At 49.1% G+C, this 139,763-nt stretch overlaps 4 protein-coding genes and 1 long non-coding RNA gene across 25 annotated transcripts in view; 3 read left to right on the forward strand and 2 right to left on the reverse strand.

Annotated features, from left to right (window-relative positions):
* The window catches only part of LMAN2L (lectin, mannose binding 2 like), a 24,323-nt gene extending 20,761 nt beyond the window's left edge, over nucleotides 1-3,562 (forward strand). For all 7 annotated transcript variants that reach the window (XM_067704261.1, XM_067704262.1, XM_067704264.1 and 4 more), the window contains 2 exons: nucleotides 1,637-1,756; nucleotides 2,086-3,562. In XM_067704261.1, the coding sequence (XP_067560362.1) occupies nucleotides 1,637-1,756; nucleotides 2,086-2,228 (263 nt within the window). In that variant the 3' untranslated portion in view covers nucleotides 2,229-3,562. The remainder of the gene's footprint in view (nucleotides 1-1,636; nucleotides 1,757-2,085) is intronic.
* A 1,023-nt stretch (nucleotides 3,563-4,585) lies between these two features.
* FER1L5 (fer-1 like family member 5) lies at nucleotides 4,586-53,009 on the reverse strand. Its single transcript, XM_067704260.1, has 53 exons — nucleotides 52,925-53,009; nucleotides 50,673-50,725; nucleotides 49,993-50,084; nucleotides 49,193-49,301; nucleotides 48,108-48,162; nucleotides 47,539-47,648; nucleotides 45,461-45,589; nucleotides 44,225-44,287; nucleotides 43,431-43,481; nucleotides 38,515-38,545; nucleotides 37,722-37,837; nucleotides 37,368-37,491; nucleotides 36,890-36,942; nucleotides 35,610-35,678; nucleotides 31,782-31,825; nucleotides 31,606-31,688; nucleotides 31,432-31,526; nucleotides 30,326-30,454; nucleotides 28,461-28,638; nucleotides 22,902-23,026; nucleotides 21,976-22,076; nucleotides 21,077-21,254; nucleotides 20,846-21,001; nucleotides 19,762-19,893; nucleotides 18,436-18,599; nucleotides 17,996-18,110; nucleotides 17,368-17,470; nucleotides 16,646-16,824; nucleotides 16,398-16,550; nucleotides 16,010-16,154; nucleotides 15,806-15,883; nucleotides 14,737-14,918; nucleotides 14,018-14,194; nucleotides 13,606-13,695; nucleotides 12,421-12,567; nucleotides 12,178-12,340; nucleotides 11,996-12,021; nucleotides 11,168-11,218; nucleotides 10,927-11,031; nucleotides 10,492-10,611; nucleotides 9,856-10,017; nucleotides 9,554-9,645; nucleotides 8,979-9,149; nucleotides 8,620-8,768; nucleotides 8,271-8,410; nucleotides 7,018-7,106; nucleotides 6,661-6,756; nucleotides 6,353-6,494; nucleotides 6,028-6,127; nucleotides 5,759-5,952; nucleotides 5,462-5,571; nucleotides 5,025-5,172; nucleotides 4,586-4,915 (listed from the first exon to the last, which is right to left on the reverse strand). The coding sequence occupies exons 1-53, from the start codon at nucleotides 53,007-53,009 to the stop codon at nucleotides 4,781-4,783; spliced, it is 6,087 nt and encodes a 2,028-aa protein (XP_067560361.1). The 3' UTR covers nucleotides 4,586-4,780.
* Nucleotides 53,010-59,047: 6,038 nt separating this feature from the next.
* KANSL3 (KAT8 regulatory NSL complex subunit 3) lies at nucleotides 59,048-100,844 on the forward strand. 10 transcript variants are annotated; one of them, XM_067704268.1, is made up of 22 exons: nucleotides 59,048-59,139; nucleotides 60,135-60,399; nucleotides 63,384-63,554; nucleotides 73,646-73,736; nucleotides 73,882-74,067; nucleotides 80,590-80,721; nucleotides 80,950-81,066; nucleotides 81,292-81,393; nucleotides 81,487-81,558; nucleotides 82,744-82,818; nucleotides 82,997-83,154; nucleotides 85,907-85,970; nucleotides 86,417-86,617; nucleotides 86,825-86,981; nucleotides 88,431-88,508; nucleotides 89,913-90,104; nucleotides 90,568-90,652; nucleotides 90,947-91,077; nucleotides 91,947-92,056; nucleotides 92,456-92,678; nucleotides 93,025-93,158; nucleotides 98,315-100,844. In XM_067704268.1, exons 2-22 carry the CDS (start codon nucleotides 60,185-60,187, stop codon nucleotides 98,333-98,335), a joined length of 2,715 nt encoding a protein of 904 aa, XP_067560369.1. In that variant the 5' UTR covers nucleotides 59,048-59,139; nucleotides 60,135-60,184; the 3' UTR covers nucleotides 98,336-100,844. The 10 variants fall into 10 exon arrangements, with proteins under 10 accessions (XP_067560369.1, XP_067560372.1, XP_067560373.1 ...); XM_067704271.1 differs by having other exon boundaries at nucleotides 89,928-90,104; XM_067704269.1 differs by lacking the exon at nucleotides 59,048-59,139 and adding an exon at nucleotides 59,356-59,537.
* A 26,773-nt stretch (nucleotides 100,845-127,617) lies between these two features.
* ARID5A (AT-rich interaction domain 5A) overlaps nucleotides 127,618-139,763 on the reverse strand; it is a 12,506-nt gene continuing 360 nt past the window's right edge. The window contains exons 2-7 of one of the 2 annotated variants that reach the window (XM_067704278.1): nucleotides 132,508-132,623; nucleotides 130,950-131,070; nucleotides 130,539-130,591; nucleotides 129,998-130,095; nucleotides 129,576-129,735; nucleotides 127,618-129,222 (exon numbers count right to left, since the gene is read on the reverse strand). In XM_067704278.1, the coding sequence (XP_067560379.1) occupies nucleotides 127,996-129,222; nucleotides 129,576-129,735; nucleotides 129,998-130,095; nucleotides 130,539-130,591; nucleotides 130,950-131,070; nucleotides 132,508-132,623 (1,775 nt within the window). In that variant the 3' untranslated portion in view covers nucleotides 127,618-127,995. The remainder of the gene's footprint in view (nucleotides 129,223-129,575; nucleotides 129,736-129,997; nucleotides 130,096-130,538; nucleotides 130,592-130,949; nucleotides 131,071-132,507; nucleotides 132,624-139,763) is intronic. The other variant, XM_067704279.1, reaches the window with a different exon arrangement.
* On the forward strand, nucleotides 132,496-135,819 carry LOC137205907 (uncharacterized). 5 transcript variants are annotated; one of them, XR_010934350.1, is made up of 4 exons: nucleotides 132,496-133,108; nucleotides 133,296-133,414; nucleotides 133,650-133,775; nucleotides 135,213-135,819. It is a non-coding gene; the product is annotated as an uncharacterized lncRNA (long non-coding RNA). The 5 variants fall into 5 exon arrangements; XR_010934352.1 differs by having other exon boundaries at nucleotides 135,556-135,819; XR_010934348.1 differs by having other exon boundaries at nucleotides 132,496-132,709; nucleotides 132,885-133,108; nucleotides 133,650-135,819.

Consider the following 139,763-nt stretch of genomic DNA (forward strand, 5'->3'; position numbering starts at 1 on the left):
TAAGGAGTCCTTTGTTCTAAGTTCTTGGCAATAATGCCTAGGTTAGTACATCCATGTTCTCCACCTGTAGGATACCCCTAAATACAAATTGCGTCTTTCTATTAAGGTCTTTCTTGTTAACATCTTAACTTGTTTTGCTGTGGATTATTGGAAACTGCTGAGAAAGGACACATCACAGCTGTCCCAGCCTTTGATGCCCCTACATTGTGAGGAGCATCACTGTGGTTCTTTATCCTGTCCCATGGTTTAATCTCAGTCCTGGCAGAGAAAACATTTTTTCTAATTGAAGGTAAATCCAGTTTTTTTACCTGGGGGTCTGCTAAAGATTCTGAGAGTCCAAGCAGCTATAAATGCCATCCTAATAATAGAGATGGCAAGAAATCCGGTCTGCAAAAACCAACCTAGTAGCAGTGAGCACCCCTAGCACCCATATTTGTGGTCTCTTAGTACAAATACCAATACTAACGGGAACAGGAGCTTCTTGGGGAAATGGCTAATGCCGGGTCTAAGGTAGGAAATACAGGCTGAAAACTTCCTAGAAAAGCAAGGAAGATACCAAAAACTTCTGGGTTCGTGTAAAAGGACTTGGAGCCAACTTCAGTAGGCTCCCACTGGATAAACTTGGGTTGGGTTGAGCTTCAGTAAGAGATACAACTTCAGTGTATTGAGACGCGTCAAGTATGTTTGACTGTCTGAATTTATAATGTTACTTTAAAAAAGGAGAGAAAAAATTGAGTCCCTAACTTCTTCATCCTTCTCTGGTAATTAATAGTGAGATTCAGGGTCACAGTTACTGCAAAGAATTAGGCACAGTCTAGAAGGGAAGTGTGTTCCAGGCCAATAGCTGTGCCCTGCTCATGGCCCGTTAAACAGCTGCTGTGAGGCCCTCTCCTGTCTTACTTGTGTGTGTTGTCCACGTTAAAGGGAAGCTGTGGGGCTACTGTGTCTCCTTTCACTAGAAGGTTTTACGTGTGATTGGGGGTTCTTGTATCGTCTCTAAATTTTATTTTATTTTTATTTATTTATTTTTATAACATTGACTTTCCTTTTTTTATATATTTTATTTATTTATTTATTTATGGCTGCGTCGGGTCTTAGTTGTGGCTCGCGGGATCTTCATTGCAGCATGCAGGATCTTTCGTTGTGGCACGCGGGCTTCTCTCTCTCTAGTTGTGGCGTGCAGGTTTTCTCTCTAGTTGTGCGCGGGCTCCAGGGCATGTGAGCTCTGCAGTTGTGGCACCGCAGCTCCAGAGCACGTGGGCTCTGTAGTTTGCAGCACGCCGGCTCTCTACTTGAGGTGCCGTGGGCTTAGTTGCCCCGAGGCATGCGGGATTGTAGTTCCCCGACCAGGGATCGAACTCGCGTCCCCTGCATTGGAAGGCGGATTCTTTACCACTGGACCACCAGGGAAGTCCCTCTCTAAATTTTAAAATTATATAGGTAATGCATGCTTGTTGATAAAAACTATAAATGCAGGATAATGTAGAATATTCCCTGTTCTTTGTCCTTATTTTTAGATGAGAAACAAGTTTCAGTTATTTTTTTTCAGGTCACTTTGTTAGCTGTGGATTAGAAGCTTGAACCAAGACATTCTGTTCAGGGTGGCTTGAGTAATCCTTGTTCTCTTTTTCTTTAGACAACCATGATGTCATTTCCCTGAAGTTGTTTGAGCTGACGGTGGAGAGAACCCCAGAAGAGGAGAAGCTGCATCGAGATGTGTTCCTGCCCTCAGTGGACAACATGAAACTGCCCGAGAGTGAGCACGGGGGATCCTCGGGAAAGGCCCCATGGCCAGTGAGGAGGCTGAGGGCTGTGGGGGTCTGGGGTGACATGCAATACAGCTGGGCGGGGCTGCCTGTTTTCGGGGTTCTTCTCCGAAGCACTTGGAGCACTTGCCCCTGCTTTCTCGCTTGTCTCTGTGTTACAGATGAGCAGACTGTGGGCTGTTAGGTTTTAAATTGCGACATCCGGAAAGGGAGAGTCTGAGCTCTAGCTCCCAGAAATGGGGACTCGATAGCTTGTTGGTTGGCCCTTCCCACCGGGCGGGCTCCCTCATTCTGACTTGCTTCTCTCTTGCTTTCTTAGTGACAGCCCCGCTGCCGCCCCTGAGTGGCCTGGCCCTCTTTCTCATCGTCTTTTTCTCTTTGGTGTTTTCCGTATTTGCCATTGTCATTGGGCTCATACTCTACAACAAATGGCAGGACCAGAGCCGAAAGCGCTTCTACTGAGCCCTCCTGCGATCACGACCTCTGTGACTGTCACCCAGGAGTATGGGAGGAGCAGGCACTGGCCTGAGCACATAGCCAGGCGGGTCTTCTCTCGTCTCCAGCAGCTGGCCAAGGACTCGGTTCTGTCACTGGAGCTTTGAGTGCAGGGACGCTGCGTTCCCATGGTCACCCATGAGGACGTCTAACTCTGGATCAGGAAGCCCACCCCCCTGGGCAATGCTGCTGTGATGTGCCTTTCCCCGCAGTCCTGCCACTTGGGAGCGAAGAGGGATAGAGAGAACATAGGCTGTCATGATGCCAAAACCACCGGAAAGAGTGTCATAGCCCAGGCTGCCTTGTTGTTGGGCTCAGAGGACCCTCGTACTTCATTCTTAAATCTGCAAAGACTAGAAAACTGATAACTCCTCATACCTTCCAGCCATCTGTCCACTGGTTTTTGCTTTTTGTCTAAGCCTCTCTCCACCTGAGGAGCTTTCCTTGGAAATCTGGATGGAAACTTCTTCCCTGCCTTGCCTTCCTCCCCTCCATTCATTGTCCTCTGCAGATGCAACCTGAGCTGGAAAAGACATCTGGCTGCCTCTCTCTTGGGGCCTGGGGCTACACAACAAACTTGAGTTTCACTGACCCTCATTAGGTGGCCGTAGGGAGGGGGCATTCTCCTGGGGCTCACGGCTCTAGCCTTTGTTCTTGCGGGTGATCTTGGTTCTGTTGGTGTGGTCATGACCCTCCCAATTAGGTCCCTTTAGGCCCTCAGCCAGGTTTGGCTGAAAGCTGGTGTGCAGGTCAAGAGAAGCTTGGGAGACGTCACGGATGCAGTGGGACTAACTGTGAAACTGACTGCTCCACTTTTTGACACCGAAAGCAACACCTGTCACGTGATCTGACCACGTGGAGATGTTTCTGGACTCTCTGGAGCCTGCTTAGCTGCATGTCTTGTGTTCATCATAATTTTTGGAAGCCTACTTAGAGTGTTCAAAATGTAAGGAAACTTTGTTCTTATAGCCTGAGCTTGGATACTCCCCAAAGAGGAAACCTGGCTTCTCTTTCTTAATGGATAAGGAATGGTTGTTGTAAATCTGGAAGCAGTAGACCCCCGGCATCTGTGCCTGGAAGAGTTCATTGTCATTTGAGCAGCCGAGCCTGAGTGTCCTCTGTGGGTCAGCCCTGATTCCACTGCCTTACCTGATGAGGGGTCACGTGCTGCTCACCTGTCTGCCCTGTGATTCCATTGCTAACAGGCCGGAGGCTCCCTGGAGGGCTTGGACTCTGAGCTCTCCTAGCTCTGTGCTTCTGTAGCCTGAGGGAAAGTCTTAACATGGCTGATGGAAACCAAACGTGAACTTCTGAGTGGCCTTCCTTTTACGGGTGGGTTTGGCTGAGCTGTAAGCCATCCACGCTTGCCCTGCCTTATGGGTTGGGAAAGCCCTCTGCTCAGCCCTGAAGGAAAGGAGGGTTACCTTGCCTGGCTGTGGGTTTCTGTTGTCCTCAGCTTTCTTGTATCCTTCCCATAGGCGGTAGTGCTCTCGTGCAGGTGGGATGACAGTGGGACCCTCCTGACCTCCCCCCATGGCAGAGCGGCTCCAGAGTGACAGAGGGTCAGCTGGGGCCCCGGGCTTGGCTTTCGGACCAGGTGGAACTGAGAAAGCAAATGGCTGTTCTGTGTTTTTGAGTTCCGGGGGAGATTGGCTAGACCCCTGTAGTGGGAGGACACCGGTGGGCTCGTGAGCTGGCCCGGGCAGGGGTGCAGGAGGGGCAGCTCAGCGTGGAGACCGTCACACTTGTGGCTTTTGTGTGATTCTAGCTTATGAGGTCCTTGAGGCTCTGTGAAGAGGGCGGGGAAGACGTGAAATGCAGTCCCCCCACCCGGGCCAGCCTCAGAGCAGTGTGTGGTGCAAGGAAACAATCTGACTAGCGTGGTAGGTTCTGCTCTGGCTCTCCCCTTTTTTTCTAGAAACATGCTTCCCGTCATGAGTGGGGCCGAAGGTCGTTCTGGGCGCTGGAGTCCCAGCTGTGTCCCAGAGGAGGGGGCCACCTGGTCACGTGAGGGGTGAGAGCGGTGGCCTCGGCCGGCTGCTTACCCCGCGTGAGCCACCTTTCCTCACAGGTGCCCTTCCTTGCCTTCTGTTTTCCTGTGACGTCAGGGCCTCTTAGAGTGGAAGAGTCCCTGGAGACTCGAGGAGGTGCGTAAGGGTGACATCATCCCCATCCTTGTGAGTCTTGTCTGAGAGCCTGGCGTTTTCAGCCTTTCATGGTGTTGTGAACCCCCCCCCCAAAATTACAGGCTGGCTCCATTACAAAAGTTGTTTATTTCAGTGGAAAATTACAACTCTGCCCTTCTTGTTGGAAGTGGTCTGAGCAGAATGGTCAGAATATCCCTAGACCCCGGAAACAAGGAACTGGTAGGAAGCCCAAGGGTAGTGCTGTGGATGGGCAGGAGAAAAGCCTGGCAGACGGGGGGAATTAGTCTGGTGGGGCTGGAAGTTCTGGGAAAATAGCTCACAGGTGATTTATGTGTCCCTGGAGGAGTTTCAGCTTATGGCCTGTTGTAGATTTCAGGTTCTGATGGGAGTGGTGAGGTTGGAAGAGTTGGCGTTGCTGGTGTTTAGTGAATTGATGATATTGGCGTATATTTGAATGGGAGCGCTCAGCCGAAGTTCAGGCTTGACCCAGCTCATGGCCAAATAGTTCTAGAGAGAATAGATAAGAGTTCGCCTGAAGTAGCAACCTGAGGGCTCTCTCTTGGGTCATCCCGAGAGCAGCTATGCCTTTTCCCCTGTCTCCAAGGTTGTCACTCACCGGAGCTGAATAGATAAAGTTGAACAGCAGAAGCCCTATAAGCAGGATGATTGAGATGGCTATGATTTTGAAGCGGTAGCGTTTCCAGAAAACATGGATGAACCTTGTAACGGGTGACCGAAACCACATGAGCAAGGTATGGGTGCGTCTGTCCAGGAGCAGAGATGGCAGAGAATGGAGGGCAGAGGGAAACTTCAGGTCAAGCAATCCAGAGCAAAGGTCTTTCATTTTAAAAAAGCAACTTCTGCTTCTGCCCTCCCCCGTCCCCAGCTGTTCTCCCCGATTGAGCCGGAGTGGGGAGGTGGGGGGCGGTAATTATCCCTCTTTACTTGTCAGCCTCCTTCCCTGGTCACCACCCCATACAGACTGCTAGGCCCCGCAGCTCAGCTTTGTGAACGAGGAAGAGGCTTGGTGCCTTTGCCCTGCAGGACCCTTACAGGGGAGGATGGAGTGTAGGGTATTGGTTGGGTTCCGACTGGCCTCTTCCTGCTGCCTTGATTAAGGCTTCCTTCTCTGTCAAAATCTCCAGGGTCATCTTCACTTTACCCTAGAAACACCATGGGTGGTGGGAGCTGAGCTCAGACGGCAGGAGCAAGGATAGTTTTAAAAGCCTCTTCCCAGGGTCCAGAAAGGGAAAGGGATTTAGCTCAGGCCCCCAGGGTCTGTCAGAGCCAAGTTACGCGGCACAGTAGTCAGCCCTGTCCTAGGCAATAGGCACCTTCCCCAGCGCCTACCGACAAGCGCCATTTGCCGCCGTCGAGGACCTGGCAAGGCCACCAGCCGCTTACAGTCTTCATCTTAAAGAGGGAGCAGTGCTTGTACTGGAGGAAGTGAGGCCGCTTGGGGTCAGCATCCATCATCCTGATGGAGCATAGCTTGGCATGCCGGGCCGGGAGGGGCATGTCAGACAAATCCAGCTCCAGGACCCCTGAGCCCAGAGAAATGCTGTCAGCAAAAAGGAGCTCCCTGTCCTGTGGTCACGGGCCCTGTGCCAGGATCTCACCCAGGAAGTCATCCGCGGAGATGATGTTATTGTCCCAGATCTGGATGATGAGCCGGGCTGGGAACTTCATCACCATGGGGTCCAGGCTCCATATGTAGTCCTGGAGGATGGCAGGAGAGCGTATTTCCGGCCTGTCTCCTCTGAGAGTTCCTTTGGCCACTTAGCAGCCCATCACCCAGCAGTGATGGACCATTGAGGAGGAGGAGAAAGTGGGGGAGGGGGAGCGGGGAGTGGTTCCACCCAAGGCCACATTCCAAGTGTCTTGGTGCAGCTCGCAGGCTCTGAGGGGAGAGGTAGGAGTGCATCCCGCTCCTGGGCCTGTTACCTTCTGACTCAAGACGCACGCTTGCTCTGCTGCCAGGTAGTCCAAGGTGAAGATGAACCGCCAATTGAAGATGCCCTCCCCCGTCAGGGAGTGGTAGTGGACATCTGTCTTCTGCATGTCCTTCTCCAGCCCGAATAACCACCTGGGGCCAAAGTCCACTCACCTGGGGTTCACTCGGATTGTCCCCACCCCTAGCTGGAGCCCTGGGAGGAGGGCTGCCCAGTAGACGCCAGGCACGGGTGGAAATGGAGAGACAGAACTGGGCAAGTCTGAGGGCACTCTGACGGAGCCCCGCTCCTCTCCCTCACCCTTTGACATAGATGTCGCTCATCCTCTCGGTACTTAAACTGTTTTCCTTCAGGTCCATGTGGGCAGTTTTCCAGATAATGCAGCGCAGCTCATACCTGTAGCCACTGTTCTCTGAGGCTTTGCTGAGGAATAGCTCCCCAGCTGCAACCTCGGTGAGGGAAGAGAGGCCTGGGAGGCTGCCCTCCGTGCCCACCCAAGTCGTGCTGCGTTTGGGGGACCACAGGGAAAGGAGGCTCCCCAGTTTCCCAACAGAGGAAAAGAATCACCGTGACTCAGTGTTGGAGCCCACTGGTGCTCCGCACGCTGGGAAGGCCACACCGAGTGGTGCAGTTGCTCGGGAGATGGGTGTCACTCACCTCCTAGGCTTTCTGGGCCCAATGTTGAATGGGGGGCCAGGGGGACCAAGCTTCTTGGGGAAGATGTCCACCCACATTTGCACCTTTCCCTAGAGTGGAGATGGATTCGCTGGCTGGGGTTGGCCAGCCCCCGTTCTCCGCATCCTGGTCTGGGGGGGGCCCTGTCTCAGCTTCTAGGTCTGCTGAGGCTGTGTTTCCAACACCGAGTGGTGGGGTATCGAGGCATCTGGGAGGTGGGATGGACTTCAGACCGGAAGTCAGCACACCACCCCTCAGCTTCCACTTGTTTCTTTTTTTGGCTGGGAGAATAGTGCAGTAAGGCTGGGAGCATAGGATGGCTACGAGGCTGATGGCTGTGGCGCACGGATGTCAAGTGTAACCGGGGTCTGGAGGGTTGATGCCATTTAACAGGTCCTGCTGGACAGCCTCTCTGGATGGCGCTCCAGAATGGGATTGGGGCTGCAATTATTAGCCACCTTAGTGGCCCTGAGTAAGAGTAAACTAGGTGATCTCCAGGTCATTTTATGTTGTGGAACCACATCCTAAGGATGTCAAGCTATCCACAAAGCACAGGGGTCTAGGAAAGAAGGGTTGAAGCTGGTGAGAAAAGGAGAGACAAAAGAGTTAAGAGGGTAGGACTACCAACAGTGGAAGACAGATTCCTTTAAACCATGTGACCTAGGTTTATTCTTTTGAAATTGGCCCCATTTAATGAGAAAACAGGTTTAATGAGGATGGTTTTAAAAAGTGCTCAGTAGAGAACTTTGTATCTAGAATGTGCTATCAGCTTGAGAGATTTGGAGAATGAGGTGAGCCATTCTGGTGGCTGGAGGGTAGGGGATAATTAGGGTGCCTGTGGGGATTTTTATTCCTCCTGTTAGGGGTTCCTTGCCGTGGAGAAAACACAGCCTGCACTTAACAGCCAAGCCGGGGCTGTGATGCCTGCACTCTGACCCCAGGTGCTGCCTCCTTAACCCTCCCTCAGGAGAGACTAAGGCAGTGCTGGCACCGGCGGGGAAGGCCCCGAAACACTTCCACAGCTGACACGGGGCCTCGGTTTCTTGTTGGTGACTTTTCCAGCTCTGAACTTCTCCATTCTAAGAGACACCACTGCGACTTCTTGCTTATTAACATGCACAGAACGTGCTTGTCTTCTTTTCACGTACATCTGTGGGTGCCCGGCCTCTCCTTCCACTCTTGTCCTGGATGGGTGGGCTTCCCCACCTCCTGATCCAGCCCCTCCAGTCTCATACCTGGTCGAAGCCCGGCTGGCTGTCGCTGTACAGCGTGCGGGTCTCCACGTGCTCAGGTACCAGTCCCTGGGTGTGCAGGAGGTACAGCGCAAGGCGTTCTTTCTTAGATCCCAGAAAGCGAGCAGTAGGGGGCTTCAGCTCTAGATTGGAGGGGGATGGAAGGAGGGGATCACGAGGTCATTAGCCTTCCCGTCTCCCACGTAGGCCCCTTCTCCACCCTCAGCCTGGGCAGTGGACTTGGTTATCCGTTACAGGCGAGAAGGGGAGGCGGGCAGCTCCTCCATCCTGTAGCCCCACTTGTCGCAGAGGCCCAGCTCTGTGCTTTCTGGCAGTGTGCTGTGCTTCTCACCAAAGCTTTGCAGTCTGAATTTTTTCCCATTGTAAAACACAGAGTCATCCTCAGGGCTGAACAGAGGCGGAGGCAGTCCTTTCTGCCTGGCATGGTGTTCCAAGAGCAGGCTTGGGGGCATCTGATCCCGCCACCTAAAGGGCCCTGACCTGTGGGGAAAAGGTGGGGAGATCTGAGTCCTGGAGAAGCCTCTGCTTCGAGCTGCAGGCTGACCAGTGCTGGGAGCAGGGGTGCAGACAGGTGCGGGCCCTGGTTGCCCAGCCTGGGATGCGGGCGTCTTCGAGGGGAGCCGTGGGCTTACTCTTCCACCACCCCCCCCCACCCCGTGCTCCCTTGCCCTGGTTCAGGTCCACGCTTACTGGCAGTAGGATTTGGAGAGCCCACAACGAGCTCCAAAGCCAGACAGGAGTCGGTTTTCAAGGTCAATGACTGTGGTTCCAATCTTATCATCGGGTGAAAATAGGTCAAAGTCATACAGCTGGATCTCTAGGTCCTTCTCCAGGGGGATGGTGCAGCTCATTTCAAACATCCTTGGGTGAGGGTGTTGGAGACACAGAGACCGAGGACCATGTTATCTACACAGCTCCCTCTCCAGCATCCCAACCACACGTGCCCGTGCTCTACCCCCTGTTTGGCCCTGGTGAATTTGGAGAGCAGAGCCTGGGATGGCTCTTGTCCGCCAATAGCCGTCCCTCAGTCGTGGCTGGGAGTAACTTTGGACAGGCCTGGGGTGTGGGACTCTGAGCTCCCTTCCCAGGCAAAGTGGTTGAGGGGGGAGGGGAGAGCTGGGCTGCCCATCAATGCATCTTCTGTCTGTTGGACACTGTGCTAGGAACGTGGAGGCTAGAAAGGAACGTGAGAGTTCTCTGCCTTCTAGAACTGCTCCCGGCACAGGGAGCGGGGACGTGGGGTCGGGTGCGTTGGGGCATCTCACACGCCAAAGATGGGGTCCAGAGTGTTGGGCTGGTACTTGTCCCGGTTGCCAAGCTTTGTCTTTCCCAGTTTCAGGATCACATAAGGGTCACACTGGGGTTCAGATAGACGTGAGAGAAGGACGGGAAATGCAGAGTCAGCCCAGGTTGGTCAGGGAGGGCGGGAGTGGGGCAGAAAGGAGCCCCTTGTACCAGATGGGGCCTGTGGGAAGTTGGCAGTCTGGGTGTCAGCCTGAGGGAGCTCCGGGATGCTGGGGTGTAGGGTGAGGTGAGGGGGGTGCCCGGGCTGGGGGCTGCTCGTTACCAGGCCGTTGGTGTCTTGGGGCTGCAGGTTGGCTGCTCGCACCACGTACACCCGCACCAAGCACTGCTGAGGGAAGTCCTCTTTCTTAGGCCAAGGCAGGAACTGGCGAGGGGGCTTGGGGGTGTCTGGATTCTCAGGAAAGGGGTAGACACGGAATTGGCCCTGTGTGTGTGTTGGGGAGGGAAGGTATTGGCCTCTGGCCTGGCTCTGTAGAGCCCTCCAGGAGGTACCCCTGGTCTGTGTTGAGGGTGGCAGGGATGAAACCCGTGAGGACGGGTAGGGGCATGTGCCGCAGAGATGCTCTACGGGGACCACGGTGGTGTTTTCCGCTGAAGGGAGGTCTCGTTCCACCCCCACCCATCCCTTGGGGTCCGCACTTGTTTTCGAAGGCTCTAGGGCCTCCGAGAGCAGCACAGGCCCGAGCTGGGACTGAGAAGCCCTCGCCCTTCCTGAGTTGGGGGAGGCCACCCTGAGTCCCTGCAGAGGTCAGTCTCTGCCCCCCACTCCCAAGACTGTCAAGCCCTCCGTGCCCCATCCTCATGCCGAGCGTATAGAACCAGCGCTCCTGTCAGAGTCTTCCCTGGACAGAAGGGGCACGAGGTGACAGGTGCAGCTAGGCAGGGCTGGGACACGCACCTTGAACTCCCCTACCACAGGGCTGTCCAGCTTGGGCCTTTCTTGGTAGAGTCTGAAGGTCTGGCAGAAGTCCTGCAGGCCCTGGAAGGCTGGCACGGCCTCCAGCTCGCAGTCGTATACCTGTGGGAGGGCGTGTGGGACCCGGCTGGCGGGGGGAGCTGGCCAGGGCTTGAGGGGACCATTCCTAGGATCGGGGTTGAGGGGCCACCCAGGTCTCGCCCCAGAGCATCTGCCCCGGGGTCAGCAGAGCTGCTGCTGGTGGGCAGCCCTGGTTCCTGAAAGGGTGTGGCCTGTGGCGGCGCGGCCAGGAGTCTCGTGAAAGGAAGCCACCCCCCGACTTGGTGGTTCCCCAAGGACTCGGGGCTGGGTTTGTTGGCCTCTCCCCGCAGATTTTCTCCATCCTTCATCAGTCTCCCGTCGTAGGGGCCTGCAAACCTTCAGGGTGTGATACTCTTTGTACTTGTACTTTAGGGACAGGGGAGCATCTCCTGTGGCCCAGAACAGCTTGCTCCACCAGTCCACTTCCTGGTCATGTTCATCCTGGCAGTGAGGAGGAGGGGCATTTTGGCCCTCGGGGAGAAGGCACCGTGGCCTTCCTCTGCCCGGAGTCATGCTGCCCCACCTCCCTGAGCTGCCTGGACTTGTTCCTTATTCCCCGGGGCTGAGCCTACGTCACCTCAGCGTTGCTGGACTTGAACCAGAACTTTTCATAAAGGTAACCTAGGAGCTGAAAAATGATGGCGGTGAGCTAGGCAAGGCCTGGCCGCCCGGTCCGCCCACCGCCTCTGACTTCCGAGCTCAGAAGGGGTTCGAGGCCACGGCTTCCTGCCCTGGCTCCCTTGCCCTTCACAGAGGCTTTTTAATTCAGGGATCCTCAGACATAGGACTGGGGCTGAGAAGGAGGGTCAGGTTAGTTCTCGGTTCTCATTGCCCACAGCTCCACACTTAACTCTGGAAAGGCTCAGACGTTCAGAGCCTCAGGCCCCACCCCAGGCCTCCTGAAGCTGAGTCTGCTTTTGCTCCAGATGCCAAAGGATTCCTGTGCTTTCGAGGTTGATAGGTGCTGCTCTAGAGCAGCAGTTCTGAACTTTGGAAACACTGGAATCACCTGGGGCGGGGGTGGGGCGTAGGTGGTTTGGGCTTGAATAAAATAATTGCTGCTTCTGGTTCCTACCCCCAGCAACTGGTCAGAAACCATTTTGGGGGGGGCGGGCTGTGCAGCACGTGGGGTCTTAGCTCCTCGGCCAGGGATCGAACCCATCCCCCCTGCAGTGGAAGCGCGGAGTCCTAACTACTGGACCGCCAGGGAAGTCCCTCAGGATTTTTAAAACTCTCGGGCATTTCTAATGTGCAGTCCAGGTTGAGATCACTGCTTTCGAGTTCCCGTGAACAAGTAGGCCTCACGCTGGGGGCGCGGATATCGGAACTCTGTTTAATCTGTACCCTCCTCAGACACAAGGGCTGTTTCCTCTAAATGGCATGGGGCCTCCAGCCCTTTACTCACCTCCTGGTACTTCTTCACAGACAGCACTGCGTGGAGAAAGCGCAGTCATGAGTCTCAGGAGAAGGGAGAAGTGGGGGGGGGAGGGGAGGGCCACCAACCCAGCAGGACAGCCAGGGCCTTGGCCACTCCCAGTGCCAGCGTGTTGGTGAGGTCTGGGGAGGGGCAAGGAGAAAGGGCCGTACTTGGAGGCCGTGGGGGCATGTAGTCCTGAGCCCACGGGTCACAGAAGTAGGGCTGTAGGGAGTCAACGTTGGCCTGACCCACCACGGTCTCCTGGCCGAAGTCCTGGTTGTCCACCACCTTCAGCACCAGGGGCAGCGCGAAGGCCTCATCCGTAGGCATGTACTGCAGCCCCAGGGAGAGGCCAGGGCGTGAGGCTTCCCACAAGCCGGGGCTGCCCCAGCCCTGGCCCAAGGCCTTCTCACCAGTGTGAGGAAGAGGGTTGACTGGGTGAAGTTGGGATTGGTCTGGAAGTCCCTGATGGGCTCTGTCTGCACGGACTCTTCCCAGCATTCCACCAGGAGCCGGGGCGAACGCACCTGCTTCATGTTCCGAAGGCCCCAGACCAGCATCTGCCGGAACAGAGAGGGAGGGTGGGGGGAGGGGCAGGCGGCCCCTCTGATGGGGTCCTGGCCTGGGAGCAGTGGGGCCCCAGGGGGCCTGCAGGGCCAGGGCACGAGGCTGGGTGAAGGCAGAGTCCGAAGGCCCACCCAGTCCTCCTGTCCTGTGAGGGGTGAGTCCTCCAGGCCTGGGCGCTGTCGTCGCTCCTCCACGAGGGAGGTGCCCATTAGGTATTGCCCTTCCTCCCCCGCTGCCTATCTGGCCTCTAATCATCTCTCTCAGGGGTTACCTCCCGCTGCCGGCTGCCCCCCAGGCCCGCAGCAGCTGGAGTGCCCCGGGGTTCTTGGGCACCTCGGTGCCGTCCAGCTCGTGGCTGACCTGGATCCCACAGAACTCCATGGCCAGTCAGCGAGCCAGCACCCTGGGGTCTCACTCTCAACGGACAAACACTGGGTACCCCAGGAGCTGTCCACACCCTACTCATTGGGCCGCCTCAGGGCCAGAGTGGAAACCAGCCAGGTGGTCTGATCTTGGCTCCAGTGAGGGGAGGACCTGACCATCTTCCGCTCTTTGCCGCAGGGCGCGTAGGTTCTGACCTGGGCGCCTCCATGCTACTTTCAGAAGACGTGAGAAACATCCTGGCATTTGGAGTCAGGCAGGGCCGGGCCTAAACCCTGGCGCTGCCACTGAGCCCCTGTGTCACTGTGCGTGGATGTGTTGTCTCTCAGCCTGAATTTCCGTCTCTGGAAGGCCGTCCCTACTTTTTGCACAGGGGCCTCATGAGGCTTACATCTGTAGGCAATGGTTGCTAAAGCCCTTTGTCTACGACCCACTGCAGAGGTTTGCATGAAAATACTTTTAAATGTTCTATCAGAACTTCATTTCTCTCCTGTCTCCCTCCATCTCTCACATGGTATCTTCTCGGGGTCCAAGCTTTGGAGCAGGTAGGCAGGAGGCCCAAGGGGGTCAGCAGAGAGCGCACCGTGGTGCTCGGCTGCTCTGGGGGTGGCTTGCGCCCTGCCCACCCGCCCTGCTCCACGTGTCGTCACCTCAATAGCCATTTTCCTTAGCGTGGGCTGGATGCTCTTGGGGAGGATGTAGATCCCACTCTTCCAGGGAACACTTAAGAGTGGCAGCTGCTGTCTGAGACTCTGAAGGGATGAGGTTGGAGAGCAGGGAGCCTGAGGCCCTGTTGGGCTGGTCCTACTGTCCCCCGCCCCGCCACACACGCAAGCAGGACCCTAAGAGGCTCAACTGCGGCGGCCCCGGAGCCCTATGGGCAGAAGCTGGCAGGGGAGTTAGGGAGAGATTGGGCAGGCCGGCACCTCCCAGCCCAGTGTTCTGGTTCCCGGGCCCCAGGACTTTGCTGAGGGGCTGCGGTTGGGGGCCGCTGGCTGTGGGGACGTGTGGCAGGGGAGTGGGGCAGGGTGAGGGCGCTGGGCACCACACTCCCAGCCGGGCCCTCTCTCCCAGCACCTCAGTCTCGAGGATCAGCTCACAGGACGCCAAGATCTCGCCCTCTTCCTCCTCCAACCCTTTTACAAGGGGGTGCCACCTCATGGGGGGCAGGATCCGTTTTTGGACATCCAGCCAGACCACCGGTGACCACATGCTCCGTCCCCACAAGCTCTCATTGCCCTGGAGGGAAGGGGAAGTTCACAAAACATGGAGGCCAGGCTGGCAGGGGTCTGGCTCCTCCTGGGATTCTGACAACTCTAGGATCAATGCGATGTGCTCTGCGAATCAGGTCCCGCTGGAGCACTTTCCGAATATTCTCCTCTAAAATAAAAGCTCCTGGGCTTCCCTGCTGGAGCAGTGGTTGAGAGTCCGCCTGCCGATGCAGGGGACACGGGTTCGTGCCCTGGTCCGGGAGGATCCCACGTGCCGCGGAGGGGCTGGGCCCGTGAGCCATGACCGCTGAGCCTGCACGTCCGGAGCCTGTGCTCCGCAATGGGAGAGGCCACAACAGTGAGAGGCCCATGTACCGCAAAAAAATCAAATAAAATAAAAGCTCCTCACGGAATTCCCTGGCGGTTCAGTGGTTAGGACTCCGCGCTTCCACTGCAGTGGGCACAGGTTCAATCCCTGGTCTGGGAACTAAGATCCAGCATGCCGCATGGCACGGCCAAAAAAATACATTAAAAACTTCTCAGAGCTCTGCCCAGCCCAGCCCACCTTACCTGGGGGTCCCGCTGCCACAGTTCCAACACCACGAATGGCGGGCTCTCTTTGGTGTCCTGGGGGTTCTCGTACAGGAGGAGGTGCTGGAAGATGAGCGTCTGGGCCCACGTAGGGGCTGCAGAGCTCTTCAGGGTTTGGGTACACTGGCTGTGGTTCAAGAAGACCAACCGAATGAAGGGCGCTGTGGGTGGAAGGAGAGCCGTGCCTTTGAGCTGCCGAGTGAGGCTCTCCCCTCTTCTGGCTGCTGCCGCCACCGGACTGGGTACCCGGGGAGGCTCAGGCCAGACAGCCACAGCCACTCCAGCTCCCCAGAAGGCCACCTCAGAGTAAGCCACAGAGCACATGGGCTTATAGCTAGAGGCCCCTTATACCATCATGGTTGGGGCCTAGCCGTCACAGATGCGGAGGGCCCGGCGGCTCCTCTGGAGGGGTTCTGGGGGCCAGGCTACATGTGGCTGCCCTCACACAGCCTCAGCAAGTGGCCTTGGCATCAAGGAACATCACACGACCCTCTCGACGAGGGTGCTGATGCCCAGTGGACACAGCTCCCAGCAGACATCCACTGCCCCGGCTCAGACCCTTGTCCAACAGTCTGGCTCCCAACAAACAGGGCCACTGCCAGCCCAAGGCAGGAGCACATGACTCACCTGAAATCTCCCATGGGGCCTCCACACAGGGCTAGAAATTGCCACCCCTCCTCCCCACCCCTCATCTTCTGTCCAGCACAAGGAACAAGTGGTTCCCAAGCATGTCATCCTCTCTCTCGCCTTTGTGTCTCATCCTCCCTCTTCCTTGTCAAGGCCCAGCAAACTCCTCCTTCCTCTTCAAGGCTCAGCTAAGTGGCCTCCAGTGGGATGAAGCCTCCCTGTCTTGATTCCACAGTGTTGGGGACACACCACAAGAGCGGTCCCACCTTGTATTCCTTGTTCTTGTGTCTCTTCCCCAAACCAGGGCCATGAGCTGCTGGGGGCAGGGGTCTGCATGTGTGTCACCCCCTCCTCGCCACATCCTTTATACTGCTGGGTGGCCACATGGAGGGGCTGGGGGAGAAGAGGTGCCCACGCCTACCCTGGAATGTCTGGATGTGGTTAGACATCAGGTTCCGGGCCTGGTAGATGTAGCAGAAGAGCTGGTAGTAGTGGGGCTCTGGGTAAGAGAGGAGCTGTGTCCGCCACTCGTCCCCAGGATCCCCACCCCATGCCCCCTGCTCCCTGCCCTCAGGTGCTGGGTGTCTCCGGGGCCACCCAAGCCGACTCTCAATTGAATGCTCACTGTTGAAGATGCAGTAGATGAAGGGCAGGTTGGGTGGCTGGGTGATCTCTGGGGGAGCCCTCCAGGAGCTCCTGATTCTGTCCAGTCTCCGTGTCGACGACACCACGTCCGCTTCCCTCTTAGCTTGCTGTTTCATATCTAGACTCTGTACCCAGGACAGACTCCCTGAGGCTCATAGGTGCCTTTCCTGCCTCCCCCAGCCCAGGCCCAGGTCACCCTTCTCCCCATCCAAAGCCTGAGGATGTGGTTCCGGGGCCCAGGTCCCCCCACCTGCAGTGGTCAGTGCATCTGGCCACACGGGGTGTCTCCGTCTGCCTGGCGCACCAGGGGGCCCTGGCTCCGGAGGTGGGGTTGCAGGGAAGAGACACCTAGCCCACTGGGGCTTTACCAAGGATCCCTCCAGGAGGAATATGGATGCAATGCCCTTGACCTTGTTGGGGGCCAGCCTGCGGTGCCAGCGGCGGCGACGGAACTGGCTCTGGGGCTGAGGGTTCAGGTGGAACTTGGAACCGAAGACGCCGTACTCCCAGCCTTCCTCGTCCTCAGCCAGGCTGGGGTGGTGCTGCGGGGGGAGCAGAGTCACCCTCTTACCTGGCCAAGGGTGGGTCCCATCCATGGTCCCACCAGGTCCCTGACCAGGCGGCCCCTCACCAGCTGCAGGAAGGACAGGGTCTCCTGCTCGTGGCTCAGCCTCCCGTGGTCCCGGTAGCGCACGCGCGCCCAGCGCCGGCGGCGGCAGGAGTAGTAGGTCTTCTCCACCGAGTTCCAGACCTGGGGCAGCCCCGAGGGCGGGATGCCCACTCCGTACTCCCAGCCTGAGGGACCAGGATACAGCCCGTGGGTGCCCAGGGGCCCACAGGCTCGGGGGCTCGGACAGGCCTGAGAGATAAGCCCTGGAAGGGCAGGCCGAGGGGGCAGTGCTGTCCCTCACGTCCGGGTCTCTCCGGCCACAAAGGAAGGTGTGGTCACACTGCGTCACCGGTGGCCTGGGCTCAACTGCCCATCTTACAGACAAGGAAGGTGAGGCTCACAGGCGTCCTGGGACCCGCACAAGGTCACACAGCCCGTAAGTAGCAGAGGCTGCATCTTGAGCCCAGGTCTTCCGACTCCCAGCCCACCGCCCCTTCCCTGGAGCCACCTGGGGTGAACCAGGCTCTGGACGCGACCCCAGTTCACATGCTCGGGAGGCGCTTAGCACCTGCCCTGTCTCAAAGCTGGGGCCCACGTCTGTGGCAAGGGTGGAGGCCCTGCTCTCCGGAGACTGAGGCCCCCCAGGAACGCAGGCCTACCCCACCCGACAGCCTGGCTACTTTCAGTTCCAGGCCCTGCTGCCCTTAGCCGCTGCCCAGAGGACTGACCTTCACTGTCCACCGCGTGGTTCAGCTCCACAGCCCAGTTCTTCTTCACGTGCCAGCCTTGGGGACACTTCACATTCTCCCGGGCCTCCACGGGTTCTCCGTTCTGTGGGTGCACAGAGAGGGTGGGCCAAGGGCCGTGTTGCTCGCCTACTGCAGCCATCGTGGCCTCCAGCCTCCTGGGGCTCCTTAAATTTAAGTTCGTGAAAAATGAAACAAAATTCGGGAATTCCCCTGTGGTCTAGTGGTTAGGGCTCCACGCTTCCACGGCTGGAGGCCCAGGTTCGATCCCTGGTTGGGGAACTAAGATCCCACGTGCCGCGCGGTGCAGCCAGAAAAAAAGAAACAAAATTCAAAGTTCAGTTCCTTACTGAACTTTGAATTCTGGGTAAAAGCGCCACCTTCGAAAGGGGGAAGGAAAGGTGCCCACTCTGTCGTCCTTCCAGTCCCATTTAGGGCACCTCTCCCCACCACCTTGGGATACAAACCCCATCAGCGCTCACCCAAGGTCACACCAGGGAGCAGGGCTCAGTTGGTAACGCCTGATCCAGTGCTCTTTCCACTCAGACACCCCAGCTTCCAAGGTGCCCCCCTGGTTGAATCGCTGGCCCCCCCCGCGCCCCCTGCTCACCACGTCTGTGTTGGGGATGGCGGCAGGCCCCCAGGCCCCCGTGGCGTCTCGGCACTGGTTCTCGTACACCTCCTCCAGCACCTGGCTCTTGTTGATGTCTGTGTCCAGGAGGAGCCTGGGGGCAGTGAGACCCCAAGTTCCCAGCATATCTCCCTGAGCTTACAGGCCCCTGGGGTCCTCCTCTGTTGGCTGAGCACTGCCATACCTGGCAGCCCCACCTGCTCTGGGCAAGGCTGGGCAGCGGGGCCTGGCATGCAAGGTAGGGTGGCGGGCAAGTCCCCCTGTCCTATGCACCCCAGCCCCCGGAACCAGGCTGCAGTGGCTGTGTGCCCGCCTCTCTGGGCTGCTGCCTACTGGCCCTCCTGGGTAAGAAGCGGCGTCAGCTCCACTGCTGCCTGTCCAGGGGCTCACAGGCTCCGGGTCCCACATCCCAGCCTTACCTCCGCTGAGGTTCCACTGTCCATGGCCCCTGCCAGTGCCATCCATGGGGCTCCTTGAAATCTTCCTTGGGGAGGGCCTTGTGCCCCATGACGTCCGAGAAGCTGGGGCAGTGCTGCAGCCACTGCTGTCCCCACTGGTCCTTATACTTGGCCTCGTTCTCGTACTGGGGGAGGGGAGTCCATCAGTGCCTGCTGCCACCCCCAGCATACCCAGCACTGGCCCTAGGTCCCCCACTCTGGGCTGTAAGCACCTCCCAGAAATGTGGTAGTCAGGCAGAGGGCCATGTGGCACCTGCCCGGGGGCAGGAGCTGCGTTGTCGCTTGTAATGGGACGGCATCGCCCCCGCTGTCAATCAGCACAGGCAGCTGCCACTCGTCAAGTGCTCACTGTGGCTGGGCCCATGCCAAGGGCATTACATGAACTAACCCCTTTCAGCCGCACACTCCCATTTCACAGTTGAGGAGACTGAGGCTCAAAGGTCACCTCTACCCCAGGCGGCTCAGCTCTCGAGGAGTGGAGTGGGGTGGTTGCCTGTGTTAGAGCCTGGTGGTGCCTGGGATGTGACCTGTCCACCCCGTGTCACTGCTGACCCTGGGGAACCTGGTCCTGCTCCACCACTGCCCTGTCTTTGCTGCCTCTGGACCTTTCTTCCACATTCCCCTTCTGGGCACGCACTCATCCTAAATCCCTCTCTGTCTCAGCACCTCAAGTTCTACAATCTATCCACAACATGCAACTTAGGAACCATGAAAATGTTTTGACAAAGTAAGTTAAAAAGCCCGAAACTCAAAACTTATTTCTCTTCTGTTCTCAGGACCTTCTCCTGAGCCATGTCCTCCCCTCCTCTGATTACAGAGCGGCCTCTGGCCGGCTGCTCACACACCTCCTGGGTTTACGGTTCTAAGGGAACATGCCTCATTTCCGGCCCCTCTGACTGTCCCAGGCCTCCCCCTCCCCGGCACCACCAGGCTGGCCTGCAGGACCCAGCTGGGGTCGGCAGGGGTCCCGGGCTGTCACGCTGATGATGGACGAGACCCCCTGCAAGCAGTCGGAGCCTGGCTCACCTCACACACCCTGAACGAATTGGGAGAAACTCCCCATAAACCTCCGTCTGGGTGAGAGTGACCAGCCCCAGGGGACCATTCAGCTGCGCTCCTGTCACCGCAGCCTACGGCTTGTCAACAGGGGACCTCTTTAGTTTCTGCCACCTCTCTCGAGCCCCTTTCACGGTTCTCGGATTCTGCCAGTGATGTTCATCTCCACCTTCGGAGCTGGGCTGTTGCCGGGTCACCCTCCTGCCGGGCCCCACCCGGGGCCCCGCTCACCGTCTCCGCGGACACGACCACTTCGCCCTGGCGGAGCAGCTGCAGGTCCTTGCTGTCGGTCACGTTGCCGAGCCACATGCAGACCCGGAGCTGGGCCGGAAGCGTGTCCTTCTTTCCTTCACCCTCTGGGTACTGAGCCGGAGGTAGGTCAGCAACCACGGGGGTGCAGGCCCCCAGGGGCAGGGGTGCGGGTGAGGGAGGGGCACACACACCTGCCCCTTCACCCTGAGCCCTGGGAGCAGGGGCCTCACACTGAGTTGGGTGCTGGCCATAACAGAGGCCGGTACGGGTGCCGCTGGGGAACCTGGGAATGCTCCAGGGAGGACTCGTGCTGATGGGGCCATTGACAACGATGCTTGCTATGTGCCAGGCAACGTGCTAAGTGCTCTGATCCTCACACACCACCACAAGGCGGGCATCGTTATCGCCAGGCCCATTTCACAGAGGAGCAGGCTGAGGCCAGACACGCTCAGGAGTTGGCTCCGGCTCACACAAGCCAGTGAGTGGTAGAGCCAGGATTCAAGTCTCAGTGATTCTTCCAGGATGAGAAGGACTCAGGTGGGCCCTTCCACCATGGCGGAAAGGGCAGCGGGGAGCCAGGGACGTCTCCGAGACGGAGGCAGTGTCCCCCACCTTCCTCCCAGGGGGTGGGCTGGAAGCACAGGGCTGTCTTCAGGGCAGGGGACTTGTGGTCAGTCAGCCTTATTTATGGATTGTGTCTGATATGAGGGGCTGGCACCCAAACCTTATAGGTATTAAATATGTAGCTAGCAGCCAGTCGTGGTCCAGGGGAGACAGGACAGGGACAGGACCAAGTGAAGCATCGGATGATGGAGGGGACACATTTGAGGAATAGTTATGGTGGCGTGGACTTGGTGTCGGCCACATGCTGATGGTCCCAGGCCCCCGCCTTCCTCTGGAGAACTGTTTAAACCCCATTTCACCTGGTAAAGGGCCTGACAGAGAGGAAGTGGGCATGCCCTTGGGAGGCTCATGGGGGCTGCCCGGGGTGGGGGGGGTTCAGGGCTTCTCCCTTGGGACGTCCTAGGCCCTCTCCTCCCCTGAGGACCCCTGGCCTCCCCACCTGCAGGAAGAGGGTCTGTGTCTTCCCACAGAACCTGCCGGAGTGCCGGGCCCCGGTCGGGGAGAACAGGATGGTGTGGGCGGGCACCTGTGCATAGGCCACTCGCTGCTCCCGGGACATCAGCCAGATCATCACGTCCGGGAGGTTTGTCTGGGGCTGCCGGGTGGGACAGCGTCAGGCCCACGTGGCCAGCTCCACGGCCCGCTCCCGGCCGGAGTGTCCAGCACCCACCTCGGGGAGCACGGCGTTGAGGTGGTACAGCCAGCCCTCCACGGTGGCCACCATGTCCCTGGGCTGGGCTTCCTTGGCCTTCCGGGCCAGCTCCTGCAGAAGGAGGCTGCGGAGCTGCCACCTCTTCTTGTCCAGGTCGGTTGCTTTGGGCTGATCAGTCATGCAGGGCAGTGGGCGCCTGTGGCCAGGACCGGGAGGGTGGGGGCTGAGTCTCTCTCCATGTCCCTTGCTCACCATCCCGCCCGGCCTCAGTGCCCTTCCTAGACCCAAGATCCTGCCCCGCGCCTGCTGGCCTGACCCGGGGAGCCCTGCCCACCCTCCTTAGGAAGCCCACTCACTGCGGTCCTGGCCCCTGGGTCCTCATCCTTCCCCTTCCCATCCTCCCAGCCCCTGCAGTGTGCCAGGCTCGTGCTCAGGACCTCCTCATGGACAGAGGTGTGAGCTGTGAGACAGGGGCCAACCAAACCCGGGCGGGAGTGGGGAGGATCCATGTGGGCTGCCGGGCCAGGAGGAGCCTTACAATGGCTCTTCCAGAACAGGCAGGACCCCAAAGAGGGCCTTGTGGATAGAAGGAGCGGCAGGGGAAAAGGTACGGGCCGGGACTGTGCAGGGCTTGTCTGGACAACGGGGAGGCTGGTTTGGGAGGAGCCCCAGGCATGGGTGTGGGGGGAACAGTGATGGGTGGGGAGGTCAGGACCATTTTGGGGGTCCCTGAATGGGAGAGAGGCAGCTCTGTGGTTTGGGGAGAGATCTGTGCAGATCTCATATTTCCTGTGGAGGCAGGGGTGCGGAAGGGTGGCGGTGAGGGCTGTTCTGTAGGGTCCTGTCTGCCCCCCAGACCCTGTGTGAGCCTGGTCTGGCTCAGCCCCTGCCCCGGGTGAGGTGCCCACCGCCCCTACTTGCAGTCCTCCATCAGCTCCCTCAGCAGTTTCTCCCACTGGAGGAGTAGAGCCGAGTCCCTTGGATTCCTCATGGATTTCAGGGTGTCCAGATTGGCTTTCTGCCCAGCAGGAGAGAAGTGGCAAGTGAGCATGGGGCTCCCTCAGGACAGGCTGCAGGGCTGATTGGCCCAAGATGGTTTCAGCCAGGACTTGGGGATATTTGAGGGGTAACCTGGGGATGTCAGTCCGAAGCTGTCACACGCCCTTGCAAGGCTAAGATTCCCACCCACCCTCCCAATGGGTGGCGGGAAGGAGCCAGGACAGGGTGGGACGGTGAAGAGGTTACAGGGCCCTGACACTGGGCTCCCCTTCTATCGGTGCGAGAAAGTCATATCTGAGGCGGGGGCACCAGGTGGCTCTCCTGCCTAAAACTGCTCTGCGGCTTCCTTCCTTAACAGTCATGAAGACCTTTTGTGATCGGACCCTTCCCAGCTTCCCTGGCCTTATTTCCACCTCACCTCCAGGCCCCCACCACCCCCGAACTTCCTATCACCATGGCTCTGCCTGTCGTTCCCTTCTCTACCCCCAGCAAGACTCTGCTCCAATGTCATCTCCTTTTTGAACACCTCCTCTGACTCTCCTCTCTTCATCTCCCCCACCCCAATCTCTCTGCCCCCATGGTTCTCCTGCATCTCCACCGCAGCCCTACTGCACTGCGTACCGCCTATTTGCATATCCGACTTCCCTGCTGGCGAAGACTGTGTCTACCCATCGTTCTGTCTTCAGTGCCTGTGTCTGGCACGTCTGTCTCAATTGGTGTGGAGTGCATGAGAGAGCTGAGTGACCGGGTTCCTAAGACTGCGATTCATTTTCCCAAGTCTCCCATCAATGACCCGGGTCCTTCCCTGTACCGCCACCCCATCTCCCATCCCCACACCACTCACCAGGCGGTCCCGAGTGAACTGGAGGAGGTTGAGGCAGTTCATGCGGAAGCTGACGTCCTCCCAGTAGGAGGTCACGGCCACGACGGGCTTGGTGTTGTACCAGGGCACATAATGGTAGATGTTCCCTGAGACACAGAGACACGAGCAGGGGGTGGGGGCTGGAGGTCTGAGGGACAGTGTTCCCTCACTGTGTCCCCTCAGAGGACCTTTCTTGGGCTACTTCATTCCTCTAGGATCTGCTAAGCATCCTTACTAGACTCCTCCTACTGGAAGGTGGGCTGCAGGCCAGTCCAGGATGGACGCGCTTTGATGAGCACAGCCGGCTGGCCGGAGCATTCACTGTGCTCAGTGTCACACAGCCTTACGAGTCCCCAGTTTATAGGTGGGAAAACCCAGGCTAGTGATGGGAAGCAGTTTCCCTGTGGTGGCACAACCAGGTGGTATAAAGCAGGCATTCAGTTCCAGAGCCCGTGCCCCTAACTCAGGCAAGATGCCAAGGCCAGGGGCCTGCCCTGAGGTAGGGTCTTCCTTCTGGGTGGCGGGTAGGCACATGAGGAGTGGGTCCTGTGTTCGGGAGCCCCAGGGTTTGGTTGGCGTGGGCAGACATCTGACATGAAGGGCCTGCCGTGCAGAGGAGGGGGGTAGAGGAGTAAGCATGGACACAGCCAGTGATGGGCTTGGCAGGCTGGGTCTCCTGGCCATGATCCTTATTGAAAAGAGCGGGGGACTTCCCTGGTGGTGCAGTGGTTAAGAATCCGCTTGCCAATGCAGGGGACATGGGTTCGAGCCCTGGCCCGGGAAGATCCCACATGCCGCGGAGAAGCTAAGCCCGTGCACCACAACTACTGAGCCTGTGCTCTAGAGCCCGTGCTCCGAAACAAGAGAAGCCACTGCAATGAGAAGCCCGCGCACCTCAACGAAGACCCATCGCAGCCAAAAAATAAAATAATAAATAAATTTATTTAAAAAAAGAAAAGGGGGGGAAAAGCTAGGTGAAGCATAAAGGAATCTTTTTTTTTTTTTTGTCCGCACTGTGTGGCTTGCGGGATTTTAATTCCCCGACCAGGGATCGAACCTGGTCCCATGAGAGTGAAAGCGTGGAGTCCTAACCACTGGACCACCAGGGAATTCCCAAGGGATTCTTTTTATGAGATGTATTGCTGGGTTGACACAAAAGCAAGAAATCCACAGAAAACAAAAATAAAGTAAAAGCAGAAAGTCTGTGAGGCAAGCGGAAGCAAAGCGGACTTTTGTCCTCTGAGTTTCTGGCAAATCTTGGAGAACCGGTTCTTTTTGACAACTGCCAGGGCCCAGGAGAGAGAGCCGAACACTGCCCGGGGTGGGCAATCTAACAGGACACCCCATGTGACATGGGTGGAATTGCATCCCCTGTAAAACTATGTTGAAGTCCCAATCCCTGCTACCTTTGCATGTGACCTTATTTGGAAATAGGGTCATTGCAGCTGTAATTAGGTAAAAACGAGATCGTACTGGAGTAGGTTGGACCCTTAACCCATAAGGACTGGTGTCCTTATAAGCAGAGGAGAGGGACAGAGAGATGACAGGCCTGTAGAGACAAGAGACAGAGGCAGAACACCGTGTGGAGATGGAGGCAGAGATGCAGTGATATATCTACAAGCCAAGGAGCACCGAAGATGGCAGGCAACACGTAGGAGCTGGGAGAGAGGCGTGGAAGAGATTCTTCCCCGGATCCATCAGAAGGAATCAACCCACCAACACCTTGATTTCAGACTTCTAGCCTCCAGAACTGTGAGAGAACTCATTCGTGTTATAAGCCGCCCAATTTGCAGTACATTCTGATGGCAGGCCGAGCAAACTAGTCTGCTATGCAGAGCTGGCACTGCAAACCCTAAACCCTCATTCAGTGAGAAAGAATCCACCACACGGAAGAAGACAGTAAGGAAACTCGCCCATCTCCAGCGTGGCTCCGGGTAGAGGGGCAGGAATTTTCCTGAAAATTTGTAACCACAAGTGGGGCCTCATGCAGGTTGCATTCTTCACTCATGCCACCTGCACGGTCCAGAGAAAACTTGACGCAGTCTCTGGTTGGCAGTGCCCCAGGTAACTAGAGGAGGCAAAGACAAATCCTCACTGGAGCATGAAATTTGGGTCAAGTCCCAAAGGATTCCCACAGATAAAGTTCCAAGAAAACGAGCAGCTAAGAAGCAATATACATACCCTCTACCCCAGCAATTCTGCTCCTACGTATACAACCAACAGAAAGGCATAGAACAGCATTATCCAGAGAAAAATGTTCACAGTAGCACTACTGATAACGGTCTAAAATCTCCTTCAGCAGTAGAAGGCATAAATAAATTACGGTATTTGCACAATGGAATACTATACAGCCATGAGAATAAACGAGCCACAACTACACCCAACAGCATCTAGGTTTGTGAACGCATTTCACAAATAAAATGATGAGCAAAAGAAGCCAGGCACAAAACAATACATACTATATGATTTCTTTTATATAAAGTTAAAAACCAGACAAAACCAACTGGCAGTTAGGAGAGGGATAGCAGCCCTTGGCAGAGGGGGGCTGAGGGCTCAAGGGGCCTCTGGGATGTCGGGACTTGGTTTCGTGGTCTGAATGTTATGTGGGTATGTTTGCCTTGCGGTAATTCATTGAGCTGGACGCTTTGGTTTGTGTACTCCTCCATAGATGTGTTATACTTGAATCGAAAGTTTACTCAAGGGCTTCCCTGGTGGCGCAATGGTTGGGAGTCCGCCTGCCGATGCAGGGGACACGGGTTCGTGCCCCGGTCCGGGAAGATCCCACGTGCCGCGGAGCGGCTGGGCCCGTGAGCCATGGCCGCTGAGCCTGCGCATCTGGAGCCTGTGCTCCGCAACGGGAGAGGCCACAGCAGTGAGAGGGCCACGTACCGCAAAAAAAAAAAAAAAAAAAAAAAAAAAAGTTTACTCAAGAATTTAAGGAAATAGTGGGAGCAAAAAAGGCAACATACATAAAATACAGTGTGTCAAATGGTGGAAAATGCTGTGGAGAAGGATGAAGTGAGGGAGAGGGAGAGGGATCTGCCAGAAGGTTTTAATAGAATGGTTGATTACCTAAGACCTCTCGTGAAAAATCTAGAAGAAATTATGCAGAATGCAGTCCAGAGAGATGAAAAACGTGGAAGAAAGATTTTTTTTAATGGTCCATATTAAATGGGCCAGATTTAATAGCTTTCTTTCTTTCTTTCTTTCCTGCGTTGTGTCTTCGTTGCTGCACACAGGCTTTCTCTAGCTGCGGTGAGCAGGGGCTACTCTTCGTTGTGGTGCGTGGGCTTCTCAGTGTGGTGGCTTCTCTTATTGTGGAGCATGGGCTCTAGGTGCATGGGCTTCAGCAGTTGTGGCACTAGGGCTCAGTAGTTGTGGTGCACGGGCTAAGTTGCTCCGTGGCATGATGGGATCTTCCTGGACCAGGGCTCGAACCTGTGTCTCCTGAGTTAGCAGGCGGATTCTTAACCACTGCGCCACCAGAGAAGTCCCAAAAGATCTTAAAATGTGCAGAACAGAATGAGAAGTTCCACGGAGGATAGAGTGAATTCGAGACAGAGCTAGGAAAGAAAAGGGGAAGAGGTAATCTTCAAAGAGAAAGTATTTTATAATTATCCAGAATCGTTGAAAAGACGCCAGTTTCAGACCCTGGCACTGAGTGAATCCCTGGAATGATAAATAAGCAGGGATCCATGACTGGGGCTCTCAGATATGAGCGTGCCGATACGAGACAGCAATTTTCTTCTTCTACTCTTGGAGAGCATACAAAAGCAACAAGGAGAAGGAAAATAACTCCATTTTCAGCAAAACAAGGAGACAGATATAATCTGCAGGCTCAAAATACACATAAAGGCTGCCAAAAGCAACTGTGAGTGCCCTAGGAGCTGCAAGTATTGAAGGGTGGCAGAAGTCACCTGCGGGGAAGGAACAGCAAGACAGGCAGCGAGAGTCACGGCTTGATGGGAGCCGAGTGCAGAAAGTGCCGGCAAAAATCCACCCCCAGAACGAACCCAGGACTCGGACAAGGACATGTGAGCCAGCAAAACTCAGAAAACGAATAGAAAACAACCAAAAACATCACAGGAAGGAAAACCACATGAAAGGAAGCCCAAGGGACATTAGACTCTGCAGACAATCCAGTGAGAGGCACAGAAATAAGAAAAGCGACCAAAATAAGATGGAAATAAAGATCCAAAAAGGATCAGGGAGAAAATGACAGATATAGAAGAAAACCAAGGAGAATTATTAAGGTCATAAATGGAGACCCCAAAGTAGAAAACCTGAACAATGGAACAGAATATTTAAAAATATAATTTAAAAAAACTCACATGGGAAAAGGATAGTCCTTTTTACAAATGGTGCTTGAAAAATTGGATACCCATATGACAATTAATTCAAAATGAATCATAGAGCTAAATGTAAGAATTAAAACTAAAACATTTTAGAAGAAAGAATTGGAGAAAATCTTCATGATCCTGCGTTGGGCAAAGAGTTCTTAGGTATGACACGATAAAAGAAAAAAAAAATTGAACTTCAGCCAGTTGAAAATGTTTGCACTTCAAAAGACACCACTAAGGGCTTCCCTGGTGGCGCAGTGGTTGAGAGTCCGCCTGCCGATGCAGGGGACACGGGTTCGTGCCCCGGCCTGGGAAGATCCCACATGCCGCGGAGCGGCTGGGCCCGTGAGCCATGGCCGCTGAGCCTGCGCATCTGGAGCCTGTGCTCCGCCAACGGGAGAGGCCACAACAGTGAGAGGCCCGCATACAGCAAGAAAAAAAAAAAAACAGGCAGACAAGGGGGATGCATGGAAAGCCCTCCATGGGTGATGAGAGGGTGAAGCTGACAAAGATGAAAGTGAGATAGTGTTCCTCTAGAGCAGTGGTTCTCAAACTTTAGCACGCATGCCAGTCACCTGGAGGGCTTGTTGAAACGCAGATTGCTGTTCTGTTTTCTGCTTCTGTAGGTGTGGGGTGAAGCCAAGAATATGCATTTCTATCAGTTGCCAGGTGACGTTGATGGGGCTGGCCTAGGGACTGCACTTCGAGAAACTTATAGTGCCCCATAGAAGTGTCCAATGAGTATACATTGGATGAAAGGATGGATGGGTGGATGGGTGGTTGGTTGCATGATTGGGTTAGTGGATGGGTGGTAGTTGAATGGATGAATGTGTGGATAAGTGGATTCAAGGATGGATGGAAGGTGGGCAGGTGAGTAGTGGATGGTAGCCACATGGCTGGATGGGGGTGGTTCAGAGTAGCAGGAAAGAAGATGAGGTTGGGAAGCTGTGGTGTGGAATGTAGTGTAGAGAAGGACTTGAAGTCAAAACCTAGTTTCAGTTCTTGTCGTGGGTTCACCACCTACTAGCTAGCTGTGCAATGTTTGGCAGGTAACTTCACCTCCCTGAAGCTCACTTTCCTCACGTCTAAATGTGGGTTAACAATGACTATGAATGTACCGTGAGCTAATACCATTAAAAGGGCCAACACAGAGCCCGGCATGCACTGGCTGCTCTCTTCTTTTGTTGGATCTGACTCTTACCATCATATATCACTTGGCTGTACTGTGTGGTGGAGACGAGAGGCTTGTAACTCAGGTCCGTCTTGTTTCCATAGTGACCAATGCTGACCTCGAATTGTATCGGGTCCTTAAAGTTGGGCATCATGGTACAGGAAAGGAAGATGACACACAGTCCATACTTCTGGCGGTTCTGGTGCTTCTAAAACAATAACCCACCACATCCCCAGTGCGTAAGCCAAGGGATGAACAAGGCTATAGAGACAGGCAGGGAGGCAAGCATGAGGTGCCCAGTTTCTTTCAAAAGCTACCTTTGCTTCTATTCAGGGTGACCTAGACCATCACTGAATGCCTGCCCCCTCTCAAAATCCTGCCTTGACTCCCACTCACCTGGCTGATCAAGGGAAGTTCCTCCCAGGACTTCCGTCACCTGGCCCCCTCCACCCAGCCGGCCCTGGTTCCTCCTCTTCCTGAAATCAGGCAGGAGGGTCTGCTCCCTGGTCAGGCTAGACTCTGAGTTGGGCCACCCCCACCCCTCTCCATTTTGCCTAAATGCCCCCCATCGGATGAGACCGAGTGTGGGCAGGGGTGCGTGGTGGAGGATGCATACACACACACATCTGCTCTTGGCTTTTGTCAAACCCCGTCCTCCCACCGCGAGTCCGTCTGCTCAGGTCCTCTATCCATCATGTGAGCCCCTCTCTCATTTCCACTGTCTACCTCTGCCCTACTTATGCATTCTCCCAGTCTGCTCACTAGCTCAAGTCTCCCCCTCTTAAAAAATAACCCTCCTTCTCCCGTCTGAGCCACTATCTAGCTGTAACCTGATCTTATCTCCTTCAACTTTGCAGCCAAGTTTCTATGCACTTGCCTCTATGCACCATCTGTAACTTCTCCCTCCCGCCCACGGCAGCCTGGCTTCTCTCCTGACCCAAGGCTACTGGTGTCTTCCTAATAACCAGTGCACGCTTTTGGGTCCTCAACCCTTTTCTCCTCCACATTCAGATCGCTGCTCGCTCCTTTCTGCACCTCTCCCCTCCGGAGGCTGCCTCAGTTCTCCGCTTTGCAGACTCCCCCTCCGTCTCTCTGCAGAGTCACCCTCCTCCTCCTCCAGTCTCATAGGCTGTGCTTCCTGATGGGCTCCAGCCTCAGCTCCCTTCTCCTTTCACTCCACCTACTCCCCAGGGCAATTCCTCCAGAACCTTGGATAGATCCTTGGATGTGTGTTGATGACACATCTGGCTGTCTAGCAGCCTTGGGGACTGGTCTTCGTGGGTGTCTCACAAGCACACGTCAAAGGTGGGACTCATCATCTCCCCCAGACCTGTTCCTCCTTTGGGGAGCCCATGTTGATATACGCCCCCCACCTTCCCACCTCGCCACCTGAGGCAGAAAATGGGAGTCAGCCTCACTTCTTAGTGTCCTGTCGGTCAGTGGCTCTGATCGTTGTTTCCAGAGGGTCTCTGGCACCTGCTCCCTCCTCTCCAGTTCTCCTCCCCTGTAACTGTGTCCCCATTCCTCCTAAGTGGGTGGCCCAATTTACTCCCTTCCAGTCTATTCCTGACTCTGTTCCTCCTGCCCCTTCCTGCCTCAGTGACCCTCCTTAGCCTTCAGGAAGAAATCCAGGCTCCTTAGAACATCATTTCTCCTTAAATGGGTTACACATCTCTTAAACTGAAGCCTTGTCTTTACTGGGTCCCCTAACCTCCTGGGATTGGCACGGCAGGAAGCCCCCGTAGGGGCTTAGCAAAGACTCAGGTGGATCGACCAAACATCCTCACACATCCAAAAAGCTCATTCTACTGCTGGCCAGGGCCTCTTGCAATGTCAGAAACGGGACCCACAGCAGACCAGGGGCAGGCAGAGGAGCTCCTTCTTCCTGTGGTTACCTCTACGCTGATCACATCTTGGGAGAGATCCTTCATCGTAGCATCTTGATGGGACTTGACGTGGGTGATTAACTCCAGGAAGACTCGACCTCGATAAGCTAAACCATCCTTAACAATGTTGGGAATAGTCTAGTGTGACAGGAAGGAAAACGGCGAGAAAAGGGATGAGAGAAAAAAAAAACAACAACCACGAAAGTCTCCCCTGAAACCTCTGAAGGAAGGACAGAGTTGTCCTGTAACTTCCTACCTAGGGCTGACCACAGTCCCAGGGAGGAATTCTAGAAACTCCAGTCACGGCCATGCCTGGAAACCTCTGGGCTCTGAGCCATCTTCTACACCCTTAGGTCCACTCTTCCCCTTCATGCAGTTCTACCTGCTGGCCCACCTGAAGGGCCCTGTTCCTGGTAAACCCTTCATGCTTGGAGGGGACAGTGGTACCTATTGAATTATCCCAGCCTGGCCAATCAGGACAGGCCCTGCCTCCTCAGCAACAGTGATTGGTCAAAGGGGAGCACACATGACCTAGGAAGGCCAATTAGAATGCTTCCCTGGCCTTCCCTAGTAGAGGCTTCTATGGTCCCCTTCCCAGCAGGGAGGCAAGGCTGCAGTAGGAATGAATGAGGCCCAGGAAAGAGCAGGAGAGATGAGAGATGAAGTGAGCATGGGAGAGTCTCCTAACGGCATTGAGGTCCTGGTTTCTGCAGCCCTTCCTCACTCAGATTCCTTCCCAGCCCCATTCCCTTCTTTTGCCAATTAGCTTTCTGGCATTTACCACCAGTCTTGAATAACCCAGTGCTTTTCCACATTTACCTGTGCTGTTTCTTTTGTTGCCTATGACGTTCCACCTGCCGAAACTCTTACCTGAGGTCTCATCTCAACGTCCCTTCCTCAGTGACTGCCCAGAGCACTCCATCTGTTCCTTTCTTGGGCCACAGCACATGCCCCGTATTTATATGGCCATTTACGTACAGCCTTCAAGTCCTCTACTGGAGTGTGGTGGACAGAAACCAGGGCCTGGCCCTCCCCAGGCAGTCCCCAGGCCCCGGTGCCTTACACATGGTTGGTTTTACCTCCTCTGTTCCCTAGAGCTGACATGAGAAGCTTACAGCGTCTTCCTCCTTGATCCTGAAAGGGGCCTTTTTACCCCCACGAAGAGTCAGGAAGCTGGGCCCAAAGCAGGGGAGGAAGCCAGAGTACATGCCTGCAAGGGGAGAGGGTGAGAAGGTTCCCCAGGCCCGGGAGGGGAGAGGTGCAGGAGGCGGGGCCGGGGGCTTGCTTGCCTTCTATTTCTGCTCCAGTGGACGAGATCTGGTTGAGGAACAGGCTGACCGTCCCGATCTCATCATGGCACTTGTTCCCGGGGCTGGAGAGAAACACACCCTGCAGGCTGAGCCCCTGGCCCAGCTCTGATTTCTTCCTCCCTGGCGTGTTTTCCAGTCTCCACCCAGTTGCTCACCAGTCCAAGACTCTGAACTTGATGTAGCTGGAGAGGCAGGGCAGCTGCAAGGGGCAAGCGAGAGGGGCAGTGGGTGCCTGCTCGGATGGCCTGGGCCTTGCTGAAACTGGGAGCAGATGGAAAGTCCTGAGTCTGGGTCAAGGCCTGGCTCGGTTACCAGTGAGCCCAGTGGGACTGACCATGGGAGCTTATGGACCTTTGGCTGTGGGCCCCCCACTGCATCGGCCCTTTGCAAGGGCCTGGGAAAGGCCTTGCACTGTGTCCTATGATCATTTTGTATTCTTATTCTTAAAATGGCCCCTCATTATATAAGTTCCCTAGTGGACCTGGCTTCCCTGGTGGCACAGTGGTTAAGAATCCGCCTGCCAATGCAGGGGACATGGGTTCGAGCCCTGGTCTGGGAAGATCCCATATGCCGCAGAGCAACTAAGCCCGCAAGCCACAACTACTGAGCCCACGTGCCACAACTACTGAAGCCTGTGTGCCTACAGACGGTGCTCTGCAACAAGGGAAGCCATGAAAATGAGAAGTCCACGCACCTCAACAAAGACCCAACACAGTCAAAAATAAAAACAAATAAATAAATAAATGTATAAAATTTATTTTATAAATTTTATAAAATAAATCGGGTCCTAGTGGACCAGAGTCCACCCTACTTTGGGCTGCATGATTGCGGTCCTCACACGGCCCTTCAGTCTGGAGGCGTGTTTACCAAGCCTCATGGGGAGGCTGTAGGCCTCGAATGTCTTCCTCACATTTAACAGTTAACCTTTATTTATTTATTTTATTTTAATTTAATTTAATTTTTTTTTGGCCATGCCCTGCAGCTTGTGGGATCTTAGTTCCCCGACCAGGGATTGAACCTGGGCCCTCAGCACTGAGAGGACAGAGTCCTAACCACTGGACCGCCAAGGAATTCCCTAGCACCTAACCTTTAAACAGCGGGACATCTATCTCCTCAAAGAGTAAATCATAATAGCTGCCACTCTGGGGAGGCTTCTGTCGTCCCCAGCATGTCCTGAATGGTCTACGTGGATCACCTGAGAGACCCACCCCGCCCACAACCCCAGAAGCCAGGAGCTATGATCATTCCTATTTTCAGACAGGAACACTGTGGCACAGAGAGGCTGAGTTCCTGAAGTTCTCATGTAACATGCAGAGCCCCTACCCACTCTGGCAAGGCCTGACTGTCCCTATTTACCGAGCAGGACTGAGGCCCAGAGAGGGACTTGCTTGAGATCGCACGGTAAGGGGTAGAATCAGGATTGGAACCCAAGCTTCTGAGTCTTACCTCTGCTCTGCCCTCAGTTATAAAAACAAAAAATCCACGTATAAAACAGAGCTGTTGGGGCTGAGGCCTGAGTGGGCCCCAAATCCTCTCAGCTGGAGCCTCTCCTCTGCTCACAGCAGTTCCTGGGGTGTGGCCTGGGGTCCTCAGTTCTCCACTCCCCTCTCCTTTTCCCCTTGCCATGGAAGACGAGGGTCAGGGGGAGCGGGGAAAGAAAGGGCTTTCCAGCTGAGCATCTGGTTAGTAAGCTACGAGGAGATCACCCAGGTTAAGGAAGAACACTGAAGTGGAGAGATGGGAGTCGTTGGGCATCCAGGTCTTCCAAAGTACCAAACCCTCCATATTTGAATTTATGGTGGAACCATCTGTTCACCCATCCTTGGGAAGTCTCCTCCCCTTTCCCAGTTCCTTGTCTTGATTCCCCTCCTGTCCGGGAGCCCTTGAACTGCTAACTGGCACAGACCATTTTCAGCAGCGCGCCCCCTGCAGCCTGCCTTGCTGGGGCCCTGACCAGCTGTTCTCAGATGCCACTGGCTGTGCAGTCATCCTGCCACTTCCGAGTGAGTTCACATCTGCCTGCTGCACTTCCAGAGGGCTAGTGACAATGAGGCCTGCACCCAGATCGCCCCAGCGCCGGAGACTGTGTCTTCAGGAAATGGGTGACGGTCCAGAGTGTGTTTGGACATCTTCAGACATTGGAAGCTCTCTTTCAAGGATGAAGGGGCGCCTGGCCCCCCTGACTGCACCTCCCCACTGTCTTCTGAGCCTGAAGGAAGCTGAACGTGAGCGAGGACATCCAAGGCCCTGAGCATCCACAGAGCAACTAAGGATTCCAGCCATGAGCTTCATCACAGCTAGAAAAGGTGGGAGGGAGCAAGGGTGGGGGGTGGACTGGGCCCCCTCTAAAATCTCTCCCTACTTTAAGAATCTATAAAGTCACCCAAGAAGGTGGGGATTATGAGGAATGGTTAAAAATGATGACTCATAGGGACTTCCCTCGTGGCGCAGTGGGTCAGAATCCGCCTGCCAATGCAGGGGACGTGTGTTTGATCCCTGGTCCGGGAAGATCCCACATGCCACGGAGCAGCTAAGCCTGTGCGCCACAACTACTGAGCCTGCGCTCTAGAGCCCGTGTGCCACAACCACTGAGCCCACGTGCCACAACTACTGAAGCCCGCGTGCCTAGAGCCCGTGCTCCACAACAAGAGAAGCCACCACAATAAGAAGCCCACGCACCACAACAAAGAGTAGCCTCTGCTCGCCGCAACTAGAGAAAGCCCGTGCGCAGCAACGAAGACCCAACGCAGCCAAAAGTAAATTTAAAAAAAAAAAAAAAAAAGATGACTCACGAGGAGGCAGAAGATTCTACGAGAAGCAGGGAGGAGGGTCCACAGAAGGGTAGCTAATTTCACGTCACACAAATGTAAAGTAGGTATAAGGAAAGCAAAACACTCCCTGGGTAGCCAGACAGATGCCACACAAAGTTCTGTACACTCTCACTTATGGGAGTGCCCAAGTTCTCTCTCACACTGCATACCCTTATTTTACACACAGCTCTTAGAAGCCTGGCGTGGAGTCAAAAGGCAATCAAGGCTCTCCCAGGGCTTGGAGAAAACTGACATCCACACCGCTGATAGGTGACTGAGAAGGACTGAAAGGCTTTAGAAATCAGACTACAGAACCCCACAGAGAAGAGCATGTTGGGGCCATTTAATGTGGGAACAAACAGCCCCACACTACATGTAGCCAGCATGCAGCTGTGTTCCTGTAGTGCCTCTAAGCCGTCAACAAAGAGCTATAATTATATTCAGGGCGCATTGCCTAGGAGATAAGAAAATGCATAATACAATTTAGAATGAGTCTTGAAAGTGATTGCTTTTTTTTTTTTATGTAGGTGAGAGGGCACGTTTAAGTTCTCTGGAAAGTTCAGTTGTGGGGTCCATTCTTTTTTTTTTTGGCGGTACGCGGGCCTCTCACTGTTGTGGCCTCTCCCGTTGTGGAGTACAGGCTCCGGACGCACAGGCTCAGTGGCCATGGCTCACGGGCCCAGCCGCTCCGCGGCACGTAGCATCTTCTCGGACCGGGGCACGAACCCGCGTCCCCTGCATCGGCAGGCGGACTCTCAACCACTGCGCCACCAGGGAAGCCGCATTTCTTTTTTTTTTTTTAACCTAGCCTCCTTGATCATTAGCTGAAATCATCTGGGTCATTTATTGGTTTCCCTTTTTTTTTTTTTTTGGCCTCACAGCACTTGGTTGTGAGATCTTAGTTCCCCGACCAGGGATCGAATCCAGGCCCTCAGCAGTGGGAGCGTAGAGTCCTAACCACCGGACTGCCAGGAAATTCCCCCCATTCATTTCAAGTAAGGTTCTCTGTAATATGTCTTGGGCTTCCTCATGCCCCCTATCAGGCAGAGTCCCCGCCCCCTCCCGCCGTGCTTCGTGGCCCCTACCTTCCATCCACACCCCCCCACAAACACCCAAACCCCCTTCTGTTTGTGGTGCAGGAGGAAGAGGGCAGGTGTGATGGCACAGCAATACCTGAATCTGGAAGGTCAGGATCTGGTTCCATATCGGGCTCTCGGTTTGCATCCGCACGTGTGTCTTGAGCTGGGAACATCCCAAAGCAGTGTCAGTGCCAGCCTGTCCCCTCCTCCCTCCACTGGCCTCACCTCCCAGCCCTTCCGGTCCAGCCCACAGGTGAACCTGTCTGCAGCACAGGGCTGGTCATGGGAATCCCTGGTCCAAAGACACTTTGACAACTTCTCATCCGCTACAACTCTGGTCCTTTGAGTAGCTACCTAGATCCAGACTCCTTCATATTTTCCCTTAAATCAGCTTTCAATTAACTTTTAAATAGATACAGGGTTACTAACTTTATTATATCAGTGCAAACACATAGATTTTGTTAGATAAACTCTAAGATCCCAATAAAAAGTCAGCAATAACAATGCTGATGGTATCCCCCTTTCTAAAACATCACTTGACTTCATTTTTAAACCTAGCCTTACTCTAAGCAACCGTGTCAGTGAAACCAAGGGTTAGTTGAACTGCTTAAACTTTTTCATACACTCTAAGAAAAACACAGAAATACTAAAATTTTTGAAAAAATGTATGCCTCTACCACCCAACAGTATCTCACCTACTTCCAGGGTTCCTAAACCACTCATTGGGAAATAAATACTCAGTGTAGTGGCTTCAAACTATGTCCACACCTCCCTTTGATACTCTCCCCTTCAAAAGGCGGACACTAACCTCCCTCCCCTCACGTATGGACTGGATTTAATGACTTCTTCTAATAGGTAGAATATGGTGGAAATGATGGTTGATGAATTCTGAAACATATCTAACCCAGCATTCCCCAGATTTGAACATGCGATCTTTTTTTTGCACATAACATCCATCAACACCCTTTGGAAAATGCTACCATATGTTCATAGAGGTTCATGGAATGTCAGCAAATCTCTTGCCCAGAACCTTCAACTTCTAGATGAAGAAACTGAGGTCCAAAGCGGACAGTGACAGTTTCAATGTTGTGCATTTGCGGGCATGTTGTTTCATCCACTTGTCCACTCATCCGTGCATTTGGATGTTTGGTTTTCGGTGGGCATCTTCTCTATGCAGGGCACTGGGCACAGCTCTGGGATACAGGCTGACTAAGCCATGGCCTCCACCTTCACAGAGGCCTGGGTCCAGTGGGATCATATCACCCATAAATGGAAGAACTGGGATACAACACCTGGGGTCCTGGCCACTTTTCCTCCACACCATTTTTTTTTAGGTGCCAATTTCTCTAAGTCTCAGACCATTTTTACACTTACCTTTTCCCCAATTAGTTCCACCTCCAACATAGGACTCACTGAGTGGTGTTTCTCTAAGAGCAAAGAAGTTAAAAGATTTCTGAGATAGCAGCATTTTTTTTTTTTCAGGAGAAGGAAATGGAGAAGTGACAGAACAACTTAAAACCCTCCCCCATGATTTGGTTTGGTGCCGCCTGGGCAGACACCTCCCATTTCCACCCTGTCTCCATGTGCTGTTGTGTGTCCTGGCACACAACAGCAGCGGGGGTGGGGCCTGGCATAGGGAACCTTGAGTCTGCATCTGGGCATCAAAGACAGGGCAGGGGCACATGGCCCATTTTAAAGGGACCTTCATAAAACCATTCTTGGCAGATTTCAGTCTCCCTCTCTCCCCCACCCCAAATCGTGGTGTCAAGACGGAACTGGGGAGCCCCAGGAGAAACCAGAGTGCCACCGGCTAGGGAACCTCAGGGTCAGCCCCCCCCCCGCCCTGACTGACTGAGGTGGAGATCCTCGGCGCAGTAGATGAAGAACTGTAAGTAGGCCACATTGATGGGCACCACCGATGACTTGAAGATCTGACTGTCAGTGTCATCAGCCCTGTAGGGCAGCTTTTGATCTACCTGGAGAGACCAGAGAGCTAATAGGGTCAGAGTCTTAGGGAGGTCACGGCCAGCAGACTTGGCTTCCCCAACCTTCCGCTTGGTTGGGGTGGGGATGGACAACGCTGAAGGGACACAGTGGACAAACGAAAGCATGTGAAGAGCAGTGGCCTCTTGGGGGGCCCACGGGGGACCCCACGGAAGCAGCCAGGGTAGGAAATGTTCCTGGGGTGTTGGGGGGACAGCCTCACCGGTGCCTGGTCTCCCACACCGAGGGCAGAGATGGTGACTTTCAGGTAGCCCCTCACACCACTGCTGGGTTCATTTGGCTGGCAGAGGCCAAGCCATTTCCTCAGGAGTGTGTGACCTGGAGAGGCAGAGGGCCCATGGGAGACCAGCCTCCAGTCTCTATTCTTCTTCCCTGAAACCAGCCTTTGCTTCTGTAGGAGACGGGTGTGGAAACGTGTCTCATATATTCTGGTTCCCAGCCAGGGGCAGGGGGAAATGGGAGTCACTCCTACCTTTAAGCAAGAGCTGCCCGCTATTGCCTTTAGGAAGTAGGGACCCTCCTTTCCCATCCAGGGAACTTATAGTTGTTACTGTCCTGGTCTGAGAGAGGCAAATATTTTCCCCAACCCTAAGTCCCAACCTCAACCTGGTATGTATGTTATGGTCAGGTCTACTCAAAACTCAAACACTGGCCACACATTGTAAATCAGTCATACTTCAATTAAAAGAAATAAAATAAACAACAACAGCAACAAAATTCAAACACTGGCATAGAAAAATAGAAATTCAACCCAAGGCTGCAATAAAAAATTAGCATTTGACCCAAAGAGATGCTTTGATTTTTGTAGAGAAAGACGCTATTATAAAACAAGATAAAATACCATGAAGTACAGTAAAATGTTAAGTACAGAAAATAATTCACACCTTCTAATACTCTCCCCCCATGTGTTGAACATACAGGGATTTTGAGATGATTTCAACACCTGACCTGGTTTTTCTCAGAAGACACACATATTTCCAACAACTGCTACCTACCTGGAGAGTTGTAGATGAACCCAATATCTGTCTGAAAAGACAAGAATAGAGTAAGGATTAGTTAGGGCCTCCAGCCAACCAACTTGATGACAATACGAGTACTTGTTCCACCCTAATTCCTTTAATCTTTACAATGACCTGGAAGTTGGGCCACTATCATAGTGGAGGCCATTATCACCTCCACTCTACAGAGGAGGATACTGAGTTTGAGCCCGAAGTTTTACAACTAGTAAGTGAGGTGACCTGGATTGAAAGGATTCTTGACCACCACCAGCACTGCTGGCCAACACAGCGTTATTCTTCCCTACCCCTGGGGGTTGGGGAAAGGTGTCTCCTGTCCTGGGGAAGAGGATGGTCAAGGGAAGACTTGGTAAAGAGACTATGGGTTTTTCCTTTCCCCTGGGAGACAGTTTTTGACTCCCTGAGGCCTGAGGGATGCAGTACAGGATTGAAGGTGGTGTGGGGCAAGGTAGCGCAGAACATTCAGGCCACCCTTGGAAGGGTCCATAGAGCAAGCCCCAAGTTTTGTATGTAGGCCTGCTTTAAAGCTCAGTCAGCCCCTTGGGTTAGGTAGGCAAAGATTTCTTAGATCCAACAACAAAAACACAACCCATAAACGAAATTTTTTTTTTTCATAAACGAAATTTTTGATAAATTGGACTTCATCGAAATGTAAAACTTCTGCTCTTTGAAAGACACTGTTAAGAAAATGGAAAGAAGGCTTCCCTGGTGGCACAGTGGTTAAGAATCCTCCTGCCAATGCAGGGGACACGGGTTCGAGCCCTGGTCTGGGAAGATCCCACATGCCGTGGAGCAACTAAGCCTGTGCACCACAACTACTGAGCCTGCGCTCTAGAGCCCGTGTGCCACAACTACTAAGTCTACGTGCCACAACTACTGAAACCTGTGTGCCTAGAGCCCGTGCTCTGCAACAAGAGAAGCCACCACAATGAGAAGCCCGCACACCACAAAGAAAAGTAGCCCCTGCTCGCCACAAAGCCCACGTGCAGCAACAAAGACCCAACACAGCCAAAAATAAATAAATAAACTTATTTTTTTTTTAAAAAAAAAGAACCCTTAAGAAAGAAAAGAACATGAAAGGAGACGTGATATACTGGGAGAACATTTTTCCAAATCATTTATCTGATAAAGGACTTGTATCCAGAATATATAAGAAAATCTCAAAACTCCATAGTAAGAAAACAAACAACCCAATGAAAACAAGCAAAAGATTTGAACAGACACTTCATCAAAGAAGTTAGATAGCAAATACTTGAAAAGATGCTCAACATCATCAGGGAAGTGTAAATTATAATCACGACAAGATACCACCACACGTACTTAGAAGAGCCAAAATTTAAAAGATGGACAGTATCAAGTTTGCATAAGAATGTGGAGCAACTGGAACTCTAATATGTACTGCTGGTGGGAATATAAAATGGTAGAACCTATCTGGAATTTTTGGGAAAAAACTGCTAGGAATTTTCTTTAAAAGTTAAACACACACCTACCATATGAGGTAGTCATTTCACTTCTAACATATTTAGTCAAGAGACATCAGAGCATAGGTCCATGCTAAGACTTATACATCAGTGTTACAGCAGCTTTGTTTTAATAGCGCCAAGCTGGAAACAATCTAAACGTCCATCAGCAGATGAATGGATCAACAACCTGTGGTATGTCCATAAATGGAATACTATTCAGCAATAAGAAGGAATGAACGATCGATCCATGCAACAACATGGATGAATATCAAAAGAATTACGCTGATTGAAAGAAGCCAAACAACAATAAAGTACATGCTGTATGATTCCATTTGGGTACAATTCTAGAAAATGCAAAGCAGTGTGTAGTTACAGAAAGCAGACCAGTGGTTGTCTGGGGGTGGGAGCAGGAAGGATTGGGGGAAGAGGGAAGAATTACAAAGAGGCACAAGGAAACTTTGGAGGGTGATAGATACGATCGATATGTTCATTACCTTGATTGTGATCATGGTTTCATGGTTGTATACATATTTTAAAACATGAAATTATACATTTAAAATATGTATAGGGAATTCCCGGGCAGTCCAGTGGTTAGGACTCAGCATTTTCACTGCCTTGGCCCGGGTTCAATCCCTGGTCGGGGGACTAAGATCCTGATAAAATAAAATAGTATAATTCATTGTATGTCAATTGTACCTCAATAAAGCTAGAAGAAAACAAACCAAAATGAAACTCAGTCACCTCTAACGAAGCCATAGATCTAGGCAGTGATCATCAATAGCTCTTAACAACATAAAAAGAGACCAACAGTCGTTCTGTGTCTCCTGGTGACATCATCTTGCCAAATAATTGACCCAAGTCTGATCTAGCCTATAGATAGGAAATACCTGGGCAGAGAGATGTGAGAACTGATCCCCTGGAGGTACAACCAGCAAAATCCAGACTGAGGGAAAACTGCAGGACAAACTATCCAGTTGCTTCAACAAATAAATGGCAAGGTAAACTAGGGGGCAGGACCGACTGAATGAAATACACCTAAACGTAACATTTTAACCAACTGCAGTGTGTGCACCTGGTTTGGATCCTGATTTGAACAAACTGTAAATGGAATTCACAAGACAATTAGGGAAATGTGAGCACTGACTAGATATTAGTGCTCTCCAGGAATTATAAAAAGGTGTTTAGATGTAGTCATTGTCTTTGGTTATGCTTAATAAAATCTGTATGTTTTAGAAATAGGTAATGAAATATTTAAAAATAAAATGATGTCTGAGATTTGATTCAAAATCTGTAGGGGGATAAAAAAAGAAAAAAAGATCTGTAGGGGAGAGGGAGGGGGCAGGTGTAGATAAAACATGATGACATGATTGACAACGAATTGGTGAAGGTGAGTGATGGGGATGGGGGAATTCATGATACCATTCTCTCTACTTTTGTGTATGTTTGAAAATTTCCAAAAAAGGAAAATATATATTTTTAAAAGCTCAGGTTTTTCCCTGACCTCTAAAACGTATTCAACAGTCGGTCATCGTCTGGAAGTCGCACAGTGGCCTTTGTCAAAATGAATGGATAAAGAAGATGTGGAACATATATACAATGGAATATTACTCAGCCATAAAAAGAAACGAAATTGAGTTATTTGTAGTGAGGTGGATGGACCTAGAGTCTGTCATACAGAGTGAAGTAAGTCAGAAAGAGAAAGACAAATACCGTATGCTAACACATATATATGGAATATAAGAAAAAAAAAAGTCATGAAGAACCTAGGGGTAAGATGGGAATAAAGACACAGACCTACTAGAGAATGGACTTGAGGATATGGGGAGGGGGAAGGGTAAGCTGTGACAAAGTGAGAGAGTGGCGTGGACATATATACACTACCAAATGTAAAATAGCTAGCTAGTGGGAAGCAGCCGCATAGCACAGGGAGATCAGCTCAGTGCTTTGTGACCACCTGGAGGGGTGGGATAGGGAGGGTGGGAGGGAGACGCAAGAGGGAGGGGATATGGGGATATATGTATATGTATAGCTGATTCACTTTGTTATACAGCAGAAACTAACACACCACTGTAAAGCAATTATACTCCAATAAAGATGTTAAAAAAAAAAAAAGCACATTTTGACCTCCTGCTACCTAGCCTCTCTAGAATCTCTTAATTTCTAAACCTGTGCTGCTTCCTTGAGGGTTAGGTGGGGGAGGGGCAGGTCATGACCCTTCTTGTGCTTATTACAAGTACTGTAGTGAGAAAGAAACCTTACTTTGATTTGCCCTAAATTTGCCTTTCCCAAGGGCTGGGCCCTTTTCCATGAGTTGCCAGATTTAGCAAATGAAAATACAGATGGCAGCTTAAATTAGAGTTACAGATAAACAATGTGGTGGTCCAAGGACAATGGTGCTTCAAGGACAAAGGACGACCCTGCCTGAAAAAGTTTCAGCGGTACACCCCCCTACCAGACTCTTAATCACCTTCCCTACCATGTTACGATGGTTACGAAATTCCTGAGCCCACCTGGGCGACGCCCGCCTGGGCGATGGGACCTGTCCCAAATAAGGAAAGGCATCTGCCCTGTCCCACTCCCATCCTATAGAAGGAAGGTGTATGTGCCGTGACCAATTGGTAAAGGAAAATTTCACCTCGGACCATTCCTTTGTTTTCTGGCTATAAAAACTGATCAATAGCACACGTTTGGGCTCGACTCTCCCAGACTACTAGGAAGTTGGCCCTCTGTTCTAGCAGCGACCCTTGCTTCTAATAAATTCTATCTTCTTTACATTCTGCCTTACGTCTGGAAATTCTTTTCCAACCCGCATTCGGACAACGCCAACTTTTTTAGTATACGTAGGTCCCAAGCAATATTTCATGAGGAGCCATGAAATACTGGGGATATACTTATATTTAAAAGTACCTGTTGTTTAAGATTCAAAATTTCCGGGGCATCCTGTATTTAATCTGGCAACCCTCACTTTTCCTGATCTTCCTGGATTTGGAGAATCTTAGTTTAGCCCTTCATGACCGTGTGAACTTTCCTCACTTCTCAACCTGGGTCTTTCCCAAAGCAAATCTTTTTACTCTTGCCTTCATAGGCAGCAATCTTTCTCTAGGTTTCTCCAGCAATTTGGTTGACCTTTTGAGTCCTCTGCTTCCACAGTGTCATAAGTATGGGGGGATTCAACGTGGCACCCAGCGCTTTCATAAATGTTACATACTTTAACCCTTACAACGACCCTGTGGGTTGAGTATATTATTATCCCCATTCTACAGATGAGGAAGTAGAGGCTCCGAATAACTTGTCTAAATCACCCAGTTGGTAGGTGGATCCAAATCTGGATCTTGTAGCGTCAAAATCCTTTCCCCTAGACTTAGACATAGAGCCCAGGGTGGGTCACTGTAACTGTCCCACCAAACCGCGCCTCCTCCGTCCAGTGCTCACTTGGAATCTCCCGATCTCTGCATTGAATCTCATCACTGAGGAATTCATCACCTGCAGGGGAGTTTCCAGAAAGATCTCAGTTATTCACAAGCCCAATTTCCCCCAGCCCCATGGGAGGAATCATAAGGGTACATCTGGATTCTCCAGGATTTACTCAGTGCTTCCTAATGGCTGACACTTCCATGTAGTTTTTCTCATTTAATTCGCAGAGGAGCCCTGTGAAGTTCATATATTGCAGCTCCATTTTACAGATGAGGAAATCGATCAGAGAGGACAATTCACTTGATCTCCACAAAGCAAATTGTTGCACTCAACTCTCTCCCCTGCATGCTGTCCTGGCTATTTCTCAAGAACATGTAAACTTTCAAGGGAGAAGTCTTGCTCTCCTCAGCCCTGTGCTGGGCACATAGGAAGCACTTGATAAATACATGCTCACCGTTGTTACCGGGCTCCCTCTGATTGGAGAAAGGGATGTCCCATGTTGAGGGGACATTTGAAGGGTGGCATGAGAATACTGGCACATGGGAAAGGGCTGCTGTGTTCACCTCGGAGCTGAGCTCAGGACCTATCAGTTGGCCTTCCATAACATTTGTTGAATGAATGAATGAATGAATGGATGAATGATTGAATGGAGTGTCTGGTTGCCGGGATAAAGAAGGTGGCAGAGGTGCTGCCTTGGGGTCAGAAAGACCATCTGATGTGACTCTAGCTCTACAGGTAAGGATGCGGGGCTGACGCACTTTCCAGAATTGAGGTGGGACAAGAAAGTGGACCCACCCTGTCCAGCACCTCACCTGGATTAAGATGGTGTCGTCGAAGAATTTTGCAGGAGCCTCATAAAAATTCTGAAAGAAGATCTGAAGCAGAGAGAGTCGGGGTGTGTTTAGGAGACATTCCTTCCACCACTTCCCCCAGGGACTCAGCAAGCCTGAAGCCTCAGACTAGCAAGGTTTCTGCCCCGCTGTTCACCCATTTCAATGGCTTTCAGCTCACTACCACCTACCACTCCTCCCACAGAAGCAGAGGCCTGCCAGGTCCCGGAGGGGTTTTCTATCCAGCAAAGGGTGGGGTAAGGGATCCCTGGAGGACTTGTCAGAAGCAGACCAAGGCCCAGCTAACTGCCCTGGGATGGAGATTCAAGCCCCCGCTTCTTTCTAGATCGCCCTGGGAATTCCTTGGCGGTCTGGTGGTTAGGAGTCTGCGCTTTCACTGCCGAGGGCCTGGGTTCAATCCCTGGTCAGGGAACTAAGATCCCACAAGCTGAGCAACGCGGCCGAAAAAAAAAAGATCGCCCTCTCGGTCCACTGCACCCCACTCCCTGCTGCAGCCAGAACCTCCTCCCCCAGATGTAGACCGGGCCCTGTCACTCTCCTGCTTGAATCCCTCCATGGCTCCCAAGTCCCGTCCATGACGGGGCCCCAGGGCGTTTTGAAGGCTCACCTCCGGCCACTCCCCTCCAACTACACCCGTGTCTACAGTTCTGCCAACAGCCCTGCTGCTTCTCCTTTCCAGGCCTCTGAGAATGCTATTCCTTTCTCCTGAATTATCTTTCCCCATCCTGCCTTTTCAGAGTCCTCTCCAACCCCTGCTCCACCGTGCTGTTATCTTTTCTTTGGTGGTCTAGTCATCGATTAATTCAGCGCACGTTAATTGAGTTCCTACTGTGTCAGATGCTATGAGGTGGGGCTTCTGCAGTGGCCAGGGCTACAGAGGGCCTGCATTTCGCGGCTGCAATCCCTGTGCACTGCAGTCTTGCCCGGTTGTCATCCTTTATGTGTTCACATATGCGGGAGGCCCCCCACAGACCACTGGCTCCCCCCATGCAGGGCTCGGAATTACTCGCTCTCTATTCCCTGTGCCAAGCCCAGTGTTTGGCCCTCCATGCCCAGTAAGAGTTCGTGGAACAAACAAATGAAAGCACCCGTGTCAGGGAGCAAGCTTGCTGGTTGCCGGCAGGAAATGCCCAGTCCTTGGCTGGCCCTCCTGGCCCTAGTGCCCCCATTCGGCTCTGAAGGGCACGTGCTGCCCACCTCATTGAAGAAAGGGTTATTTCCCATCTTGATCCGCGTGTGGTGCTGGTAGCCTCCGATGACCACCTTCACCACCGGCTTGATGTCCTTGCCCATGAGCTGCCGGGCTTCAAACACCTTCACTCGGACCTGCAGAGGAGCAAACAGGGGAACTTGACGTTGGGCTCCCCTTCCCCAGTGGGGACTCTTCTCTAGAAGAACAATATGTTCTGATAAGAAACATCTACTGTGGATAGAAAGCGACCCCATGGGCCCTGGGAAGGCCATGGTTCCTCCTCTTTCCTTTTCTGGGAACTGTCGCCTCCACTTTGCCCTTTTCATCTTGGGCGTTTCTTGAGTGGTAGGGACTTGTTACAGAATAAAGTCTAACATTTCTCAGTTTGCTGTCTTTTTATGTTTGTCTGCGATCTTTTTAGGGAATCGAACATTTTAAAGTTCTGTGCAGTTGAATCTATGATCTGTGATTTGATCTCTGATTTGTGATTTCTTCTTCTGCTTTTATATACTTTCCTGAGACTCAGTAAAGGGACGATGAAGTCTGAGCCTAGAATTAGAAGGTGGGAGGGAGAAGAGCCCGTAAGATCCAGGCTAAGGCCCCAGGGGAAGGAACTGGAGATGGCGGCGGCTGGCAGGGCACAGTCGTGGGAGCCTGTCGTGACTAGAGGTAGTAACAGCGTGCAGCTCTCCCAGCCCAGCCCATGGATCCGGCCATTCTCCATGAGGCCTCCTGTGTCTCCATCAAGTCCAGGGGCCCTTCAAGGATTAATACACATGCAGCTACCTGACCATCAGAGACAAGAGTGGTCAAACCAGGCAAACAGGCCTCATGTCAGAACTTTGCCCTACGCACTAGTACATAGGAAGGGTAGTGATTTGGGCACGCTGACCTTCTATCCTGTGGCCAGCTAGCCTCGTGAAGAGGGACAGGGCCAATGGGGAGAGGGAATGTTCTCCAAAGGAGGCGACAGCACGTGCAAAGGCCTGGTGGCTGGGGAGAAAGTCTTGAGAGTGGGGACTGTAAGTTGTGCAGGATGTTACAGCAGGGCGGGGCGGGGCAGGGGCAGGGGACAGAGTGGCCTGGGGGCCAGGCTTGGGTTATCAAGGGCCTGGGAAGCCATCGTAAGGAGTTTGAGTTATGTCCTGAAAACATTGGGAGTCCTCATTTTTAAGGACATTTTTAGGCACACGCATGGCATGATAAGAAGGACTTTATTTATTTTTTGGCCGCGTCATGCAGCATGCGGGGTATTAGTTCACCGACCAGGGATCGAATCCATGCCTCCTGTTTCGGGAGCATGGAGTCTTAACCACTGGACTGCCAGGGAAGTCCCAAGAATGACGTCTTGGAAAGACCACTTGGACTGAAAAATGGACAGGAGAGAGCTGGCGGCTGGGAGTTTGGGAGGAGCCTATTCAAGGTGGTCCAGAGAAGGGATGATGTTGTCTGGGACCAGGGGATGGAAGAGGCAATGGAGAAATGGGTGCGGCCAGGTGATATGAAGAGCTAGGACTTGGCCACTGACTGGATGCGGGGCGGGGGGTGGGGGGAGGAGGGGCAGCCAAGGATGACTCCCAGTCTCCTGAGCACGTGGCTGGCTGGGGAGCAGCTCCAACCATGGCAGAAACGTTAGATTACAGGCTAGAGATCAGAAGTAAGTTGGTAAGCCATGGTATGGGGGTTCCAGAATCCCTGGAGCTTCCCAGGGATCCCCTCGAACTCTCCTCAGCCTCTGCTGTGCAGCTCATTTCTCCTTGCCCAAGGCTAGCCTTGTATTGCCACCTCCTGAAGAGCAGGGTCCAGGCCTCAGCCTTGTCTCCCCAGCATGGCCAGGGCCTGGTGTGCACTGCCCTCAGTGCTTCCTGTTGCCTCCCTGGAGCTGGCTCCAGCCTCAGCCACATGCAGAAGTTTCCCAGAATGGCCCCTGGAGGGGCAGAGGATGTGGTGAAGATCTGAGGACCTGGAGACCAATCTGAAGCCCTGACCTTCCTCCATGACCTTGTGGAGAGGCAGGGATGGCCTGGGAACACAGTGAGGGTGTCGGCCAAATCACATGGGCTTTCACCCTGGACGGCCTTACCTGGAAGTGCTGAGGCTTTGGGGACAGAGCCTTGTGTACAGTGGAGCTGGGAAACATCCGTTGCTGCTTGGCCACCTCTTGTGCCATTATGGCCAGGTGGTCTTCATCGCCTGGGGAAACATAGTCCATTTTGGGCTCTCAGAGGCTGGGGCTCAGGAGACTTGGAGGCATTTCCCCCATTTCAGTGTTCTATCCCCAGTGACCAGCTCCTGACTAAAATCATGGCCAAGAGGCCCTGACAAGGGCACATATCCTCCCCAGACATTCCCATGGTCTCCACCCACCATGGGCAACCCTGGGCCTCACACTCTACATATGGAGGCCCTTGGAAATGGCCATCCTTGCCTATCTCTGCAGCCCATTGGAGGCTGAGTCTTCTGTCTACAGACGACAAGTGGACACATTGGGAGGACAGGTGACCTCAGGCAGGTGTCTGGAGATCTGGCCTACAGACCCTAACCTGGTCACTATCCTTCTGTAGGGCTCAGTGGTTGCGTCTCCAAGATCCCCAAGAGCCCATCCAGCTATGCTTGGTGAAATGCAGGGCTTAGTCCCATGGAAGTACATACCTATCTTCTCGATATCCTTGGGGGTCATAAGGGCCACCTGTAGGGTGAGAGTGCACTGCAAAGCAAAGGCAGGGGAGCTGTAAGATCCTGCAGTCCTCGGCCAAATCATAGCACTGGAACCTGGTCCAGCCTGGCAGGGGCCACACCCAGTCTTCCCGAGTGGAGTGATGCTGGCCATGGCACAGGACCACACCATGGGGGCCTGTGCGGTCTGGGATGGAGGGAGGTTATAAACTGGAGAGAGCAATGGGTTACCATGGATGGGGTTTGAAGAATACAGGAGGCACACATTAGTGGTGGTGACAGAAGGGATGCAGCAGGGTGGGGAGGAGAGAGAGGGTTGACTTGAGACCAGTCTAGAACCACTGATGCTAACCTCCAAGCCCAATGTCTTATGACCTCATGTGGGAACTCCAGCAAACACCTAACTGACCTCCTGCCTGCAAGCACTCTCACTGACTGTCCATCCTCCAGACCATCATCAGAATCGACCCCTAAACACTCCCTAAGTGCTCTAAACATAAAGCTTTCCCACTCCTCTGCCTGCCTTTGAATCTCTGTCAAAACCAAGTGATGGTGGCTGACTCCCTTGTTATATAGCAAGCGCTGAATAAATCACCTTTGCTTGTTCTCATCTGGTTGGTCTTCATGTGTTTCCACACATCTTAATCACCTCCCCTGTAAAGCCTTCCATTTCCTCCCAAGTGGAATTGTTCATTCTCTCCTGACCTCAGTGAAATAGCTCACTGACCCCAATATACACGTGCTGGAGCACTTGTCACCGAGAGTGACAACAGATGTGGGTTTCATCCAATTTTGTATCCCAGGCCTTGCATAGTTGCTGACACCAGTGGACAATCAACTGAACACTCAATCTCAATGGGTGGACGAAGGGTGGAGATGTGGGTAGGTGGATGGAGGGCAGCACGGGGAAGTTGGGGAGATGATGGGAAGTTTGATGGGTCCCCCGCAGGGAAGAAAGTGCTCTCTGGGTTGGGGGCACACTGGCACTCTGCTGGAGTGGATAGCTCAGCTTCACCAGCTGCCCCCACTCCTCCACACACACTTCCTAGGGCCCGACTCACATCTGTGGGCATCATGGAATGGTTGAGCAGGGTCAGGTCCTTCACGAAAAGGATCTCACTTGGTTTTTTCACCAAGGGCTTGAGCAGTATTGTGGCCAGGCCAATGAACCTGGGGAGACAAAGAGCAGGTGTGATCTCCTGAACCAGAGGAAATGGTGTCCTTCTCCGTCCCAGGCATGACTTTATCCCGAGATGTCTTTCTCTCCTCGAAGCTGTGCTGCCCACCGAGGCTTCAGGAAGGATGCTGTTGACTGGGAGCATCCACCAGAGGGCTCTCAACTCTCTGGGAATTGGCTTTGGGGCTTCCTGGACAGTGGGCACCCCAGTTACTGGCTCTGCCCTGCCCAGCCTTTTCCCAGAAGCTCTGCACCCACACGCCTCCGGAATGGGACCTGTGCCAAGTAACAGCTGATTGGACCAGGAAGTGGGCACCTGACCAAAGCTGGGCCAGTCAGATTCTCTGTCCTGGGCATTTTGACCTGGGATGCCATAGCCCCAGTCTCAGTGAGGCACTAGAATGGGGCTGTGATGAGAAGCCAGGGTTGGGCAGAGAGAAAGAGATTTGAGATTCTGTGCCTTCAGAAGAGACAGAACTGTCCCTGGGTCCCCAGTTTCCTAGTTCTAGTTGATCTGTCCATCTATATACCTAGGCTTCATATACACACACCCCACTTTTGTTTTTTTTGCATTAGCTGTCTGGAGTGGATTCTGGTCCTTGCATCTGAGTGAGTTACAGACGCAGCATCTGCCGTAGCTTCAGTCAGAGAATCAGGCTCCTCCTGTCTCTCTCTCTGCCTTACCTTTCCTTCTTTACTGAGCCCATGTCCCGAAGGGTGACTTGCAGGAAAGAGTCCTTTTGCAGGGGGCGGTTCCGGAGGTGCCAGATGAGGGTCTGTGGGAGGCACAAACAGGTCAACACCCTCCCTCTCCCCTCCCTTTTCCATCCTCCTAGGAAATTCGAAAAGATACGGGGAACGGGCTGGCACTGTGTTTCTCTCAAACTGAGGAATATCCCTCAAGTCTAATTTCCTAAGAGGATGGCATTTGCTACCCTCACCAAGGGACCAGGTAACCTACCTGGGCTCCCACAGCTTAACTGTGGGAGTTACGCAGTATTGTGGGCTTGTTAGTAGCTAAGGGGTTTGGGGACTGGGTGGGGGGACATGGATGGATGGGAGATGAGAGGGGATCCTACACAAGGAGCCCTGTCTCTATTTCAGGTTTCTGGGAACATCAGGACGGCCCGGTTGGACAAGATGGGTCCATCCCCAGAGTGGGTGAGATGGGCCAAGAGCTGCTATGGCCCCGAGACCTGCACGGCCTTCTCAGCTTAGAGGCTACTTGCAGGGCACGATGTTCCAGCCTTGGGAAAGGCTGATGAGGCTCCCTGTCCCCTCCCTAGACTTCTGGGCACGGTCTGGACCCAGCCTCGCTGTGGGGCTTGTCATTGCCTCATCTGGGCTTGCCTGATGTGTTTTACCTCGTTCCATATGGGGTGATTGCCTTCCACCTCATGAGTTGTCCTCTGGACATCTGCAAAGACACCAAGGGGCCGGCATTAGTGGTAGGAAATATTTCAAAGTCTAGGTTCAAGTGAGCAAAGAGGGGTAGGACTTATCTAGATGTAGAAAACATCAAGTCTACATTGGCAGATGTGATACAGCCCTGATTCTTTCCTACTCTGGAGATTTCAAAATTTCTCACTTTTTATAAGAGTGACATCACCCCATGTGTCAGATAATGTTATGTGTTCATTTCATTTTCTTCCTGGGTACATAGTTCCCAGCCATCTTGCAGCCGGGTGCGGCCGTGTGACTCATTCTGGCCAACCGAGTATGGGATCCCTGCTCACCACAGCCTGGACTGGCTCCCAAACTCTCCCATGAGAGTCTCCGTTCTCCTCCCCACTCTCCACATGCGCTCGCACCATCTGCTGGGTGGTACCTGGTGACTTTGCAGCCACAAGCAAAGAGCAGCTGGTCCCTAAACTACTGTTTGGAGGAGTCATTCAGGATTGTTGCCTGATCTGCACAGTCGATGCAGCCCTTGGTGTGGGCAAGAGGTAAACTTTTGTTGTGTTAAGGCACTGGGATTTAAGGGTTCCGCTGTGACCGGAGCAAAGCTAGTGTACCCTAATACATCCCAAAATATCTCTAATGGGTTGACAGCTCTTTATCCACTAAAATATGCCTTCCCCAGAAATATCTTTAACAAAGAACAGTCTATAGCCCTGCAAAGAACCTCGAAATTGCTAAATTTGAGATTCTTCCCAAGGAAAGAATGTGTGTGAGAGAGAAGAGAGAGGAGACAGTCGGGGGTGGGGGGAGAAGCAGGGGACTCTCTGTGCCTGTCCAGTAGTGGGAAAGGGGGACACTGTAGGGGATGGTATATGGGGGAAGCGGGGCTGGAAACGACAGGTGAAAAAGGAATAAAAGATTTCAAACAAACATTCAGTTATAAAAATGTGTAGGCAAATCTGGGGGCAAACCCAGGATTCTGGGTCGTAGGCATCATTTTTTTTTTTTTTTTTTTGCGGTACACGGGCCTCTCACTGCTGTGGCCTCTCCCATTGCAGAGCACAGGCTCTGGACGCGCAGGCTCAGCGGCCATGGCTCACGGGCCCAGCCGCTCCGCGGCACGCGGGATCTTCCCGGACCGGGGCAGGAACCTGTGTCCCCTGCATCAGCAGGCGGACTCTCAACCACTGCGCCACCAGGGAAGCCCTGTAGACATCTTTGTAAGAGAGATTTCTAGGAGGAGAAGGACAATGCCTGGGAGGTGACAGGGAAGATGGCTCGGAATCAGACTGTTCCCCGGCTCACCATAAAATTAGTTTCAGGGCAAAGACATGCTGAACCTCCACTACACCTCTTTCAACCCGCAAACTGGGGACATAAACCTACATCACCCTGTGCACCTGGAGTCCTGAGTGTTCCATCTCTGAGTGATAGCATACTCAGCAAGCAGGGTTTCACAGGCCAGAAAAAAATTTAAGGAATTTCAGTCTTCGCTCATTTCTTTTGGAAACTACTGTGTCCTATTTTCTCTTGGTCCCAATTTTCTCACTCCCCACACTTCCTGGAAAACCTCATTTGCCTGTGTCCACCCCCTTTCTCTCCTCCAACAGACTGTTCATCTTTTTTTCCCTTTTCCCCTTTTTGTTCCCAGCTCTTTGTTATATAGATACACTTAACCTTTTTCATTTTCTCTCATAAATCCTTTACACCACCCCTCCCACCTTTCTTGGACTTTTTTCCTTATCTATGAAAAATTGAGACAATAAAACTTGCCTCATAGAATTGTTGTGAGGATCAAAAATCATTACGTTTATGATGAAACTTTGTTGATTATAAAAGTAATTCATCCAATTGAGCAGTTATTACTAGAAGTTGTACAAAGACCTGTCTGTATATTATCTTTTCAAATCCTCACAGCCATCCTATGAAGCAGGTACTTGGGTTTTTTTTAACCTGTTTTTGGCACAGCCCTAGTTCATAGAAGAAACTTGAGAAGTATTCATCTTCTTTTTCTCCAGTAGTCATTCTCCGGAAAAAATGGGAGGCAGAGGAGTCATACTAAGAGAAATAATAGCAACAAGGAGGATAAATTTGAAAGAGCCAGACGGTGTCTACCTCACCTTTCTGTGACACAGGGCATTTTTACCTAGTAGGGCACCGATAAATCTAGTTTTTCATTGAACGTATGTTGCCTCTCAGGGCTCCTGGCTCTCACCTCTGAAGTACACGGACACGCAGGGTCTGGGTGGGGGGCTCAGGGGTGGGCTAATCTTGGCCGACCACACGACAAGCCGCAGCATCTCTTCCACCTACTTCCCTCCGTCCTTCTCTGGCAAAGCTTCCTTCTTGGAGCAACTTGGTCCAAAGCTTCTCCCAGGGCTCAGGGGGTAAGGAAGGTCCCGAGTGTGTTGCTTAGCAAGAGAGGTGATGTCACAAAGGTCAGTGGTTCTTGGGTGGTGGTTCTTGGTTCTGGAGAGGAATGAGGAGAATGGAAGGAAGAAGAAATCACAGAGTACGAAGCCAGCGGCTTGAGGCGCCCAGGGCTGTAGAAACAAACCAATTTGGCTGAACTTCACTTCCTCCTTCCGTTCTCTTTTCTCTCTCGTTCTTACTGTCCTTCTGATTTCAAGATCAGGTAGAAGGATAATATCTGCCCTTTATACAAGCAAGTTATCTGGAGTGAATCATTGCCAAAGTCACACAGTTTAGGTGAGAAAATAGAGAAGGGAGGTGAGCTGAGAAAAGAAATAAGGAAATCAAAGACGATTTCAGTGGTGTTTCAGAAGTCCTTCCTAATGTGGCAGCAAACATTTAGGCCTCCTTTTCTCTAAAGGAAACGTGAGTCTAGGTATGAGTCTCTCTTGAACCAACAGAAACTGGCTTTCTCATCAATGAGCTCTTACGCCAGCTGGGTTTGTAAGGTTAAAGAAAAATCTCACTGACATATTATCTTGCTTAATTGCCCTTAATTGCCCTCAAGGCCTCTCAGCGTGAGGATGGAACTGGGTCATTGCTCTTGTCCCTAAGCTTTTTCTGCTTTAGGGTTGAACATTATATAAATTATACCTTATCCAATAGTTAGCGTGAAAATTAATAGATGTTTTAAAAAAGTATATTTGTTGATGAAACAATTTAGCAGTAAGCTTACTACCCATTCTAAAACCTGCATGGGTATGTTTTAGAGCAAAAAAACCCAAAAAAACTGAATGTGTGATCTTGGTGTTAGGACTGCTTTCAGCAGGTTTAAAAAGTACTTCCTGACAGTTTTTCTTGAAATGTAAACACAACACAATGCTTGTTGCTTTGTTAATAATTTTCCAAACTAAGTATGACACAAAAGGCAAACCCAGGAAAAGGAAGAGACGGATAGATTTGACCGCATAAAATTCAAGATTCTTGTACAGAAAAATATACCTTAAAAGGTATATCAGGGCTTCCCTGGTGGCGCAGTGGCTGAGAGTCTGCCTGCCGATGCAGGGGACGCGGGTTCGTGCCCCGGTCCGGGAGGATCCCGCATGCCGCGGAGCGCCTGGGCCCGTGGGCCGTGGCCGCTGAGCCTGCGCGTCCGGAGCCTGTGCTCCGCAATGGGAGAGGCCACGGCAGTGAGAGGCCCGCGTACCACAAAAAAAAAAAAAAAGGTATATCAAAGTAGGGAATGTTTGCAACAGCTCTTATAATTCAATAAGAAAAAGATGAATACTCCAAAGGAAAATGGGGCAAAGTATAGATTAGATGACTGTCCAAATGGACAAAAAAAAAAGATGTAAAAAAAATTCAGCCTGTTTAATAATCAAAGAAACACAATGAGAACTTCCCTGGTGGCGCTGTGGTTAAGAATCTGCCTGCCAATGTGGGGGACACGGGTTCGAGTACTGGTCCAGGAGGATCCCACATGCTGTGGAGCAAATAAGCCCATGCACCACAACTACTGAGCCTGCACTCTAGAGCCCGTGAGCCATATATACTGATGCCTGCGTGCCTAGAGCCCACGCTCCGCAACAAGAGAAGCCACCGCAGTGAGAAGCCCATGCACCACAAGAGAGTAGCCCCCGCTCACCACAACTAGAGAAGAGCCCATGCACAGAAACGAAGACCCAATGCAGCCAAAAATAAATAAATAAATTTATGAAAAAAAGAAAAGGAAGAAACGCAATGAGATACTGTTTATCACTTTGCCAAATTGGACTCAGAAGCCCAAAAAACAAAAAAGATGTTAAAAAAAATTCAACCTCCTTAATAAGCAAAGAAATACAACAAGATACCATTTATCACCTCCCAAATTGGCAAAGAATGAAAAAAATGATAAACCTGGTGTGCTGAGGAAGGAAGAGGGGCAGAGAAAAGATACAAACCCATACACAGCGCTGATCAGAGTATAAAGAAGAAAACAGCAGAACGAAGGCTCAGGATAAGTGCCAGGGAAAGAGAGTTAAGCGTGGGGAGAGATGGACCGAAGGCTGCTCTTTTCCTGTCATCCTAATAGTAGTATTAACCTCTAAATAGCATATTTAAATAGCATCCCTTGAATTTTTCACTTTGAGACTCTGTCTATCAAGTCATCTCTTTTATATCATCTCTCACTCCTTTCCCACCTCCTAGCTTCTCTCTCCCAAACTTCCCCCAACTCATCACTTTTAGATATTATCTACTGCTGTTTATCACACCATGGCAGCTTTGTTACACCTGCCTTTCCTGCATCCTGTTCTCATAATTGTATCTCATTTGGGAGCTAAATCTACATTCAGTATTTTCATTTTTATAATAATGTATGTTTTTTTAACTGCAGATCAAGTAGTACCCTCCAATTCCACATCCTTTCTTTTTTTTAAATTAATTAATTTCTGGCTGCGTTGGGTCTTCGTTGCTCTGCGCAGGTTTTCTCTAGTTGTGGTGAGCTGGGGCTACTCTTCGTTGCGGTGTGCCGGCTTCTCATTGCGGTGGCTTCTCTTGTTGCAGAGCACGGGCTTAGTTGCTCATTGCTTAGTTGTTTCAGTAGTTGTGGCACACGGGCTCGGTAGTTGTGGCTCATAGGCTCTAGAGTGCAGGTTCTAGTTGTGGCGCACGGGCTTAGTTGCCCTGCGGCATGAGGGATCTTCCTGGACCAGGCCTTGAATCCGTGTCCCCTGCATTGGCAGGTGGGTTCTTAACCACTGTGCCACCAGGGAAGTCCTCCTCGTCCTTTCTAATACAACTTTGTGTTTTTCTGTAATTTACAAATTGCTTCGTTTTTTCATTTGCTTGCTTTTCTTAAAAGTCTGACCAAGTCTTTTAACATCTTTCAACAGCTCTGTGATCTCCTTTTAATACAGCCTCCCCCAGGTTCAAATCCATCAGGTATTTTACCAGTTTTTTCATTTTCCCTGAGCCCTGGGGAGATCTCTCCTGGCCTCCTCTCCTCTCTAGTCTACACTGGTTGCTCCCAGCCCTGTAGCACAGCTATCATCCTGGGGCTTCCCTTCTTCACCACCAGTTTTAGAATTCCCCCGTTTGTCTCCTGTGTTGGACTCTGTTTCCCAGATCCTTTCCTCTTTCTTGAGTTACTCTCTCATCTTAGTGGAACACGATTTTCCATAGCTTTCTGAATTTTTTGAGTGTTTGTAGGTCTGTACATGTCTTTATTCCACCCTTGCACTTGACTGATAGTCTGGCTGGATGTATCAGTCAGGATGGGCTATGTTATGCTGAGGTAACAAACATCTCCAAAAATCTCAGTGTCTTAAAACAATAAAGCATTTTTTTAATAGCAGCTTTACTAAGATATAATTCACATACCATAAATTCAGTCTTTTAAACAGTACTGTTCAGGTTTTTAGTATATTCACAAGGTTGTGCAACTGTCATCACTATCTAATTCCAGAACATTTCATCACCCTGAAAAGAAACCTCATATTCATTAGCAGTCTCTTCCCATTTCTCCCTTCCCATAGCCCCTGGAAACCATGAATCCACTTTGTCTCTATAGATTTGCTATTCTGACATTTCATATGAATGGAATCATATAATATGTGGCCTTTGTGTCTGGCTTCTTTCACTTAGCATAATGTTTTCAAGGTTCATCCGTTTTGTAACATGTATCAGTACAGTTGGCCACCCCGAATCCATGGGTTCCACATCCATGGATTCAACCAACTGCAGATGGAAAATATTAAAAAACAAAAATTCCATAAAGTTCCCAGAAGCAAAACTTGAATTTTCTGTGCATCAGCAACTATTTACATAACATTTACCTTGTATTAGGAATTATAAGTAATCTAGTGATGATTTAAAGTATTTGAGAGGATGTGTGTAGGTTTTATGTAAAGGATTTGAGCATCTGTGGATTTTGGTATCCAAGGGGGGTCCTGGAACCAATCTGGATACCAGGTGACAACTGTACATCATTCCCTTTTATGAGCTGATAAATCCATTGTATGGATATACCACATTTTATTTATCCATTCATCAGTTGATGGACATTTAGGTTGTTAACATTTTTGGGTTATTATGAATAATGCTGCTGTGAACATTTGCGTACTTGTTATGTGTACATATGTTTTCAATTCTCTTGAGTATATACGTAGGAGTGGAATTGCTGGGTCATATGGTAACTCTATGCTTAACATTCTGAGGAGCTGCCAGACTGTTTTCCAAAGAGGTCGCACCATCTTACCATCCAATCAGCGATGTACAAGGGTTTCAATTTCTCCATGTACTTGCCAACACTTTTTATCACATTTTTTGTTGTCACCATTGATTTTTTTAGACATCCTAGTGGGTGTGAAGTGGTAAAGATTTATTTTTCTTCTTGAACCACGTTTCTTGCCTTGGTGTCCCACTGTCAGTCAGTCAACCAACTGATCGGTCATCAATCAGTCAACACAGGATCCATTCCCTATATCCTGGCTATGTTCTCTGAAGGATACAAAGAAGGTTAACATCCCCCACTTTAGGATCTACTCTCTCTTTACAAAACACAGAGGAAAGTTAACTCAAAGCAATCTATGGTCAGTACCAGAATTCTTACTGGGGCATCTGGGGCCTTTTAGGGTCTGAGTTATGTCTGCCTCTCCAACCTCATCTCTCTCCACTTATTGACCACTGCTTCCTAGCTACACTGTTCTTGCCACTTTTTTTTTTTTTTTTTTAATATTCTAAAGCTGTTTTCTGCCCCAGAGCCTTTGTCTTTGCTGTTCCTTCTCCTGGAGAGCTTCTCACCCAGCATCTACCATGCTACCGTATTCTCTTCCTTTGGTTTCAGCTTTAAGGTCACCTTCCCAGGGACACCCACCCCATCACCCAAGCCAAGCCTGGCTTGCTGTTCTACGTGCTCAGATCACCATCCACTTTTCCTTATTGCAGTAGGCATGGTGGGGAATGGAGCTGTGAGGAGGTTCTGAAGCCAGGCTGCCTGGTTCCAGTTCTGCCTTTGATACTTACTAGCTGTGTAACCTTAGGCAAAATACTTGACTTCTATGGATATGACTATAATAGAACCTAGCATATAAATTCACTGAGAGGATTAAATGAAGTAGGTTATTTATGTTACTTAGAACTTGATTGGCATTCTCTAAATACCAGCCCTTACTATCACAATTATAAATTAAACAGTTTTTTTTTAATTGAAGTATAGTTGATTTACAATGCTGTGTTTGTTTCTGGTGTACAGCATAGTGATTCAGTTATACACGCACACACACACATACACACACACACACACACACATATATGTATATATGTTCTTTTTCATATTCTTTTCCATTATAGTTTATTTAAAGATATTGAGTACAGTTCCCTGTGCTATACAGTAGGACCTTACTGTTTACTTTTTTTTTTGCGGTACGCAGGCCTCTCACTTTTGTGGCCTCTCCCGTTGCGGAGCACAGGCTCCGGACGCACAGGCTCAGCTGCCATGGCTCACGGACTTAGCCGCTCTGCGGCATGTGGGATCTTCGCGGACCGGGGCACGAACTTGTGTCCGCTGCATCGTCAGGCGGATTCTCAACCACTGCGCCACCAGGGAAGCCCCTGTAAGTCTGTTTCTTAAACAGTTATTTACATAGATTTGAAAAGAAGGCAACTATACTCCAATAAAAATTAATTAAAGGAAAGAAGTATGCCAGCCACCCGGCAAAGCAACAATGCGGGGAAGCGAGAACAGGGGCTGCAGGAGCCAGCCTCCTCCCTCGCCCTAGTTTTCCCTGCTGAAGATGCAAGAGGCCCGAACTCCGGACTCTGCGCTGTCTTGGCTGCGAGACCCGCTCGCGTTCTGGGCTCTTCTCTTCCCCCGCAGCCATATCCGTTCCAGGTTTTGCGGCTCACCGCCCCTCCCTTCCCAGGCTGTAATCCACTTCCGCGTTTTGTTCGGTGCCCGGGGCGCCGGGGCTTGGAGGCGGTAATGCGCAAGCGCACAGGAATCCGGCCAGGGCTGAGCGCGCGGCTGGAAGGTTGCGGGTGAGGGAAGGGTCGGCCCCGGCGCGGGTGGCGGGCCCGGGGTGGGGTCGAGGCCCGGGTCGGTGTGGGCGGGGGTCTCGGTGAGGACCTCCGGGCTCCCAGGGCGCGCGGGGACCGGGCGGCCTGTGTCGGACGGCCGTGTGGGGCCGGGGGCGGGCTCGGGCCGCCGTGAAGCGGGCGCTGCGCGGGGCCGGGGTGGGCGGGAGGCGGCTCCTCCTCGTCGTGAACTCTCGGTGACCTTGGCTAAGTCACTCCATCCCCCTGAACCGGCGCCTCCGTCTGTAACGTGCGAATCACAAACCCTGGCTACCAGCTGGGGCGGTTTTGAGGATCGGTGGCTGGACCCCCGAAGGGTACCTGGAGCGGAGGGCGGTTCCCCAGGGACCACCCCGGCCTCGGTGAGGGAGAGGGGTCTTCCTCGCATAGCATTGTTACAGATTTTGGGGAGGAGCTCTCACCTGTATATTTTTAAAACTCCAGAACATTATGAAGTCGTTGCAAAACTTTTGTTTAACACAAACGAGACGTCAAGGGCTTCCATGAGGCCCACGTTAAGCAGCTGTTCCTGGGATGCTCACGCTACTGCTGGAGACGGCTCTGGGAAGCTTTAGAGAATGGTGTGCAGCCGTAGAGACCCTTAGCTTCAGAATTATTAGTATTTGTAATTCCTCGTGTTTGCCAAAACCCGTCCCGCCCACGTAGGAAATTAGGGTGCTGGCCAAGCAAGTTTAGTATCTGCCTTGGTGAACATTGGAGTCCCTCGGCTTTGCAGTGGACCAAATTGTAGAGATTGAGGATGGAGGTGGTGCTATAGCCTTTTTTGGTGGTGGAGTGGGATCTCAGGAACCCTCCCTACGTGGGCAAGGGTCTGTAGTGTGATGGATACTCAGTGACGAATGCTAGAAGGTCACAAAAGTAAGAAGCCTGTTAGATGTTCTAGGTTGGAAGAAATTCTGAGCATTTGAATTGACTTAAACTGGAACTTTTCACTGCAGGTGACTAGCATGCAGGTACCCGTTCTCTGACTTGCTGCCCCTCTTCTGACATGGCCCACCGCGGTGGGGAGAGGGACTTCCAGACGTCAGCGCGGCGCATGGGCACCTCGCTGCTCTTCCAGCTTTCGGTGCATGAGCGGGAGCTGGACCTGGTGTTTCTGGATCATAGCTATGCCAAGCCGTGGAGTGCCCACCCAGATGCCAGTAGTGCCCGCCCCACCCGCATGCTCTTTGTTACTCCCCGGAGGCAGCACGAAAGTACCATGTGAGTTTGGGCTTCTCTCCTAAGGGTGGCCATTGCCCTAACTGGGCAGTGATCAGATTTGGAGATTAGAGCGGATTTTACTGTGGGAGATGGTAAAGGAGGGGTGGGGCTTGGATGTTTAATTCAGGCATCACTGTTAAACATCATGAGGTTATCAGGCCTATATGTGGACACCTACATCAAGACATCTAATGAGTTAGGAAAGCAAGATGTTCAAAGGAAAGCAAACAACTTAGATAACAGGACTTGTCTGGGAAGAGGAATTGAAGAGGATTGTTTCAACTGTGAAGAAAAAGACTGAAGAGTTGACTTTTAAACATTGCCACCTAGGATTAGACTCATTCCTTTAGTCCAGTGATCTGGCTCCAACACTGGCAGCAATAACCTTTTTATGGTAATTCGATTTGCTTTTCCTGGCTTCACCTGGAAAGTTGAGGAGCATATGCCCCAGGACCTTGCTTTCTGTCTTAGCTTGTTACAGAACTGTCACCATGGGTTGATCTTAACCCTTCCTAGGTCTGGTTACATATTCAGCCCGCCTACATTATAGGGTAAGGACTTCTTAATAAATTTACCATGTAATATGTGATAGAATTACATTTGGCCTAAATAAACTCATTTAGCAGTTCTTTTGACCTTTAAGGTGTTCTGATTACTGGTGTTTCAAGATTTGTTGATATATTCTATTTTGATGCTTAAATCATGCCCTTAATAATTTTATAAACTTTTATTGGGAAGAGGTTTTTTTGTTTGTTTGTTTTAATCTGACCTGATGTTTAATCTTTCCCCTGGCACAGGTTTTAGGTTTGTTGGAGAATAGAGATCTCGTGTTTTGCTTTTTTAGATCCCCCAGTGAGCCTTAATGAGCTAGAAGTACCATGATGTGTGTGTTCAACACGTGTAGAATAGTGGTTTTTATTTCTTTTCCCAGTGAGGGCAGCATTTTGTTGGCCTGCTTTGAATGTACAGGGCATGGGGTCTGTGACTTTAGGGAATAATCCAGCATAATCCTGATGCTTCTGGCCTAGGGCATAACTGAAGAGCTCTTTTAAATAGAATTTGAGGTCTTTCTCTTAGTTATGTAATAGCTTCTTGATATTGAGACTCCTGTGTTCATATCTCATGATATTTTCTTAAAGTGAGATTTTGTGGATTTGGTCATTTCAGTACTCAGAAAATTATGTCCTTTTATAGACTGGCTCCACATATTGGCCCTGAAAGTGGGAGTTTGGCATGTTTTAGGAACTCTTTTCAGGCCATTGGGTCCAGAATGTGGTTGCAATGGGGGTATAAGTGGGAGCTAAGGGAGAAGTTGGCAGAGGCTACCTCATGTAGGAATTTGATTCTAAGAGTTGGTAAGAAGTCATTGAAGGATTTTAAGCTAGAGATTGGATTTTTATTTGAAAAGATCACTCTGAATTTTTGTTGAATAGATTATAGTGCAGGAGTGGAGTAGATAAGACCTGCTAGAAGACCATTGCAGTGGTTGGGGCCAGAGATCATGAGCCTGATGGAGCAGGAATAGTAACAGGTGGAGAAAAACGGTTGGCCTTGAGGTGTATTTTGTAGGTCCATCCAACATGCCCTGCTGTAGTGAATTGGAAGGAGTAGCCAGGGTTAAGGGGAAAGGCAACATTCGAATGACTCTTAGATTTCTGGCTTGAGCAGCTGGGTGGTGCCATGAGTCGGGGAAGGCTTGGGGAAGATGTGGTTGGAATGGTGAAATCAGGAGTTCTATTTTAGGAAGACAAGTCTAAGTATCTTGTCCAATGTCTGGTCCACAGAAGATAATCAGCTCTTTCACCCACCACCAAATCTAGCTGCACATTATTTCACTTCATTTCTTAATGGTGTAATTATTCCAGCCATTGGGAATGGATACAATAACATCCTTGAGGTCAAAAAGTTAAAGTGATGTTCGGTAGATAGCCAGTGGGCCAGTTTGATTGACATCGGATTTTGGGTGACAAAGTTGGTGCAGTGAAGGACCCTCATGGCACTAGGATTTCTTTAACATTTTAAAATATGAAAGATCCTTCAGGTATCCACTTATGTTTGTTTCTGTTGTAGGCTCCTTACAGAGTGAGTAAGCTAAGGCGTCTGCATTCCAGGTGATCTGTCTTAGACAATCATAGGCTTTTATAGCATATCATTAACTACCAGTTGACTTGCTAAGGAAAGGGCAAGTTTGTATGAATTTATGTAAAACTCTAGACCAACACCGCCCGACAGAACTCTGTAGTGATAGAAATGTTCTATATCTGTTCTGTCCAACATGGTAGCCTTAGGCAGATATGTCTGTTGAGCACTTGAAATGTGGCTTGTGTGACTGAGGAACTGAATTTTTAATTCTGTTTATTTATTTATTTATTTATGCCACGCTGCACAGCTTCAGGATCTTAGTTCCCCAACCAGAAAATGAACCCAGGCCCTCGGCAGTGAAAGTGCAGAGTCCTAACCACTGGACCACCAGGGAATTCCCTCTAATTTTTATTAATTTAAATAGTTCCACGTGGCTTATACCTACTGTATTGGAAAGCACGTTTAGGCAATCACCTATATGCTTAGGGAATATATTTGTCCTTTTAAAAAAAATAGCTCTTTGTCATTTTTGCATAGGTTCATTTTAAAACAACTTTGTGTTCCCCCAGCACATACCAGCATGTCAGAGGGCAGAGATCTAGACAAGTGTGGGAAAGATGACTTTGGATCATAATTTTCTTGTGGATATAATATGCTTATGCATACTTTAAAGCTGATTAGGGACTTACCTGGCGGTCCAGTTGTTAAGACTCCCCGCTTCCAATGCAGGACGCGCGGGTTCAATCCCTGATCGGGGAACTAAGACGCCGCACGGCGCAGCCAAAACAAATAAATAAATAAAAGCTGATTATATTAAAGAGACATTTTTGGCAACCAGATGATCGTTAAATACCTGTGTTGTGTGAAGTACGTGTGGCTGGTATTTCCTCACTTCTTTACAGCGAGTCAGATGTCCCAATAGATGTGGAGACAGTCACGTCAACCCCTGTGCCACTTTATGACAATCAGAAGGCACGCAGCGTGATGAATGAGTGTGAACGGCATGTCATCTTCGCCAGGACCGACGCGGATGCACCTCCCCCTCCGGAGGACTGGGAGGAGCACGTCAACAGGTAGGCTGCTTCTGAGAAGACCGGGCACTCCAGGGTTAGTAGTCACCGCACTGTAAATGCGTATCGTTTTCACTGAAACACATTTATTAGGGGCTTATTTCATCTGTAGCCACACGAGTCAGAACGTTCTCCTGTCTCTGCATGATAACTCTCAGCTCGCTGTGCGGTGAGCTTCTGGGGAGGAGAGCTTGTGTCTCAGCCATCTTTCCATCCCTGACACCTAGGACATTGCCTGGCACATAGTAGGCATATAGTAAATGTTGATTGAACAAATAAATGAGTTAAATTTGATAGGCGTGACCTGCTCTCTAGCATATACAGTACATGTTATGTTATGTACTAACATACGTGTACGTCTGAGTTACCCAGACTGCTAGAAAAAGAAACCCTGTTAAATAAATGTCCATTTGTATGACACTGTATTTACATTGTCTGTAATTAGGGTAGTGAAAACGTTCTGGAGTCGTACGAAAAGCTAACAGATGTTTGATTTGAGTGACTTTTAAAAATAGATTTGTAGGGCTTCCCTGGTGGCGCAGTGGTTGAGAGTCTGCCTGCCGATGCAGGGGACACAGGTTCATGCCCCGGTCTGGGAGGATCCCACATGCCGCGGAGCGGCTGGGCCTATGAGCCATGGCCGCTGAGCCTGCGCGCCCGGAGCCTGTGCTCCGCAACGGGAGTGGCCACGACAGTGAGAGGCCCGCGTACTGCAAAAAAAAAAAAAAAAAAAAAAGATTTGTAGTCTGTGGTTTTGGGGGAACACTTCACCCCACTTTGATGAGTTTGCTGCCTAGTTTTTTTCGCTTACAGCCTACTCGCCGTGGGGACCCAGCACTCCTCTTTAGGTCATTTGTTGTTCATTTGGCAGATATTTATTTATCTTTTATTTATTACATAAAACTTTATGAAGATAAAATTTACGTACCATACAATTCACCTATTTAATGTGTACTATCAGTGGTTTTTAGTATATTCATCCCCACAGTCAATTTGATGAACATTTTCCTTAACCCCAAAAGAAACTACATACCCATTAGCAGTCACTTCCCATTTCCTCCCAACCCTTCCAGCGCCTAGCAACCACCAGTCTACTTTCTGTCTCTCTAAATTTGCCTTTTGCAAACATTTTATATAGATGGAATCATACAGAACGTGGTCTTCTGTGACTGGATTCTTTCACTTAGCATAATGTTTTCAAGATTCATCCATGTTGATGCATGTGTCAATATTTCATTCCCTTTTAATGCTGAATGATATTCTATGGTATGGATGTACCACATTTTGTTTATCCATTCATCTGTTGATGGATATTTGGGTTGCTAACACTTTTTGGCTATTACGAATAATGTCACTTTGAATGTTCATATACTTGTTTTTTAAAAAATAAATGTATTTATTTATTTATTTTTGGCTGCGTTGGGTCTTCGTTGCTGCCGCGGGCTTTCTCTAGTTGTGGTGAGCGGGGGCTACTCTTCGTTGCAGTGTGTGGGCTTCTCATTGTGCTGGGTTCTCTTGTTGCGGAGCACGGGCTCTAGGCAAACGGGCTTCAGTAGTCTTGGCATGTGGGCTCAGTAGTTGTGGCTCGAGGGCTCTAGAGCTCAGGCTCAGTAGTCGTGGCGCATGGGCTTAGTTGCTCCGCAGCATGTGGGATATTCCTGGACCAGGGCTCGAACCCGTGTCCCCTGCATTGACAGATGGATTCTTAACCACTGGCCCACCAGGGAAGTCCCCATATACTTGTTTTTGTGTGGACATACGTTTTCATTTCTCTTGCATATATACCTAGGAGTGGAATTACTGGATCATATGATTACTCTGTCTAACTTGTGAGGAATTTTCAGATTGTTCTCCAAAAGGGCTACATCATTTTACATTCCCACCAGCGGTGTATGAGAGTTCCAGTTTCTCCACATCTTTGGCAACACTTGTTTTTAATCTGTCTTTTTCTTATTATGACCATTCTAGTGGGTATGAAGTGACATCTCATTGTGGTTTTAATTTGCATTTCCCTCATGGCTCTCTCTATATGTATTTACCTACTAAGGGAGTGTTAAGATCTTTATATCAGGGGTTGGTAAGTGGTAAACTTGCCATAATGTTGGAGAGCTCTTACTTTATAATAATGGAAGAAAAAGAAGTAATTTGATAGCAGGAAGGGTAGGAAAGTTTGAGGCTAATTGGCATGGTTTATGAGTTTGGCTGGAAGCAGGGAATGAGACTGAGCTGGTGTGCTTATGTGATCAGGATAGTAGCTGTTGAAGGAGGAGCAGTTCTGCACCTTGGCTGAAGAGCTTTTGCAGAAGTTGTTCGGGGTCTTCAATTGGAATTAACGTTGTGCCCTAAGAAGGGGAAATGCTCTCTAGAGCTTCAGATAAAGAGGAAAACTGCTGTGAATGAAGATCAGCTACTAGAGTATTACCGGAGTCAGTGAATTCAGGAAAGTAGTTTATCACCATTGTTACAGTTAATAATACTAAAAATACTGACTATGGTAGTAACAAAAAGGAACTACCATTTTTTGGCGCTTTCTAGGTGCCAGGCATTGTGCCAAGCGCTTCATATGCATTCTCTCTTTTAAATCTCACAACTCTCCTAGGCATATCCCTTCTTCATCTCTGTTTTACAAATGAAGAAACCGAGCTCAGGGAGTTGAAGAAACCTTAGGAAGTAGTGGAGCAAGGATTTGTTTAAAGCGAGCAGTCTGACTCTGGAGCCCAGTGTTCTCAACTACTATACCTTCTCTTTAAGGGTAGGAAAAAGAGAGACCAGTTAGTTATGGCTGAACAAGGTGGCCTCACACTTATGTGTCCTTTATGGTGTTGGTTGCCTTGTCCTCAGTTTGCAGTTTCAGAAACTGCATGGGAGAATTGCATGAATTTTTCGATCAGTTCGCCCATGGTCATGATCAGAAGGTTTTGGGGGACTCTTCATGTTTACCAAAGTCATCAGAGACTTAATAATACATATGAATACCAGTTTCTTAATTTATAAGGAGAGATACAACTGCAAGGCAGATGAGACACTGGGGTGGCCTGGCCCAGAGCATTGATTCTCAGTAGGAGAATCTGGGAAGCTATTCTGTTTGCGCAGTGGATGGCGAGTGGACAGTCTGCACAGGAGGTGCCCTCCTTCAACAAGGTAGCTGGATGCACCCATCTTTCCTCGAAGCAAGATGGGCCCACAGAGTTAGGCCAGGGCACACCTCCACCTGCCCAGTCCGGCAGAGAAACACTGACAGATTCTAATCTTTGGCTTGTCTTTCTCCATGTGGACCTCCATCCCTGTGTTATGACATTGCCACAGATGGATATGATTAATTAGCGCTCAGTTTATCTCAGATTATTTGTCTTTTAGTGTCTGATGAGATTTTGGAGGCGTCCTTCTCCCATTAGCAACAGGCTTACAAACCATCTCTTCAGGTAGGTTACTTTTGCACACAGTTAATTTCATTATTTGATGGTACTTACTGACTTCAATTTCAGAGGTCACCACTTTATGACCTTGTCCCCAAGTTCTGGATCTGTAGCCTGTTTGGAGGTTGCAGTTAGTTCTCTCTGCTTGATTGTAATCATCTTGTTGCCATTCTTTCCCTTGATTTGATTGTTAAATTGCTGCTTCTTTTCTTCCTGTATAAAATCATGTAAAATTACAGTTTCCCACATCAAGAACTCATGGACTATATAGGACAGCTCCCTAGAAATCTGTTTTTCCTCAGAGAGATTACTGACCTCTCTTATCAGTGGATTCAGAAACTTAATTTTCTTTTTTAGTGCCCTATTTCACCCTCTTGAATTATTTTAGTAGCAACTGCCTTCAGATGACTTTCTATGTTTAGAAAATGAAGGCCCCCCCACCCAGCCCGAACTGACTCTGAGTTTCTCTAGTAATGCCTGATATTTCATGAAGCAGTTTAATATCCCTCTCTTCTTGATTTAATTGTCTCGATCAGGGGTTGGCAAACTATGGCCTATGCGCCAAATCCGGCCCATTGCTTATTTTTGTATGGCCCATGAGCTAAGAATGGTTTTTACATTTTTAAGTGGTTGCAAAAAAATTTTAAAAAGACACAAGAAATTCAAATTTCAGTGTCCATAAATACAGTTTTATTGGAACACAGTCATGCCCACTCATTTAGGTATTGTCTGTAGCTGCTTTTGCACTACAGCTGCGGAGTTGCATAGCTGTGATGGAAACCACATGGCACACAAACTCTAAAATATTTACTATCCAGTCCGTTATAGAAGAAGTTTGCCGACCTCTGGTCTAGATTGCGTTCTTGTGTCTGCATGCCAAAATCGTGTGACCTAGAGAACCTTTGAAAATGTTATACATTTGCTGGTGTAGTAATGTTGTCCCCAAGAAGTTGGACCAGCTTTTTCCCCCAGATGTTTGTCAGATGCCAAGTTTAATTAGATGAACAGCTTTTCAAAGACATTTAACAAAATACCGCTGACATATGATACTTTGGGGCGTTGCTCTCAAATGGATTTTAGGACGTTGTCAACATTTCAGTAAAAGAATCTAGTGTCCTAAAGCAGGTTGTCTTATCTTAGAAATCAGAACTTCTGAATTCAATTGAAAAAAATTCTTCTTTTCTAAATTTGCTCTAATTATGTCTCTCAATATTATATGTATCTATATGTTAATCTCAGATGGATGTTTGAAATTTTGAGTTCAAGATCTTTGAGTTGTTTATTTTCCCTCCCTCTCCCTTCCTCTCTCCCTGCCTCTCTCTGTCCCTGTCATTCCTCTCTTCCTTTCTCCTGGTGTTTAAGCAAAGAATTTTATAATCTGAAAAAGTAAGTGTGACCTTTTTCTTCTCTCTGATGTTCTTTCTGTCTCTCTGCTTGCCTTCTGGTTTAAAAAAAAAAATCCTTTAGACATTTTAATATTGAATTAGTATCAGAGAAAGAATTACCTTTGAAAATATCAGGTTCTGGGACTGATGTGACTTTTTGGCTGCTTTGGATAAGAGGAGCCAGAAGTCAGAATGTCATTTGGGTTCAGTGGGAGCGTGGAGAACATTAGTGTCTGATCTCATCTAAGCAATGGAGAGAAGGCATTTTTGCACTCATGAAAATTGAATAGGTTTAGGTGGGGGGAGCGTGTTGACTCACCACAGTTCCCATCAGCTATTTGACTGTTTAGACTTGTATTTAAAATTCTGTCTCCTGTTTTTAAATTTTTCCTTAATTATATCTTTTGCATGCTCTTAATCTTGGGTTAGATCATTTTTTTCTGCCCACTTAATTTTCCAGCCTCCCACGAAACTGGCAAAATATAGAGAACGTGTTTCAGTTCTTGGAATCACTTTGTTATATATCCAGCAACAATCCTAAGAACTTTTTCTGGGGATTTTAGATTCTCAACATTGTGGTTTTTCAATTTAATTTCAGCTGACATTGGTGTATGGTAGTAACTTCTAAATAGCTTGTAGTCCCCTTCCCATTTTGTTCACATCATTTTCCTTGCTCCTGTCATTTCGGGTTTCAGGATAAATGTAGAGTAAGAAAAACAAATAGAGAAAACATCCTGTTGTATAATAAAGAACAGGATAATTTTGGAAACACTGTCGGTACCTCATAAATAAAAATTATACCTCATTCTCTGTCCTTGGGATTAAGGTTTGCAACATGATCAATGGGCTTTGAGAAAGGTCAAGAGATTGTTGAACATGAAGAAATTGTATTCATTGTTTAACCTGTTTGATTATCACTGAGCATTGCTGCTGGGGGTAAGGCTGCAGTATAATACTGCTTTCAAGATGTCGCAGGTTCTTTATACATATTATTTTCACAGAACTGAAATTCAAAAATTTTAACACATCTTTCATTTCCACTTCAAGAGATTTATCCTTCAGAGATACTTGCACAACCGTGTAAAGATATGGATAGAATAGATGAGTGTTTGAGTGTATTGGGGAGAGGAGGGATGGTCACTGTGACTGTTTATAATAGCAATAAAAGGGACACAACCTAAATGCCAACCAGTAGGGTAGAGCCAGCCATTAAAAGCAAAGAAGTTTATTAAAATGGAAATATCCATGTATCTCCAGAGAGCTTTTTTTTTTTTTTTTTTTTTTTTTTAACGGTACACGGGCCTCTCACTGTTGTGGCCTCTCCCGCTGCAGAGCACAGGCTCCGGACGCACAGGCTCAGCGGCCATGGCTCACGGGCCCAGCCGCTCCGCGGCATGTGGGATCTTCCCGGACCGGGGCACGAACCCGTGTCCCCTGCATCGGCAGGTGGACTCTCAACCACTGCACCACCAGGGAAGCCCCAGAGAGCTTTTTATAACCACTTGTGGACATCCTCTGTCTCCTCCCACCACCACCAAATCCCCAAGCCCATCCAAGAATCACTATACATATGAGACATGCTACTCATGTTAGTGTGTCGTACATTTAAATAATGTGAAGGAAAATGAGATTATGAACCAGTGGGCTGGAAGGTGCTGGTTCCCACAAACCTTCCTGGTCCCAAAGTATCCTGAGTCCCAACTTGGAGTAAAAGCTTCTACTCCCCTACCTCCCAAATCCAGAATCTCTCTGAATATCAAGGCACAACAAAAACTGACCAAATCCTAATGAAGTAGCAGAAATTAAGCCAAGAGAGCTATGGGAAAATAAGAAAAAGAACGATTCCAGGAAACCTAAGACTGCTTCTAGTATGCCACAAGGGGTTATGAAAGGATGGGAGGCTTTGGAGGTTAAGGCGGATTGAGCTTTGGCGACAAAGCTACTACAGGTAGAGGGTACCCCTGAAGAATTGTGTGATCCTGGACTTCAGCTTGCTCCCATCAGTAGTCATAGCTACCTGAGCTTTTTACTGTTAGAAGGAACCGTGAAGATCATCTAGTCCATCTCTTTTACAGTCAAGGAGACTGAGGGCACACAGCCAGCTCCTGGCTCATAGCTAGTGTTCTCCTGGACTGTGTAACTGTGGTAAGTTGTCAAACTGGAGACGTGGTAGGTGGAGATTTTATTTTACAGAAGGAAAGGATAATGGGATAACTGTGCAGTGTGCATAACAAAGGGTAATTTGCCTTCCACCTGCATGTTTACTGGGCCTTGTTGTTAGAGAGATGACCTGTAGAAAAGAGGGTGTCTGGTTGGTGGGTTATGATGGCAAAGGTGCTAGTCTGTTATAAAGTAAGAGAAATGGAGATTGCTGAAGTTGTTTGAAGCAACTTCCTTGCGGTTCAGGCACCCTGTATAGTGAAGGGCTCAATTTACAGTTGGCCCACATGGTGTATCCGTGTTCCTCTGCTGCTCAGGACCCAGGCGCTTCTGTGGTAGGGAGTGAGAGGGTTTGAATTTGTACTCCACTATTTACAGGATTTAGAACGTAGTATGCACACAATTCAGCTGTTTCTTTATTCAGCAGATGTTCAAGTCCCTACTCTGTGTCAGACACTGCTTTATGTGCTGGGGATGTAGCACTTAAAATGGACAACAATCTCGGCCATCTTGGCCTTTACATTCTAGCAGAGGAGGACAAACCAAGCAAATAAATAAAATGGATACAATGTGAGGTGGTGGTATGGCTGGAAGGGGGGATAGGGAATCCCAGGGTAGGAGTGAGGTGTCGGCAGTTTTAAGTACAGGTGAGTCAGGGAAAGCCTCAGTAGGTGACATTTGAACGAGGACCTGGAGATTGGAGGGGGAGCCATTGTTTCAGGTAAGGGGAATGGATGGTTAGGGCCCAGTCTGTGCTGTGAGAGCATGCTGGATGTGCATGGGGGAGATAAAGGGAGGGGGCAATGTGGGGAAGCACAGTAAGCTGGGAACAGTCATGGAGGATGAGGTTGGAGAGGCAGGGGGGGTCCAGACAGCCCATTGCAAGGACTTGGGCTTTCAGCTGATTGAAATGGGGCGATTGAAGGGTTTGAGCCAAGTGACATGATCTGATTTAGGTTTTTGATTGATTTTTTTCCAAAATTGGTTTTCCAAAAGGCGGTACTAATTTATATTTCCATCAGCAAAGTTTCCAGGGATCTGGAACATCCCTGGAACACACAACAGTGTACTACTGAACTTCTTATGACTACATTTTTTAAAAAATTGATTTATTTTGTTTTTGGCTGCATTGGGTCTTCGCTGCTACGCGTGGGCTTTCTCTAGTTGTGGCGAGCAGGGACTACTCTTCGTTGCAGTGCCTGGGCTTCTCATTGCGGTGGATTTTCTTTGTTGCGGAGCACGGGCTCTAGGTGCGCGGGCTTCAGTAGTTGTGGTGCACGGGCGTAGTTGCTCTGCGGCATATGGGATCTTCCCGGACCAGGGCTCGAGCCCGTGTCCCCTGCATTGGCAGGCGGATTCTTAACCACTGCACCACCAGGGAAGTCCCTACATTTACTTATTAATATTTATTTATTTATTTATTTGGCATCGGGTCTTAGCTGCAGCACCAGGTTCTTCGTTGTGGTGTGTGGACTTCTCTCTAGTTGTGGCACACAGGCTCTAGAGCGTGTGGGCTCAGTAGTTGCAGCGTGTGGGTTCTGTAGTTGGTGGCGCGCAGGCTCTAGAGCACAGGCTTAGTTGCCCCATGGCATGTGGGATCTTATTTCCCCGACCAGGGATCGAACCTACATCCCCTGCATTGGAAGGCAGATTCTTAACCACTGGACCACCAGGGAAGGCCCAAGGGGGTTGACTGCCTTTTCATGAACTGCCTTTTCATGTTCTTTGCCCATTGTTTTTGTTTTGAGTGTTTTGTCTTTTTCTTAATAGTTTTCTAGAGGCTTTTTCTATTTTAATGAAACAGTAGTTATTTTTTCATTGTGTTTTGACTTCATTTATGATACTTAATTTTTTCCTTTATAGAAATTTGAAATTTTTATGTAGTTACATTTATCTTTCTTCTTTTTATGGCTTCTAGGTTTTAGGTCATACATAGAAAGTTTTACTCATTCTAAGATACAGATTAGATAGGTAGTTAGATTTTTTTAATTACTGTTTTTTCCTAGTACTTTGGTCATTTTATTTTTATTTAACTTTTTATTCCACTTGCAATTTATTTTGGTGTAAAGAGTGATGTGTAGGAATCCAGATTTTCTTTTTCCAGGTGGCTGGTAGTTGTCACAGCCCTATTTACTTTTTCCCTGCTGATTTGGAGCGCTACCTTGATCTCGTTCCAGGTTCTCCTTTGGGTCTGGCATCCACCTAAAATTGTTTAAAGGAGATTTAAGCACCGGTTTATTTTTATGGCAGGGAGAGTTGGTAAACAATTGAGTATCTTCTGTTACCTTTCTCTTAGTATCTTTAGGAAGATTACTGGCCAGAGTTGGAGTATCAGAGTAATTAAGATTGCCAGGAGTGGGGTGGAGGGGGGCTTTAGTCAGCTCCACACTGCTGTGCTGCGTGTCATTATGTGGGGACAGGAGCAGTAGGACAGGTTTCTAATTGCAGGGAGTTTACAGCTGAGCTGGAGGAGGAACCATAAAGCCTTCCATAAGCAAGGTAAAAGTGTGTCTTCCAGGGTCATGCGCAGGGATGATACAGAGTTAACTTATATGGAACAGACCATTCAAAAGTAAATTTTTTAATTGTGTGATATACAGGGAAAAAAATGGAAAAGGGAGAAAGGTTAGTGAGGGGTGGATTCTTAAGGAGTGGGAGAAGAGCCACTTCGTTTGTTACATTTTCGTTCCTAAAGCTGATTAAATAGGCCTCTTATCTTAGTCTGAGGTTTTAGTACATTAAAATGCTTTCTCATCCTGTCTGCCTTTTTGTGTGAAATACTAAACTTGTGAAATTCAAATATGTCTGTGCAATGGTGCCATGCTTCTGTTTACTGATGGATTATATTAGCCACTAGGTAATTAATTACCTTTGCTCGCACCAAAAAGACTCTGTTTGTGACTGGTTTTGACTTGTAGTGTGTATGTTAATACAAGTATATGTTGAGGTGGTTCATTGGCAGCATTGGTTGGCCAGAATCTGGGTGTTGTGCTTTAGCTTCGTTCTAAGCTACTTTGAGTTATACTGTTTCATAGTGGGAACAAAAAACATGACATAATCTTCTTTGTACAGTGTACGTGCATGGCGAGCATCCCCAGGGTTTGACTTTAATTCCTCAGAGTTTCTCTTATAGGACTGGCTGGACAATGGCCCAGAACAAGCTATTCAACAAGATCCTCAAAGCCCTGCAGTCTGATCGGCTTGCCCGCTTGGCCAACGAAGGGGTAAGACTCTAGAAGCCTGCCCACCGTGGGCTCCCCATAGTTCGGGCCTCACGGGCTAGCTGACCTCACCCCGCTCCCCCCACCCCCACCTCACGTTGCTAACGAGGTGGCCCTCATACTTTGTCCCCCCACTTACACCTCTCAGGCTTGTAACGAGCCAGTGCTGCGCCGTGTTGCCGTGGACAAGTGTGCGAGGAGAGTGCGGCAAGCTCTGGCGAGTGTGAGCTGGGACACCAAGCTGGTCCAGTGGCTGCACACCACCCTGGTGGAGACCTTGAGTCTGCCCATGCTGGCCGCCTACCTGGATGCTTTGCAGACACTGAAAGGGAAGGTGAGGCCGTGATTGCCGTCTGCCCTGTCCTGGGGTAGCCAGCCTCCGCTGTGGGTTCAGGAAGTGGGGTTGGGCGAGGTCATTGCCTGGTCGGCCTGGAGGGCATGACTGAAGCTAACAGGTTTGTTATCAAAAATAAGAGACATGGTATCATTTCGTGTTTTCACCAGGCGTAAATGTCTCTAGCCCTCCTGAAAACCAGAGAACATGTTTAGCCTCTGCAGCCCTGCAGCTTGTGGTCTGAGGTGAGGTGAGAAAGGAGAAGATGAGGGGTTTACCAGGGCGGGGTGTTGAGAGGGGGGCAGGAAGCAGACCCGTGGTGCTGAGAGTGTGGGGGTGCGCGTGGGGAGGTGTTCCGGAGCAGGGGGCGCCGTGATGTGATGCCTCGGTCTCTCCTCATCATGATGAGCCTTCGGTGGCAACACTTTCACTTCAGTCACTCTTTATAAAGCGTATCGTTAACTTTCCCTGCTTTCTTACTTAGACGGTATTGCACAAAGTTACACTGTTTTTCTTCATGATGGCACTTTATTTTGGTTGCAGTTACTGCACTGGGCTGTGTTCGGTGTGATTGGAGTACAGGTTCTGGGGGCAGACTGCCTGGCTGATCTCATCTTGATTACTAATTAGCTGTGTAGTCTTGGATTAGTGTCTCAATTTCCTCATCTCTAAAAAAATGGCTGATACTAATACCTATCTAGGATTTTTGTGAAAATTCATTAATCGAGATAGAATGCTTGCCGCAAAGTTTGGCACATAGGAAACCCACAGTAACTGTTAATGATTTATAAGTGGTACCATCATTTTTAGTGTTTTGCTCCAATACAGAATGGCCTCAGGCAACTTGGATTACTTCAGTTCTTCACCTTTTTTTTTTAAGTGGTTTTCTTCTCCTTTGCAGGAAGCTGGCCTGCTTTGTTGCTATAATTTACCTGGCCAACAGCTTTCCCCAGCCATATTCCCCCAATTTCCAGACTTATTGTTTCCTGCCTGTTTGTTACTTGAAGGTTGCCGAGTTTGTTTGAAAGCAAAAGAAGACTGGCTTAGTGTGGAAATAAAACAAAACTCAGGACCAGATGCGTGAATGAAATGCATGGTAGGAAATTTGACATTAATTTATACATTCAACTATTTTGTGCCTATAATGTGCCAGGCGCTGGGATGAGCAAGACAGAAATGCTGTCTACTCTGATGGAGCTTATTTTCTAGTGGAGAAAGAGACAAAAGAAAAGATAGTCCCAGAATTCCCCCTGTGCTGCCCCTCTGCAGTGGAGACCCTGGCCCAGGAGGTGAATAGGGGGCAGGCATGGGCACAGGGTGGGTGTGGAGCCACGACAGGCCCCTGGCCGAGAACAGTGGCTTGTGAGTATTTCAGGCATTTTAAATGTTCTCCACAGCATTCTGCCTATGGGAAGAGTACGGCATTGGTGAATATCCCCTAAGGGATGAGTATTAGTAGTGCCCGGAGCCCACTTCTCTGCCTTACATTGCACAGCCAGTATGCCTTGGAGGTCATTTCCCTCGTAAAGAAGTTTGCCCTGCTCCCCCACTGAAGTCACTGTCTGGATGTTCCCATGTGAATGAAGTGGTGTTCAGGTTTATTGAGCATGATGGACCACTGGCGGGACTCCACAGGTGTGCACAGTGCATGCTGCCCGGCCCTGCTTCTAGGTCATGGTGTAGGTTAGCTGGAATGGCAGAGGACACACAGTCAGCAGGGTCCCAGACTGTGAGCCACTGTCCACTTGAGGCTCTGCCCTCAGTGGTTCGTCTCCCCTCAGGCTCTTATGTTCCCACGACTCTCAGATTCACAGCAAATACTTAGGTTGTTTCCCACAACTTCTAATGTTCCTGCTGGATGAAAATGCAGGTGGATGGGATCGTGCTCTTGGCCCAGCTACTTTCACCACCAGACCTATTGTAAGGGGAGCAGAGAAGGTATAGACCCTAGCCTCTTCATTGTCTGCTGAGAGAGATGCAGTGCTGGACAGACCAGGGATGCTTGGTCTGCCTGGCTCCAAGCAGAGAAGTTGGTTATTGATTAATTATTTCTAAGTATTCTTATTTACAGAAAGTGAGTTTCAAGGCTTTGTCATTTGAGAGGTGTACTCTTATTACTGCCAGATAAAAGCTTTTAAAGTCTAATTCAGTCAGATCCTCTACCTCAAGGTGTTGAGTGGCTCACAGTGACAAAGTAAGTTACAAGAAATGTCTAGTTTAGGGTGAAGATCCTTTGCAGTTGGGCCCTAGCCTTTGTTACTAGCCTTATGTCCTCGTCCTCCTACTTCCTTGCCCAAATTCTCGACTTCAGGCTATCTGTGCCCAGAATAAGCCCTGTTCTTTCTTGCTTATATCTGGTGTCTCTGATTAGAAGGCTTTCCCCCGTCTTCTGTTAGAATTCTTCAGAGTGCATCTCACTTCACATGCTGCATCTTCAGATGAAAATTGCCTGCTTGCTTCCGTCTTTTCTGTTAGATGGTTTGAATCATAGTGTGAGGCTTATTTTTCTTTATGGCACTTATCAGCTCCTCCTCTTTTGTTGTTTGTGTGCTTGTCTTCATTAACCCTTGTAGATTAAATTCCTTCGCAGTAAGCACTAGGCTGGTGTCTTGTAACAGCAGTGTTGGGTTGCGTAAACATTTGTTTCCTGAATTAAACTGAGAAAGTCGCATGGTTATATTCCCCTCATTTCTTTTGTTTTATAAAATTTATTTATTTATTTATTTTTGGCTGCATTGGGTCTTCATTGCTGCGCGCAGGCTTTCTCTAGTTGCAGTGAGCAGGAGCTACTCTTCGTTGCGGTGCGCGGGCTTCTCATTGCGGTGGCTTCTCTTGTTGCGGAGCACGGGCTCTAGGCGTGTGGGCTTCAGTAGTTGTGGTGCACGGGCCTAGTTGCTCAGCGGTATATGGGATCTTCCCGGACCAGGGCTCTATCCCGAGTCCCCTGCATTGGCAGGCGGATTCTTAAGCACTGCGCCACCAGGGAAGTCCCTCCCCTCATTTCTTGTACAGAAACCTTTTTAGTCTTGCTCTTTCAAAATTAGGATCACTGTCCTTGCTTATCATTGCCTGGAACAGCTTATCTTCTTGTCCTATCTTTGCATTTTTTATTTTAATTGAAGTATAATTGACATATAGCATTATATTAGTTTCAAGTATACAGTATAATGACTTGATATTTGTATGTATTGCTAGATGATCACCACACTAAGTCTAGTTAACATACGTCACCACACATAGTTACAAACATTTTTTTTTTCTTATGATGAGAATTTTTAAGATCTACTCTCTTAGCAACTTTCAAATCTGGAATACAGTGTTATTAACTGTAGTCACCATGCTGTACGTTACGTTCCATGGCTTAATTTATTTTGTACTTTTTGATCCCTTTTACCCATTTCACTATCCTCCACCCCCTCCCTCTGGCAACCACCAGTCTGTTCTTTGTATCTATGAGTTTGGTTTTTTGTTTTGTTTGTTTTTCTTTAGATTCCACATACAAGTGAGATCATACGGTATTTATGTTTCTCTGTCTGACTTAACTTCACTTAGCACAGTGCCCTCAGGGTCCATCCATGTTTTCGCAAATGGCAAGATTTCCTTCTTTTTTATGGCTGAATAATATTCGTGTGTGTGTGTGTGTGTGTGTAGAAAACGTGGCATATATACATATGCCACATTTTCTTTATCCATCATCCATCAGTGGACACTTAGGTTGTTTCCATATCTTGCCTATTGTACTTAATGCTGCAGTGAACATGGGGGTGTATATATCTTTTTGAGTTATTGTTGTTTTCTTCAGATAAATACACAGAAGTGGAATTGCTGGATCATATGATAGTTCTGTTTTTCATTTTTTGAGGAACATCCTTACTGATTTTTGTAGTAGCTGCACCAATTTACATTCTCACCAACGTGCACAGGGGTTCCCTTTTCTCCACATCCTTGCCAAAATTTGTTAATGCTTGTCTTTTTGATAATAGCCATTCTAACAGGTGTGAGATGATATCTCATTTTGGTTTTGATTTGTATTTCCCTTATGATTAATAATGTTGAGCATCTTTTCGTGTACCTGTTGGTCATCTGTATATCTTCTTTGGAAAAATGTCTATTCAGATCTGCCCATTTTTTAACCAGATTGTTTATTTTGTTGATGTTGAGTTGCATGAGTTCTTCATATGTTTTGAATATTAACCCCTTATCAGCTACATGATTTGCAAATATTTTCTCCCATTCAATAGATTGCTTTTTCATTTTGTTGATGTTTTCCTTTGCTATGCAGAAGCTTTTTAGTTTGTAGTCCCACTTGTTTATTTTTGCTTTTGCTGCCTTTACTTTTGGTGTCAGATCCAAAAAATCATTGCCAAGACTAATGTCAAAGAGCTTATTACTGCCTATGTTTTCTTCTAGGAGTTTTATGGTTTCAGATCTTCATTCAAGTCTTTAATCCTTTCTGAGTTAATTTTTGTGTATGAGGTAATACAGTGGTCCAGTTTCATTCTTTTGCACGTAGCTGTTCAGTTTTCCCAACACCATTTATTGAAGAGACTGTCCTTTCCCCACTGTAAGTTCTTGGCTCCTTTGTTGTAAATTAATTGACCATATATGCATGCGTTTATTTCTAGGCTCTCTATTCTGTTCCATTCATCTGTGATTCTGTTTTTATGCCGATGCCATGCTGTTTTGATTACTATAACTTTGTAAAATAGTTTGAAATCAAGAAGCATGATGCCTCCAGCCTTGTTCTTTGTTCTCAAGATTGCTTTGGCTATTCAGGGTCTTTTGTGGTTCCATACAAATTTTAGGATTGTTTGTTCTATTTCTGTGAAAAATGCCACTGGAATTTTGATAGGGATTGCATTGAATTTGTACAGTAGATTGCTTTGGGTGGTATGGACATTTTAACAATATTACTTTTTCCAGTCTGTGAGCACAGAATATCTTTCCATTTATTTGTGTCTTAGTTTCTTTCATTAATGTCTTATAGATTTCAGTGTACAGGTCTTTCACTTCCTTGGTTAAATTTAATCCTAGGTATTTTATTCTTTTTGATGCTGTTGTAAACGAGAAAATTTTCTTACTTTCTCTATTAGTGTATAGAAATGCAGCAGATTTTTGTATATTGATTTTGTATCCTGCAACTTCACTGAATTCGTTTATTCTAATGGTTGTTTTTGGTGGAGTCTAGGGTTTGCTCTATATAATATGATGTCATCCACAAATAGTGAGTTTTACTTCTTTCTAAATCTAACGGAAAGGATGCCTTTCCTTTCTTTTTCTTGCCTAATCGTTCTAGCTTGGACTTCCAATACTATGCTGAATAAAAGTGGTGTGAGTGGGCATCCTTGTCTTGTTCCTGATCTTAGAGGAAAAGCTTTCAGGTTTTCACTGTTGAGTATGATGTTAGCTATGGACTGAACTTTTACAGCCTGCATCACTGTAGTAGTTTTTATTCTCCAGTTTCTCAAAAAGTTTATTTTTCTGAAAACTACCTCTAGCAGTTAAAAATCTTTCCTTTCCCCTAGGTCATTTTGACCTCTTGTGGGTAGTATGGGATTCACACAGATAATTCTTCTCAGTGTAAGCATCAGCATGTCTGAAACCTATATTTACACATCTGTGAGGTCACATTTTTGGTAAATCATAATGGTGTAATGTGGAACCACTGATACGTAGGGCCAACTGTAAAGTTATACACAGCTTTTCGACTGAATGGGGGGTTGGCATCCAACCCCGTGTTGTTCAAGGGTCAGCTGTATACACAGTATAGTAGGATATATTATTTGGGGCACAATAACATATTTTTTTAACACACCACAGTTTGAAGGCAGTATTCTAGAAGTAAGTGCAGAGTTTTGTTTTTAATTTATAAAATCAACTGGTGTTCACTGAGGAAATTCAGAAAACACAGATGTCTGAAAAGGAAAAAAATTCATAACTCCATAAAGTTCATTATTAACCTTTTGGCATATTTTCTTGTAGTATTTTTTCTGAGTAGAGATAATTTATATATTCTGTTTTACCTTTAACGTTTTAGCAAATTATTTCCCTATGTTATTACAAATTGTTTTAAATATTTAAAATTAATCCATAATATCTAATTATGTAGATAATTTGCTTAACCACTTCCTTGTATATGCCTTAATGTTGTGTCCACTTTTTGACTATTATTGAGAGTGAATTTGTCTTTTGCTTACCCGCCAGCCCCCGTGTGTGTGTGTGTGTGTGTGTGTGTGTATGTATTTCTGATACAGGTTGTTAAGAAAGAGATAAGAATAAGTTTAAGTCTCTTGGTGCATGTCACCAGATTGGTTTCCAGAGGACTGTATCCACTTATCTTTAATGTGATGGGAGGCATATTTTTCAGCCATGCACTGATTTGTACTTTCTCTCGTGAGGAAAGTTTGAGAGGTGTAGTTGAAATCTCCGTGGCTCATAGTGGGGCTGTGTCCTCCCACCTGATCCTGGTGGTGGGGTCTCCTACCTCATGCTGGAAGCATCTTTCCTCTCCCTTGCTTCTAGATCCCTACCTTGATTGACCGAATGCTCGTGTCGTCCAACACGAAGACCGGGGCTGCTGGAGCTGAGGCCTTGTCCCTCCTACTGAAGAGGCCCTGGGACCCCGCTGTGGGAGTGCTCTCTCATAACAAACCAGTAAGTTGGACTTAACTGTGGCCCATGAAATTGTTTTTAGAATCCAGTCTTAGAACTTTGGCAAGAGGATAATGGCTTGTTTAACTGCTTTCATTAATAACTGGCTGGGTGTAGTGCTTAACGTAGTTTCCTGAGGAAATTAGCATTGGTTGGGATAAGAAAGGTATTGGGGTTCCATGGAGGAGCACCTCTCACTCACTGGCTCTCTGGTGGGGTCTTTCTCCTTAGAGCAAACTCCCCGGCTCTCCTCTCATTCTCATTGCCTCTTCCGGGCCCTCCAGCTCCGTGTTCCCCACCTCGCGCCGCCACCGCTTCTGGCAGTCTCAGCTGTCCTGCTTAGGCAAGGTACGTACTGGGCAGGAGGAACTCCTCCTGGGGAGGATCGAGCAGACAGAAAGGAAGAGGGGCTCAAAATGGGTCAACTTAAACGTGGAACGTCCCCCAAGTCTCTTTTTGTCTAGAATGCCAATGGTGCTTATCCGAGGTTGAAGGGATTTAGGTAGGTTAAGCAGACTTGAGAGGAGATTTGAAACTTAGCTCTGCTCTCATGGCTGCTACTCTTTCCTTTAGGTCATCCCTGTTGCCACGCATCTGCTGAACAATGGTAGTGGAGTAGGAGTTCTGCAGTGTCTGGAGCACATGATTGGGGCAGTGCGAAGCAAAGTGCTAGAGGTGAGAACGTCCCTATTTCAGTTCACTGTGGCACACCCAACATTCTGCACCAATCTGTGGCCTCCAGTCTTACTGTCTTCTTTTCCCACAAAGATTCACAGCCATTTCCCGCACAAACCCATTATCTTGATTGGCTGGAATACAGGAGCCTTGGTGGCCTGTCACGTAAGTAATCCCCATCTTATTTGGAGGTTGTCCTGAGATAGACTGCTGCTGCTACTACTGCTGCTGCCCAGCGCGATGATAGTGACTGTTGAGCGCTTTGCAGTGTTCCAGAGCACTGTGCTAGATGCTTTGCCTACAAACCTTACTTTTTAACTTTATTGTGAAAAAAGCAGAAGTTCAAAGGGAGGATACACTAGTATAATAAACCCCTTGGGCCCCTCACCCAGCTTTGCCAGTGATCAGCTCATGGCCAAGCTTTTTTCATCTTACCTCTGCCTACTTTCAGTCTCCTCCAATTATTTTGAAGAAAATCTCAAATATCATATCACTGTGTTTATATATATATATATTTCAGCATGTATCGCTGAAAAATTTTTTTTCTTTCTCCCCCTAGACATAAGTACCATTCTCCCACCTAAACAAAACAAAACAAAACAATAATTGTGGCCAGCAAAAATTTTAATAGCTCTGTAATTTGATGTTGTGTTCCTGTTCTTTCCCTTTCCAAGTCATCAGAGAACCTTTTCTTATTTTACATACACTTGCATGTATATTAGTTTGTATAAGTGCCTCCGACCTGTCCAAAGCCCCAATTCTCAAGTGGATCAAGTAAGCAAAGTCTGTGCTGCTTCATGTAGTGTAGGTGACATCTAGGGGCGTGAGAGGAAGAAGGCTATCTCCCGGTACTCCCTGGTCCCAAGGATGGCAGTACCCTGTCAGCGACTGCTCTAAGAAATTTGGGGTGTCTGGGAGCTATCAAGTTCAAAAGGGAGAGATTTTCTTCACTTAAGGGAAAAGAGCAACATTTATGTTCTCCTGATTGCATTTGTTATTAGTGGAGGGAAAAGGGAGGATTCTAGCCTCACAAATTGCCAGGATGCAAGTATTAAACTTCCCATCCTATGGTTCAGCCCTCTTCTGGGGTCCGCTGAGGGCCCCAATTCTCTAGGTGGTGGCTTCTGGTAGAACAGCACATCTTGTGTTCTTTGCTCTTACTGCTGCAACTATGGCTGATGCACCTAGGGATTATGTCCTAGCCTAGTTATGTACACCTAGGGGTTATGTCATGACAGTGGGGGAGGAGGTGGGACTGGCTGGTGGGTCTGGACCACCCCAGGATTCTGGGTAGGATGTAGCTGCAGTGAAGTCATTTGACCTTGAGACAAACAGTGCCATTATTTCCAGGTGTCGGTGATGGAATATGTCACTGCAGTTGTCTGCCTTGGGTTTCCTCTGCTTACCGTGGATGGCCCCAGAGGGGTAAGCGCAGGGTGTGGCTGATTTCTGGGTCACTGGCAGGTGAGCGTACGGGAGTGCATGCCTCGCCCAAGCTGCTCTTCAGTGACTGCAGTTGCCCAGCTGACTCTCTTGAGCATACTTGCCAGGGCAGTACTCAGTGAATATGCACTGGCTGACTGTAAACCTGGATCTGTTTTAGGATGTGGATGATCCCCTCTTGGATATGAAGACTCCAGTCCTCTTTGTCATTGGTCAGAATTCCCTGCAGTGTCACCCTGAAGCCATGGAAGACTTCCGGGAGAAGATTCGGGCTGAGAACAGCTTGGTGGTGGTTGGGGGAGCTGATGATAATCTCAGGTGGGTAGGTTCCCCCAGAGCTGCAAGAGTGCCATGTTGGAGAGATGCTTATCAGGCGGTGATGTAATTATAGCTAACCTGGTTCAGTGAAAAGAGGGCATTAAAAAACTTAAAAAAATTTTTTTAAACTAATTCAGATTTCTAAAAAGTTGCAAAATTAGTACCAAGAAATTCCCTATACTGTTCACCCAGATTTCCCAAATGTTAACATCTTATATAACCAAAGTGTAATTATCGAAGTCAGGAAATTAACATGGATATGATACTATTATCTAATCTACAGACTCACATTTCATCAGTTATCTCACTAACGTTCTTTTCTGGTCCAGGCTCAAATCCAGATCACACATTGCTGTTGGTTGCCTGTCTCCTCAGTCTCCTTTCATTTGGTACTGTTCCTTAGTCTGTCTTTGTCTTTCATGACCTCGACACTTTTTTAAAAAAATTTCATTTATTTATTTGTTTTTGGCTGTGCTGGGTCTTCTTTTCTGTGCGTGGGCTTTCTCTAGTTGCGGCGAGCGGGGGCCACTCTTCATCGCGGTGCGCGGGCCTCTCACTGCCACGGGCCTCTCACTGCCGCGTGCCTCTCTTGTTGCGGAGCACAAGCTCCAGACGCGCAGGCTCAGTAGTTGTGGCTCACGGGCCCAGCCGCTCCACAGCATGTGGGATCTTTCCGGACCGGGGCACAAACCCGTGTCCCCTGCATTGACAGGCAGACTCTCAACCACTGCACCACCAGGGAAGCCCAACCTCGACACTTTTGAAGACTTCTATTTTGTAGACGGTCCCTCAATTTAGGTTTTTGACATTATCTTATGATTAGGTTGAGGGTGCACATTTTTGGCAGGAATGCTATGGAGCTGATGTGCCCTCGGTGCACCCCTCAGGGGCTACATGGTGTTGATGTGTCTTATTACTGGTGATGTTAACTTTGATCAAGGAAGCATCTGCCAGGTTTCTCTATTGTAAAGTTCCTATTTTTCTCTTTGTAGTTAGCAGTCATCTTGTGGGGAGAAAATACTTTTAAGATGTTGTAATTATAATCTTGGCCATTGTGCTTTCACTTGGGTAGGCATTTCTTCACGTTTTGTTCCTTACTGAGGATGAATGTGATCATAGATTTTATTTGTGTTAAGCATCCTTTTATATATTTTGGAGTATAAACAGCCAAAGTTTGGAGAGGATTTTAAATTTATTTATTTTTTAATTTATTTTATTTTTGTCTGCGTTGGGTCTTTGTTGCTGCACGCGGGTTTTCTCTAGTTGTGGCGAGCAGAGGCTACTCTTCGTTGAGGTGCGCGGGCTTCTCATTCTGGTGGCTTCTCTGGTTGCAGAGCACGGGCTCTAGGCACGCGGGCTCAGTAGTTGTGGCTCGCGGGCTCTAGAATGCAGGCTCAGTAGTTGTGGCGCACGGGCTTAGTTGTTCCGCAGCATGTGAAATCTTCCCGGACCAGGGCTCAAACCCGTGTCCCCTGCATTGGCAGGTGGATTCTTAACCACTGTGCCACCAGGGAAGCCCTGGAGAGGATTTAGGAGGGCATCTTTAGTCATCGAGATGGCCATTCTTCTCTTACAAGGCTGGTTGCCTGTAGGGCCTTTAGTTATGTTTTTATGAAATGTACTGAAAAAGAGGTTGTATCCTTTACTGGTCTCCTTTTTTATATGCTCAGTCTTAGATATTAACTTCATTTGTATGCTTTAACTGGAGAGCTTAAAGCGAGTACCTATTCCCACCTCTCTTGTCAGTTTCTTACCCAGAGATGCTTTGGCGAAGTCCTCCTGGCCTTTGTCATTTGACAGCTTCTTGTGGACCTAGAATCTAACCCTTTGATGCTCAAGGCAATGTTTGCTTGTAAATACATTATCTTTCTTGCTAATTCAGACATTCTTATCTATAGGAGAATAGACTGTGTGTTGAGTCGTGGTGAGGGAGCGGGAGAAATGGAAATAACCCTTAGTGAGAGTTACGTTGTGAGGCTGCTTATGAGACATATTTGCATGGTGCCAAGAGCATTGGACTGAGAACTGGGAGACCCAATTTAGTCTTGGCTCCCTTGCTAAGAAGCTTGGATAAAATACTTAACTTCTGGGACTCTGTCCTCATCCATAAAATGAGCATTGTTACACAAGGTCAGAGACCTACAACCAGTAAATTGGGGTCTCAGAATTTGGAGGCTCAGAATGTAGTTCTTCATCCTGTCACTTGGTGCCCTGTTTCTCTCTCTGCTGAGACCACCAGTCAGAAGCCAGGGTGTTTAAGGCTGGCTTTCAAAGAGGAGAATGCAGCAGCTGTGGTCAGTTTCTGTCATCCCTTTAGAACTAACCTGTGGCCACCTTGCCTTCCCTCCTGCTAATTTCATTTCAGTAGCACCCAGTAATCTTTTCAATAGCACCCAGTAGTCTCAGGGTTTGGGTCTGTGTTGGGGTGCCTCGAGATGAGGTCTTAGCAATCAGATAGAGTATACCTGTGAAGCCATAGGTATAGGACTTCTGAAGTATACCATCCCGGGTACTTTCCATGTACTCTTTGTTTCTTTATAAATGTTGTTTTGTGTCATCCCTGTTAACTCCATGAGTGAGGTGTTATGGTTCCCCATTTTGCAGATGTGGAAACTGAGGTTCAGAGAGGCTGCAGACCTGCCTGAGGGCTAACATAGTCTTCCTTCATGGGTCTAGAGAATAACCAACACAGAAGAGAAATGGTGCTGTGGAATGTTTGGAAAGTAAACATTTCCTCTTTTTTGTCTCTTAGAATAAGCAAAGCAAAGAAGAAATCGGAAGGGTTGACTCAGAGCATGGTGGACAGATGCATTCAGGTACACAGTAGCTTCATGTGGTTTTCTCAGCTAGGCTTGCCTTTCTGTAACCTTTTAGTCTCGGTCTTGTTGGCAGCAGCCTGTTGACTAAGGAGGATGGGTATCCACTGTGGCCTCTGTTGGGCCTAAATCATCAGCAAAGGAAAGGGGGAAAGAGACAGGGGGAAAGGAGAGTAATGATCTAAGACATGAGCGAGCATTAGGGGAGGAAGGGTTCATTGGGGGAGTGGTGAATCATGACCACCCTGGAGCACTGCCTCACAGGTGCAGGGCGCAGGCTTCTGCTGGTCCTTGGCTGAGGCTGGGGTTTGAGCCAGGCTTTGTGTGGTAGGAGGGACCGGCACACTGACATCAAAGCTGAGGTGAATCGATTTTAGTCGGGACTGTCGGGGTGGTTCCTATTCTCCAGACAAGGACTCAGAGGCCTCGGCCCCTCTTTACACTAGGATGAGATTGTGGACTTCCTGACTGGAGTGCTCACTCGCGCGGAGGGGCACGTGGGCTCGGAGCCTCGGGATCAAGATGCTGAGAAGAAGAAGAAGCCCCGGGACGTGGCCCGCAGAGACCTGGCCTTTGAGGTCTCTGAGCGGGGCAGTCGACCTGCGTCACCAGCTGCCAAGCTACCTGCCTCACCCTCAGGCTCGGAGGTAACGCGGAAAGGGAGGGAGTGCTTTTGCTGGGAAATGGGGACTGAAGAGTTGGTTCCTTCGCTGCCTGGGGATGCCTGTTGGCCTTGGTGGGCCTGTGAGTTCCTACGAGGGGAATTCCTGACCAGGGAATTCCAGGGGGACTTGACGATTGACAGTCAATCTGGACGACATTGGCTTGGACCTTGTCCTTCTTAATCTACTCAGGATCTCTCCAGTGTGTCCAGCAGCCCCACCTCCAGTCCCAAGACCAAGGTGACCACAGTGGCCTCTGCCCAGAAGTCCAGTCAGATCGGAAGCACTCAGCTGCTGAAGAGACACGTGCAGCGGACAGAGGCTGTGCTGACCCACAAACAGGCTCAAGGTATAGCTGCCTGGCCCGGTGGCCTCTCTTGAGTTCTGTCTTCTGCAGTTGACGCCATGTGGCAGTTGGAAAGTATTGGCATCTGCGGCTTTTTCCCGACATTTCTGTCCAGGCAAAATTAGGTTGAAATAAATACTGAGGGCTGTTTTCAAGGGTAAAATGTCACAAAAGGTGACATTAGTGTGACTGTACAGCTCCACTAATTACAGCTTCGGCTTGGTGTTAGGCTTTATGAGCTGACTACACGTATATCGGCCTCAAATTGTTTACCAACTCCGGGCCCTGCCCAGCCTCTCCTGCAGTCAGGGAGCTCTTCGGGTCCCGCAGACAAGGGGATTAGCCATGCTCATCAGATTCTAGGGCAACTGCACTGGTGTCGTGCCCGCCCTTTGTTTTGCCCTTGAAGAGTTAAGATTCCACACTGGGACTTCCAGTGAAGTTTTTCAGGAGTCTCTGCAGATAGGTTTTCGATTAGGCTGGGAAACATTTGTTTGGTTGAAATTAGAGTTTGGAGAACAGTCAGCACAATGTAAGAAGCTGTGGAAAAGGCGTGTTCAGTGGGTGGGGAGGGGAGCAGCAGTGGCTCTACCCCTGGCCCACTTTGATCTAGTTGGGCAGCCCTGAGGCGAGGTCTCTTGGGCATTGGTGTTTGGTGATGTATCCAGGAGCGTGTATCATCTGAGGGTCTCAGGTGCCTGGGCAGAGGCAGCAGCCAGAGCTGGCTGTCAAGTAGAGAGACGTGCAGGAGACGGGAGGCTCCTCTGCTCTCTTCCCCTGTGTTTCTTTTAGTGGAGCCAAAGGATCAGGACTTAGACCCAGGCCTCTTACGAGGTTGCCCGTATAGTGGTGCTAACAGGGAGCAGAAGTGTGAGTGGGTCGGTGAAGACGAAAAGGTGGCCAGGCCCCTAAGGTCCACGCATGACCTGCATCCTCTTCAGTGGTGGCCAGAGCCAGGTTCCAAGTGGGCGTTGTCTTCTTGGGCTTTTAATGAAGAGAGAGCCAGCAGTTTGCCAATAATTAGTGGAGACTGTAAGGAGTTCTGGAAGGCTGACTGGTGCACCAGGTTCGAAATGGGACCCAGAGCATCACGGAGGAGAGCCGCAGCACAGCAGCCTGGTTTCGGCAGAGCTCGTAGGTGGAACAGTGAGACCAGCTCGTGGTTATGGGCCCTCACTGCGTGCCTCGCCCTCTTCTTGGCACTTGGCTTGCTGTTGCTCGTGGAATGTGGGCAGCGGCCCCATGAGGCAGGTGCGTTTATTACCTTCCGTTTATGGATGATTCCATGGTGCTGCTAAATGGCAGAGTCAGGTTTCAAACCCTTGCGGTAATTCCAGAAAAAGCCCCTGTTGGCCATTTTCCAGAACATTTTCATTCCTTTTTCTTACTCCTTCTCTTTTTCTCCTTTCTCTGGCTGGCTGTGATTCTGTAATTCTTTCTGATTCATTCCAGCGCAGTTTGCTGCTTTTCTGACACAAAACATGCTGGTGAGGAAAGCTCTTCCTCCCGGCGCCTCCTCCTGTCTCTTTGGTGAGTATTGCTCTTTCCTCACCTTTTCACTCTCTGCTCTCTGCCTCTCTCCGCTTTTCCCTCATTTCTTTCCCATCCCTGCCTCTCATTTGTCTCTGTTTGTCTCTGCATTTTTCTATCTTCTGTTTTTTTTTCTTTGCTGATCCTTTTGCTTATTACTCCATAGTCTTTGCTTTTTCCCCATTCTTTCTGTTTACCTCTCTCGGTGTTTTTCTCCTTTTATCTCTTATTGTGGCTCTTGGCTCTGCTTCTCCTGTGTGTGCCTATAGGCCAGTGCCTGTGAGCCTGAATTTCCCTGTGTTTTTCTCCCTGCCTCTGGTTTCCTGCTTCCATCCTGGCCTCTGCAAGCACTTATCAAGCATAAACCTGTAACTCCTTTCCCTTTTTCCCTCCTTCTTATTCTGATTTTAGTCGATGCAGTCCTTCCTTTCAGCTGGTTGTGGCCTGACTGTGATCTGGAGTAGCTCCCTGTGGCCCCATGGCAGCCCCCCCGCCTCCCATTTCTCGTGTGACTCCTGCCTTTCCGCCCCTGATTGCCTGCGCTAAGAAGAAGGACCGGGGCAGGCTTCTAGGTTTAAAGAGGAGGGGATCCATGAGGAAACCCGAAGGATAACTTAAGAGTCTAGGAGGCTTGGCCATGTGCAGGATGAGTCTGTTTGATGCAGTGGAGGGGGAAGCCCATGTGTGAACAGGTGGCCTTTCTCTGTACTAGTACAAATGACCTGGGGACTAGCTTGTGACATGGGCCACTGTTGCCCTATTACCTCTGGGCAGGACCTGTAAAGTTGTCTTGGCTGAGATAACCTGCCTAGGAGTTACTGAAAGCCAGCCTTAAGTCCTGGTGATGATCCTTCCCATTGTCCCCATTTGGCAAGCAAACCCTCAACCTTGGGCTCTGAGGCAGGGTGGGACTCAGAGCTTTGAGGATATCTCCCTTGTAGGGAGGACTGGATAGCCTGCTCCTCTATTGCTTCTCCAGAAACTGTGTGCTGCCCTCCAGCTGTGTGATGTGGGGAGGGCGTGAGAATTGCCACATTCTTTGAGTCTGGGAAGCCCTGCTGAGGTCCACTGTGGTGAGTCCTCTGTTGTTTGATTGGCCTTTGCCAGGCAGGGTCAGGATGTCTTCTCCTTTCTTTTTGTTTCCACCAACTCAGAGCCCCTTCCTTCCAACTCCAGGGCAGGGTAAGGGAAGGGGATGGAGCCATCTTCTGAGAGGGCCAAGGTGGAGTTGCACCGTAGGTGGGCCCGAGTGAGGCAGGACTGAAGCATTGGCATTCTCCTTGCACGTGTTGGGATGGTTCTTCCTGGTGTTCCCACACAGCCATGCCAGTGCTGGTACTGGCTGTCAGTATCCGTCGGGCTTTTTTGGATTGTGGAGAACTTCACCGCAGCTCCATTTCTTAGTTCCTGTTTCATCAGAACAAACGGAGGAAGCCGAGAAAGAGGATCTCAGGGTCCAGCTGAAGCGGCACCATCCCTCCAGTCCTCTTCCTGGCAGTAAGACCTCCAAGCGACCGAAGATCAAGGTGTCCCTTATCTCCCAAGGGGACACAGCTGGAGGGCCTTGTACTCCTTCCCAAGGAGGAGCTCCAGAAGGTGAGTTTCTCCTGGCCTCTTTAAATAAACACTGACAGAACTGTCCCAGGCACACAGTATTGCCCTCTTGGTGGCTACTTGCTGGGCGGCTCAGCCTCACCTTCAGCACAACAGGCGCCTGGAGAAGACAGCAGAGGTTGCACGTGGGGGGAAAGAGGGTAGCAACCTCATCTGAACTAGGGTCAGGGAGGCCGAGCGAGGATCCAAGGAAGCTGTGGGGTCATTCAAAGCATCATACATTTTGTTCTTCTTTGGTTTCAATTAAAGATAATAAAATATTCCAGAAGGTTTAGAAAGTAGAAGGAAAAAATAATCCCAACTCTTCCTATTCTAATGTAGTTATCCTTCATTTTTCATCTTCCAGTCTTTTCCATAATATCTTGGATTTAGCCTGGCCTCTGGAACCCTGAAATGTCAGGACCAAACAGGACTGACCAGTGGCTTGGGGTTTTCTGTTTTGCAGCCGCAGGAGGGAAGCCCATCACCATGACACTGGGGCAAGCTTCCACAGGGGCCAAGGAGCTCACAGGGCTTCTCACCACAACCAAGTGAGTCTGTCTCCCGGTCTGTCTGTTCCCTTCTTTCTCTTCACCTTTTCGCTGGTCCACTGAGTGCTTACTTAAAATTTACGAAGAGTTCTGTAGCTCTTGCTTCAAGGCCTGAAGTCTCTCCTTGAGGCCTGACTTCTTTAGAAAGACTAGAGGCTGGATCCAGAAAGTGGGATGAAGAAACCGAAGTTTTGGCCTTGTGTCCATTGCTGAAAGCCTTGCTGGGCCCCATTCTGGACCTTCCCTGTGTTGGCAGGGACCTTTAGATAATGGAGCTCTTACTTTTGTCTCCAGGTCAAGTGCTGCTGAAGGGGGAGCCTCAGCCAGCCCAGCGTCCTCAGTGGTCTCTAGCAGCACTGCTCCCAGTGCCTTGCACACACTCCAGAGCCGCCTGGTGGCCACCTCTCCTGGCAGCTCCCTCCCAGGTATCTGGTAGCTCAATGTTCCCTGCCTCCCAGCGAAGTCTGTTTGGGCTGCTGCTGGAGGGTGGTCCTGGGAAAGCCTTGTGGAGCTAGATCTGGAGGAGGATGCTCTGGGTCTCAGGCTTGTTGTAGAGGCTTGGCATGGAGCTGGCATTAACTTTGAGGTAGGGGAGTTTGGGGCCTTAATATCTGCAGTGAGTAAATGTCCCAACCTGCAGGTAATGCCTCCTGTACTACAAGGAGAAATAGCTGGTGGGAAATGTAGGTACTGGTTTCATTTTGGTGTTTTTAAACACATCTGGTTGAATAAAACTGGAAATTTAGCAAAATGAGACATTTTTCTGCCTATGCGTGTCTCCTCACTTTCTCCGCCCTCACCCTACACTGAAAGGCTAGTTGCCTGAGCCCAGCAGGGCCAAGGCACTGCAGATGCCCTGATCCTTCAAGAGGACCTTCCTCTTTGCTTTGAGGCCACTGGACTGTGTGTAAAGTGAAGTGTAAGTCAGGTGTTCGGGATTCTTTGGGCTTAAAACGTCCTTCCTCTTCCCTGGGAAGGTGGGATAGATTTCTGAAAAGTGGGATTCATGTTCTCCTTGGTTTTCCTAAAACTGTCCAAAATTTAGGACAGGTGGTTTGGAGCAGGTTGGGGTGTGCAGAATGAATCCAAGGCAGTGTGTCAGGAACGGTACCTTTCCTCATGTGGGCGTCCAGCGTGCGTGTTTGGGGAGCCCTTCTGGCATCTTTCTGAGAGCACTGGGAATGTCCGAGGGAAAGAGCGTTGGTGTTTTAGTTGATTATTGAGGGTGGACAGGCACAGGTGCTTGTGGAAAAGTGACTGAGCCTGTGCTGATGTCTGCTGTATCCTCTCCTAGGGGCCGCATCAGCCAGCAGCCTCCTCCAAGGCCTCAGCTTCAGCTTGCAGGATATCAGCAGCAAGACCTCTGGCCTCCCAGCAAACCCCTCTCCCGGGCCAGCCCCACAGGTGCACATCTGCCTTCCACTGGGCTGGGCAGGTGTGGGAGGAGGCCTCCTCAGCTTAGTTGGTTTTGGCAGGGACGCTGGGTCAAGGACAAGTAGCCTTCTGGCTTCACAGCTGGGAACTACCAAAGGTTAAGGCTCCACCACTTACTAAGTGACCTTGGGCCAGTTTCTTGATCTCTGTATCTTTGTTTTCTTGTTTGTAAAATGAGGGTAATGATAGTACCTCCCACACAGAGCTGTTTTGAGGATTAAAGAAGGTGATGTATGGAAAATACCTGGCAGAGTACCTTGCATGTGGTAGGCACTGAATACATGGTAGCCATTAACAGTATGTGCCCTCCACACTCGACCGTTGCTGTCGGCAACAGCTTCTGATCACCTGGGCTTGTGTGTCCCACAGGCCACCAGTGTGAAGTTGCCCACCCCCATGCAGAGCCTGGGTGCCATCACCACGGGCACCAGCACCATTGTCCGTACCATTCCTGTGGCCACCACTCTCTCCTCCTTGGGTGCCACTCCTGGTGGGAAGCCCACAGCCATCCACCAGCTGCTGACCAATGGGGGCCTCGCCAAGTTGGCAAGCAGCCTCCCTGGCCTGGCTCAGATCTCTAACCAAGCCTCAGGTGAGTCTCTCATGAGAACCGTGGGGACTCCCAGATAAGGGATCTTCCCCCAAGACCTTGCTATCTCTCATGGTCAAGGTATGATGTTGAACCCAACCCCACAGGGTCCTGGCCTTGACCCTCAGGGATTCAGCTGTGTGGGTCCATCCCCCAGAGAGGTTGAGAGAACACAGGCTGTTCCTGTTGCCTTTCAGACTGACTGATAGGGCATAGATGACCCAGCTGGGGAGGAGGAAGCCGAGGCGGGAGGCTGATGGGGGTATGTTACATGGGGAGGAAACTCCAGGAAAGGGAAGTGGAGGCTGCGACAAAAAAGCCTACTCCTCTCTCTGTCTCTCTCTCTCAGGCTTGAAGGTCCCCACCACCATCACTCTGACACTACGTGGCCAGCCCAGCCGAATCACCACACTGAGCCCCATGGGCTCAGGAGCAGCCCAATCAGAAGAGCCCACCTCCCAGGCGCTGCCCTCCAGCTCACAGGTGAGTCTGCCTGGGAAGACCGAGGACACAGCCTCCAATATTGAGAAGCGTGGGGCCGGCTGGCCAATTGAGGAGCTGGACTTGTAGGCAGACCAGATGCACATCCACATTCAGAGTTTGTAGCTTTCTTGTTGTTGGGTTGTTTTTTGTTTTTTGTTGTTTTTTTTGCGGTGCTCGGGCCTCTCACTGTTGTGGCCTCTCCTGTTGCGGAGCACAGGCTCCGGACGCGCAGGCTCAGCGGCCATGGCTCACGGGGCCCAGCCGCTCCGCGGCATGTGGGATCTTCCCGGACCGGGGTACGAACCCGTGTCCCCTGCATCGGCAGGCGGACTCTCAACCACTGCACCACCAGGGAAGCCCTGTTTTTGTTTTTTAATTGAAGTATAGTTGATTTACAGTGTTGTGTTAGTTTCAGGTGTACAGCACAGTTATTCAGTTATATATATTCTTTTTTGGATTCTTTTGCTTCGTAGGTTGTTATAAAATATTGTGTGTAGTTCCCTGTGCTATACAGTAGGTCCTTGTTGGTTGCAGTTTATAGCTTTGTGACTGAGCAAGTCATGGACCTCTGTGAGTCTCCTTTTCTGTAACGCTTCCTGGATTCTTGTGAGGATTAAATATGTAGATATGTTCAGTGCCTATTTCATGTTTCTGTTTTCTTCCCCTCTCCATCGTTTTCTCCTCTCATTCTTGGTTTCATCATTCAGAGTTTGGGTAGAGGCTAATTGGCTAATACTCCTTCTTTGATCAACAACTTTCCAGCATTGTGCCATTCCAGGTCTTTGCATTCATTGCTGTCTTTTCAGGGCACAGTTAGGTTTTTAGAGCTCTTACCCGGGAATTAAGTCACCATCGATTTCTCTTAGCTGATGTAATTTCCATTATGACCTTTTCAAGTAAACTGTTTCTAATCTTAAATGGTGATCTGAGAGCCACCCAAAGATCAGAGGTTAAAGAAAAAAATAGTTTGAGTCCAGTAGTGCACGTCCTTTCCTTCAGTGTCCACTTTTCAGCTGAGGCCTCCTGCACGGGGCCTGCTGCTGTGCAGGCTGCCCTGACTGAGGGCTTGGCTCTGTCCCCTCACTCCCACCACACCAGCCCTGCCCGGGAGCTGGGCACCTGTCCCTTCCCAACTGTTTCAGGAGCTCTTCTGCCTCCTCTGTAGGGGAAGATACTGCACAGAGGTTGTTCCCTGGCAATCATGGGGATCATAGCTACCCTCCCTGCCTTTATGCAGAGAGGCAGAGTTGTTTTTATTTACTTTATCCCCTATTTTTTTAATTACAAAAGCAATCACTTATTTTAAATAACACAAACATTACAGAAATAATATAACTTAGAAAATGAAAATTTCCCATGATGCCACTCCCAGAGGTGACATCCCCTTGTTGGGAGCTTGATGTGCATTCTTCTAGATTCTTCTTTCTGTACAAAGTACTTTTTTATTTTATTTTTTTTTGAAAAAAATTGGATCACAGAGTATGGCTGTTTGGTAACTAGCCTTTTTTTACAAACGTTGCGACATGTTTCCCTGTTCATTACATAGAGACCTATCTATTGCTTGTCAGTAGCTGCCTCGTATTTCACTGGGTGGATGTACAAAAACGTATTTCATCAGCTCCCGTTAGAGGGTTGGGTTATATTTTCGTTTTTGATATTGTGAATAATGGTACAGTGAATACCCTTGTTCATGATTTTTGTGTACTTCTGGGAGATTTCTACAGGTTAGAGACCAGAAAGTGGAGGGTCTGTGCATCTAACATCTGGCTAGCTGCTGACTAATTGCCCTTCAAAAGGTTTGCTCATTTGTAATTCAAGCCACAGTGATGAGAGTATCTGTTTTCCTATGCCTTTGTCAGTTGTGGAAGTCAGTATTTTTATTAATTTGATAGGTGAAAAATGAAATTGTTTTAACGTGTATTTTCTTGATTACTTATGAGGTTGTGTGTCTTCTTTTATGAATTGCTTGACATATCCTGTATCTACTTAATTAATAGCAGTTTTATATATGCAGGTGTTAATCCTTTATTTATTATACAAATTGCATATATTTTATTCCAGTTAATTGCTTATATTTTTTTTCTCTCTGTTGAAGTATTAAGTGCTTGTCTTTTAAGTTTTGTTTCTAGATCTTTTATCAAACAGGCATTAAAAATTTTTATGTAGTAAAATCTTCACATTCTTCCCTTATGGCTCCAAAGTTTTGGGTCTTAAGAAAGCTCTTCCCATTGTAAGAGTATAATCTTACTGTGTTTTTAAAAATTTTTATTTTTAAAACTGGTAAAATTTACTTACGTACAATTTACCATTTTACCCTTTTCTAGGCTTACGGTTCAGTGGCATTAAATGTATTCACATTGTTGTGCAACCATCACCACCATGCACCTCCAGAACTTTCCCATCATCCCATACTGAGACTCTGTTTTTATGTTTTCTTATATTGCTTTTGTTCATCTGCTTACCTTTAGTTGTTCAGTCCACCTTGAATTTATTTTTTTATGCTGAGTGAGGTAAGGATCTAACTTTATTGATGAGCCCATTCATCCTTCCTCTATTCATTTGAAATCAGCTGCTCTCACATTCTAGATTACTGTACACACAGGGCCTGTTCTGTACCCTTGACCTGTCTGTTTCTACACAAGCTTATTATTGTTTGATAATGCAGGTTATCAAGTTAAGGAAGTATATCAATTATGTTTCTAGTTTACTAAGATAATCTTTATTCTCTTCCTTTCTCTTGATAATGGGTTTTAAAGTTTGTTCATTGCCCTTTTGGAATCAAATGAGCTGAATGAGTATAAACATTTCCTTTTAATCAGTTAAAATGATGAATTACTTTCAAAGATTTCCTAATATCGAACTGTCTAAATTCCAGATTCAGTACTTGTTCAGTATGTCCTATTCTGTTTGTTTTGCACATACCTAAATTTATTGTGCATGTATAGGAAAGAAAACCCCATCAAAGGAGAACAAAACAAAAAAAGAAAGAAGCTAAGTGCTTCAGAGGAAAAAGCATGTCTGGTCTTCATTTGCTTTTATTTTACTTAGGATTTTGACCTCTATGTTTATTAGTAAGATTAGCCTATAGTCCTCTTCCTCTCCACCCTTGCTTTTTTGTGTGTATCCTTTCCTTGTCCAGTTGTAGAAAAGAGATAATTCTATCCTTATAGAATGAAATGGGAAATATTTTTTTTCTCATATTCCAAAACATTTATATAGCACAGAAATTAACAGTTTCTTGATGGTTTGACGGAAATGACCTATAAAGCCATTTGTGCCTATTTTCAGGCAGTCTTATCCTTTGCTGGTGCCACATTTGAGGCACAGCTAGAACACAGATCCCCATCATGAGTTTCTTCCTCCTCTCTTAGGTGGTCCTCTTCAGCTTGCTCTGGCCCGGGGGAGCTAGTTAGAGTTGAGAAGAGTAGAGGTCATTGAGAATCCTTTTCTATGGCTTAAATTGAAGTACGGAATAAAGATCAAAATCTGACTTCTACCTGATGGTATTAACTTGAGAGCTCAGTTTTTATCTCAGTAAAATGGGTGTATAAAATTAGTAGGAGGGTTCTAGTGGTGATAATTTTCTTTTAGACAAAGGAGGTGTTACTAGATTAAGACTTGCTGACTCAAAAGCGTCTAACAGTTACCTCAGTGTTCAGACTGCCAGACAGTGTGATATCAGGGAAAGCACAGGCCCTCTGTCTTCAGCTAGCTGTGTGATCCTGGGCAAATCACCTGACTTCTCTGGGCATTTTCTCATCTAGTCTAATGAGGAGGTTGGCATAAGTCAGTGATTGATGTGGTGGTGAGATAGTAGGGGCTGTCTCAGAATGTCCTCAGGTGCTGAGAATATGCATTTTTAAAGGTTGAGAAACAAACCACCCATTTTTGATGTTTATAAGACACCTGGAAATTTGAACACTGACTGGATAATTGTTGATATTAAGGAATTGTTAACCTTTTTAATGTGTGATAATGGTTGTAAGTTTGAAAAATACCCTTTTTTAAATTTTGGGGTTATATACTGTAATATTTATGGAGAAAATGAATTTAAAATGAAAAAAGGTTGTAAACACTGGCTAGACTTCTCTAAGGTCTTTGCAAGCACTTAATTATGTGTTTTGTCTCTGGCGGTGATGAATATTTACCATGTGTTTCCTTTATGGAACTGGACCATTATGAACACCCTACAGCTGAGAAGCTGCAGGAGGAAGGGGAGAGACAGAGACTGTGTTGTGCCCTGCAGCGGGGTCCTGGGAATGGAATCCTTGACTATGATCACAAGGTTTTTCTCCTCTCTGGCCAGGCTGGCAGGCAGCCTCTAGCTGCTCCTGCAGCAGCCCCGGGCGAGCGGGCTCACTCTGGAGACCTCCTGGTCAGGATGGAGTGCTCATCTGTGCACAGCCCACCTTTGGGCAGGGTGAGCAGATGGGAGGCGGATCCTTTCCAGTTTTGATTGTCAAACCCTTCTTCATTCCTCCTCTCCTGTGTCTTCCATCTCCCCCACTTTATTGTATCCTCAGAGACCTCTTAGGAGTTTTCCAAAGGTGAATTCTAGAGAGGTGGGGAAAACCTTTGTGAAGAAAGGCCAACTCTCTCTACCTTGCTTCTTTCTTCCTAAGCTGCAGGGCTCAACAATTCATGGCATCTTCCACAACACTTAAAAAATGGACAAGACCTGAAACAATGATATTGTCAGTACAGTCATGGAAAACTTTGCTTCAGCTCTATCACCCTTAATGATTCACCTATTTCCTTTTTCCTGCATTCTTTTCTTGTTCTTACACGTAATAATAAGAGCTAATGTTTGTGGTTGAACACAGACTGTAGGTGCTTTATGCAGTTTGTCTCATTTAATCTCACAACAACCCTGGGGAGGAGGTGCTGTCTTCTTTGTCTCACAGAGGGGGGAAAGGAGGCTCAGAGAATGTAAGTCACTTGCCCTAAAAAGTAGTAGAGGTGGGTTTCTACCTCCAGAGTCCATGTTCTATTCATCACTTGGCTGCTAGAACACATATCCTTGTGCATCCAGCTTTTTCCCTGTTGAGCATCATTTCTTCGGAATAAATTTTCAGGAGTGGGATATTGGGTCAGAGGGTCTGTATGTGTTAACCTGGCAAACTTTTGACCCTTGTTCCCTACCTCTCCTGCCACAGCGCCTGCCTCCAGCGCCCTGAAGATGCCATGCGATATGTCCTCCTTTACCAGGTTGGTGACGGCTGCTGCACGGTGAGGCCTGGCACGTGTGCTGTCCTGCTGAGCTGTACACTTGTCTGAAGACCTCTTTAAGACAGTCATTTTTGCCTCTCTGCCAACTGTCTTCAGGACTGGGCCTCTGGGTCTTACGTAACCATTAGACAAGGTGATATGGCGCCAGCAGGGGGGGGCCTTGTCCTTTAGCATCTGCAGGTCTGGTTCCCAGAATCTCCAGGTCCTCAGCAGATCTGGCCGTGTATGGATTGGAGGCACTTCTTCCCCAGCATTAGCTGTAACTTGACCCAAGTAGCAGTGTGGGACTGCTCACTGCATTTTAATAAAGGAGCTCCCCTTCGAAGTCTGTACTGCCCCGTGCCAAGTTGGGAGGAGACGTCCGTGTGGTCTGGGACTGAGAGCCCTGTGCTGAGGACCGGGATCATTCTGGCCCACTGGCCGGTGGTTCAGTGCCAGAAGGGCTTGTTTTGCACATCACTGTTGCCTTCACCAAGCAGCCATGGGAGAGTGCTCCCCGTGCAGCTCCCTCCTTACGAGCCACACTGGATACTGAGTACCTGCTGAGACCTGGGAACTCCTCATTTCAAACCCACGATAGGGCACAGAGAACTGGGCTGTCATCTTTCAGTCCCTTTGGTCACCTGTAGATGTTGGGACCAGCAGTCGCCAGGAGGTGAAAGCTGGCTTCTTTCTTTTTTCCATCATGCTTTGGGCAGTTCTTGTATCCAGAAAGCCTGCAGGTCCAGAAAGGCTGAAGAAGAGGAAGGGAACAGCAGATGAAGTGGCTTGAAGGACACGTCAGTGGTGAAAGCGATTTGGGCTTGAGGCTTAGCATCTGGTACCTAAGGAGCCGTTGATTCAACTGGAGATGAGAAGAATTTGCCAAGCCAGAGGAGAGAAACCTCAGCCCCTGAAATTTCTGTCTCCAGTGCTTGGAAGTGGAACAGGGATAACTGCTAAGTTAACATCCTGGCCGTCCCATGAAGCTCAGGCATCAGGATGACGAAGGCCGTGCTTCAGTGTTTCTGTTTCAGCTCTGTGCAACTTTTTGTCCTCTTGCTTAGAAGTGGGAAAATTATTGGTATTGACTCTGCTGTGCAGGGCTCTTGGTACCAGCCTGAGCCCTGGAGGTGGAGGTCCCTGGAGAAGTGATCACAGAAGATGGAGCTCTGAGCACCTCCTTACCTCCTCACAATACTTGTGTGCAAAAAGTATTTTAGATTTGGCTGACAGCCTGTCCTCCAGAGCAGGCTCCTTTCCCTTCCATACTCTAGAATGTTCCAGCCAAGGCGATGAATAAGGCAACCCAGATATAACTCTTCAGTATCTGTACTGAAGGCAGGGAGGGCCCACAGCGTGCCGTGGCTGGACTTGTGGTCCAGGGTCCTGACCCGTATAGTGCATTGTATATCCAAACCAGGCCACCTGCATTCAATCCAGGAGCCTCACCTCCAGTATGAGTGGCAGCCAGGAAGGAGTACACAGTGTGCAGGAGTCTCAGACAAGGCCATTTGGGGTGGTACAGGCAGGGCCAGGGGAGTGTGTATGATAGGAGTGGAGTGGGCAGATTATACACCATACGCTTCCTCCCCGACCTCCTGCAGAGCTGGTCTCAGCAGTGATTCACACAGAATTAGGCTGCGTCCCTGTACTAGCTGGCAGGTAGCTGCTTTCTGAAATTCAGGAGGCGTTTAGTAAGTTGGAGGAAGATACGAAATCTGAAAGAGACATCCAGTGTCAGGGGTTTAATAACTTTACAGGTAAGATAGTAACACACCAATAGGAATTGAGGACGGTGAAACTGAGACTATGTGAAGTTTTAGGAATCATTCAGGACAGAGGTTCCTGAACAACCCATTCATGACTTAAGAGTGCAGTCTAGACAGCACTGGAGCGGCTGCTCCTGAAAGATGCTGGCCCTGTGTGTGCTGGGGCCAAAGGAGAAACTAACGCATCATCCTGCATTTGCGTAAATCCTAGTGTGCTTCCCATGGATGATTTCCTGAGGCTTGTGTGTACACCTTGAAGAATGCCAAAAGGAGAAGGGAAGTTGTAAGAACATTGATTCTTCTGCACCCTGGAGGGACAGGCTAAAGGAGGAAGTGGTTGAAGTCTATACAGTCGTGTTCCCCAATTCCATACTTCTGCAGCCCTTGAAGTGTAAAAGGAAGCTTTCCTCTGCCTATCATGTAGCAAACCTGGAGTCCATAACCTCAGAAGGTGATAACTACTGGCCGAAAGTGTAGAAGGATCAAGAGGGCTTTAGTTGATTTCTCGGATGACAGATACATGTTGATGCTCTATGGAAGATGTCCTTGTTTTGAGAAGAGGTCACTGATGGAGGAAGACCTGTCTGTCCTTGGCTCTACCACTAGAACAGTCTTGGGCTGGATGGGTTATAGAGCTGAGCTGCTGTGACGGTTCTGTTCTTCCATTAGCCAAAACAACTAAAAATAAAAACAAATTTCGATTGCTTCAATGTGTTTTTAGTTGACTTCTTCTGTTTATTCTGGTAACCACTCAATCGAGTGGCACAGAAAATAAAAGTTAAGATATTGTGGTAATTCCAGTGATCATCTTACTGTTGCCTGGAGCCATGAAGTGGGTACTGTAATTCCCTTTAAGGTAATTCACTTGTAAGGTGAGGAAACTGAGGCACAGAGAAGTCACACAGCAGGAAGTGGCAGAAGCAGGACTGAACCCAGGCAACCTGATACCAGTGTCTGTTTGTCTACTGTGCACTGTGCTGGGGTTCTGAGATGGGAGACCAGAAGTGGAGATGAGCACAGGAGGTGAGGAGATGGTGGCTTGGCCTTCATGTGACCCCTTTCAGTTTACCTCCCACCAAGCCTAGAGTGATTATTGCTGCCCTGGTGGGCTCTTGGCTACGCCTGAGTCAGTAGGTGGGGTCCCTCTTGAGAGATTGAAATCCCTATACCTCTACGTCCTCCAATAAATAAATGACTTAGAGATGAATGAATGAATGAACGAATTCCAACCTCCACATTATTTGTAAACTTGTATCCAAGAGGACCTTCCTTCTTATCCTTAAATTCCAGGTCTCTACATTAAGCATTGGAACCCTCTATGGGTGGAAACTGTAGTTCTGATATACTGGTTGGAGAGTCTGGTATGCATGAGCTCTTCTTGTTTCCATCCTTAATAGAGACCTGATCTTTCCCTCACTTTCAACTCTGGTCTCACTGACCTGGGTGGGTCAGATGAAGTGAGAGATGAGGATCAGATTGTTTCAATGATAGCTGTCTTAAACTTCAGCAGTATAGGGACAGGGCCATAGCAAATTACAATGCAGAAGAAATGTTGTTACCTTTTTAATCTTCCCTTTCTACAGTATATGTTTTAGTCAGGGTTGATGGTTGCAAGAAGCAGAAACTATTCACCACCCATATTAGTTCTAAAAGGGAATATTCTCTCAATTGACATTTTCTCATACAGGCAGCCTGAGAGTTTCTGCTTCTTGCCGCATGACGTCAACTGACGTGGAATGGCCAGGGACCAGTTTTGATCCTGTTATCACAGGATTTTTTTCATCCCTTTGCGTTTCTGTCTTTCAATTCAAATTCTGAACACAGTGAACCTGATTGGCTCAGTCCCACTTACAGGTTGGTACTTCTTATCCTCTCTTACCCCAGTCTAATAATAACATCCAGAGGATGAAGTCGTATGGTCCGTATTATTGCCTTTCTAAGAGAGAAGGGATTTAAAACAAACAAACAGACTTGGGCTATTTAGATGTGTGTGTGTGTGTGTGTGTGTGTTTAACTTACAGTGATAGCATAGGGAGGTCCCATGTTCACTTCATCCAGTTTCCCCCAGTACTTAAAGCTCACATAAGTATAGTACAATATCAAAACCAAAAATTAACATCGGTACAGTATGTGTGTCTAGTTCTATGTGTGTTTTTTTTTTTTTTTGCGGTACGCGGGCCTCTCACTGTTGTGGCTTCTCCCGTTGCGGAGCACAGGCTCCGGACGCACAGGCTTAGCGGCCATGGCTCACGGGCCCAGCCGCTCAGCGGCATGTGGGATCTTCCCGGACCGGGGCACGAACCCGTGTCCCCTGCATCAGCAGGTGGACTCTCAACCACTGTGCCACCAGGGAAGCCCTCTATGTCATTTTATCCCAGTAACCATAATCAAGATATAGAACAAATTCCATCCCCACGAAGATATCCCCCTTGCTACTCCTTTATAGTCATATCCATCCCCTTCCCCTCACCCTTCCTAACCTGTAGCAACCACTAATCTCTCATCTCACAGAATTGTATAAATAGAATCCTGCAGTACGTTACCTTTTGAGATTGGGTTTTTTTCTACTCAGCATAATTCCCTTGGTGTCCATCCAAGATGGTGTGTGTTTCAGTAGTTCATTTCTTTTTACTCCTGAATATGAATGTTCCATGGAATGGATGTACCATAGTTTCTGTAACCATTCACCTGTTGAGGGGCATCTTGATTGTTTCCAATTTGGGCCTATTGCAAATGAAGCTGCTATGAGCATTTATAAGCAGGTTTTCGTATGAACATAAGTTTTCATTTCTCTAGAATAAATGCCCAGGAGTGGGGTTACTGGGTCATGTAGTAAGTTTTTATTTTTTAAAGAAACCATCAAACTGTCTTCCTAAGTAGTTGTACCATTTTATATTCCCACCAGTAATGTAGGAGAGATCCAGTTTCCAGCATTTGATACTATCTCTGTTTTTTTGTTTTAGCCATTCTCATAGGTGTGTTGTGATACCTTATTACAGTCTTTAAAAATTTGTTGAGGTTTGTAATACGGTCCATGATCTGGTGCTCTATCTTGGTATATTTTCTGTAGGTGCTTGAAAAGGTATTATGTTGGGTGGGTTTTTATAAATGTTGATAAAATTCTATCAGTTGATGGTTTTATTGAGTTCTTACACTCTTGCTGATTTTCTGTCAAGTTGTTCTGTTGGTTGTTGAGAGAGTGGTGAAATTTCCAACTATATTGTGGAATTGTCTGTGTCCTTTTCCAGTTTTTGCTTCATGTATTTTGCAGTTCTGTTATCTGGTGCATGCCATTTAGGTTTCTTTTTGGTGGATTGACCCTTTTATCATTATGTAATGTCTCTCTGTACCTGGTAAATTTTTTTGCCCTGAAGTTTATCTCACATTCACATGTCACATCTGATGTCAATCTCTTGTTTTTTAATTGGTGTTTTTTTAAGACTTTTTACTTAATGTAATTGTAGATATGTTAGGACTTAAGTCAGCCATTTTTAGTTTTTATTTTCATTTGTTCTGTTTTTTGTTTTTGTGTTTCTTTTTCCTGCCTTCAGGTGATTTACTTGAACTTTTTTTTTTAGAATATTGTTTTGATTTATCTGTAATATTTTTGAATGTACCTCCTTAATTGAATAGCTTTTTCAGTGGTTTCTCTAAATGTTGCATTACATATACACATAAGTTACTGCAATCTACTTGTATCCACATTTTACCAGTTTGAGTGAAGTGTAGAAGCCTATCCTCCCTTTTTGTCCCTTTACCTTCTCCCACTTCTAATACAATTGTATATATGTTGAGAACCATGTTAGACAATGTTCTAAAGTTTTGCTTCAGACATAATTTGCAAAACTCAAAAGAAGGAAAATCTGTTGTATTTACATATTTTTATTCTTTCCATTTCTCTTTCTTCCTTCCTGATGTTCCAAGACTCCTAATTTTACCATTTCCTTTCTGTTTAGAGAACTTCCTTTAGCCGTCCTTTTCAAGAAGTTTAGCTGGCAACAAAAGTTTTTAATTTTCCTTCATCTGGCCATGTCTTATTAGTGAAGGATATTTTCTCTGCATATAAAATTCTGAGTTGGCCATTCTTGTCTTTCAGTCCTTCAGAAATATTAAGCCACTTCCTTGCTTTCTGATGAGAAATCTGCTATCATTCAAATTGTCTTTTCACCTTATAGGTAAGGTGTTGTTTCCCTCTTTGTGCTTTCAGTATTTTTTTTTCTTTAATTCTCAGACTTGACTATGATGTGTCTTGGCATGAATTCCTTTGGGCTTATCTTGTTAGGGTTCAGTCAGCTTCTTGAATCTGTAGGCTTATGCCTTTTTGCCAAATTTGGAGAATTTTTAGCCATTATTTTTCAACCCCACCCTCTTTTTCCACTTCTCTAGACGCCGGTGACATGAATGTTAGATCTTTAACATTCCCACGGGGCCATGAGACGCTTCCATTTTTGCCCCCACTCTATCTTCCCTCTCTTCAGATTGTGTAATTTCTACTGTCTGTCTTTAAGTTCACTAATTCTTTCCCCTGTCCCCTCTATTCTGCTATTGAGCCCTTCAAGTTTTTCACTTAGGTGATTATATTTTTCAGTTCTAAAATTTCTATTTTATTCTTTATATCTTCTATTTCTTTGCTAAGATTTTTTTTTCATTTGTCTCAGGTGTGTTTGCAGTTGCTCACTGAAGCATTTTTATGATCACTGCTTTAAAATTCTTGTTAGACAATTCTAACATCTACGGCATCGCAATGCTTACCATGTGTTCATTGTCTTTTCTCATTTAAGCTGAGATTTTGCTTGTTCTTGGTATGTTATGTGATTTTTATTGAAATCTGATGTCTTGTGTATTATCTGTAAAGCTCTAGATCTTATTTAAATCATCTGTTTTAGCAGGCCTTGTTTGAGACTGCTCTGGTAGGATAAAGAGGGAGCTGCTTTGATACTGCTAAGTGAGATGGAAGTCTCGAATCCCCACTGAGCTTTCATTGACACTGGGGTTGGGGTGGGAGGCGAGCTTCCCTTTACTGCTGTGTGGAGGTGAGAATTTCAGCTCCCCACTTAGCCTCTGCCAATGCTAATCCAGCTGGGGAGGGAGTACCTTGTTACTCTTCCTCACATGGCCTTGGTTTACACCTGCAGGGGTTATATGTCATTACTCCTGGGCAGTGGCGAATGTTCTGACTCTCCAGTAGGCCTTTGCTGATGCCACTCCAGTTGGAAAGGGAGTGTGACTTGTTACCTCGAGGTGGGGTGCTTGTCCAGCCCAACCATATAATCTCCCATAACACAGTAGGGATAGAGGTTGGAGGCCTCACCCCATTCATTGGAACAAAAGTTTTGGTTCTCCACTTGGCCTTCTTTGACACCAACCCCTAAATATCTAGACAGTTGAAGAGACAATCACCTTATAAAAAGGCAGCATGCTGGACAACATATGCCTTCTGAAGAAGATTATTGGAAGAGATGGATGAAGAAGTTAATATGTGATGCATATATGTAGAGCTAACATTAGAAATTATCCAGATGGAACAATAAGAAAACATAAAAAAAGAACCAGATAGAAATATTAGTTATGGGAAATATATAGAATTTGGAAAAAATAAATAAAATTAGAACAAGATAATAATGGGATAAAAAGTAGGAGAAATATGGCTAAAAAATGTATTAATGGCTTGGAAGGCTACAACTAGGAACATTTCCAGGAAGCATTAAGTAAATATAGAGAGTAGAAGTAGAAATAGTACAACACAAGAGTCTTGGAGAGAAAAATGAAAATAAAACTAAGGAAATAATTTTTTAAAGAATGGAGAATTTTCAGGAAGGAAATAATTTTTAAAAGAATGGAGAATTTTCAGGAATTAAGAGAAAATAGGTCTCAGTTTGAAAGGGTTCACATGGAGTCCCAAAAGGAGCAATAAGGAAAACGCACATCTATACATATAGTCAAAGACAGAAAATCTTAAAGGCTTCCGTGGAGAAAATGCAGATCCACCACAAGGTTTGAACCAAAATCAGACTGCTGTGGCACATCTCAACATGACTCTTGTATTCGAGTCACTCATTAATGCTTTTTATGCATTCAAGGAAAAGAGCATAGAATTTTAATGTAAGGACATGATAAAAATGTTCTCAGGCATACAAGGCTTCAAAAGTACGCCACATAAAGACTCACATTGAAAGAAATATTTAAAAGTACTCAGAAACAGAGATATCAAGATGGTGGAGTAGGAAGACACAAAGCTCACCTCCCCCCATGAACACATAAAAAATACATCTACACATGGAGCAATTCTCACTGAAAACAAACTGGAGACTGGCAGAAAAACTCACGCAACTAACACTGCAAGAAAGATCCACATGGAGTTGGGTAGGAAGGAAAGAGAAGCAGTTGGATTGGAACCTGTACCGCTGGGAGGGGACACAGAAGAGGAGGAGGATTACATGGGCTTAGAGATCCTCCCTGGGGAGTGTGCGGTTCAGACTACACATTAGGTGCCCCTGGGGTCCAACACTGGGAGGACAAGTCCCCTTAGCTGGTTTGAAAGCCAGTGGAACTGACAGCAAGGCTGTAAGAAACCAAGACTGCACTCGTGAAGAGTGTGCACATGCTTGCTTACTCCCAAAACAAGGTGGAGGAAGCAGATTGAAACTGCCTGGGGCTCTGGCTGGTTTCCTGCAACTGCCCAAGCACATGCCCCAGTCTGAGCTGAGTGCCCATTACAGCCCTGCTTACTCTGCAGTACAGCTTTCTACTAGGGTGAAAGCTGCCAGGGGTGAGGACATTATGCAGCTGTGGGGGATGGAATTGGCTCAGACCTAACATGGCATCTGAACAAGGCAGTGGCAGCCATTACTGGTGCTTGCAGGGGCAGCAGATCAAGAGTAGTCCAGAACTCTGACTGCTAGGACGACCCCAGCCTATGCCCTGACCCCTGCCAAGGGCCTGCTCCAGCCCCTCTTGCTCCAGCATTGCCTCTCTGGGGTAGAGGTGCCAATGCCTGGGTGAGGGAGAGCACACACTTAGAGGGAACAGAGCCAGCTTGGACCTGACCCTCAGGGCTTCTGCTCAGCAACTTGGGACCTGCCCCCACCAGTAGGGTGATGTTGGCCCCTGAACAGAGGAGAAACCCTGGCTCAGACTTGGCTCTGGCTCTAGCCCCTTCATCTCCAGCCCCACCTCTTACCAAGGTGATTGCTGCCAACACACCCTGAGGGAAGACGTGACTTCTGCTCACGTCGGATCCAGCTCTCCCGCCAAAGCAACTGGGCACATGCAAACTGTATAGGGACACACCCACATAAGGACACCCTTTCAAGACTGTGATAGGTAACTGTCTTACCTAATTTCATAGAGACAGAGAAAATTAAGCAAAGTGAGAAGACAGGAATTTCGTTTCAAATGAAAAAAGAAGAAAAAAAAAAACAACCAAAGAACAACTAATGAAACAATCTACCAGATAAGAGTTCAAAGCATTAGTAATAAGAACGCTAACTGAATTAGAGGAAAGAATAGATGAGCGCAGGGCTTCCCTGGTGGCGCAGTGGTTGGGAGTCCGCCTGCCGGTGCAGGGGACATGGGTTCGTGCCCCGGTCCGGGAAGATCCCACATGCCGCGGAGCGGCTGGGCCCGTGAGCCATGGCCTCTGAGCCTGTGCGTCCGGAGCCTGTGCTCCGCAATGGGAGAGGCCACAACAGTGAGAGGCCTGCCTACCACAAGAAAAAAAAAAAAAAAAGAATAGATGAGCACAGTGAAAATTTTAACAAGGAATGAGAAAATTTAAAAAAGAACCAGTCAGCACTGAAGAATACAATAACAAATGAAAAACGCACTAGAAGGAATGAACATCAGACTAGGTGATGCAGAATGCCTAAATGATCTGGAAGATAGAATAATGGAAATCACCCAATCAGAAGAGCAAAAAGAAAAAGCAATTTTTTTTAATGGCACTTTAAAAAAAGTATTTATTTAGTTGGTTGCACCAGGTCTTAGTTGCAGCTTGCCAGCTCCTTAGTTGCAACTCACAGGCTCCTTAGTTGCAGCAGGTGGGCTCCTTAGTTGTGGCTTGCAGCCTCCTTGGTTGTGGCTTGCAGGCTCCTTAGTTGCAGCACATGGGTTCCTTAGTTGTGGCATGCAAATTCTTAGTTGCGGCATGCATGTGGGATCTAGTTCCCTGACCAGAAATCTAACCCAGGCCCCCTGCCTTGGGAGTGCGGAGTGTTATCCACTGCACCACCAGGGAAGTCCCAAGAAAAAAAATTTTTAATGAGAACAGTTTAAGGAATCTCTGGGACAATATTAAGGGTACCGACATACGCATTACAGGTATCCCAGAAGGAGAAGAGAGACAAAGGGGTCAAAAATGTATTTGATGAAATTATGACTGAAAACTTCCTGAACTTAAAGAAGGAAACAGATGTCCAGATACAGGAAGCACAGAGGGTCCCAAACAAGATGAACCCAAACAGACCCATACCAAGACATATCATAATTAAAATGGCAAAAGTGAAAGAATTCTAAAAGCAGCAAGGGAAAAAGCGTCATAAACAAGGGAACCTCCAGAAGACTATCAACTGATCTTTTTGAAACTTCAGGTAAAAAGGGAGTGGCATGATATATTTAAAGCACTGAAAGGGAAAAACCTAATCGTAGGATATTCTGCCCAGTAAGATTAGCATTTAGAATTGAAGGAAAGATTAAAAACAAGCAAAAACAAAAAGCTTCTCAGACAAGCAAAAGCAAAGAGTTCATCAATACTAAACCAACCCTAAAAGAAATGTTAAAGGGTCTTTTCTATGTGTAAAAGAAAAGGCTACAAGAAGAAGTTATCTATCAGAAAGGAGAAATCCCACTAATAAACGCAAATATACAGTAAAGGCTGTGAATCAACCACTTAAATAAGCTACTATGAAGACTAAGAAGTAAAAGTAACTATAACTACAGTAACCAATTAAGGAATAGACATGAAGATATAAAATATAGCACCAAAAACACAAGACGTGTGAGGAAAACACAAAATGTAGATCTTCTAGCAAGTATTTGAACTTTAACTACCAGTTTCAAACAAGTAGGTATAGGTCAACATGTATGAACCTCATGGTAATCACAAATCAAAAACCTACGATAGATTCTCAAAAACTAGAGAGAAAGGAGCACAAGCATACCACTAAAGAAAATCATCAAATCACAGGGGAAGAAAATAAGAAAAAGAACAGAAGAGCTACAAAAACAACCAGAAAACAACAAAATGGCAGTAAGTTCATACCTATCAATAATCACTTAAAGTGTCAGTGGACCAAATGCTCCAATCAAAAGGTGTAGGGTGGATGATTGGAATAAGAAAAAAAAAAAAGCCATCTATGTGCTGCTTACAGGAGACTCACTTCAGAGCTGAAGACAGAGACTGAAAATGAGGGGGATGGCAAAATATATTTCATGCAAATGGAAATGACAAGAAAGCTAGGGTAGCAATACTGAGATAAGACAAAGTAGACTTTTTAAAAAGTTTATAGCAAAAGACAAAGAAGAACATTATATAATGATAAAAGGATCAATACAAGAAGAGGATATAACACTCATGAAAACATATGCACCTGATGACACAAACAGATGGAGAGATATACCATGTTCTTAGATTGGGAGAATCAATATGGTGAAAATGACTATACTACCCAAAGCAATCTACAGATTCAATGCACTCCCTATCAAATTACCAGTGGCATTTTTCACAGAATTAGAACAAAAATTTTTACAATTTGTGTGGAAGCACAAAAGACCCCGAATAGCCAAAGCAAACTTGAGAAAGAAAAATGGAGCTGGAGGAATCAGGCTCTCTGACTTCAGACTATACTGCAAAGCTACAGTAATCAAGACAGTATGGTACTGGCACAAAAACAGAAATAGAGATCAGTGGAACAGGATAGAAAGCCCAGAGATAAACCCACACACCTATGGTCACCTCATCTATGACAAAGGCAAGAATATACAATGGAGAAAAGACAGCCTCTTCAATAAGTGGTGCTGGGAAAACTGGACAGCTACATGTAAAAGAATGAAATTAGAACACTCCCTAACACCATACACAAAAATAAAAATGAATTAAAGACCTAAATGTAAGGCTGGACACTATAAAACTCTTAGAGGAAAACCTGGGTAGAACACTATCTGACATAAATTGCAGCAAGATCTTTTTTTTTTTTCTTGCGGTACGCGGGCCTCTCACTGTTGTGGCCTCCCCCGTTGCGGAGTACAGGCTCCGGACGCGCAGGCTCAGCGGCCATGGCTTATGGGCCCAGCCTCTCCGCGGTATGTGGGGTCTTCCCGGACTGGGGTACGAACCCGTGTCCCCCCGCATCGGCAGGTGGACTCTCAACCACTGTGCCACCAGGGAAGCCCGCAAGATCTTTTTTGACCCACCTCCTAGAGTAATGAAAATAAAAATAAACAGATGGGACCTAATGAAACTTAAAAGCTTTTGCACAGCAAAGGAAACCATAAACAAGACGAAAAGACAACCCTCAGAATGGGAGACAATATTTGCAAATGAAGCAACTGACAAGAGACTGATTTCCAGAATATACAAACAGCTCAATGCAGCTCAATATCAGAAAAACAAACAACCCAATCAAAAAATGGGTGGAACGGTTTGCAAGGCAGAAATAGAGACACAGATGTAGAGAACAAACATATGGACACCATGGGGGGAAAGTGGCAGGGGTGGTGGTGGTGGGATGAACTGGGAGATTGGGATTGACATGTATACACTAATATGTATAAAACAGATAACTAATAAGAAAAAAATGCAAGTAAAAAGTTTTGCTAAGAATAAGTCCAATGAGAATGAATAGTCCACAGTCTTTTTTATTTAAATTGCATCTAAATATTTAACATGGTTGGAAAAACTACTTTTCTAAATTCTTTTGTGACTTTTAATAAAAGTTTCCCTTAACTGACGTCCACCCTAAAAAAAAAAAAAAAAAAAAATGGGTGGAATATCTAAATTTGTCTTTAGATCATTGTCTAAAGACATTTCTCCAAAGAAGACATACAGATGGCCAACAAACAAATGAAACGATGCTCAACATCACTAATTATTAGAGAAATACAAATCAAAACTACAATGAGGTATCACATCACACCAGTCAGAATGGCCATCATCAAAATCTACAAACAATAAATGCTGGAGAGGGTGTGGAGAAAAGGGAACACTCTTGCACTGCTGGCGGGAATGTGAATTGGTACAGCCACTATGGAGAGCAGTATGGAGGTTCCTTAAAACACTAAAAATAGAACTACCATACGACCCAGCAATCCCACTCCTGGGCATATACCTGGAGAAAAGCATAATTCCAAAAAATATATGCACCCCATGTTCATTGCAGCACTAACAATAGCCAGGGCGTGGAAGCAACCTAAATGTCCATCAACAGAGGAATGGATAAAGAAGATGTGGTACACATATACAATGGAATATTACTCAGCCATAAAAAGGAACGAAATGGTGCCATTTGCAGAGATGTGGACGGACCTAGAGACTGTCATACAGAGTGAAGCAAGTCAGAAAGAGAAAAACAAATACTGTATAATATTGTTTACATATGGAATCTAGAAAACCAGTGAGTCAATGAAATCAAAGAGGAAATCAGACAGTACCTCAAGACAAATGAAAATAAAAACACAGCTTTCCAGGGCTTCCCTGGTGGAGCAGTGGTTAAGAATCCAACTGCCAATGTAAGGGACACAGGTTTGAGCCCTGGTCCAGGAAGATCCCGCAGAGCAACTATGCCTGTGTGCCACAACTACTGAGCCTGCCTGCCACAACTGCTGAAGCCTGCGCACCTAGAGCCCATGCTCTGCAACAAGAGAAGCCACCACAATGAGAAACCCATGCACCGCAATGAAGAGTAGCCCCCTCTCGCCACAACTAACGAAAGCCCGTGCGCAGCAACAAAGACCCAACACAGCCAAAAATAAATTTAAAAATAAATTAAAAATTTAAAAAACAAAAAACCCCACAACTTTCCAAAATCTATGGGACACAGCAAAAGCAGTTCAAAGAGGGAAGTTTATAGCAATACAGGCTTACCCAAGAAACAAATATCTCAAATAACCTAACCTACCATCTAGAGGAATTAGAAGAGGAACAAAGCCCAAAGTCAGCAGAAGGAAGGAAATAATAAAGATCAGAGAGGAAATAAGTAAGATAGAAACAAACAATAGAAAAGATGAATGAAACCAAGAGCTGGTTTTTTGAAAAGTAAACCAAAATTTATAAGCCTTTAGCCAGGCTCATCAAGTACAAAAGAAAGAGGATTCACATAAGATAAGAAGTGAAAGAGAAGTTATAGAGATACAAAAAATCATAATACTACAGTTACATGCCAACAAATTGGACAACCTAGAAGAAATAGATAAATTTCTACAAACATAAATCTTCCAAGATTGAATCAGAAAGAAATAGACAAACTGAACAGACTGATCACTAATAGTGAAATTGAATTTGTAATTAAAAAAAAAAATCCAAGCAAATGAAAGTCCGAGAATGGATAGGTTCACAGGGGAATTCTACCAAACATATAAAGAAGAGCGAATACCTATCCTTCTCAAACTATACCCAAAAAATTGAAGAGGAGGGGACACTCCCAAATTCATTCTATGAGGCCACAATTATCCTGATACCAAAACCAGACAAGGACAGTGCCCCAGAGAAAAAAGAACTACAGGCCAATCAATATCTTTGATGAATATAATTCTGAGATGCAAAAATCCTCAACAAAATATTAGCAAATTGAATTCAACAATGTATAAAAAGAAACAAACACTATGGTCAAGTGGGATTTATTCCATGGATGCAAGGATGGTTCATTATTCACATTATCAATCAGTGTGATACACCACATCAACAAAGGAAGGATACAAATTGCATGGTCATCTCAATAGATGCAAAAGAAGCACTTGACAAAATTCAATATCCATTCGTGATAAAAACTCTCATCAGGGTTGATATAGAGGGAACATATCTCAACATAATAAAGGTAGTTTATGACAGACCCACAAGTAACATCATACTTAATGGTTAATAGCTGAAAGCTTTCCTCTAAAATCAGATATAAAGCAAGAGATAAAAGGAGATGTAAAGCACGCTGAAGCACATGTCCTGTTCTGGGAAGATGTTAAGATGACGATGAGGGTATATGAATATAAGAATGGATATTAAGGCAATTAACCACCCTAAGAACAAAAATAGTATGTAATCTTTTTAAACCAATAAACGAAAACTTGCTAGGGAGTTCGCTGGCGGTCTGGTGGTTAGGATTTGGCACTTTCACTGCTGTGGCCCAGGTTCAATCCCTGGTTGGGAAACTGAGATCCCGCAAGCCGCACGGCACAACCAACAAGAAAAAAAAATTTTTTTGGCTAAATCTATTGGAAAGTAAGAAAGAAGAAAAAAAAGAGAGAGAGAAATACCCTAAGCAGAAAATACAGAATAAGTCCTATTACAGTAATTATAGTAAATACAAATGAATTAAATTTACCAATTAGAGTCCAAGGTAACTCGCATCTGATAGGGGCTGTTTTGTCTCAGTCTTTGTGATCCAGAACCCTGAGCCCCAAGAACCATGGGGGCAAAATGTCAGATAAATAACAGCTGGTAGGGTCCTTGGAGATGATATGCCTTGTCATGTTTTCCACACACCTGGCTCACTGAATTATTTTGGGATTTAAAATATGACCAAATCCCACTCTCATAGCTTCTGATTCAGATCTGGGGTTGTGCCATAGAATTTGCATTTTATTTTATTATTATTTTTTAGTAATTTTCATTTATTTATTTTATTTGGCTGCATCAGGTCTTAGTTGCAGCACGCAGGATCTTCGTTGCAGCATCTGGGATCTTTCGTTGTGGTGTGTGGGCCCTTCGTTGTGGCATGCAGGCTTCTCTAGTTGTGGCACGCAGGCTCCAGAGCACGCGGGCTCAGTAGTTGTGGCGCGGGAGCTTAGTTGCCCCACAGCATGTGGGATCTTAGTTCCCTGACCAGGGATCGAACCCGCATCCCCTGCATTGGAAGGCTGGACCACCAGGGAAATCCCAAATTTTCATTTTAATAAGTGCCTTAGGTGAGCTTTGGGGATCTCTGGCATCTGGTACCCTCCCTCAATTTCCAGAGGAGGGATCTGAGTCTTGGAGAGAGGAAGAGAATTTTCCAGGGCCACACAGCTCATGGTGGAGGGCTGGGAAAGACCAAAATGTCTTCAAAAAGGGCCCATTCTGTTCCACTGACCCTGGCCTAACAGCAGGTGGCAGAGCTGGTTCTGAGCAGTACTTGCTACTGCTTCTCTAGACTGGCCTCATTCTGGGAGTGCTTGTTGTCTCATGGGCTGGGAAGCTGGATACCAGGGGGCAGACACAAAAGTCTTCTACCTCCTATGGAGCCCACTCTAGACACAGGAAGCCCTAAAACAATTTTCTGGTACAAGAGTGTCTCTGACATGCAGCGATTCCACAAGGCACTTTCTAAAATGTAAACTTTTAATTTAAATACAATGTACATGCAGAATAGTGCACAAGTAGAAAGTGTACAGTAATGATGAATTTTCCCAACACATGAACACTACCACACTGTCCCCCTCCTACTCCAGAGTAATTTCTTTCATGACTTCCACCACTTATACATTGGTTTTGCCTGTTTTTAAACTTTATAATGATGGAATCATGTACCTTTTTGTGTGTCTGGCTTTTTTCAACATTATGTGAGGTTCATCCATGTTGCATGTATCAATAGATAATTCTTAATGTTGTATAGTATTTCATTGTATGAATATACCACCATATGATAGTTCCTAGTTTGGGATTATTATAAATAATGCAACTATGTTCATTCCTTTTGATGAATACATGTACTCATTTCTTTTGGTGGAATGGAATTGCTGGGTCATAGGGTATACTTATGTCCAGCCTTAGAAGGTACCACAAAACCAATTTTTGAAGAGATTGTAGCACACAGCACTTTTTAAAGGAAAATTTTCAATGGCAAGGACTCTGTCTCCATGAGGATAAGAACTGGGCTGGAATTCGTCCTCTCTCTGAGGAGGAAGCTACTGTGCAAGCCATCAGCAGGCAGTAGGACAGGTTCTTTTCCTGTTTAGGTTGCAAGAACTGCATATGTGCTTGAGTGAATCAGCACAACTTTCTTTCAAATCTTATGCCACTCTGAATGATCAGATGTGTCTTCTTTCAAAGAGTTTATTAATAGAGTTTATCAGTTAACACCTTTGCAAGAAGAGATGGCGTACTCAAAGAGCACATCAGAATTAATGAAGAGACCATTTAGTCAGGGTAAGAGAAAAAACAAGGAATGGTGAAGCACCCAGGGACTCAGCAGTGGAAAACTGTTACCATCCATTGACCCAAAGGAGCACTGTTACTGTAGCCCCGTAGAAGGGCCACCTGACTTTGACTGGAAGAGGAATACAAGAGGTAGTGAGGTAGGTGTGTTACTGAGTCCAAGCTCTACTGCTTTTCACACAACAGGCCAATAAATCGAGAGATGAGGTGTTGGGACAAGGAATAGTGACTTTATTTGGAAAGCCAGCAGACCAAGAAGGTGGCGGACTGGTGTCCCAAAGAATCATCTTAACCGAGTTAGAAGTCAAGTTTCTTTTTTTTTTTTTAAATCAGATTGAGTATTTATTTATTTATGGCTGCGTTGGGTCTTCGTTGTTGTGGGCGGGCTTTCTCTAGTTTCAGAGAGCGGGGGCTACTCTTCGTTGTGGTGCACAGGCTTCTCATTGCAGTGGCTTCTCGTTGTGGAGCATGGGCTCTAGGTGCACAGGCTTCAGTAGTTGTGGCTCGCAGGCTCTAGAGCGCAGGCTCAGTAGTTGTGGTTCACAGGCTTAGTTGGTCCACGGCATGTGGGATCTTCCCAGACCAGGGCTCGAACCTGTGTCCCCTGCATTGGCAGGTGAATTCTAACCACTGTGCCCGCAGGGAAGTCCCTCAAGCTTCTTTTATGCTAAGTGGGGAACAGGTGTGGCTGGTTGTTGCCCTGGGAGTGTTGTGATAATCCTTTGTTCTTACAGCTGTCCACCTAAGTCTGGTCACAATGTTCCTGTAAACCTCCAATAAGACAAATGTTATTCTCTATTCTGCAACTTTTTATCTCTATATGAATGAAAAGTGTCATACCTTTAAAGGTCAAGCCTCGGAGACAGCCTTGAGAAAGGGGTATGATGTATATTTCAGGCTTTAGGCAACAGTCTTTTATTATTTGAGACAAAGATGTAGAGCCAGCATGACTAGTACAGGCAACAGAGCACAAAGGTTAGAGCTAAAGGAATAGATCCAATGTGGAGTCAGGTTTGTTCTCTGTTACAGGTGGGTATTAGGAACAAATACTCCAGTCTCCTCTCCTGCCTCTCATCTCCTGCTGGTTCTTCCCATGGGCTAAACCCAGGTGGAAGCTAGAAGGCAAAGCAGAAGTCCATATAGGTCAGCATCCTAGAATAGTGTTCTAGGACACAAAGCAGGGCAGAGAGGGAGAAGGATGAATCTGGAGGGGCAAACAGAATAAGCAACACTATATATATATATTTTAAAGGATCCCCAGGGGGGTCCCCTTCTTTTCTTTAATAAATTTATTTATTTAATTTATTTATTTTTGTCTGTGTTGAGTCTTCGTTTGCTGCATGCAGGCTTTCTGTAGTTGCAGCAAGTGAGGGCTACTCTTAGTTGCGGTGTGCAGGCTTCGTATTGCGGTGGCTTCTCTTGTTGCGGAGCACGGGCTCTAGGCACGCGGGCTTCAGTAGCTGCAGCACACGGGCTCAGTAGTTGCGGCGTGTGGGCCCTAGAGTGCACAGGCTTAAGTAGTTGTGGTGCGTGGGCTCAGTAGTTATGGCGCACACGCTTAGTTGCTCCGCAGCATGTGGGATCTTCCCAGATCAGGAATCGAACCCATGTCCCCTGCACTGGCAGGTGGATTTTTAATCACTGCACCACTAGGGAAGTCCCTTCCTGTTTAAGGCTGAATAATATCTCATTGTATGTATATACCACATTTTGCTATCAGTTAAGGGACACCTGGGTTGCTTCCACATTTTTAGCTGTTTAATAATGCTTCTGTGAACAAGGGTATACAAATATTTCTTCAAGACCCTGCTTTCAATTCTTTTGGGTATATACTCAAAAGTGGAATTGTTGAATCATATGGTATTTCTATTTTTAAATTTTTGAAGAACCACCATATTGTTTTCCCCAGTGGCTATGCCATTTTACACTCCCACAAGCAGTGCATAAGCTTTCCAATTTCTCCACATCCTCTCTAACCAACACTTGCTGTTTTCTGGGGTCTTTTTGTTTGTTTGCTTTTTAATAGTAGCCATCCTAATGGGTGTAAGCTGGTATTTCATTGTAGTTTTGCTTTGCATTTCCCTAATGATAGTTGAGCATCCTATCCTGTGCTTATTGTCCATTTATGTATTTTATTTGGAGAAATTTCTGTTCAAGTTCTTTGCCTATTTTTGTATTTTTTTTTCTGTTGAGTTTTGGAAGTTGTCTGTATATTCTGGATATTAATCCCTTATCAGATGCATGATTTGCAAATATTTTCTCCCATTCTGTGGGTTGCCTTTTTACTCTGTGGTTAATGTCTTTTGATGCAAAATTTTTAGTTTTTTTAATTTTCATGAAGTCCAATTTGTCTATTTTTTTCTTTTATTACTTATGCCTTTGGTATAATAACCAAGAAATCATTGCTGAATCCAGTGTTGTGGAGCTTTTGTCCTGTGTTTTCTCTAAGAGTTTTATTGTTTTAGTTCTTACATTTAGCTGTTGATCCATTTTGAATTTAACTTTTCTATATGGTGTTAGGTAAGGTCTAACTTCTTTTATGTGTGGATATTCAGTTTTCCCAGCACACTTTGTTGAAAAGACTATCTTTTCCCTATTGAATAGTCTTGGCACCTTTGTCAAAAATCATTTGACCATATATGTGAGGGTTTACCTCTGGGCTGTTTATTATATTCCATAGGTCTCTATGTCTGCCTTTATGCCAGTTGATTGTTGTAGCTTTGTAGTAAGTTTTGACATGAGGACTGTGAGCCCTCCAGTTTTGTTCTTTTTCAAGATTGTTTTGGCTATTGGGGGTCCCTTGAGATTCCATGTGAATTTTAGGATGTGTTTTACTATTTCTGCAAAAATCATCATTGGGATTTTGATAAGGATTGCACTGAATCTGTAGATTGCTTTGGGTAATATTGACATTTTAACAATACGTCTTCCAATCCCTGAACATGGGATGTGTTTCCATTTACTTAGGTCTTCTTTCATTTCTTTCAGCAGTGTTCTGTTATTTTCATTGTGTAAGTCTTCACCTCCTTGTGTTTTGAAAAAGTGGGAAGGATTGGCATTAGTTCTCCTTGAAATGTTTGGTAGAATTCACCAGTGAAGCCATCATGTTTTCGATTTTTCTTTGTTGGGAGATTTTTGTTTACTGATTCAATCTCCATACTAGCTATAGATCTATTCAGATTTTCTATTTCTTGGTGATTTAGTCTTGGTGTTGGTTTTGTGTTTCTAGGTATTTCCCCATTTCATCCAGATTATCTAATATTTCGGTGTGAAGTTGTTTATAACACTCTCCTATAAGTCTTTTTATTTCTGTAATGCCCCCACTTTCATTTCTGATTTTTAGTAATTTGAGTCTTCTCTCTTTTTTTCTTGGTCCATCTAGCTAGAGATTTGTCGTTTTTTTAATCTTTTTGAAGAACCACCTTTTGGTTTTATTGATTTTCTTTCGTTTTTCTATTCTCTGTTTTGTGTATCTCTGCTCTAATCTTTATCATTTCCTTCTGCTAACTTTGGGTTTAGTTCTTCTTTTTCTAGTTCCTTAAGTTGTTGATTTAAGATCTTGCGGGGGGTTTTGTTTTTTGTGTGTGGGGAGGTTAAATTGAAGTATAGTTGATTTACAGTATTGTGTTAGTTCAGGTGTACAGCAAAGTGATTCATTTATATATTTTTTTCAGATTATTTTCCATTATAGGTATTATGAAATATTGAATATAGTCCCCTGTGCTGTACAATAAATCCTTTTTGCTTATCTATTTTATATATAGTAGTGTGTGTCTGTTAATCTCATGCTCCTAATTAAGATTTTGTCTTTTTTAATGCATTTATAACTATAGATTTCCCTCTTAGCACTGCCTTTGCTGTGTCCCATAGATTTTGTTATATCATGTTTTCATTTTCTTGGGGTTTTTTTCAAAGTTTTATTTTTCCTTTTTTATTGAGATATAATTGACATATAACATTGTATTAGTTCTAGGTGTACAACATAATGATTTGATATATGTATATATCATGAAATGATTACCATGATATTTATAGTATCCATCACCACACACAGTTACAAATTTTTTTTCCTTGTGATGAGAACTTTTAAGATTTACTCTCTTAGTAATTTCCAAATGTACCATACAGTATTGTTAAGTATAGTCACCATGCTGTAAATTATATCCCCAGGATATAATTATAACTGGAAGACTGAAAATTGTACCTTTTGACCAACTTCACCCATTTTGCCCACCCCCTATCTCTCACCTCTGGCAACCACTGATCTGTTCTCTGTGTCTTTGTTTGGGGTTTTTTTAGATTCCACATATAAATGAGATCATATGGTATTTGTCTTTCTCTGTTTGATTTACTTCACTTAGCAAAATGCCTTCAGGGTCCATTCATGTCACAAAGGGCAGGGTTTCGCTCTTTTTTATGGCTGAATAATATTCCACTGTGTATATACACCACATTTGCTTTATCGTCATTTGTCACTGTACACTTAGGTTGTTTCCATGTCTTAGCTATTGCAAATAGTGCTGCAATGAATGGGGGGGGTACATATATCTAGATAGTGATTTTGTTTCCTTTGGATAAACACCCAGGAGTGTAATTGCTGGATCATAGGGTAGTTTTGTTTTGTTTTGTTTTGTTTTGTTTTGGTGTGTTATATGGCTTGCAGGATCTTAGTGCCCCCTGCAGGGGAAGTGCGGAGTCCTAACCACTGGACCACCAGGGAATTCCTGTGGTAGTTTTGTTTTTAAGTGTTTCCATTTTCATTCATCTCTTAAGTATTTTCTAGTTTTCCTTGTGATTTCTTTTTTCGTCCATTGTTATTTAAAAGCATATTATTTAATTTCTACCATTTATGAATTTTCCAGTTTTAATTTTGTTATTGATTTCTAACTTCATCCCATTGTGGTAAGAGAAGATACTTTTAATGATATCTATCTTTTGCTATCTATTGAGACTTACTTTATGGCCTAACATATGGTCTATCTTAGAAAATGTCCCATGTGCACTTGAGAAAAATGTGTATGCTGTTGTTGTTGGGTGAAGTGTTCTATATATGTCTGTTAGATCTAGTTGGTTTATTGTGTTAAGTCCTCTATTTCCTTACTTTTGTCCAATTGTTCTATTATTGTGAGTGGGGTATTAAAGTCTCTATTACTATAGAAATATTTGTCCCTTCAATTCTGTCAGTTTTTGCTGCTTTTTTTTTTTTTTTTCCTGATGAAGCCTCTCTTCCTGGCTTGAAGATGGCTGTCTTCTTGCTGCATCTTCACATGGTCTTTCCTCTGTTCAGAGAGAGAGAGGGAGGGAGAGATCTGGTGTCTCTTCTTCTTCTAAAGACACCAGTCATATTGAATTAGAGCCCCATCCTCATGACCTCACTTAGCTTTAATTACCTCCTTAAAGGCCCTATCTCCAAATGTAGTCACATTGGGGGTTAAGGCTTTAATATTTGAATGGGGAGTGGGGGACACAATTCAGTCCATAACAGATCTCAAGGGCCAGATCTGGGTCATGGCTCCCACCTGCCAGGAGACTGGAGAAGTGGGGAACAGAATTGTTATGATTGGCTTACATCCCATGCACAGATCTGACTTGTGCTTTCCAAGGCCTGGTTCTACTCTAGTCCTTCACGTTTATGAGCCACCATCTCCTTTCCATCCTTTTCTTAAATTACCCAGCTGATTCCTATTGCTTATCTTCAAGGAATACTACTAAATACTTATTTAAAAAATAGTAATGACATGTGATATATATATATATATATTTCCATTTTGCTACATCGGCAGCTGGGAGCAGCACCTGCCACATGGATGGGGTTGAGTAGCAACTTCAAGAAGCAGTTATGGCTTGTGTCCGTCTTTGTTGTGTCTCCCTTCTGTTCTTCCTGAAAGTTTAATAAAATCTTGTTTCTCTCCCTGCCTAGTTTCAAGTGTGTGTGTGTGTGTGTGTGTGTGTGTGTGTGTGTGTGTGTGTGTGTGTGTGTGTGTGTGTGTGTTTAAGGGGGAAGAGGATGGGGCTTGGCCCGTATTTCTGAAGCAGTAGTCAAGAGTTGGTTCTATCCTTTCTCCAAAGCCAGGTGGGGAGTTGGCCGAGGTCACTCCTCTCTAGGGCCACCAGCATTCTGGGCTGATGGGGTGAGGAACAGTTCTCCAGAAATAACCTGGGGATGGCTCCTGCGCACGTAAGAGCCCTCTGGGAACCACTCAGAGGCGGCTGGGGAAAAGGGTCCTGATGTCGACTACTAGGCATAAGTACCATAATAATTATTTGGGTGGGCCTAGGACACCTGTCCTATGGAGGGAGGTAGGATTGGGGATTGGTGGTGAATGGGAAACACTGACTGCCCTCAGGGAGCCTACAGTCTGGGGGGAAGGTACAGACTTGTAATAGGTCCTGCACAGCAGGATGGGAGAAGCACCGGGTGCCATGAAGGCACATGGGATGGGTACCTGGGCCAGTAAGTCTTCCTCAGAAGGCTTCTGAGCGAGGCTGGAAGGAACAGTGGGATCCGTGAAGGGAATGTTTTTCAGGTCAATGTTTTCTGTGCTTCCAGATCCGAGGGAGGGCCAGGCATGCAGGGGAGCTGAGGTGGTGCCTCAGGGCTCAGCCCAGACAGAGGTTGCCTTAGGGGTGGGGATGCCATGGGGGTAGGGAGTCAGGAGACTGGGAGGAAGCAGGGCCAGTAAAGAGCCTTCCTACTAAGACATCTGGGGTTTAACTTGAGGGCAGTGGAGTGCATGGGCCAGGTTTATGCAGGGCGGTGAGCTGATCAAAGTTGGAATGATTCTTTTAATTTATCATCTTCTGACTTCCCCAGTACCCAAGGCCATCTCAAATGCACCGCAGTTACTCCACAAGGGACGCTAGAATTGTTCCACTCTACTCTTGGAGTTGACCCTAGATAATCTCTCTCCACACAGCCCACGTGGAAAGACTTTTTTTTTTTTTTTTTGCACGGTTGGGGCCAGCCTACCTGGATCTCTCCCAAGAAGCTGCCTCCCTGATTACTACCCAGGCATTCAACTCAGTAGCTCATGGGCAGGTGATGTCCAACCCAAGCTTCTAGGATTTGGCTCCCCAGCCCAAACACTGCTCCTCCACAACCATTGCTTATGTGGGAGGGAAACCAGACAGCTCTGCACAGGACCTGCGGCTGAGACGTGGCCGTGAGGTCAGGGACCTAAGTTTAAGTTAGACAGCCCATCATCAGGTGGTCACCAGCTAGTCATCATGCATAATATGGCAACTCTGTGGCAGGTGAGCATCCTCTCTCTCCTGGGCCCTTGGCAGACATCACTAATCGATTATATCACTTTCACACTGAGTCAGCCCAGAGCTGCAGACAAACCACCATCAATCAGAGCTGGTACCTGGGATGAAGCAGGTTTGCCATTCTTGTCCCAGACCAGACAGGATCCAAAGGTCAGGGTGACTCTGAGTCAGAAGCCAGGCTGGAGAGCAGCGGTCCGTACACCAGGAATTTCAAAGGCCCTGAGGTAAGGAGCTGAGCAGGGGTTGGTCAGGCTGGCCAAGCAGAAGTGCTGGGAAGGAGTTGATGATTCACATTCATCCATAACTTTAGTTTACAAAGCACTTTCACTAAATGCCCATGACTCCTGAGGTAGAAATGACTTACTTCCGTATTACAGGTGAGGAAATGGAGGCCCAGTGAACCCTATTCGTCTGGTGTCACCAGCATGGCAGCTACGGTTTTGGTCTACCTGGCAGACACACTTCCTGTGAGGTAACACAGGTAAGCACAGGACCTGAGATCAGACTCTCTCCTGAAAAATCTGTCCTTACCCTGAGACCGCCGGGGGAGAAGGCAGCAGAGCTGAGCCAGATGGCAGTGGTGTGCTGGGAAATGCTGGAGCGCCGGCTTGTGGGGGATGCGAATCCTCTCACTTTGGCCTAGTTCAGGCTACCAGCGTGATGTTGTTGAACGCAGGGCTGGGAAGAGAGGCTGTTGGATGGACACCCCAGTGGACAGAACCTCCCAGTGGGAGCCAGCTCAGGGCAGTGCCCCGGAGAGGGGCTCAGGGTCGATGCCTGCACAGCCTGGTTGGTCAGCTCTCCCTGCAGTCCTGTGAGCCGCGCAAGCTCTTTCCTGCCGGGGTGGGAGCTCATTCCTGTTGTTTGCAAGTAAAGGGCCTGAGCATCCTTCCTGAACCGTGGGGGAGTGGGTCTCAGGGCTGGGGATCTGCCTTCCACCTCCTTGATCTTTCCTCCCCACCCCCTGCTCCCTCAAGGGAGGGGTGACCAGGCCAGGAAGGTGGTAGGAATGCCGAACATCAAGCCAAGAACCCGACAGTCAGGATCGTTGGTCGGTCGTGGAAGGGGTGGAGGTGGGGAGGCAGCCCCTCCCCGCCTGGAAGCCCCTTCCTGCTCTCCCTCCAGCGGCCCCTTCCCTCCTGGGCAGCCTCACAAACACAGCTGGGCAGTGGCTCCACTTGGCATGGCCCAGAGTGGGGCAAAGGCTTTTGATACCTGAGGAGCCGGGCAGGGGGGTACCTGTGCCCTTGTCCCATCCACCCATCACCGCCTGCCCCTGCAGCCTGGAAACCAGGGGACACTGCACAGGTGACTCTGCAGTGACCCAATTCTGCCCTGCCCTCCTGTCTGGAAGCCCTGTTAAGTTTTCCAGCAGGACATTCTTGGAGTTACTTGCTCCGGAAGCAGACCTGGCTGATCTTACGACAACAGAGCGAAAGCCGCCGCCTAGCGTCTGAGCGGCTGCAGGGCTCCAGCTTGAATGTGGAAACGCCCGTTGTCCTCGGGAGACCAGGTGGCCAACCCAGGCTGGGTCCCTCGGGCTTGGCGACAAGCAGGGCTGTAGTGGATGGGCAGGTATACCCTGACCAAAGGACAGCAGACACCACTGAGCTTCAGGCAGTGATCTCCATGTGTCTGGAAATTCTGATTTTTAAAGAGAAGCCCAATACCCCAATTTTTATGTGAAATCTCTTGATTTTTAAATGCTGGCAACTAGTTACAAAAACATTTTTTAAAATTACATGGGTTCAACTAAACACATCTTCAGGCCACCATCTGCAGCCTCTGGTCTTGAGCCTAAATGGAAATCTCTCACTTCCCAGCCAGCCCTTCTAGTACCTCCCTCCCACTGCCAGCCCATGGCTGTGCCCACCCTGAGCCCGCTCCCCTGCAGCCCCTCCTACGCTACCCTACCTACAGTGGCCTGAGCCACCCCCTGCTTCCAGACCCCCTGGCTCCCCGCTTTGAAGGTCACACCAGAATAGGACACCCCCCCCGTGTCCTTGCTGCAGTCACCCACAGACCCTTGTGTCCTCCCCAGTCCTTGCAGACAGCAGTCCTCGCCCCAAAACGCTGATGTCCTACTTGCGCTGATTTTTTGTTTTAATTTTTAAATTTTTTCTTTTTTGGCGGCGAGGCATGCGGGATCTTAGTTCCGCGCCCCCTGCAGTGAAAGCTGGTTTCAAGGCTCCCACATCTCAACTTCTCTGGTCCCGACCTCCTCTCCTCCAGTGATTTCTCTCCCACTCTCACACCACTCAGTCCCACGAACTCACCCAATAACCAAAGTGATTTCAGCCGCCCCCTTATGTTCCCAGCTCACCTCCTCTGGTGGCCATGGCCCTCTGAGCCCACAGGGACCCGTGTCCTGGGTCCCCCACTCCCTGCCGTCCTCACCTCCCCTGCCACTGCACCCCGGGCTCACACTGCTCCAGCCTCCGTAGCCTTCCAGATCCTCAGACACGTGCCTGCTCCTGCCCTGGGGGCCTTGATTCTCCCTGTCCCTGCTGCTCTGCCCCCAGAAGCCTCTGTCTCCTCCTCCAGCCATTGCTCAGATGCCACCTTCTACCTCTCTGGCCATTGTGTTTAAAACGCCACACCCTGGAAATGGGCAGTGGTGATGGTCGCCCACCATTGTGAATGTACTCAGTGCCGCTGAATTGTACTTAAAAATTGTACTTAAAAATGGTTAAAATGGTAAAGGTTATGCCAAGTTACGTTTGCCATAACAAAACTGCACAGTCCACTCCCAGCCCTATTTTTCTCCCCAACGCTTCTCCTGGCACTCTGTATTTTATTCATTTTTTAATTGACTGCCTCCCCCATAGGGCGTCAGCTCCACGAGGGCAGAAACTTGAAGGTTCTGTCCACTGGGGTGTCCATCCAACACCTAAAACAGCACCTGGCATCCACTGGAAATAGACCGTGTTTGTCAAACGGGCTCTACTTAGACTGTCCCTGGGAAAAGGGCTGGGACTGTGGGGACATCCCTTTCAGAGTCGCCTCCGCTCACCACCGCCGACAGCTCAAACACCACAGATGGTTTGGAAGGAGTCCTAAAAAGACCCTGAAACATGGTTTATGCCTCAAAGGCAGGTGCTGGCCTGTGGGTCCCCAGGGCAGAGTCAGGGACTGTTGGGACAGGGCAGGTGACACAAAGGAAAGAGTATAAAAACCACGATGACCTGGGATGCACCTGTCCACCTAGGGCGGCAGTGCCAGGAAGCATGTACAGGGTGCCCTTCCAGCGAGCCAGGCACTCCACGCAGCCCAGCCTGGCACCTGAGGCTGCGGGGCCTCTCGGAGCTGCTGCTTCATTTGTAAATAGGGATGGTACCATCCCCGGGAATTGAGAGTGAGGAAAATCATGGAGAGCTAGCACGCCGGAGCTGCAGGGCACAGGGCACAGAGGTTTTCCAGGAAGCACGTCCACTTTCAGCCCTGGTGTTTGCTGATGCCCAAGCAGAGCCACAGCGTCCCCCACTCCCACCCCCGCCCGGGGACCAGCTCAGCATGAGGATACTCACATGGAAAGGAGTATTTCCCAGAGCAGCCTCCAGAGGGCGCCACCATCACGGCTCTGAGCCACCCGAGCTCAAGTTTTGCTGCCAGGCCACCAGCCCACCTCTGTGCCAGGGTGAGGCCGCTGTGGCTTTGCAGATGAAGGGGACCCCAGCAACCCTGCCCCGTATCAGGCAGGGCCCCCCACACAGCAGATGCCCCTACCCAGGGGGTCTGTAGCCCAGCACCCAGGGCACTTGCAGGGAGGGTGGCCAGAGAATTCGGTCCTCTTCCTGTTCCTCGTCAACCACGGAGACTCCAGAGGCTCAGAGGGATGGGAGCACGTGGGTGCTGCGGGAGCCGGGAACTCGGGCTACTTGGGCTGGCGCATGGCTTCTCCCCAGAGGAGGAAGGGAATCCAGACATGTCCCTGCAGAGCCTGAGTGTTCACAACAGCGGTGACCACCTGCCAGATACCCCATCGCCAGCTGATAGATCTGATGCCATAAGTCAGGACCCTGAGGCCAATAGTGGCACTGCCCTTCCAGGAACCTGTATGAAGTTCAGCAGGCAGCTGTGCCCGGCTCCCGGGAACAGGCAGCCTGAGGAAGGGAGGGAAGCAGTGCCTCTGACAGGGGCACCCCTCCCACTGAGACAGGCGGGGGCACACTGCTCCCCAGGCAGAGCCTGAAGGAAGGAGGGCGTTAGGCTGCACGGTTTGAGCCCCTGGAGCAACCACATCTGAAATATGGCAGATGCCCCAGGCCAAGATTGTAACCGCTTTACCCCTCTCTTTCCCTCCAGGTGCCCCCAGTAGGAACCTCCTGTGCCCCACACCCTTGTGTCGCAGGCAGCTGGGGGTGAAGCGGGGGGCTCACCAGGAAGATTCAGCAGCAGCCTGGCAAGTCTGCATCCACCACCAGGGCAGACCAGCGCTTCCTGCTCACACCCTCAGCCCCCAGGGGTGCTGCAGGGCGCCCTGTGGCTTAGCTCAGAGCATTGGAGTCACGCCTGAGTGCACAGCTCTGCTCCCCCACTTACCTGCTGGGGAACCTGGGCAAGTCCCCAGCCCTCTCTGCGCCTCAGGCCCCCATCTGTACCATGAGGTAGGCAAAAGGCAGCTGTCCTGGGGCGCAACTAGCCAAGCGGATTGAAGGCACAGGACGAAGGGCACAGCCTGCTGAGGTATGTGCGGGAGGCTGGGTTTGGCTCTGGGTCCACCCTTCACTGGGGTGATGGCATCCCAGGCCTGAGCAGGTGCTGGGCAGGTCCCTCTCCCTGGCTCCCCTGTGTCAGCCTGTGGGAGGCACCACCCGCAAGGATGCCCCCACCTTGCCCTTGCAAAGGTCCACGCCACACACCTCAGGGCTGCGTGGATTCACAGGTGTTTTATTGGCTTTTCCGTAGGCAGCCCGGATGCCTCACGCTGCTAACCGGCCCCTCGACCCCTCACCCCACTCCTGGCCTCTGTTCTGGGGCCCCGGCTGGGAGCTGTCAGCCTTAACATCTTCTCCCAAGGCCTTGCAACCACTGGGTCTCCAGCCCCTGGGCTCGGGCTGCCTCCTCGAGAGATAAACCCACTTTTCTCACTGCCTCTCTTTGGGCCAGGCTCCCAAGCCGAGGGCGCATCCCTGCGTCAGGCACGGCCGAGTTCTCCCGAGGAGTGGGCTCCACCCCAGAGCCCTTTGGCGGTGCCTACCCATCCCAGGCTGAGTCAGACCCTGTGCACAGTGTTGCGGGCTCAGTCCTACAGCTTGGTGTTGAGGTGGAAGGAGAAGTGGGGCACTGCATAGGTTGTGGCAGGTGGCACGTGCCACGCAGACGAGGCTGGGCAAAGTCTGTGACGCAGGGCACTGTCAAAGGATGCGGGGGGGAAGTGCATCAGGCCAGCGGCCATGGGTGAGGGTGCTGCAGTGGCCAGGAGGTGGGCTGGGAAGGCCGGGATGACCAGGGGGCTGAAGGGGAGTGTGGCCTGGCCCTTTAAGGGGTCCAGGGTGCCGGCGAAGTTCAGCGGGCAGCGCAGCATGGTGCCCCTGCAGGCCTCTGGGAGGGTGGGCCCCAGGGCCGGGCCCAGCAGGCAGGAGACGGCCAAGTCGGGCCCCACAGACTTGGTCCCGCACTCCTTGGCATCCACCTCCTTAAGAAAGGGAGACACTGCCCGCAGTTTTTTGCCGCCATGGACCAAGCCCTCTTCCTCCAGGCTGCGCTTGTTGCCCAGGCCTGGGCTGCTTGGGAAGGTGGTCAGGGGCACGGGGCTCTCGGCAGGGACCTTGGCCATGGGGGACACCCAGCAGGCTTTGGGTTTGGGGTACAGGCCCCTTCTGGAGCCGCCCTTGTGGAATGCAGAGGGGTGGTCGGCATCCCCACCCCACACCCGCTGGGGCTCTTTGGCTGGCAGCCCCTCTTCTTTGCCAGGAGGCCCCAATAACACCCCATCTTTAAGACTGGGGAAGAAGTCCCGAGGGTGCTGGCTGACAGGCTTCAGCACCTCGGTGGGGTAGGCGTGGAAGCAGCCAGTGAAGATGGGGGCCGACGGGTGAGGGCCCACCTGAGCCTCCTCCTTGAGGCTGCCACCAGGGCCCTGTGTTCCCTCCGGAGGCGTCAGCCGGTGCCTGGAGTTCTCAGCCTGCCCTCCTGGGCTCCGGGGATTCTCCAGGGGCCGAATAGCTGGGGGTGCCTGGGGCTCCCCACCTGCCCCGTGGCGACAGCCCTCCTCCTGGCACTGCAAGGCCTCCGCCTTGCTCACCTGGGCCAGAAGCTTCTTTTTGGCCAGTGGTGACATGATACCATGTGTCCCTTTGCAGTAGAAGCTGGACAGAAGCCGCCTGTAGGCCTCAGGGCAGCCGCTGGCACCCACGAAGGGCAGAGAGGGCCCAGGGGCTGGGCCTCGCTGTTCCATGCCGTCCCTGGAGGGCTCCTGGCTAGGAAGCCTTGCCAGGTCAGGGGCATCTGTTTTGGTCTTTCCTGGCATCATCTGGAAAGAGAGAAAAGGCCAGGCCTCAGGGCTGGGTGTGAGCCATGCACCCTGACCTGGGCACTTGGTGACAGCAAGGTCCCAAGGGGGCACCCAGGAGCCTCTGCTAGCCCTTCCAGCACCTTTGTGCAAAATTTTCAAAAGGTGTCCCATCCTCTGAATACACACAGCCTGGGGTCAGGACACAGGGACTGGTGAACGGGGTACAGACTGGAGTTCAGACCCTACCCACGCACCCACCAGTGCTGCCCTCAGAGGAAGTTCTGGGTGTCCTAGGCAGGGAGCCCTGCGGCCAAGGTGAGGACAGGTACGGGGCGCTGTGAGGGGCAGGGCACGAGGCGGCCAGAGCTCACCTGGTCCACCCGCTTCTCCTCCTTGGCTTTCTTTGGCCTCTCAGTGGCCCCGTCATCCCCCCGATGCTCCTTGGCCATCTTGTACTGCTTCCTGGGCTTGGAGGGGGGCAGGGGCTTGTCATCCTCTCCCTTCAGGTGCCGCACGTATGGGAGGACCAACCTGAGGAGGAACCGGGCACGCTGACCAGGAGGCCAGGCTGGCAGCAGGCTCCCACCGCTCCAGGCCTACCCGGCCTCCTCCAGCCCCGGACCGCGAACACCTCTGCCCGGCAAGCACACAGACAACCCACGGGGGCCCGCGCTCTCCCTCATCTCGTCCAGGAGGCCTGCAGGCCTGCAGTCTGCCCTCCCCGCTCAGGGCCCTGCTGGTCCAACCCTGGGGGTGAAGGCCCAGGTCCTGTGAGCCGCGGGCCTGGCCGTACCTCTCGTAGTGGCGGCGTGTGCACGTGGCCGCGCTGGTGCTGCCCGGGCTGCCCCCCAGCTCGTCATACACGTTCTTCCAGAGGCGGCGGCCAGTCACCTGCAAGGATGCCACGTGAAGGCATGGCCGGCGGGCACTCCCTGGCCACGGGGTCCTCACAGCTTGGGGTCCCCACTTGGATGCAGTTTTGCAGCTGCTTCTCCAGCAGTGGGGCGGCGAGGTTGGAGGGGGCTCCCCTGGCTGCCAGCCAGGTCTCCCGCCCAGGGGCCGCCCGAGTGCTGGCCCAAGCAGCTTTCCAAGCACGAGGACAGAACAGATGGGAAAGAGAGGAAATCTTGCTTTGAGCAGCAAAGTAGCAGCGGGCAAGGCGGGTCCCTCCTTCTCCCCGTAGCACACAGGGGAACTGGGGAAGGGCAGGGTTTGGGACGCTGCCTCGTCCTCCTGTCTAGTGGTAAGGGCAGCTCTGTTGGGCTCACTCTCTTCCCCCAGCTTGACGTGCCAGGAGATGTAGCAGGGTGAGGCCTCAGAGGTGCTGTCCTTACCAGCTCATAGGCCCCCAGCTTCTCCACGGCCTTGTAGATCTTCCACAGGTTAACTGGAGAAAAGAGAGGGCAGGGCCACTCTCAGTCTTGGCAGGAGGAAGGGGTAGCCAGCAGCCTGTCCCCCTGGCCCTGTCAGGCAGGCACAGAACCAGCACATACCCAGACAGGGCCACTGGGATGGCTAGGCAGGCCACGCCCCGTGCACTGGGGGCCCAGTGGCCTGTGAGGGTGGAAATCCAGCCCCACCCACTGCCAGCCCTGTGCCTGGAGGGGGGCACCCTTTCCGTGTGCAACCCCCGTGGGCTGGCGGCGTCCAGGGTTACCCAGAACGGAGGTGCTCCCCGATGCCCTGCCTGGGTGGGGGTCCCCTGCCGGGCGCCCCCCCTCCCTGCCTGCACCCCAGGGACGCACTCTGCTTGAAGCCGAGATGGGGCACCCTCTGGATGGGCGTGTGTCGCTCCTTCATGAACTTGTAGAGGCTGACCAGGAAGGCCTGCTCCTCCTCCCGCTCCCCGCCTGCCTCGGGGGAGTCCTGGGGAAAAAACATGAGGCAGCAGCATGAGCCCTCAGTTGCTGGGAGGCTGGGGACGGGCGGAACCTCAGGCTGCTGGGGAGGAAAGAGATGCGTGGCCCCCAGGCTCCCACAGGAGGGAGCAGACCCCCAGACCCAGCTCTGGGCTGCATTGCTTGTTCCTGGGGTCAAAAAGGCACAGGTGCCAGCTATTAGTGCCCAGAACCCCAGGTCAGGGTCCACAGAGGCCCTGGGAGCAGCCCTGCACCTTCTCCAAGTTTCTGACGACTTCTTCCACTTGTCACATCTGCATCTCAGCTCCTCTACCACACTGTGAGTTCCTGGCGGTAGGCGCAGTGTCCCCAGGGCTCCCAGCAGCCTCCGTGGTCCAGGTTGAAGGAACAAAAGTGCCTGGTGCTCTCTAGCTCTGTGGCGCCGCGCCGCCAGGCCTGACTCTGTGACCCGCCCGTCCACGTGCTTAACTCAGGGAGGGGAGACCCTGTCCTGGGCTCCAACTGGCACTTCTGTCAGATGCACAGGTCTTTTGGTTTCTGCTCTCGGGGAATTTCTGCCGATGCTGTTCACGTGGCTGGTAGCTCAGGGCAGGGGGCTACTGTTAGGCTGGGGCTGAGGTCCTGGCAGGGCAGGCCCCAAACACGAGAAGGACGAAAAACACCAGGGCCTAGAACCGTGCAGAGAGCCACGTGCTCCAAAAATACTCTATTCAAGTACCATGTCCCTGATTTTGACTAATCAAAGACCTCTGGTAATAAGCAAGCCACCTCATATGTTAATGCACGGAATTGGCACACACTGGAGCCCAAGGCAGCTGTTCTCTGGAGCCTCGGAATGAAGGCGCTCTGACCACAGCTTCAAATGAATGTGCTCTTCTATCCCTCTTCTCTGAACTCCAGGCAATCTGTTAAAACCTGTTCCCACTTGCAGCTACTCTTCTACACGAATCAGGATTTCTACTCCAGCCTGTGCCACCAAAGCAAATGGCTGAAAAGCACGACGCTGAGGAGTTGAGGCTGCCCACTCTGACCTCGCTGGTCAACACAGCTGCGCTGATCTCACGAGATGACTCTAAGGTCCATGTTATCGATGTGGATGGACGGAAGGATGTAAATGTAGTTTCACATCGTAGAATAGTGCTTTTGTCTGTTTCATATGTCAGGGTTCCAGGTAATCCTCATTTGATAAAAGGGTTCTGCCACAGAAACCAAGCCTGAAACCCTAGCCAGGGGTGACGGGTGAGCCTTCCTGTCTGCCCCGCTCCCAGCGCCCAGTGCAGGGCCCAGGACAGCAGGGCTGGGCCCCTTTCCAGGCTCTCTGCAGGATGGGGGGTAGGGAACACATCTCCAGGGAGTCTCCATGTTCACCTGGGAGGCTACACACAGGTGGGGCGGGGGTGAGGGGGGGCAGGGAAGAGGGCCCCAGGGGGGTCGTCCAGCTCACCTCCAGCTGGACGGGGCTCTGGCTCCTGTTCTGCTCAGCGTCGGGTTGAGGAGACACAGGTGGGTCTAGGGGGTCACCATCCTCTGACTGTTTCCTTTTGCCTTTGACAGGAGGTGCTGGAGGAGAGGAAGAGGGAGAGAAGGGGGGAGGAGGGAGAGAACGTGAGATGCTGGCAGGGAGGAGCGGGCGGCAGGAGGGCCAGGTGGGGGTGAGTCCTCGCCGCTGTCCTCTGCTGCGTGTCCTCTGCACGCGGTCCCGGCTGCTGCAGGCAGCCCTCTAAACACACACAGGGCTCCCCCGACTCTGCCCTCCTCCCCTCTCAGCCCCACCAGGCCCCGCCCACACCACACCTGACACTCTTCCTTCCTCCATTCCAGCCCTCTGCCCACAACTTCGAAGGAAACCCTAAATCACCTTGGGGTCAAGTGACAGGAGACCGGCACTGGGGCCGTGGTGCTCGGGGAAATCATGTCTCCAAAACCTGCCCCACCTTCAGGCAGAAAGTTTGGGAAAGCTGCAGAGGCTTCCATGATTGTGGACCCCCAAAGCACCACGGGGGGCTGCTTGGACCATAAACCCTCCAGAAATAATCAAGAAGAGGGTAAGTTCCTATTTGTGAAGCACCCAGCCTTTGCCTGAGGCACCAGCAGAGTCCTCACTGCCCCTAATTAGGCCACACGCTCCCCTCACCTGCACGGTTCCTGGTGACCCTTCAGGTCTCACCTGACAAGTCGCTTCCTCGGGGTGGCCCTTCCCAGCCCCCAGCCAAGCACAGCACTTCTCTCTAGTCATCCTCTAGCCATCCTCACACCATCCAGATGGGCCATCCAGACTGAGATGCCCACGGCTTGTCTGGCCTCCTGAGAACTTCGTGAGGCCGCCCAGCAACCCACAAAGTAGGTGGCAGGTAAGCGAGAATGAGTGTCTCACAACAACCTGACAGAGGGGAGGGAGGAGCCAGGGGCTTGGTTTTACTAAGGGCGTCCTGAGAGCTGATGGCTGCAAAGACACAGCACCCCTGCCGCTGCCAAAGCACAGCCACTGGGAGCTGCTCTGGCTGGCAGCAGATGTGAGACCGGGAGCCCATGTCCTCTGACCTTTTCTTTTTTTCTTTCCTTTCTCCTTTTGGTTAATCCTTAAAGAACTGTCCTGGTTCGCTCCAACTCAAGATATCCTTACTGCTGGGAACGTGCAAGATTCCCCCTCCAACCCAGACAGAAAAAGAATCTCCTTAAGAACAAGAAACCCACGCCAGAGTGACCCACAAGGTCAGCAGTACCCAGAAGCACGAGCTGCAGAACCTCCGGCCGCTGAACAGTGTCCCCTTGCTGTAGCTGTTCACAAGGGCGCTGTGCAGGGTCTTGGCTCTGTGTCCCTGGCCCTTTCATGTATGTTCTCTCATTGAGTCCCAGAGGAATCCCATTTTAAGGGAGGCTGGGGGGACTGAAGCCAGAGAGGTTAAGTTGCTTGCCGCCCTGAGGGACCAGATTCAAAACAAGGTCTGTCTGACCACCAGTCCAGGGGCCTGGCCTCGCCACCACTGCGGCTGCTGTATCACCAACACCGCGAAGCCTTGGTGGAGAGTCCAAATAAACCAGGAAGGGAAACCCAGCCTAACACTTGTCAAGCATGAGTTGGGCCTGGGCCGTCCTTGCAGGCTGGCTCCTGACCACTGGAGACACGGTCAATCTCCAGAAATAAGTGGGTGCTAATGACTGCCCCCCAAAAGACTGATGCCTTTCCAACCAGGTCCTTGGGCGAATCTGTGCATCAGCCTCCCCTTCTGTGAAATGGGGAGAGAAGGACGCTGGAGTCCTTTGCTAACTAGCCATGAATCCCAAAGCCTTCTAGGTCATGGGCATGCCTGCATCCTCCTGTTTTTCTCCTTTCCCTTCCTGCCTTCTCTGCTCTGTTTTCACATCCTCTCTCCCTTCTTGCCTGAAACAAAAATGCTCAGCTCCGAAGGAGTCTCTCCATCGTGTTCCTGTGATGGGGCTTCTCACTGAAGCCCTCTCGCAAATTTGCTGCAAGTCAGTCACTGTCCTCGGGCCTCAGAGAAATAAGGTGGTGGGACCAGGGCCCACTGGAATCACGTGGGGAGCGTTTAACAGACATGATGCCTGTCTCCCACCCCACCCCCGCGTGAGTTTGATTTAAGGTCCTTCAAGGGGCATCAGAGTTTAAAGCTCCCCAGGGGAGCTGAGAGGGCAGACAGGTTGAGAGCCACCAGGCCAGAGTGGCCCTAGTCCCTCCTGCTCAGTTCCAGAGTTGGTGAGCTCTGCCTGGGCCATTCTCTCCTGGGAAAATCTCCTGGAGTCAGGCACTTGGGTTACCTGGAAAGGAGGTCACCAATCTGAGCTGTTTAACTCCAGACGGGCAAGGGATTATAGCTTCCCTAGAGCCACAAAGGGAAACACTCTATCTCTGTGTGCGGCTGAGTCCCAGAGTGCAGCCGGCCTCCGTTCTCTCGCACCCAGGACTGGTGTTGTGCTCACTCATCCTGGCAGGGCCTTCTAGGCCCACACCCTTGCAGCCCCGATGAGGGAGGGCGGGGAGAAGTCTTTGCCCTCCTTCCCCAGCCTGTCCTGTCCCTGGCTGTCCTATCCTTCTCTTCCCCAATCATTGGTAGATCAGGGTTCCGGGTAAATCTTCATTTGGAAAAAGAGTTCTGCTACAAGAAATAAGTTTGAAACCTCCTGCTGTAGGTGCCGGGTGAGTCCTCCTGCCTCCCAGAAACCCAGCTGCCGCTGAGTGACCGCTGCTGCCATGAGCCACTGAGTTCCTGTCTTGCCCCGAGCTTATGGGTGTATAGATCCCCTCTGAGCACAAAGCCTCAGATGCCCTGTTGTAATGGAGGTGGATTCAGTTACAAAAAGAAAACCTCTGCTCTCCAAAGGCATGCCCTTCAGACATCGCCTTTTCCATCCAGGAAGCAATAATGACAATAATGGTTATTATTTATCTGTTTACTTTAATCTATCTGGAATCTGTAAGGTATGAGGGGCTTCCCTGGTGGCACAGTGGTTAACAATCTGCCTGCCAATGCAGGGGACAAGGGTTCGAGCCCTGGTCCGGGAAGATCCAACATGCCGCAGAGCAACTAAGCCCGTGAGCCACGACTACTGAGCCCTAGTGCCACAACTACTGAAGCCCGCGCGCCTAGAGTCCGTTCTCAACAAGAGAAGCCACCGCCATGAGAAGACCACGCACCGCAACGAAGAGTAGCCCCCATTCGCTGCAACTAGAGAAAACCCGCGTGCAGAAATGAAGACCCAACACAGCCAAAAATAAATAAATTTATAAGGTACGAGATAGGGGTTTAACCATACTTCCCCATGGGTGGGTGGTCCCAGTATTGACTGAGTGATCTCCTCCCCCAATAATCTGAAATGCTACTTTCCCACAATCTGCAGGCTTGTAAGGAACACTTTGGGGGCTGGTTTTGGACTTTCTCTTCTGCTTGATTCACTGTGGAATGCTGGACCCATGCACAGTTTTAATTTCTGTAGCCTTGTAACACAACGTACTATTCGGAGCATAAGTCCCCCATCATTACTCCTCTTAGAAAATTCCTTCTGAAGTTTAGGATAATTCTGTCTCATAGAAAGGAAAGAAGAAAAAAAGGAAGGGAGGGAGGGAGGAAGCGGCGGGGGGGGGGGGGAGAGGAAGAAAAGAAAAGAAGAAAAACCACTGAGGTTTTGATTGAATTGCATTTACATTTAGAAATTACTTTGAAAGATAATAACACCTTTCTGATAGTGCATCTTCCTCTGCAGGACCACGTGTCTCCGTAGATTCAGGTCTCCCTCTGCAGTGCTCAGAGGTTCCTGCTCACAGGCCCTGTGCATCCCTGTTGAGCTTATTTCCCGAGTTTTGTGCAGCTAGGCAATAGTGTGAGAAGAACCCTGACAATGACAGCAGGACTAAGCTCACAGCCCGCTGCCATTTCCTCATCTCTGGGGCCCTTGTGACCCAGCCCCTCACTGGCAGCGAGGGGGCGTGGCAGGTGCTGGGCAGTGGGATGGCTCAGGCCCCTCCTGTGTTAGGAATCTGTCTCTGTTCAGCTCCATGGCTCTGTGAAAGTCAAGCTTAACCTTAGATCCTAATACCACAGCAGTGAAGAGGTTAATTTCAGTCGCTGGCTGCAAAAATGGAGATTCCCAAAGTGAAGCCCACCTGTTCTCAGGCCCCTCTCTCCCTCTCTTTCCACACTATGTACTCCACCAACTGAAATCAGTCTCTGCTAGGCCCTGGAGTAGGCACTTCCATACATTAGCTCACTGCATCTTCCCAGCACCCAGTGGGTATTATTTCCCCCCCTTTAACGATACAACACCTGAGGCTCTGAGAGGGTCAATAACTTGCCTGAAGTCACACAGCTTTCTAGTGGCAAAGCTGGGATTTGGAACCAGTGCAGTCTGCCTGTCCCAAGACACTGAACCCTGAGATCTAAAGTTTTTTAATGGGAGCAGGGAGACCCCAAGTTCCTTCTCTGTGCTCAGAGGGTGCCCATTTGCCCACCCTCCCTGGGGGATCTGCAGTCTCCCACCACAGCATTCCTGTTAGTCTGCTGCCCTGCCAGATGAACTGAAAGCAGATGAGAGTGGGGCAGGAGGAGGGATGGGGAGGGAGCTCTGACTCCACACAGGTGCTTCTGTACCTTAGTTTACCTGTCTATATTAGACCCACCATGGGCCCAACGTTCTAAGCAGAACAAAGCAAGAAACGAGGCTCCCCCTACCAACCACAGTTGACTGTGTGCACATGTGTGCGCGCATCCCTCAGTGAGATCTGAGGTCTGCCTGTCCTGCTCACTCCCCGGTGTGTCTCAGCGCCTGGAGTCCTGCCCAGCAGAGAGCAGGTGCTCCAAAAACACAAGCCCCACTGAGCCTTACCGGTGCAGTATGAGCTACCTGACCTCAGATAGTGCTGATGCTGAGAGCCGCCCGGCTGTGACTAGTTCAAGGCCTGCCTCTCTCTCTCTTTCTCTCTCTCTCTCTCCTCCCCCCGCCCCCTCCCCCGCCTCATTCACCCTTGGTGTGATGGAAAGGAAGCGACACTTCCTTTCATGAAAAGTCACCCACTGGGAGCACCGTGTCAATTACCACAATAATGGTAACAGCAGCCTCAATAACAACCAGCAGAGGCGGCCACACCTCCTCGCCTAAGGCCGTTGGCTTAAGTTTCTCTTAGCTGGAGCTGGAGCTGAAACAAAGACAGCCTTTGAAGGGGCCAGTCCACTCTGTGGCCCAGGAGCCGGCTGCCTGGCAGTCTCCGTGTGGAGCTCGCTCTAGCGTGGTTTGGGGAAGGGGGACCTGCCAAGGGCTGTGCTCCAGCCAGCGCTAAGGACAGACGGACGACCGGGACATGGAAGCCCAGAGGGCACAGGGTGCAGCTCCCGACCCAGCCCTGCCTCTGGGTCTCAGCTGGGGGAAGAGGGGAGTCAGGGTCTAGGAACATCTGGGGCCAAGATGACAGCCTTGAGTGTAGAAAAGTGGGGGCATGGGGGCACCAGATACGACACTGCCAACTCCCAAGCCCTGCTGGAATTCGGCCGCCCTTTAGCCGGCTCTGGGATATCCTAAAAGACCCTGTTCCAGGATGGGGCTGAATCCCCACTGTCCCTCCCCTCCAAGTCTGGGTGATATTTGACAGTAACAGTAACGGCTCCATCTACGGACCGTTTCCTGTGTCCTCACGGACTACATTTCCTGCACCTACTCCACCTATGGGGGAACCAGGCTTGGCAGCGGCTTGTCCAAAACACTGGCCAACAGTAGAGGCACAGCCAGGACGGAGCTGTGTCAGCTGCCTGACCTCTGCCTGGGGCACTCGTTTGCCTCTCAGCTTTTCTGCTCCGCGCCTAGAGCACCCCACACCCTCCGCCAAGGATGGCTCTCCAAGTCGGTACCACAAGGTCCCAGAGGGAGGGTGGGCCATCCCAGGCCAGTTTCCAGAACCACTGCGAAGGGAGAGGGGGCGGGGTCTTAGAGGCCTGATTCGTCCTCACTGCCAGACCAGGGCTGGTCTGTAAAACTCAGTTTCCCAGACTCTTATACAAGAAGGAGCTGATTCCCTGAGGTCTTTTCTACCTCTGCCGTTCCAAGTTCGAGGCCCCAGACGGGTCCCCGGGGATTGTACGGACTCTGGAACTCCACTCCCGTGGCCCAACCCACTAGCTGCCATCTCCCATCCCTCCTCTGCCCTAACACGGCCTGTGGGCACAGAGACCCCAAGCCCCCAACCCTGGTGCTCGGGAGGGGACAAGAAGCACCTGTTATCCTCTCCTCGGCCCCGCGGACCTCTCCTCGATAGCTGACGACCCCGCAAACAAAGGGACCCGGGGTCTGGCCAGCGAAGTGCCGCCGTACCCGCACCCTGAGCCTTCGGGGGTCCGGCAGCCGGCGACCCCCACCCCTATCCCAGCGTCCGCGGGACTGGAGGACGAGAGCCCGGCCTGGCCGCGCCCCCTGAACACCCTGCGCAGGGACCGAGACGAGGCAGCCGTGTCGTGGTCCCAGGCTCGGACTGTGCGCGAAGCCAAACTTCTCGCACGCTCGCAGCCCGCGCACCGCCACTCCTCTTCTCCCCCCCACCCCACCGCCCCCATCACTCCCGGGGCCGCCATCCCGTCCCTCCTGGAGACCCGAGGAGAGAAAAAAGAGACAAGAGAAAGATGCGCCGAGCAAAAAGGGAAGCTACTTCTTCCCTGTCGTGGGGAGCGTGGGGGTGTGTGTGTAGAGGAGGGTGGACAGGAGACAAGAAGAGAAGAGACCAGAGAAGAAAAGAAAAAAGGGAAGGGAAAAGAAAAAGAGAAAGGGTAGGGGGCGAGGAGCCGGTAACCGCCGAAGGATCAGCACGCCCCTCGGCTGAAAGAGGAACAGTTGATTCTTCAAAATGCATTGAGCAAGTTCTTCAAAGCCCGCGCAGAGTCACTTTCAGGAAACGGCGGCCGCAGTGGAAAACGTCCCGCGCGCCCAGCGGACCCCGGTGCCCCTTTCTCGGCGGCGCCGGAGGGTTCTGAGAACCACCGGGATGTGACGTCGAGAGGGGGTGGGGGGCCGGGGGGGCTGCAGGCAGAGAACTGCTGCGGACAGCTGTCACAACAAATTAGCTGAGACCAGCTCGAGATTGAAAACCACAGCAGGAAGTGGGATGACAGAACCGTACAGAACTTGGTAAATTTCAGTCAAAAGACGACAAGAGTTTCGAGATAAACGCCCGGGAAGCCCCTGGCCGCCAAAACTTTTTGTCTT

The sequence above is a fragment of the Pseudorca crassidens genome, chromosome 14, assembly GCF_039906515.1.
Source record: "Pseudorca crassidens isolate mPseCra1 chromosome 14, mPseCra1.hap1, whole genome shotgun sequence".
Lineage (NCBI taxonomy): Eukaryota > Metazoa > Chordata > Mammalia > Artiodactyla > Delphinidae > Pseudorca > Pseudorca crassidens.

What these genes read in the sequence shown, in the direction of transcription:
- FER1L5 (XM_067704260.1), bottom strand. Translation starts at nt 53,009, where the DNA reads ATGCTGCGGCTTGTCGTGTGGTCGGCCAAGATTAGCCCACCCCTGAGC. An exon ending in TCCTGACCTTCCAGATTCAG is followed by an intron (nt 31,826 to 35,609) that starts GTATTGCTGTGC and finishes TGCCCCTTGCAG; the next exon opens with CTGCCCTGCCTCTCCAGCTA. An exon ending in AAGAGTATCACACCCTGAAG is followed by an intron (nt 10,612 to 10,926) that starts GTTTGCAGGCCC and finishes GCCCTCCCACAG; the next exon opens with GTATACGACTGCGAGCTGGA.
- KANSL3 (XM_067704268.1), top strand. Translation starts at nt 60,185, where the DNA reads ATGGCCCACCGCGGTGGGGAGAGGGACTTCCAGACGTCAGCGCGGCGC. An exon ending in TGCGAAGCAAAGTGCTAGAG is followed by an intron (nt 81,394 to 81,486) that starts GTGAGAACGTCC and finishes TTTCCCACAAAG; the next exon opens with ATTCACAGCCATTTCCCGCA. An exon ending in CCGTGGATGGCCCCAGAGGG is followed by an intron (nt 82,819 to 82,996) that starts GTAAGCGCAGGG and finishes GATCTGTTTTAG; the next exon opens with GATGTGGATGATCCCCTCTT.